This window comes from Amphibalanus amphitrite, unplaced genomic scaffold (genome assembly GCF_019059575.1).
Source record: "Amphibalanus amphitrite isolate SeventyFive unplaced genomic scaffold, NRLGWU_Aamphi_draft 000548F_arrow, whole genome shotgun sequence".
In the NCBI taxonomy this organism is placed as follows: Eukaryota; Metazoa; Arthropoda; class Thecostraca; order Balanomorpha; family Balanidae; genus Amphibalanus; species Amphibalanus amphitrite.
The window spans coordinates 8,205-152,383 of NW_024882042.1; the positions used below are offsets into that span (position 1 = coordinate 8,205).

Sequence of the window (144,179 nt, forward strand, 5' to 3'; positions counted from 1 at the left end):
TCTGAGGACGCAAAGGCCAGCATTGAATAACGATATCCGGATCGCAATTAGCAATGATTTATAATTACATGCCGAACTAATAGCGCTGCAAAACCCTCCTAGTAAATTGTCAAGTCGGATTATACCCACTTGAATTAAACTGTCCTAAATAAAATTGTTAATTAAATTTCTAACACTGACGTTCTTTATCATACGATAAGTATGGGGTTAACCGAGATTCAGCATCTTCCGCGTTCAAACAATCACCTGTAAGGCTAGAACATTAATGGCCAGGTAAAAACATGGTCGGGATTTGATTAACCGGATTATAAGTCGATTTTTTTTTAGTCAGGATTTGATAAGTCGAATTTTTTACGCCAACCGCATTTTTAAGTCAAGTCAGGTCACTGATCTATGACGTCATAAATGAGCAGTCCTAAAATGAACTGTGTGAAACTGTCCTAAACTGTCCTAAAATGAACATTTTAGGACTGTGTGCACAGTCCTAAAATGTTCCAACTTCGCAACGCCCTCAGTGCAGAGCTTTCATAGGGAGATGAAACTTACAGGACCTTATGGTATGATCGAGAGGCCTCACAGCTTGTTTAAATGTATATCTCGGATTTTCTGAAGGGTCGCCTGAGATCAGGTCGGTCTCTCACCATTAAAAGTCAGGGGAATATGGAAATTGCTAGTTTGGTCCGGAAATGATATACAACTATCTCAAATTCTCAAGCACACGAAATCGTGATTTCATGCGCTCCTTGCAAGGTCTGATGCTTCAATTTTGCTTTGTTGATCTTGCGTGACGTCATTTATCACGTAACTAAGGCTATCAGTTTTTCGTCAATAACTCCCGATCAACTAAAGCTACCGAGTCGATAAAGCCACTAATGGACATGAAAAGACCTACCGAATCGATTGATATGCAATATGACCGCCTTTGACCAGCTTCGTGACCTGACGGGCTGTGACCTGACCTTGACCCGAGGTTAACACCTTAACTCTCGCCCGTATTGGTGTTTTTCCAGCCGCAAACGTATAAGGGGGGGGGGGGGTCCGTTGGACCCCCCTTGCCGTTTCGCCCCTGATCGAGCTAGAGCTTCGCGGAAAAAACGAGCGTGTTGGCCGTGACGAGAGGACGTCGATGATACCCAATTTTAAGGTCCTAGGTCATCGGTTGACTTTCCAGGTCAGGCCAATGACCCAAAAGTCGGGAAAATCGGGACCTGTTAGAAAGTCGTAAAGCGTGGCTGCTATGGGGTTTTCGGGGTGCTGATCACGAATATCATGCTAGTTTTGATCACAGATGATGTCTTTATGCATTTAGGCCAGGTCGGGTCAGGTCAGGTCAGGTCAACCAGTAAGGGTATTCGTAGTAGGTGGCAACCGCCTCTGACAGCTTCGCAACAAGTTACGAGGGCACCAAAACTACTTCGTAAATGTTCATATGGCTGTTAAATTCGAATTCAGCTCCTAAAACTGGCCTAGAAACATGTAAAACTCGAAAAGGTGAACCGAGGTCATCAAAGGTCAATGACCTGACCTGACTTTCCGGTGACCTTGACACCCACCCTAATGCATGGAAGCAACATCATATCCCATGTTTGAACGCTTAAAACCACAATAAGACTGCAAACGCGCCGCTAATGCGAGCCGACATACGCCGAATCGCGATTCCGGCCAAACATGGTCTCGAAAAGTAGGTCGTAGGTCAAAGGTCATTAAGGTCAAGGTCATGACAATTTCAGGGTGGGTGTAAAATTGATTAACGCGAGGGTACTGAAAGTTTCGTCGCGATCGGCTGCTTTTTACGCGAGTTATTCGCGAAAAACCGAAGGAGGGGGTCCGTTCGACCCCCCCTCTATACGGGCGAGGGTTAAGTTGATCTCACCCGAAGAAAAGGTATACCATTCGACACGCTGAGCTAGACAAACACGATGCTGCTAAAATCGCGGATCTGCGATCATTTTTAGCGAAGTTATTTACCAAAAACCGAACCTGTGCCTTGGGCCACTTGACCTGACCTCCGAAGTCATCGGCTGACCCTGGTCCTTAAATCGGAGACCAATCGCTGCATTTCGTAACGACGCACACGACCGTTTCTTTCGTGAGGCTCTAGCTCAATTAGGGGCGAATCGGCGAAGGGGGTTGTTTCCTCACTTCCAACCCCCAACGCCCCCTCGGTATTCAGAAAACCTGAAGGTCCGGTGAGGGTTAGGTAAAACGTTTCTCCTGAACGAGGAAGAAATGTAAAAGTCAAAGCTCTATAGACGTCCTGTAAAAGTATAATAATAAATTCGTTAGAAATAAGATGCTTTTTAAACGACTTCCTCATATAAAATCGGGTGCTGGGACCAATCTTATAAACGCTTTAGAATGGACAGGGCGTCACTGGCTAAAGTTTGGGCGCAGAAAACGGCTATTACCTAAATGCAAAATGGTTTTCATGCATTTCAGTCAATTGTATAGGTATTGTCGGTCTCAGTGGCCGAGCTAAAAAAAAAGGTAGTGTTTTGCATCTTTTACGCCCTAAGAAACTACACCATCTATCGAAGTGGGCGGGCTTATTTGAATGGGAGGGCGCATTATGCACGAATCGTGTGCTTTCGTTTGTTTTGGACTGTATTTTACCACATCCACTGCTAGTACCTATCACTATTAATATTATCTAATGCCGTGAATACGACAGCATTCCATTTATAAGATTGGGCCAATGGAGTCGCGCCCCGCGAGCTCGGTTTTCCGCTGGGCCGCTACAGGCCAGGAAGTCGGTCTTCGCCTGAGGGCAGGACAAAGGTCAGCGAGGGAGCGCGGGGTCAGCCAGGTATCGCCCAGTGCCGAGCGGATGCCGCTCCCTCCCCTCTCTTCCCCTCTTCTCCCCTCCCAACCTCGGTATAGATGGGGAGGGACCGAACTGCCAATGACATGCGAGCGGTCAAGGCCGCTCGCGCGGCAGCGACCCTGGCGGCCGGGTGCCGCAACTGGGATTCAGCCAAGTTACCGATTCGCCTCCTGTGGGAGAGCCAAACCAGGGGACATACTTTTTAGATATACTGTACGCATTGAGAGCTATCGACTGCTTTTTACCGCGTCTTTCTAGCCCTCTTAGTTTTTGAGTTAGAGGTGGGTGGTAACATATGCCCCCCCCCCCCCCCACACACTAGGGCGAAGTTGGCTGAGACCGCCACTGGGGCGCGGGTTAATCCAGCTCTCCGGCAGTGGCGGCCGCCGACGAAAGAGCACGAGACGTGCTGTTTACAGGCCAACATTGGCAGACTGATGCCGGCTGCGGCCTCAGGGACGGCCGGCGCGCCACCACTCGCCGCGGTACGGCCGGCGCGCCACTACTCGCCGCAGTATAGGGCCGCACACGCGGCCACTAAATCAGATGATAAGCGCCGCCGGCTGACGGGCAGCCGATTTTCCTATTTACGGCTGTGTTTTTCCCGCGGGCACAGCACGTGCCGGACACGGAATATCGGACTGCCGAGCAGAAATATAGGGCGATTATCGCTGAGCGGGAACTGCGAATGTTCGGCACGGCTGTTTACAGCCTACAGGTAGTTAACCCTCGCCCTGGCAGGGGGGGGGGTCGATGCGACCCCCCCTAAAGTTTTTCGAAGATAGCGTAAAAACGGCGACGCTGCGCGCCGCCAACAAATTTGGCACAGCCTATGAGGCAACTTTTTACATATGACCTGAAAATTTCCTGTCCGGGTGACCTTGGGTCAGGTCACCAGGTCAGAAAAACCGGAACAAGTTCATGGTCAAATTTCAATTTTCTTTTTGCACCTGTCCAACTCAAAGTTTTGGACTGATTTCCTTCAAACTTTCAGGATATGCTAAGTTCACCGAGTTGTATAACATATAGTTCGGTTTTTGAGGTCACTGACCTGAGGTCAGTTAGAGGTCATTACGTCGTAATGTTAAGCCTATGGGAAAATACTAAATTCGGAAAATACTGGAGATATCCGCTTCGTTCTATCACTTTTGTGCTTTGAAACCACAGTACTTAACAGCAGGTCACTTGGTGCTTCTTTGTTTGGTGTACTTATCCATGGGTCAGGTCAAATGAGGTCAACTGAGGTCAAATGACGTTTTTGCCAATAATTTGGCACATAATGACGCTAGAGCTTAAAAATGGTATCATTGTGTTCCTGGTGATCAGCCGAATCGAATGATATGCGATATGATGCAATTTGGTGAACTTGAACTTAATTTATTAATTTAAGTTTACTTAAAATTTAAGAAAAACTTTAAGTACACTTAACCCTCGCACGACCAGGCCATTTCTCATAACACGAACGACCAGGGGGGGGGGGTTGTTACGACCCCCCCCCCGGCGTTTCGAAACGGAAGGTCGTAGAGCTTAGCGGAAAAAACCAACGGATTGCTCTCAACGAGATCTCGCGATTGGTGGTATATTTTTTGGTCCTAGGTCAACATTTGACCTACTTTTGACCGGTCAAAGGTCAAATTTTCGGAAAAATAGACTTTTTCAACTTTCCGCGGCGATTGCGGCAAAACGGTGGGAGATATCGACTTGAAACCTTCACTATCGTGTTCCTTGATCAATTCTCTATCGTTTGGTATGTATTTCGTTTCCCTAGCTCTAAAAATGGCGCGTTGGGAGCGCCGGAAGTCGGCAAGGTCACAGTCGGCGGCAGAAATTCGAAAAATCAAAATTTAAATTTTTGAAATCTGATTGTATTTTTGGATTTGGAAGGTCCATTTGCTCCTTATAGAAGCTAATATTGCTGCATATTCCCATTGAGGTGACAAGAATTAGCAAAATAGTGGTTCGGGCGCTTTTCAAAAATAGTACCGGACGCTGTTCCTCTTATGACGTCATAACTCCGTGACCTGACCTGACCCGGTCAATTTTCTTGCACCACACGATAGCCAATGCTTGCCCCAACATGCATGGGAAGTTTCATCATGATCCATCAAACAATGTGGGTATCACCGGCAGAAAACCTAGCGATTCGGCGCACACGTTTGGTAACTGTCGGCCGGAGGCTGTACCTCTTATGACGTCATAACTCCGTGACCTGACATGACCCGATCAATTTTTTTTCGGCAAAAGATGCGCAAAGGTTGCCCCAGAGGGTATTGAAAATTTCAGCCCGCTACGACAAGCCGTTTAGCGTGCACTTCGAAAAAACCTCAGGGGGGGGGGGGGTTGATACAACCCCCCCCCCCCCTAGGCGTTCTAGGGTTAAGTAAGCTAAAAAGTATATCATTCGACGCGCCTTGACGTGCTGAGTTCACTGGTGCTTTTCTTTTTGCTCTATCTTAATTATATCAAAAGTTATAAGCGAAAAACTTTTGACCTGTTTTTAGCGAAATTTTTACATTTATACCCCCCAAAACCCCCCTAAATATTGACCTAGAGCAACCAAACTTGCACAGGGGCGAGAACTCCAGTGGGCCCACCTACCTACCAAATTTGGTGTTTCTAGGTGCCATAGGAGCCAATCGCGAGGGTGGGGTCGCATCGACCCCCCCCCCCTGCCAGGCCGTGTTATGAAAAATGCCCTGCCAGGGCGAGGGTTAAAGGAGTCTTAAACCGACTTATTTCGTAGGCTAACGAAACACTGCCCTCATGCATGTTGACAATATACCTACTCTGTAATAAAGAGCATTATATTATCCCGCGGTGGGCCGGTGCTCGGCGCCATACGCACCGGACCGGCGAAGGGATGTTTGAGCGCATCACACCCCAACTAATTCAGCTCCTGGGCCACCCAGCAATACGCGGTAAGCGGCGTTTGAAAAACCGTTACAAATCATAAGGAGAAAACTTCGTTATTTTTTTAGGGCAGCTCAACCTTTAGTTCACCAAGAGGCCAAGAAGGGTCCAATGTCGCTCGCCTATTTAAACAAGTTTCACAAATCGGCACATAACCAGTGAACCAATAGAGCTACAACACAGAGAAGATGTTCATTATATAGCTCTTAAAACGTTCTTCCTATAAATCAGGATAGGGTGGGGTAATTTGAACAAGTGGGACAATTTGAACATTACATGAATAACACAAAATAACGGAAAAACATAAGTGGCACGACAATAAGACCAATGAGAGAGATTACCTATCGTAACTAAAAGGGCTATCATATTAAAGGTAGTGTGCCAGCTTTCTTGGACCATATGGAGTTAATGACCCGGATGAGGAGAACCGGATTTTTAGAACTTATCCATACCTTCAAAACTTATGGAAACGTCTTAAATTCTTCAAATTTTGAGTACCCCAGTGCGAAATTCGCCCCGACGGGTTGTCGGTCGTACCCCAACCACATTTCACACCACTATGAACAATAAATGCACACACTAAAATCGCTATTACCGATAGGCTCATCCAATCAAGTTTCGATAAACCCGTTCATCATCATCCCCTGCGGTTTCGAACACGCCTGTTAGGTGGCTTCTGATGCTCGTCGAGGTCGGAATTTCCAAATACGCGTGGTGCGTCGGGCCGCGCGCTCTGACTTCGGCCAAGAAAAATGCGTCAGCTGATCATTGTCATTTCTGCCACTTGCGTGTGGTGTAATGGGGTCATAACTTAAGAGACGGCTGTTTCATATCAATTATTTTACATAAAATCATATTTCAAACCACAAATTAATGTTCGACAGCCAAATTTAAGAAACAATACCAATACAGGCTTACAGTTTAACCCTCGCCCGCACATGGGGGGGGGGGGTGGTTGCCACCCCCCCCCCCCCCAGGCAGTCTTTCTGCTCTGCACTCAACATTTTTAGAGCTAGAAGGCTGATTTTTCGTATAGCTGCTCGTCTATTCTTTCTTGATGTCCACTGAAAATTTCAAGTTTCTGTGATTTTTGGTTTCGGAGATATGACCTTGTTTTTCAGGTCATGTCATGACCCAAATGGCCAATTCTCAACATCTTGCGTTTGCCATGGGCCTTGTGAGCTTTTGACACCCTGATTTCGGCCTTTTTTGCCAGCCTTACCTCCCACCTATCATGAGACATGTTGTTCGACGATATACAGGGGTCAAGGTCAGGGTCAAGGTCAACCTAGGTCATCTAAGATAATTGCGTTTTAGGCAAGCTGAATTTACTTTTTGTGAAGTTTTTTGACTGCATTTTTGGTAAAAGCTTCTCAGATCATGATTTCATGTGATATGGACCCAAAAACAATCGGTGCACACATCAGTATACACACAGACACACACAGACATACAAACGCATATAATTGACCTTGACCTAACTTGACCTGAAATGACCTCAGCAGCAAAATTCTGGTCGGATAGTGTGACAAAGAGGTTCTAGCTGGCTTGGCACCAGAAAACAGCATCGTCATCGGTATTTGATAAGCAGCGCACTTGATATCCAACGGTGACCCAAAACAGCAACATTTTTTAGTTTGACCTGACCTGGAAGGTCAATGACTGACCTGAGAAGGTAAAACTGGGTATCATTGGATTTGTCTCTTCCCAAAGAATCTTTTTGGTCTTTACTGCTAAGCTCTATCTCCAACAGGAACGAAATGGCGCGGGGGGGGTGGCAACCCCCCCCCCATGTGCTTTCTAGGATGGGAAAATGGCATGTGCGGGCGAGGGTTAACCCTCGCACGACCAGGCCATTTCTCATAACACGAACGACCAGGGGGGGGGGGGGGTTGTTACGACCCCCCCCTGGCGTTTCGAAACGGAAGGTCGTAGAGCTTAGCGGAAAAAACCAACGGATTGCTCTCAACGAGATCTCGCGATTGGTGGTATATTTTTTGGTCCTAGGTCAACATTTGACCTACTTTTGACCGGTCAAAGGTCAAATTTTCGGAAAAATAGACTTTTCCTAATTTTTCGCGGCGATTGCGGCAAAACGGTGGGAGATATCGACTTGAAACCTTCACTATCGTGTTCCTTGATCAATTCTCTATCGTTTGGTATGTATTTCGTTTCCCTAGCTCTAAAAATGGCGCGTTGGGAGCGCCGGAAGTCGGCAAGGTCACAGTCGGCGGCAGAAATTCGAAAAAATCAAAATTTAAATTTTTGAAATCTGATTGTATTTTTGGATTTGGGATGTCCATTTGCTCCCTATAGGAGCTAATATTGCTGCATATTCCCATTGAGGTGACAAGAATTAGCAAAATAGTGGTTCGGGCGCTTTTCAAAAATAGTACCGGACGCTGTTCCTCTTGTGACGTCATAGCTCCATGACCTGACCTGACCCGGTCAAGTTTCTTATACCATATGATAGCCAATACTTGCCCCAACATGCATGGGAAGTTTCATCACGATCCATCAACCGATGTCCGTACCACCGGCAGGAAACCTCGGGCGTTGGCACTCAGTTTGTGAAAATCCGGCCGGAGGCTGTTCCCTTTGTGACGTCATAACTCCGTGACCTGACATGACCCGGTCAATTTTTTTTGATCAAAAGATGCGCAAGGTTTGCCCCATAAGGTACCCAAAATTTGGCGGCGCTGCGCGCCGCCGTTTTTCCACTATTTCCGAAAAACCTCAGGGGGGGGGGGGGTTGATACAACCCCCCCCCCCCCCTAGGCGTTCTAGGGTTAAGGCTCGACATTGTGTTGTCTACGATTAGACAGCTGATAACTCATTCCCGTACGTCGTATGGTCGTAACACTATAATGACCTTTGCTTATTGTCACAAGTGCGCCGCATTCGCGATTGTTGCCCGACGCCTGTTTGCAGGTGAGCCCACTACAGTTGTTATACATATCTAAAAACCGATAAACTTTTAGGCGAAAAAGGCACTATTCCAGGCCCATTTTTGATTTTTTTTGCGATATTAGGTAAAAACAGAAGCTTCTTATCCTAGGAAAAATAAAACGGGAAATCTTTAACCCGCGCACCGACGGGGGGGGGCGGATATCCGCCCCCCTGAGGTTTTTCGCGAATAGCGGGAAAACCGCGGCGCGTAGCGCCGCGAAATTTGGTATGACTATAACCTCATCAATTTTACACATGGTGTGCAAGTTTGAACCTCCTACCTTTTAAGGTCAGGTCACCAGGTCACTTTGAATGACCCAACCTCAAGTCACTTTTTTGCAACTTTGTCACCGTGCCAGAGCTACAGTAGATGTCGGAGGCCTTTGAAAGTCGCAGGATATTATTAGGTCATTAGTAGCTACAATTTGTATATCTCGGAATTTTGATATCGGTGACCTAAGGTCAGGTCAATTTCGCGACCTCCCCATTATAAGTCAATGGGGGAAAAATCAACTCCCTGTTTTTACCACTAAAACGGGTCGGAATGGCCCCATATACCATACATGACTTCATATACGATCAACCTTCACTACCTTGAGGTCTGTTTTGCTGTTGGGCAGCTGTGAGGTCATGTGACGTCATCAAAGGTCACCAAAGGTTTTTGGCCAATAACTCCGTACAGGAACAAGATACAGACGCGTGGATGGTCTCATTGTGTTCAGCTCGTCAAGACGCATCGAATGATATACATGATGACCTCGAGGTCACGTGACCTGAGGTCAACCTTTGACCTTGACCTCTCGAGGTCAACATATATATCATTCGATGCGGATTGACGAGAGGATCACGATGATGCCCTTAGTTTGTTCCTATCTTGACTAATTCGAAAGTTATTCGAGAAAAACTCTCTCCATATTCAGCGCCGCCATTTTGACTTTTTCGACCCCTGTGACGTCATCTTTGACCTGACCTGAAAATGACCTTAGTAAAAATTGTAGATCTTGACCGTGCGTATCCGATGCCGTTTACCGCTTGTCGCTATCTTGCTTCGTTCTCGAGATCTCAGGGGGGGCGGTCATCCGCCCCCCCCCCCCCCCCCCGTCGGTACTAAGTTGGCGCAGACCCCCGTCGGTGCGCGGGTTAAAAGGTGGCACACTACCTTTAACGGGGGTGGGAATAAAAAAAACCGCGGCGCGTAGCGCCGCGATGCTTAGGGTAGCTTTTGGTACATCAATGTGTGACAATGTGTGAAATTTTTGACCCTAGGTCATGTCAGGTCAGGTCACCAGGTCAAGTTAACTGACCAAGCCTAGAAAAGTTTGCAATCATGTCCAGCCTGCAGTATTTGTCAGAAAGCTTTTAAACTTGGTGGATCACATGATGTTATGGGCGCCTACAATTTGTATATCTCGGATTTTTATATCCGTGACCTAAGGTCAGGTCAGTGGCGTGACCTTTCCATTACAAGTCAATGGAAAAAATGAAAATGCCTCTAGATCCGTGTGTACGCATAGGAACAGTCCAAATATTTCAGAATCACAATGATTTGGACCACCCGTGATGACCAAGGTGTCATTTTTGCTGATAGCCTCTAGAAAGGTCATCCGAGGTCATTTGAGGCTACAAACAGATTTTTGCTAATAACTCGCGATTGGAAAGAGATAGAACGCTGGGGATGGTCTAATTGTGTTTGTCTTGTTGAGACGCATCGACTGATATGCAACATGACCTTTTCCGGTCAGATCATGACCTTGACCTGAGGTCAAATTTTCAAGTTGACCTTTCATGGTTAAATTATAGTTCATTCGACGCGTCTCGGTGAGAGGAACACGATTCTAGCAATATAAATGTCGTGGCTTTTTGTAGTCGAAAGTTATTGTCGAAAAACACTTTTCGTAAAAACAGCAATATTTTTGGAGTTTTTGCCCTCTGGAGGCTAGACCGTTGACCTGAGGTCAATTTTGATTATGACCTTATCAAAAGATGAGTTCAAAAGCTATCGACTCCTTTTCCATGCGTTTTTCTAGCTACCATAGTTCCTGAGATAACGGCATGTTTTCTGAAAAATATGATGACCATTGGCAAATTTTGACCTTTGATGACCTCTGGTGACCCCAATATTGCTCTTAGATGAAAAATGACTGATATACTTTCAAACGTACGCATTGAGAGCTATCGACTGCTTTTTACCGCGTCTTTCTAGCCCTCTTAGTTTTGAGTTAGAGGTGGGTCACTAGGGCGAAGTTGGCTGAGACCGCCACTGGGCCTGGGGCGCGGGTTAAAGAGAGAGAGAGAGAGAGAGAGAGAGAGAGAGAGAGAGAGAGAGAGAGAGAGAGAGAGAGAGAGAGAGAGAGAGAGAGAGAGAGAGAGAGAGAGAGAGAGAGAGAGAGAGAGAGAGAGAGAGAGAGAGAGAGAGAGAGAGAGAGAGAGAGAGAGAGAGAGAGAGAGAGAGAGAGAGAGAGAGAGAGAGAGAGAGAGAGAGAGAGAGAGAGAGAGAGAGAGAGAGAGAGAGAGAGAGAGAGAGAGAGAGAGAGAGAGAGAGAGAGAGAGAGAGAGAGAGAGAGAGAGAGAGAGAGAGAGAGAGAGAGAGAGAGAGAGAGAGAGAGAGAGAGAGAGAGAGAGAGAGAGAGAGAGAGAGAGATCCCTTTATTGGCAGACTCTGGGTCCATAAGAAGTAACACACAGTGATGATGACGTGACAATCATATGATGATGACGGTATGAAGATGACATGGGTACATGACCAACATCAGCAGCGATCAACAACCACACAATGCTGCAGTCCACACATTACGCATAGGAGATGTGTGGGCGATATCACTGTAATACAGTGTAGACATTATTCGGTTTTCTGACTTTTTCAAACGCGACATGAAATTCCACACAGCTCTGCGGTAGGCCGCATCAAAGCCATCTATGTGTTCTTGCGCAAACATTCCAGAGGCACTACAATATTTAGGGTAGCCTAAAAACATTCTAGCAGCGTTATTGAAACACACTTTAAATTTCCGAAGAACCGATGCATGAAACGAGTGCCATAAATGCATGTAGCTGATGTTAGAACAATATGCATTGTACAAATACTTTTTAACCGAATATGTACATAAAGCGAATTTACGACTCAATGAATTGGCGCGACAACACAGTGATCGGTACTGATGACAAATCTCGACATTGTCCACTTTGGTTCGTGTGCTCGAAATGTGGTATCCAAGATACTTATATTGGTCGACATATGAAAGCACACTATTGCACAATGATATCTTAGGGAGTGATAGATTTCGAAGACTCACGGGAAGCATGGCCATGCAGACTGTCTTTTTGGTATTGAATAGAATGTCATGATCTTTCGCATACTCGGAGCAAATGTTCAGCAATTTTTGAAGCCCAAAAGGCGTAGGCGAAAGAATGACCATATCATCTGCATAATAGAGATGGTTGGGACTACCTAGATAATGGCACCCCACGCCACTTTGGTCGAGAAGAGTCGATAAACCATCCGTATATGCATTAAACAAATAAGGTGAGAGAATGCCGCCTTGCCTAACGCCATTTGACACGGAAAAACCATCAGATAATGCCTTACCCCATCGAACATGAAAACGCTGCGACCTATACCACGAACTGAGTAATTTCACTAAATTTGAATCCATCCCCTTATCAAGTAATTTGTCAAACAATGTCCAGTGATTTACACGATCGAACGCCTTTCGTGCGTCCAGGAAACATATGAATACAGGGCTATCATTTCGTAGGAAATAATCAGAGATCTCTTTAAGCGCATATATAGCCATGTCTGTAGTGTTTTTCTTTAAAACCAAATTGATGGCATCCTGTGCTAAGATATGAGGAACATCTGCTCAAAAAGACCCTTTCTAAAACTTTCGAGCTCGCGCTTGCAACTGCTATTGGGCGGTAGTTATCTTTTGCGGACAAGCTCGAAGTCTTGTCCTTCACAATTGGCGTAAGAACAACATTTGTAAGCTTATCTGGCAAATGCATATGCTTGGCTATCATAGTAAAGCATAATGACAAATGTGTCGCGACTGCATTGCCGCCAAATTTAAAATGTTCTGCATAAAGAAAATCATTCCCACTTGAACGACCTGATGACAGTTCTCCGATAGAGTCAATCACTTCCCTGACAGTAAAAGGCTGAAAGGTATCGCCAGCTGTCGAAAGTTTGTCCTCCACAACTTCTCTCTTATCAGTGTTATTCACACTATTTAAAATTTCCGAGAAATGATCTCTCCACATACTGGCAATGTTCTCTTCCCCAGAGATACCGTCAATTGATGGAGCAAGAGGTGGGCTGCTGTTCAGCTTGTTCACCTCTTTCCAGAACCCTGAAATATTATGTGGGTTCGCAACAAGCTTATCAGCCAGAGCTTTTGCCCTTAGCTCCTTCTCGTTCCTCAAACAGTGGCGCAGAGCATACTTAAATCGCGATCTGGCTAAGCGTAGCTGACAATGAATGTAACCTTCCCTAGGTTTTCCCACTAGTGCCCACAGTGCATACAAATCGCAAAGAATAATATGCGCGTCCTTAACAAAATCATTCCAGCCCGGAATGTTACGCCTAAATTTACCTCCTAGCTTTTTGGAAATGGTCGTTTTAGAGGCGTTCAGCATGGAATTGAGAATACTTTCATAATACTCATCAATTAAAACACTATGTGTCACGTCAGAACAGGCGCCGCAGTGCAATAGCTCATAAGGAGTCTCAATTTGAGCCAAATTATTAGTGACAGCAGCGGTATAGTCCTTGAGCTCATTAGGACTCAGCGACATCCAATCAACAACCCATCTATCAGCTGCTGCTGTCTCAGGTTCAACGATATGAATATTACAGTCATGGGTTCTAATGTGAGTGAATACCGGGAAGTGATCAGAGCTAAGAACGGAATGGTTTATGCCAATGTATTCAATAATTTCGAAAAAGGCTTTCGTACAAATGATATGGTCAAGCCAGGCCTCAGTACCATGGCCATCATTAACATGAGTCTTTGAGTCAGAAGAGAGATATAATGCATCCGCTATAATAAGATTGGACTCAACGCAAAACGACTCTAGCTCCTTGCCAAACTCGGACGCTTTCACTATGTCAGCGTTAAAATCTCCTAATACACACACATATGGTGAATCTGATTCATCAACAATTGCCTTAATCTTGCCTAGATAATACACATAACTTTCAAAATTAGGCGGTGTACAGTAAGGCAAATATACACCAAGGAGAAGAAGCTTAGTTTCACCTTGGTAAACTTCTAAGCCCAGGATACGATCATCATCATACGTCACAGGTTTCACAAGATGGGTTAGCGCTTTACGCCACAACACGGCCACGCCACCATAAGGTCTGCCTGAAAAGAGCTTAGTGAATGGATCCATTGACGATAGTCCAAATGAAATAAAGTCGGGATGAATATTATTTAACGACGGAAGATCCGACGGGAATAGCCAGTGTTCTTGTAAAAACACAATATCTGAATCGTTACACAACATATTGATACCACCAACGTTACGTTTAGACGACTGACAATTGTAAGTGCTAATTTTAATCATGAACAAAACAATTAAATACTTATAGGCTCTAGCTACATACAAAGAAGACATCATGCTATCGTAGATCAGTATTTTTGTGAACCTAGATCCCTTCTCTGGAAGAACCGTCGTACAATGAGCCCTTGTGCCCACAGCTGCGGGTCCAGCAGGTTTATCTCAGCAGGGGGATTGACAATATCGAGGCGATAGGACTCATAACTGTCAAATCGGGTCTGCAGCTTTTCAACGGTCACCGTCTCTGCACCGGACTGCTCGCGGACATAGGCGCTGACGGCCGCCTCACCGGTACCTGGCGGGAGACGAGACATGAAGAGGGAGACTCGCTTGACGGCCACCACGGCCTTGATGGATCCAGTCGTCTTAGTCCCAATAACTGCAGAGGACTTGGCTGTCTTCGGAGGCTTCACGCTGTTCAGTGCAGCGGCACCTGGTGGGGCAGCAGTGGGCTCGACAGCAGCAGGCTTGCGAGCTGGTGGCGTGCCCTTTTTCGCACGGTTGGCGATGGTCCACTCCCCTGCAGATGCTTTAGCAGGTGCATCCTGAACCACATTGGCATACGTCATCGGCTGCGATGGCCCAGCGGTTGTCTCGCAGGCGTTATCATGTATGCTACTGGCAGTTGTGGACTTTTGGGCTACAGCCTCTTCGACCCTTTTCGATGTATCGGCGGTTACTTTCAATATATCTTGAATCATATTTTTCATAGAAGTCATTTCGACGTCCATCAGTTGTTGTTTCCTCATCAGCGCGCTCACATCGATGCAGTCGACAGTTATAGGCGGAAGTTTTGCCAGGTCCAGTGCGACAAACTTCGGTAACTCATCCCTGTTACATTCAATCAGCATCTTAAAGCTTCAGGGAATGGAGATGTTGACGTACACTGTAAAAAATCAACTTTTCAAGTAAAAACGCCCAACACCACTTCATTGCGACTTCATTGCAGTGCAAAATCTTATAGTGCTAGCGCCTGATACGCAACGGCTTGTTGTACAATGAATTAATAAATGTTAACGATGTTCAGTGCCTTCAATCCAAGAAATTTGCTTTTGAAACCTGTTTTCAACTATGGCAAAACCACACTTTTAGCGTGGGGTGATTTGAACATAGTGTGAGAATTTCAATGAAAACAGGGATAGCTCCGAAAGAACAACGCTCCTAGTTTTTTTTTGCCAGTATCTTCGACCCAAAGCAGTAGCAGATAAGTGATAACAGAAAGGTATAAAAAACAGAAAGGTGTATAACAGAAAGGTATAAAAAACAACAAGCTTCATTTGTTGTAGCTATTGTGAGCATTGAAACTTTTTTCGGAGTATGGTCACTTGACACCCAGGCAGCCGGACATTTCGTAACCTGAATTTAAAATTTTCACTAAATGTGAAGAAAATGTGAATTGAAAATGCATGCCGCTGTTTTTTATTCATTTGCTGAAGACCTGGGCAGTGGGCAGTTGGTCTGGAAGTTGAACTTTCCAGCCATAAATCGTCATTGCGAACGGCGCACAGTGATTGCAAGACGGCCGGATCCGAGTGCTGTCTCCGAGTCTCGGCTCCGGAGAGGTCACGGCGGTAATCAGCCCGCTATTAGCGCACCTCGCCGCACGGCTGACTCAACTTTGAACTGCGGCCGACGTAAGGTTAATAATGGTCAGCTCATCTCTCCCGGGACGAGCCGTGGCTTGGGAGACGCACTCCGGCGAGACGTAGGCTCACTGTCACGGATCCTTCGAACGACATTAGTACACCAGGTACGGCCATGGATGAAGTATGGGCCCACTGTGCCCTCAGGCCATTAAACTGCTGTTTTATGCCATTCACTCAGGCTGTTTCAAGCCGTGCCCTCAGCTGTTCCATGTGCCCTCATCTGTTTCATGCCGTGCTCTCAGGCTGTCTTATGTCGTGCCCTCAGGCTGTTTGAGGAGAATCCGTCCATGAAGAATGTGTTCGAGGGGTTCCGGCAGATCGAGATGGAGGACATCCGCGCCTCGCAAGAACTCCGACAGCACGCCGCCAGGTAGGGTAGGGGGGGGCTCCTACCCTACCCTGAGCTGAACGCCGAGGTGTGAGGGAGGGGGCCCCTACCCTGAGAATGAGATAACACGCCGAGGTGTGAGGGAGGGAGCCCCTGCCCTGAGCTGAGATAACACGCCGCCGGGGGAGGGATGAAGGGAGCCGGGACAGGCTCGCCTGAAGCACACCACAGCTCCGAAACACGCCACCAGTCTCGTGAACAACTTTCGCTCCGGAAATTAAATTCGTCACACGTTAATCTTATCAGCGAACAAAAATTAGCATTTCCCTGGGAAGCGGCTTTCTTTGCCGCTGGTCGGCGGGAAAATGGCGGGGCGGACGCGCTGTCTGGAGAGCTGCAGACGGACTGTCTGGAGAGCCGCGGACGCACTGTCCTGAGGGCAGGGGCGGATCCAGGAAAACTCCAAGGGGAGGGTCATGAATCGAAGTGGTGCCCCTACCTATACCCAAAATTAAAAACTCAACGGATTTCGTCCACTTCATTTTGGTGGTGCCCCCATTTTCAGTTTTTTTTTTTCTTTTTAATTTTTATTTTTAGTCAGTATCTTAACTTTTGCCACAACCACATTTACCAATTGTAAGCAAGTATATATGAATGTGCTATGTGTATATATGTTGTGGACGCTGAGTAGTGAGTACTTACCAGGAACGTTATCAGGTAAGCGAATCGTTGTCAGTCCGACGAACTTGACCCTGGCGTCTAAAGGGTCTGTCCTTGACACTTCAGGCTTGTCAGGGGCACCAAAGTCCTTCCAGGGACACCACAAACCTGTCAGGGGCACCTACGGCCTTGTAGGGGCGCCACAGGCCCGCCAGGAAGCAGGGGCACCACAGGTCTAGCAAGTATACACGACAGGCCTGTCAGGGGCACAACGGGCCTGTTGGGCCCATGAGCACCCCTAGGGGCAGGGGCACCACAGTCCTTCCAGGGGCACCGCAGGCCTGTGAGGGGCACCAGCGGCCTAGCAGAGGCACCAGTCAACACAGGCCTGCCAGGGGCACCACAGACCTGCCAGGGGCACCAGAGGCCTGCCAGGAGCACCACCGACCTTGCAGGGGTAACTTGGGCCTGTCAGGGGCACCACGGGCCTGTCGAGAGGCACTTCAGGCTTTTCAGGGGCACCATAGTCCTCGGCCGGGCGCAGGGGTAGCAGGGGCACCAGAGGCCTGCCAGGGGCACTACAGGCCTAGTAAGGGCACCACTGGTCTATCAGGGACACCACGAGCCTGTCATAGCCAGGCATCTCAGGCTTGTCAAGGACCAGGGGCACCACAGGTCTGTGAGGGGCACCAGCGACCTAGCAGGGGCACCAGTCAACACAGGTCTGCCAGGGGCGCCACAGACCTGCCAGGGGCACCACAGACCTGCCAGGGGCACCAGAGGTCTGCCAGGGGCACCACCGGCCTCGCAGGGGCACCTTGGGCCTGTCAGGGGCACCACGGGCCTGCCGAGGGGCACTTCAGACTTTTCAGGGGCACCAGTCCTCTTAGGGCGCAGGGGTACCAGCGGCCTAGCAAGGGCACCAGAGGCCTGCCAGGGGCACCACAGGCCTAACAAGGGCACCACGGGCCTGTCAGGGGCACCTCAGGGTTGTCAGGGCCCAGGGACACCACAGTCCTTCCAAGGGCACCGCAAGCCTGTCAGGGGCACCAGAGGCCTGCCAGGGGCACCACAGGCCTGCCAGGGGCACCACAGGCCTAGCAAGGCACCACTGGCCTGTCATGGCCGGGCACCTCAGGCTTGTCAGGGCCCAGGGGCACCACAGTCCTTCCAGGGGCATTACAAGCCTGTCAGGGGCACCAGAGGCCTAGCAAGGGCACCACAGGCCTACCATGGACACCACAGGCCTGCCAGGGGCACCACCGGCCTTGCAGGGGCGCCTCAGGCCTGTCAGGGGCACCACGTGCCTGCCGGGGACACTTCAGGCTTGTCAGGGGCGTTACAGTCCTGTCAGGGCCCAGGGGCACCAGGCCCGTGGTGTCCCTGCTAGGCCTGTGGTGCCCCTGGTGGTCCTGTGGTGCCCCTGTCAGGACTGTGATACCCCTGATAGGCCGGTGGTGCCCCTGGCAGGTCTTTGGGCCCCCGGGCCTCAAGGGGGGGGCCATGACCCATGTGACCCCCCCCTTGGATCCGCCCCTGCCTGAGGGCGGTAGGGAGTCTTAGCTGATCGAAAAGGCACGTTTAGTAGAAGTGTTATCCTCGGAGGTGATTTCACCTTATACCTTCCGCGCAGAGCAGACCGCAAAACTGAAATGCCGTGCGATGCTCAGAGATTGATCATAGATACATGAGGTGCCTGCATCGCGATAATGCCTCTGAGATCACTTGATATGTGATATCCGTTAACCCGACAGGGGTGCACGTCAGAATAGCTAGTGACATTTGAGCTAGAGACTTTTGAGCTAGTACAAAACAGCTAGTGCCTCAAAACAGCTAGTGACAAAACAGCTAGCGTCAAAATAGCTAGTGAAGCAAAGAAGCTAGTGCTTAAAACCAGCTAGTGACAAAACAGCTAGCGTCAAAGAAGCTAGTGAAGCAAAAGAGCTAGTGCCTCAAAACAGCTAGTGACGAAATAGCTATCGTCAAAATAGTCATTTCGTTGGACCTCTGTTCCCTTTTCATTCACTTCGCTTCGAAAATGCAAGATATCTACTCGTATGACTGGTAAATATGTATTTCCCGCGATATGCCATCTCAAACATTCAAAGTGAATGAAACCTACTCTCCGAATGAATTCATTTTTGCTAATAATAGCCGTTTTCACGACGGCCATCTGGTACACATTTGGTGCACATCTGGTGCAGATTAGGTTCAGATTTGGTCAAATTAGGTTCAGTTTATCTCTTAGTAGCTATCAGCTAGGGTTACACGTGCTTATATGCCTTCTTTGTCATATTAGCAGAGAGTGTCCTCGATTAAAACACTGAAGTAAATTCATAAAATGAAGATATTTGCTGTAAAAGAGATTATGTGCAGATTTGGTCAAATCAGGTGCATTCGCCGGATAGCCCGTCGTGAAAACGGCTATTGCCTTCCCTGTAGCGTCTCAGTACAGTCGGTGACACACCAGGGAAATAAGCTAAAATTAGAGCGCTCTATTTATTGCGTCCGCTACTTCACCGTCTCCCATAGGGTCCTGTGTTGAGCTGGAATCGAGGCTCTAAAAATGACGCCGATTTTTGCACCCTTCTCACAAAAACCGCTCGGACCGCCTGAAAACTAATTGTTCCGCTCTAAAAATTTCAAAATCGACGGGAAAATGAACGAGGAAAAGATTGGTCCTGAAATAATTCTGAGCTCCCTGTAGAACATATCGAAATATGGCTGCAAACTAGGAGCATGTCAAAATCGACAAAACAATACAAATAAACGTACCGGGATTTTTTTATTTTCCATGCATCTGTGTATGAAATCAGTCGCTTTTTCGGAAAGATCATCTTCTATTTAATAAATACGCCCGGTTATATATGACAAGATATAACCGGTTTTTCCGCGACACTACGAGCGTCTTCTCTGGGCCGGCCTCTGCGAGCAGCGTTCGGCGGCAGGCGGGCGGCCGCCTGCGCCCCCGGGCGGCGAGGCCGCTAAGGCGGCGGCCTCGTCTGATTGGTGGAGCGACTCGTGTCACGTGACCGTGACGGCGCGGGGTTTGAGTGCATTTGCGCGGTCACTGTTCTAAGCCGCCTGGTCTGACGCAAGTCAGCAGTGTTCTCGCTCTGAAATGTTTTTGCGTTTACTGCGGTTGTGTTCAGTGGAAACTGGAAGACATCAAGGGGAGTATAAGTTCGGTTTTATATCAATGTTATATTGATTGACGAGGATGTTTTTCCTTTCGGGGTTTTTATGTTTATTTTTTTTTACTGGTTTGTTGTTTCTGTCTGATTTTTTTTTCGGCATGAGTTTTGGTTATTTTTGTGCTTATGCTATGCTATCACGGTAAGAAGAGGGTCGATGAGCAATGGGTCGGCAAATGCCCGGTATATTATAGGTTCTTTGAAGGTTATATGAAACAACGAAACTTGGACTGCTGGTAGAAATAGGCTTTGTGTGTTTTTTTTTCAGATTTTGGGAGATTGGGTGTAGGTATTTGCTAGGTGAAACATAGCTGTAACTGTTTTTTTGTTTCTTCCCTGGAACGGAGCGCCGGACTTTGCCATTCTACACTCCGTGCGAGTGAAATCAGCTCATACTTTCTCGGTGTAGCAGCTCAGAGTGCACGGCCTGGCCGGCGTAGGGTTTGGTGGCCACGTGGTGTTAGCCGGTGGTTGTGCAGAGAGTTGGTAAAATTGCCGTTTTGTGGTGCCTGGTGTTGGTTGAACTGTGGTTCCCATACAGGTGAACGGTTACTGGCGTAAGGTGTGCCAGGTGGGCGTACCCCGTGAAGAATGAGCTGCTAGTGATGTTGGCTCTGTCCGAGCGTGTCCGAGCGGGGTTTTCATTAGTGGGTTAGGGATTGTTGATAACAAGGGTACAGGGACCCGCAGTTGCTTCTGTACACACTAGTATTTCAGCGTATTCTTTGCCTGTGACACCATTGGAGGCGAATTGGGAAATGATTGTGTGCTTATTAAAACCACCATCTGAAGGGCTTTAAACTGATGTGCTGCTCTCCTAATTCAGTGAACTTTTTATGGCTATATCAGCAAAACATTGTTTTCAGCGCTTTTTCCTGCCCCATTCCTTCTGAAACCTGGAACCGCTTATTCCATTCACTCCTGCCATCTGACGATGGTCGTGCTGACTACTAGTTCCGGCGCTAGTTACTGCTCCAGTTTTGCACCCGACACAAACTCAGGCGGCACCGGGCCGTGGCTCGACCATGGGGAGGGTCGGACCGAGCCGACTGCCTGGGGCGCGGTTAGATCGGACGCCCTGCTGGGGAAGGGGACGGGAGTGAGGGGGAGTGGAGGAGGTGGTCACGTGGTCCGTCCAAGCTCGCAGACGACCTGACGTGTCCTGCGCCCAGCCATGTTCCGTGATCCAAAATGGCACGAGAGCTGTGGAATGTCTGGAGGAGACGCTTCGAAAGCGAACTTCAGCAGCACTAATTTACCATATTCTGTGGAGATAAATTAATATTATCTTAATGCAGAAAAAAATTGTATGCCCAAGCTGTATAAGCTGTATCTTTTTAAAAGTTGTAAATAGAATTATTTTAGGGACTTATAGGTTTCGTATACACAGTGAATTGTGTTACAATAAGCCGTTTCGCTGTTATGGTTACTAACTGAAGAGTTATCCTTTTTTCTCACAGGGAATGACAATACATATAACAATACGAATAAAACCAGACGTTTCGCACAAAAAAGTGCCTCCGTCAGTGGCAAGAAATGAGTAATTAGGCATACATGTTTTCTTTCGATAACATCGATGAAGTAGTTATCTTTATTTTTTTAAGGATATATTTTCAGCAGTTTTTTAAGCACATCATGGAAGCTTATAAACATTTGTGCATTTTATCGGCAACCCGGCTGGCCAGACCGAGACGGTGCCGCATTTAGTTCTCATCGATGTTAAACCTATACACTTATTTTTCTCCACTGACGAAGGCACGTTGTTGCCGAAACGTTTGGTTTTATTCGCATTGTTTTTTATATTGTCATTGTCCGTGAGAAAAACGTACTCATATGGACTGGTCTCAGTTCATATAGAAATTGTTGCACATTCATCAACACAGATAAAATGAATATTAGCCCTCACCACACATATAAGTAGAGGTAAGTAGACCGCGCCCGCTGTTTTACACCAATAAATCGCGGCAAAGCGAAGGATTGCGACGAGTCTTTGGTGCCCTGGAGTTCAATTCAATTTGGAATCAATTTTACAACTTCCCGGAAAATTAAATAGTCCTTATCATTTTTGCATCTTGTCTGAGAATTTTAAATCCCTGAACCAAATTACCTTTAACCTGTGATTATTTTTCTCAAGATCATGTCAGGCCAGAATAGCAATTGAAAGTCAGCGCACATCTTCTGTGTGTTTCCATAGTCTTTTCACGTGATTAGGGACGTGACAACATGTGAAATATAATATCTAATGTTTGTCTCATTAATTGTTGTGGGTGCCAAGGTCACGTGAAACTCAGGTTAAGGTCATTTACTTGAAATGATCTCGGTTAACTTCCTTAAATTTACACCTTTTTACTGTGGTTTTTAGGAAGTGTTGGTTTGAAATTTAGCACCCATTTTAGCATTTGAAAACTAGGCATACTTAAGTATCAGTTATAGTGCCTATGCAATATGTTGCAAGGCTGTAAGTGCTGGTTAACATTCGATATAGCCGGCAGAACGCCTAATGGGTGATCTGGCGTGACCCGTCCTACCCCAAATGCTTTGATACATCATCTTTGATCAATGCAAGTGCAAATTCGGAGTCAGAAGCAAGCCAAGTCCCAGCAAACTTCACTTGTAGAAATCCTAGCAGGAACCAATGTTCCGTGCTTTTGGGTTATTAACCTGATCTGGGAGGTCAACCAGTGACCTAGGATCTCAGCATTGACCAGGACATAAAAATAATTGGCTTTTTCTCGTCAGCGATGACCAGAACCCTCAAATCATCGGATTTCTCTCGTCACGAGCAGCACGCTCTTTTTTATTTTTCAGCGAAGCTCTGGCTCTTTTTATCAAGGGCCGAATGGCTGAGGGTTTCTACGCCCCTCCGCTACATGTAAGACGCTGAGAAGAAATGCCTAAATAGGTGAGGGTTAAATATCGATTGCTTTTTAAGTGCCGAAGCCCGAAACACTTTAATTTACTTCGATAGCAGTTTTTAAGACCAACGAGCTCGAATAATATAACTTCTTGAACAATGTAAGCAACACATAAAATGAATCGTGAGAGAAGCGGCACAAGATTAATTGAACTATGAGACACTTAATCAAAAACGGCATAGATTAGAAACTGCACCTAACTTGCACTGGTTTTTAAACCTTTTCGTTGCAGACTTGTAGATTAAATTTTAGGATTGATTTCAGCTGATGCTCAAATGGAGCTATTCATTCGTTCATTCATGCGACCATCCAATTCCATTCATAAAAGAAGCCAGTGACAAAATTGTTCATTTTAGATAAGTGTGAAATACAAACTCAATAAAAGTTTAATGATACGGCAAATTTGACAGCTTTTATAATGAACAGACAAATAACTCTAACGAATCAAGGTTGCGAGCCCCAAATAGGGGAAAGTGAGGTATAGATGAGCCAAGGGGCAAGTTTAGCCACCCCATGTTTCTCAGCTCCTATGGCGCTGATTGACTCGAGCTTCCATGTGCCGTTCGCTTACGATGCTGTAGTCTTTCACGTGAGACGGCAACGTTCTCACGCTCAGCACCCGGTAACATGTGGTATCGCCCCTGATAACTAAGACATGTTTTGCCTTTAAAATGAGATGGTTGTTATCTGCGGTGCATGGTTATTTTCCTTAGCGGGTGTCATTAATCGAAAATGGCCACGGGTCGGGCAAGATGAGCCATTTTCACCTGGGGGAAGATGAGCCGGATAAGCCATTGTTGTCTCCGCTGTCGAAAACCAAACTGAGCTGCGCTTGTATCTGCTGAATAAAAATGGTAGGAAATTGTTTTTCTTTGTTGATTACACAAGTTGTAAGTGATTTGCAGATTATCTGAAGGATAAAATGATTTCTTTCGTGATAGAAAATTGACGAGTTATTGGAAGGCTTAAAACAGTCACTTTTTGATGGAGGAAAAAAACTTTGCCATAAGTATGTATGCCATAGAGTAAATAAAAGAGCCCACTCTTCGCCGCGCCCGGGAAAAGAAGAGGTTCGCTTTTTCCATCCATGCTCAACTTTCCCCACGACGTGTCTCAACTTACCCCGCCCATGGGGTAAGATGAGCAACGTGCAAGATGATTTTTGACGTAGCCTTTCAGTACAAAAATAAGCGGTATGAAACATCTCTGGCCACCATTACATGCGCAATGACCACTCTGTCCGTCCAACTCGTAAACGCATAAAAATGATCAGTAAGTTAGCCTGTAGCTTACGAAAAACAAAAGCGGCTCAACTTACCTCATTCTTCCCTACGTTACAGTTACACAATTGAGGGCATTTTTTTAGGCCATCACAGTATTTGTCAACAATGGTTGTTTGGGGGGGCTGGAGAGGGTGGTTACTGGCTCATAAACTGCCCCCCCCCCCCCAAATAAAAGAAAACGAAACCGATCATCCGCGAAAAGAACTATTGAGCTCGAACCAAGGTGACGAATCGATTTATAGGTATGCAGGATGACTAACGATGCCACTTTTTGACTTCTTGTGTCAAATAAATTCCATCATCTGGATAGCACGTCAACATTCTATTTGACATTTTACAACAAACGTATACTATTTGGCGCGACTAGCCTCATAAACGTTCTGAAACTAAAACCGTTTCTTCACAATTAACTTGGACCACGTCATCCCAGCTTATGCACGACAAAAATAAAATAATGCTTCAGGATCACTGGCCTGAATTCGAATGCTTAAAGTTTACTCAAAACCGGTGTGGCTGAGGCACTCTTCGCTACATCTCGTGACGGCCACCATTGTGTTTCATTTTTCGGTAAGCTATAAGTTAATAAGGAAAGGATTGGTGAGTGGGTTGAAAATAGCCCCCCTCCACCCCCCTCTTCTTCTAGAAACATAAGTAATCGAAAGATCTGGCGATGGTTTATCCACCTCCTCTGCCGCCGCGCTGCGAGGCCTCGATTCGTTCGGTATGTGGCTTCCTGAGCGGTCCTCCCCGGAGGCAAGGTGAAAGGTCATGGCCTGTATCAGAAATTTATACGTTGCTGAATATGTTTTATAGTTCTTCCAAGGCTTTGCACACCGTTTTATTATATCGGATAAACATTGCACTTTCTTGTCAATCAATACATTTAAAGAAAACTTGATCATAATCTTATACTGCGGCAATTGTAGTTCTGCTTACGGTTGCCTCTTTATGATACGGGCCACCACCACCTCCACTGCGCTGGAGCTCAGGCGTTCTACCCCTCCCCGCTACGGACCGGCCCTCGGGCTAGGTGTGTTAGTACTGAGCGCAAACCTGTAGTAGTCACGTGACTTTCATTCACGTAGCGGGAATGGAAGCTATAGGCGATACCAAGGACGGGCTCTGGGGAGGCAACCGGCGCGGAAAAATAGCACGATTGTAGTTTTGGAAGAATATCTGTTGCGGTAAGAGGAATTATACAAAACATACGTGCTAGGAGCAAACATGTGTTATTCCTCCATACTTTGCGCTACATTTCCTTTCTCCAATGGCCAGCACTTACCAAATAATAGCGCAATTCTAAATTGGTAATATATGTGTACAGTAGCAACTGCGGGTCCCTGTACCAACTACCGGGTGAGACTTGAGAGGGTAAATGGAGTTCATTGTAAGGATAACCAATGCAATGGTATTGGTCTAAGATGGTATTGTTATCTGGTGTTGATAGGTTGGAATGAAAGGTTTAGTGGGTGATACAGAGGTACAGAGGTGATACAGTGGAACCCAGGTTGGGTGTGATAAGCCTCGGCGGACTAGGATATTATGGATTAGAGGGGGATTTATGTAAGGTGGTTTTGGGATGCATTAGCGGTAGCATAGTAAGTTACAGGCTATTACCCAGAGGAACTTTTCACACCCATGTTTAAAGGCTGCAGTAGGTGCCATTTTCTAGGATGCAGTTTTCGGGTAGCCCGTGATTGTGTGGCTCTAACTCTGCATTGAGGTACGAGTTAACTGTGTTTCGTTTTTTATGGTAGTGACGTTTGTAAATCTTTTTTTTTTTTGCCAGTGTGAGGTGCCTTTCTTGTAGTTGGTCAATAGAGCATTGCCGTGGCATGCATAAGCGACATCTGCAATATGCATATCCTGCCGATATCTCATCACACGCATTGTCAGATAAATGGCTCTAGTATATTCGTATATTGCCCCTACTGATACGAGATTTCGGCTAAAAATGGCTATGTGACACAATCTGTTTTTTTTTCTTCCATGGCTTGGTGGTTGGCATCCGACTCTGAACGCCAACGGCGACGGATCGGCACACTCGGCGGGGCCGGCCCGCTTTGCCAGAGTCTTCTTTGGCCGCTGGAGGTTTCCTTCACAGCTCCCACGTCAGCTGAGGGAGTTCCGGCCCCACCCAGCTCATCTTGCTCCAGTGGTGCTGCCTAGCAGGTCTTACGGGACATCGTCAGGTATAGGCCAAGGTGGCCGCGGGGTTTTGAAAGGTACGTTATTCCATGTACGGGGCCCGGTGCATATCTGTTAAGGTATTTATATACATAAGGTCCGATCAACAAGGTGATTATAAAAACCACACCACTCGATGTATTTTGAGCTCCTGATTCCATATCTGATAGTTATTCATGGCGCAACCAAGTTTTAAAGCAACTGCGCAATATTTACCGTCGCCGCCGGCCACCATCCCACGACACCTGCCGTCAACGCACTCCACCAGCCGTTTGCGCCACGTGAGATGGATCGAATGAATAAACTCCAAGGTTGAGTGAAAACATTACGCTATTCAATCTCATTATGAAAGTGACGTCATGAAAATGATCGTGGCGAAGCGGTGCAGTGCCGAAGGCAATGCCTTAGGAGAGATTACAGGCAATGGTAAGTCAAATATTTTTAGGTTAAGTGGTTGTGTATCTGGCCTCAGGCCGAAGGCCTGAGGCCTGATGCACAACCACTTAACCTAAAAATATTTGACTTACCATTGCTTGCAATCTATTCATGCGAGCAACTGTTTCCTTATCCCCGGGTAGGCAAATATCAGTAGGTCAGGTTAGGTCAGGTTAGATTAGGTTCTGACAATTTTTGTCGTGTTTTTTTCCTATCCTACCCAACAAAACTCCAATTTTTTAAACATTTTTTTCGTGTTTTGTTATTTTGACGTCACTTTCACCAAACAATTTGAATAGAGAAGAAGTAATGCTTTTTACATTTAAATTGCTTTTTGATGATTTTTTATTCATTTTTTATGTTCAAATAATATAATTATGATATCTTTTCTATCAAACATGCCTAATAGCTATGACCTTACGTAAACTTCTTTCCATTCGTACCTGCAATATAGAGCAGAAACTTCCGTTTCCGTTTGAGCAAACTGGTTTGAACCAGTTTTAGCAGGTGCTTTCCAGTGCTTTCCGCTTTCCCGCCAGTCTGTTAGTTGGATCATGGCTTCCGTGCTGGGTGGTTCGTTGTGCTCCGGGTGCAAGTGGGAGGAATACGAACTAGTTTCAGTTGCGTACCGCAACGAGGAACGCGTCCAGCGTATTTTTCAAAACCACGGTGAACTAGATTAGAGGTAAGTAAATTTTATCTCTCCGATCCACTTTTCAAGCATAAATTTTGCATATTCTTACGTTATTTGACATCCTGAATGTAGATAAGATGCTTACATGCGACGTAAAACAGTTCTACCATATTAAAAATATTTGCTACCGTATTTGGGGAAATGTTGGGAACCGGGGTTTTTGGGTCGGGGAGGGAATACAATGCCGTAAAGAATGGTCATGAAAGTTGGGGAAAACTGTTGGGAACCGGGGTTTCTCTCCATACCCATAAACCCCGATCCCCCCTCCCCCACCCAAAAACCCCGGTTCCCAACAGTTTCCCCCAACTTTCATAACCATTCTTACGGCATTGTATTTCCTCCCCCACCCAAAAACCCCGGTTCCCAACATTTCCCCAAATATGGTAGCAAATATTTTTAATATGGTAGCACTGTTTTCCGCCGCATGTAAGCATCATATCTACATTCAGGATGTCAAATAACGTAAGAATATGCAAAATTTATGCTTGAAATATGGATCGGACTTTATGTAAATATTTACCTCTGTTAATGGAGGTTCTAGGGGACCCGATAGGGTGGATAGTGAACGCTTGGGCATGGGCGATATCGGCATTTTTGAGGGGATATTTGGTTCCACCAATAGGGACATGAGGGCAATGCTGGTGGAAAGTAAGATACTAAGATGGTAATAAAATTGTGATAAAATCGTTAGGTGGAGCCCGTAGATAAAAAATGAAATCTAGTCAACTCTAACGTTAGACGTGTTTCCAACCTTGGTTTGCTGCTGCTGCTGAGGGTTGTTAAATCGTCTGTAACTATCTTCAAAGCGGTCTATTTCTTAGCAAATTATTTCTACTTGTCGCTATAGAATATGATATGACCTTTCTCCTACAAAACAGCGAATGAACATTGAACAATACAGGTCAGGTACTATTATTAAAGCTAAAATAAAGTAAGTCAGTATGCGTTGTTAGGACTGGGAGTTCCCCTCAGTGTCCCAAAATTGTATTTTGGCTTGGGTGTCAAAAGGAAAATTCCTAGGGGTCCGGGAACGATTTTCAAGGTGGGGGGGGGACGTGCATATAAAATACCTGACATGATGCATATGGAACGGTGGCGTAGCTAGGGGTCTAAGGGGACACGTACCCCACCTCCCCATCGGGTTCAAAGGGAGCCTCGGGTCAGAAGGGCCCTGCGGCGCCATTTGACCACTGGGGGTTAACAATGGCCATATAGAAGCGCCCCATGGGGCTCATTAGAGCACCTCATGGACCCTAAATTGCCACACTAAGATCTCTTTAAGGGCCCACGCCGGATTCTGAGGGCCTCTTGTGCCCTTTAGGGCCCTTCAGTGGTCTCCAAAGGCCCCTTACTGGCCTCTGAAAGTTCTTACCGGCCTATGAGGGCCCAGTTCTAGGGGCATTTCCCGCCTGTGATGGTCCCACAATTATTTTTTTGAGAGCCCTATAACGGCAACTGTGGGGGCCCTCGTCGGCGCCTATGAGGGCCCACGCCGGTGTCTCTGAGGGCGTCACACCCCCAACTCTTGAGTGCCTACACTAGTGCCTATTTATGCCCTATATCGGCGACTCTGAGAGTGAGGACCCGAATCCCTACCCAACACCGGCGCATCTAAAGGCCACCCACTGGTGACTTCTGAGGGCCCCACACCGGTCCGGTGACTCTTGGGGCCCCACCGGCGTCTGATAGTACCATGCCGCTCTCTAAGGACCCCACAGAACTTCTTCTGCTGGCCTAAGGACCTCTTGCCGGTCACTGAGAACCCCCTGCCGGCTTGAAGAGGGTTCGCGTCCGCGGCTCAGGCCCCACACCCGTCTGTAACGGCTCCACACCAGCGTCTATGAGGGCCCACAGCAACGCCTGTAAGGACCCTCACCGGCGCCTCTGAGAGAATCACACTAGCACCTCTGAGCGCCCACACCGGCACCTGCAATCTGCATGACATTCCCACACCAGTGCCTCTAAAGGCCCCTTACCGGCGGCTCTTAGGGCCCTACGCCGGTGATTCTGAGGATGCTAACGATAACCGAAGGTACCATACAAGCGCTTAGTGTCGCTGAGCTTTTAATCCCATACCGGCCTTCCAAGGGCGCCACGTCAGTGCACTCATTGCCCCACACCCCTCCCTTACACCCGGAGCGGGTAAACTGTGTTATACCTATAGCAACGATTTTACCACAGTTGTACTTTAGGTATTTCTCAAGGTTGACTCAAAATGGTCCAGTGTAAAAGCTGGCCTGCCAAACTTATGGCCAAGGCCAGGCCCAAACAAAAGCGGGATGTCAACAGCAGATGTCAAATCGATACTGTAACAGCAGAAACCATTCAGATGGCAAGGAAAATGCCGTGTGTTTATGTTTAGGGGTATAAAGGAAACAAGAAGTCCGGAAAAGGGAGGGAAGGTCCTTTCTCGCTGCCTCAATGTTGAGGGGTGCCGCCCCCTCGGCTCTCAGGTTGGGAGGGGGGCAAGCGCCCCCGCTGCCCCCCTGCTTCCCGGGTCTATGAAAATTACTCACCAAATAAGGGATAAGGGTGGAAAATTGATAGTCAGATAAGGCCTAAAAAGAGTGGAAGAAGAATGTACAGCAAAATTTAATACAAGGCTGGTATGTGGGAAGTAAAATGGCTATCGATCCATGCAAATGTTTTTTCTTGGTAAAATTGGGAGTGGAAAATGGGCTTAAAAATGGAGGCGAGTGAAGAGTGATTTTCATTTGGATGTCGTTTCCCACCTAAATCAACAAATTTTGGGGCACTGGTACGGGGTACCCCTCGCCAGCATCAGGGTTGACGTCACTCAGGACCTGCCTATGGTTGGTTGGTGGGTGAGTTACTGTACCTTCTATGGGTGACATTGAGCCAGCTCGGCGTTTGGAGGCAGTAAACCGACCTCCAAAACGTGTCGCGCTAGGAAGCAACGGCAACCCTTATACCCATATTGGCCTGTTTACAGCGTAGGGGCTGGCTGTATGCCGGTCATTTGGTCCCTTATCAATCCGGAGCTTCGCGGAAAGGCAAGCTTGTTGCCCGTGGCGGGTGATGCGGATATTATCAGATTTCAAAAACGGGTATTTTTGGTATTCGGGTCGGGTAATTGCCCTGGACATTCGGAGAATCTTGGGATGCCCGATTCTGCAAGTCCCGGGTGAAGCTCGCTAGTCTGCCCGGGGGTGTCCCCTTCTACAACGCCCCGGGGCAGCTCACTAGTCTGCCCGGGGGTGTCCCGTATCCCCTTCTACAACGACCCCGTGGCAGCTCGCTAGTCTGCCCGGGGGGTGTCCCCTTCTACAACGACCCCGGGGCAGCTCACTAGTCTGCTCGGGGGTGTCCCCTTCTACAACGACCCCGGGGCAGCTCGCTAGTCTGCCCGGGGGTGTCCCCTTCTACAACGACCCCGGGGCAGCTCGCTAGTCTGCCCGGGGGTGTCCCCTTCTACAACGCCCCGGGGCAGCTCGCTAGTCTGCCCGGGGGGGGGGGTGTCCCCTTCTACAACGACCCCGGGGCAGAGCTCGGTAGTCTGCCCGGGGGTATCCCCTTCTACAACGACCCCGAGGCAGCTCGCTAGTCTGCCCGGGGGTGTCCTCTCCTACAACGGCCTCTGGGCAGCTCGCTAGTCTGCCCGGGGTGCCCCCTTCTACAACGGTCTCGGGGCAGCTCGCTAGTCTGCCCCAGAGTGTCCCCTCCTACAACGACCCCGCGGGGCAGCTCGCTAGTCTGCCCGGGGGTGTCCTCTCCTGCAACGGCCTCGGGACAGCCTGCTAGTCTGCCCGGGGGTGTCTCCTACAGCGGCCTCGGGGCAGCTCGCTAGTCTACCCGGGGGTGTCCCCTTCTACAACGGCCTCGGGGCAGCTGTCTAGTCTGCCGAGGATGTATTTTTCTACAACGGCCTCGGGGCGGCTTGCTCGTCTGCTTGGAGTTGGCTGCCGCCAGGACGCCGGTATAGCGCAGGCGTCATTCCGGAGGCTTAGAATGCTGATGCCGGCGCGCTGAGAGCTCTCCCCTTTTTGCTGGTCGGCTATCTATGACCTGATTACCTATAGTCTCGTGGTCACTGTTTTAACCCCTTGCAAAATTTTAGGTTACATTCATGGTCGTTATCATTGCCACGTATAGCACAGGGGCTAAGGTACACGTAACAGTAGCTGCGGCCTCTGTTTTCAATTGCCAAACAACCAATGGGTTTCCATGTTTTGTTAAGGGGCGGCGCTAAAATGATAGCAATAATAATAACAATAATAATAATAATAACAATAATAATAATAATTAACAATGACAAAAACAATAATAAAAGAAAAAAGCAGCTCGTTAGTCTGCCCGGGGAAGCCGTTTCTCACGGCCCCTGGTGCTGCTCGGGATGCTCCCTTCTTCCACCTTCTACAACGGCCGCGGGGCGGCTCGCTAGTCTACCCGTAGGTGGCTGCCGCTAGGACGCCCGATAGCGCGGGTGTCCTTACGGCGGCTTAGAGCGCTGATTCCTGGAGCGGGTGAGAGCCCTCCCCTTTTTTGCTGGGCGGCTGTCAACGACCTTCGTTGATGCTGTTCTAACCCCTTCCAAAGTTCTGGGAAAAATGGTCGCGCTGATAGGCATGTGCATAGGGTTCAAGGTAAAGGAATATACAGTTTCGGTTGTCAGATGCCTCAGAACTCATAGATGGTTGTTTTTTCGGCGGGTATGTCGAGGGCCTTTAGTTGGTGGAGGCTATCATCGCAGTAGTGGCTAATGCTACTGGTTGTTAGTCCTGCTGTAATGCCGTAATATTGTTCTTCATTGGTGACCGCTGTATCGCTCACATTCATGTTGGCAGGTTTAAGGGATCGTGGCGTTTCTGGTAAGCTTCGGGCCAGGTTGAGGAAATAATTACCTACCTTCAACCAAGCACGTATTTGGGTGGGTTCTGCCACTGGTCTCGACACTGGCGGCGACTAGAGGTCTTTTGTGTTAATTTGTATCCCCCATTCGGTCTGCTGGTCTCGGGAAGGGGGTGTTTTATTTTGGCGCATTGGTGTCTGGGTGGATGTATTGAATGGGTGGGGACACCATTGCGCCGCGCGGGGGGAGGGGTGGCGGCCCGTTGGCAGGGCAGTCTCGGTTGAGACATGTATACTTGCTAGTATGTTTGTGTCGTGTTCATTTGGGCTGAATATACCAATAGCCCCTTTTTGTACAGCTACAGTGTTTTCCTGGAGGGACTTGGTTGTGAGGTTGGCGCTGAGATTGGTTACGCATAGCATAGCTAATTGTCTCTATGTTTGCTGGCAGCTCGAAGGGGAAGCGGAAAATACGCCCGGTTATATATGACAAGATATAACCGGTTTTTCCGCGACACTACGAGCGTCTTCTCTGGGGCGGCCCCGGAGTCGGGCCGGCCTCTGCGAGCAGCGTTCGGCGGCAGGCGGGCGGCCGCCTGCGCCCCCGGGCGGCGAGGCCGCTAAGGCGGCGGCCTCGTCTGATTGGTGGAGCGACTCGTGTCACGTGACCGTGACGGCGCGGGGTTTGAGTGCATTTGCGCGGTCACTCTGTTCTAAGCCGCCTGGTCTGACGCAAGTCAGCAGTGTTCTCGCTCTGAAATGTTTTTGCGTTTCCCACCCACCCACCACCATTTTTGGGGCTTTTTTTACACGCACCACACTCTTAAATAAAGATGGGTTTTTCCACAAAATGTGGTTTTTTCCCCAACTAGGTCCCCCGGTTTTTTTCTAGTTAGGACTTTTTCCGGGGGAGGACACACACGACAGGGTTTCTAGTTTGGGTGGGGACACCATTGCGCCGCGCGGGGGGAGGGGTGGCGGCCCGTTGGCAGGGCAGTCTCGGTTGAGACATGTATACTTGCTAGTATGTTTGTGTCGTGTTCATTTGGGCTGAATATACCAATAGCCCCTTTTTGTACAGCTACAGTGTTTTCCTGGAGGGACTTGGTTGTGAGGTTGGCGCTGAGATTGGTTACGCATAGCATAGCTAATTGTCTCTATGTTTGCTGGCAGCTCGAAGGGGAAGCGGAAAATAATTCCACAATTGCAATCGAGAAAAAAAAAAGATTTCTGCTGTGACAGCAGTTTTGGCATTGTGCCAGTAGTGTGGCGTGCGCGGTGCTGCGTGGTCGTCGGGACGGAGTTGTGAGTATTTTCGGTGTTTTAAATGGTTGATGGCCATTTGAACCAGCTTTATATTATTTCCTACCAATTTTTGCATCAAATTATTGCTTTAAAAGACCATTGAAACCTCTTATCTCTTCATGAAACACGATTATATTCATCGTCGACGAAAATGGCGCGGGACTCCATGTGCCTTTCGATCGAAATAAATCGTAAATTAGATAATATTCGATGATAAGTATCATATTCTAGTGACACATTTTCATAAAATAAGGCATGAACTTTGCAAGGAAGTCAACATTGGATAATTGGACTCTTATTTTGCTCACATATCCTTGTAGTAGTCAAATGGCTCAATGGTTAGATAAATGTAAGTATACGTTTTGGCTTGATGTTTGCTGTGAAACCACCCAGCCACTTGCTGGTTGAGTGGTTTTCTTGGCGGTGTTTCACGGGCTGCTGCTACCACGCTGCTATCAAATTGCGCGAGCTGACGTCACACTTGTGGTAGTGTTGGAGCAATGGGCCTGTTGATGTCTCCATGGAAACCCAATTTGACAAGTCGTAAAATCGGCGTGCTGCTATCACCGGTGAAACAGGGCCCTGATAATTACCTGATAATCATTTCTCCTTTTCCTTAAAAGAAACTAAAACTCTTTTCAAAGTAACCCATTTTTAGGAAAGGCGGCTTTCTCATTGACATTTCATGTTCTTTTGTTATTGCTGGCAGTATTTTGATACAATAATGCAATATGAATTTTTTGCAATAATAAAACCTAAGACAAACTTAGTTAATGCGTCAATCAAACACCCAACAGAAAGATTGTGAGTCCTTGTGACGTGAAGTAGAATATTCTATGAATGTGTTTTATAGAATATGCCAAATTTTAAATTAATTTATTATTTGATACTGATAGCTGAGCATGTGAATTATGCCACAATATAATTTCATTTTCTGGTTTTGAAATAGCCGGCAGTATTTTACTTCAACAAATGTAATATACATGGAATACATGTTGTTATGTTATGTTAAAAGTTTAATAACAGCCAACAGAAGGGGCTGTTTCAGCAGATAATGTTTGTACCTTATGCATTACCTTTCTTTTCTGCAGGACCATGCTTCCGCTGGGGGTCGACATTTGCCTCCTGAAGAAGTTGAGCAACATGAAGACCACCAGATGAGGTGTCTGCAGTTCATGTGGAACTCTGCAGACTACAAGTATTATGCCAATCACAACCAAAGTGCTGTGATCATGGAGGCATGAACCTCATGACAACACTTCAGATTTGCAGTTGTACCAAAGTGTGATTCAAACCACCTGTGGCATCTCACTCAATGCGTGAACAGTGTGATCATTGTGCAGTGTTCAGCTGAAACTAAGACATTTATTAGTGACTTGTATTGCAATTAGCCACCAAAAGCATTTTTGGGCTGGCTGATGTAATTTGTTGTGTACTGCGCAATAGTGGTAGTGTTTTGTCACTTGTCAAGTTGTCAGTTGTGCATGTTGCATGTTTCTCTCCCCTCGGCCCTCATTATCAATTAAGTGGTGAATTGGTATCACTCAGTCTCCCCAGATCTCCATTGACTGTCCACTACCTAACTTGAGATGGTATTTGCTAATAGTGTCAGAAAAGAAGTGATTGTAGACATTTTTAGGAATATGAGCTCCGTTTCATGCGTGTTCCAGTGGTCATTTTGTCACATGTCCCATAGTGTAATAAATGGAAACTGTTGTTCCCTTTTGAAGGTACTCGCCGCGGATGCAGAAAGCGTTGGGCCTAACTATTAAACGCACCCTCCTATCAGCGACGCACGAAATCGACAAATATCATCCTTTTTAGAACAGGAGGAAACGAAAACTTGTGAACATAGCTGTACCTACAACAGTGCATAAGGAATTGAAATTCTGGGAGTTTTTGAAATTCGGAGAAACTCAAGTTGTCGACAGGTATGCCCCCTTGTACGTCGAAGACCGCCTAAAAAACAAACGTCTACAAATGAATGCAGTATTCGTATGTTCGTTGTAATTGCAGCAGCCTAGCAACATGCATTGCGGTCCGATGGCGAATTACACTCGTGCTAAAAAACTATGCCGGCAACTGCCAATGCACTTCAACTTAGGTAATAGGTGAGGAGAGGAGGGGTTATGTCAAATGTCAACATTATAGAAATGGCTTCATCTATTGAGCTTTGCCTATTGTACATAATTCAACCAATCTATGCATTTCGTTTCGTTTTATTTCTTGCAATCTACTCATGCTTTCACTCCAGGTTCAGAGTAGTCATCCCATATTGTACGTCTTAAGATATTGATTTCTATGGCGGTTTGCAATTGCTAGCCACGTCTTATCTCAGTTCGGTGGCCCCGCATCGGCCCACTCGGCCGCTCTAAAATTGACTTACGGAGGAGGATGGTGGCTTTTATTTTAGCTTCTCCGCTGACTGCGGGGAGCGCCGTCGCCGAGGTAGGAGCAATAATTAGCTTATGTTTGGGACTAATTTCCACGCTTAATTAACAATTTAATGTTATTTTAAATAATTCATGTTAATCTTTGACGCATTCTCTTTCTATTGATACCATCCACCGGTCTGAGAAGTACTGCCTTGCTGCGTAAGGGCCGATAAAAGATCACGCTTTTAGGGGTATCTCTTCAACATGGGGCAGGAGCAATAAATAGAGCGCTCTAATTTTAGCTTATTTCCCTGGTATGTCACCAACTGAGTAGAGTGGCTAATCTGGCATTCATGTCTCTGTAGTCTGTATGCTTTTGCTTTTGAGCATCCTGGCCACTTTTGAATTTCACTAGATCAGATGCTTGAAGATTTTGTTCTTTTTGGAGGGCGGTAAAAAAATCTCTTTAATGATGGGTGCGATGAGTCAAACATGCCTTACATTCCCCGGTGCCACGCTTCTAATTTGTTTGTATGTCCTATACGGATCCCGTCCTCTATCCTCCTTCTAACATTCCAAATAATTTTGTCAAACAACGGTGCTCTTCTGCTCCTTCTACCCGTCGGGACTCGTCGTCGGAATAGAATCTAAGGACTGGTCGGGAAAGAATCTATAATAGCTGCTCGACGAATTAGCTATTTTGCTTTATTACTTATTTGGACGCTAGCAATTTTGTCACTAGCTATAACCAGTAAAACGCCTTTTGGGCGAAGAACGAGCGAGCGAGATAGTGAGCCCTGCACGTGCGGAAGGGCGAGAGGGTGCTTCCAACGGGCTTGTGCAAAGCACCCTTCTAACCGATCGCTAGCGGTGTGCCAAATTTGAACGCAATCGGCCCAGCCGTTCCTGAGATCTGGAAGCGGCATTCTGCACGTGCGCACGTGCAAACGGGGTCCAAAATGACTTTTGCACGGCACCCTACTAACTGGTCCCCAACCGTGTACCAAATTTGAGCGCAATCGGCCCAGCCGTTCTCGAGATCTGGAAACGCCCCCTGCACGTGCGCACGTGCAGTAGCACCCTAACCGCAACACATGGGAATGCAATGCCTGGTGGGTGCCTACCTGTATGCCAATTTTCAGCGAAATCGCCCCAGTAAATACCGAGTTACTGAAATGGGAACAAATTTGGCACCTCTTATTGTTGTATTTTGCACGTGCACTGGGGGTGACCCACATACATCGATAGTATCCTATTTTGGGTAGAAGGGATGCTGCTACCCTACAAAAATTACCGCAAGTCACACTGAAAGAAAAGTACACCTTGATAATTTGAATTTGATTATTATACACCGCCATTACACCGAAATCAAGAATATTTATACCCTTGTTCGACGTATATGGAGAATAAAATAATGCTCCGGTGCGAATGTACTCTATCACGAGCGTATTCTTGGGGTTTAATTCAATCCAGTTTAACACTCATGGTGCAATTCTAACTTTTGAGATATTTACCCCTCTAATTGATGGATGGTAAAATTACTACTATAGTGTATTTTCTTCAAGTGGGATAAGAATACCCATCTGATAGCATAAATTTGCACTCTGATTTGTCAGCTGATAATTCAACCCTCATCATGGTGTAAATATGCATCCTTTGTAAAGTGTGTTTCGATGAGGATGGTGTTATTTTATGACAAGGATTTAAAATACCCTAAACATAATAGTTCTGCACCCATATGCTCATTATTTTACGATAGCGTCCACGTGCGGCTCGCGAGCCTTCCGTTTCCGCCATTTTCATTTTTGTGTCTGCTCCGGACCGGAGCCACGGAGACTTCTGGCGCTTGCAAGTGATCTTCTGGCGGTTGAAACAGTGAGATAGGTGCGAGTGTGCTGGTGCGTTCGGTGTGGTGATGACTGACTAGTGCTGGACCCATTTCCGAATAACTTTGAGGGTAAGTTGACTTGATAATGTTTCGATGTAGCAGTTGATGAAATTGATTTGCTGCTGTCTGTATGCACGTCTCTCACTTAGCTGTTTGTGTCAATACGTGGCATTCTGATTAGTGATTCCAGAAGCTCAAATTGACCCTCGCAGTTTGTTCTCAAGGGCAAATTGAGAAATCAGTTAAGTACCTACTGAGGTTGTTAACTGTAACTTCATCAAATGTTCAATGTGTCGATTGATCAATATATGTTTAGGTATGTTTAGTAATTTTATTTCTCTACGTTTTACAAAAGTACTAGAATCTTGGCCTGGAAAAGTTGCTAATTTATTTTGTGTATTACTTTCAGGTTTGGGGTGACCTGGCTCTCGTCGTGGGTCACGCCGGCGAGAATGGCATTAGGACAAAGTCACCTCAATGACGCGACAGGCGTGCTACACCGCACAACTCCTGCCTCCGGAGGGCGCCACACCCGTTGAAGGTGAGTTTTAACCCTCGCATGTGTAGGGGGGGGGGGTCGGATGGACCCCCCCATGGTTTTTCGCGAATAACTCGCGTAAAAAGCGGCCGATCGCGACGAAACTCTCAGTACCCTCGCATTGATCAATTTGACACCTACCCTGAAAATTTCATGACCCTGACCCAAATGACCTTTGACCTGTGACCTCTTTTCCGAGACTATGTTTGGCCGGAATCGCGATTTCGCGTATGTCGGCTCGCACTAGCCGCGTGTTTGCAAGCTTTTCGTGGTTTCAAACGTTCAAACATGTGATTTGATGTTACTCCCGTGTGTGTCAAGGTCACCTGAAGGTCAGGTCAGGTCATTGACCTTTGGTGACCTCGGGTGACCTAGGGTCACTTTTTCGAGTTTTACATGTTTCTAGGCTAGTTTTTGGAGCTGAATTCGAATTTAGCAGCCATTTGAACATTTACGAAGTAGTTTTGGTGACTTCGTAACATGTTACGAAGCTGTCAGAGGCGGTTGACACGTACTACGAATACCCGTCACGACGCCTACTGGTTGACCTGACCTGACCTGACCCGACCTGGTCTAAATGCTTCAAGACATCATCTGTGATCAAAACTAACACGATATTCGTGATCAGCACCCCGAAAAACCCCTTAGCAGCCACACTTTACGACTTTCTAACAGGTCCCGATTTTTCCGACTTTGGGTCATTGACCTGACCTGGAAGGTCAACCAATGACCTAGGACCTTAAAATTGGGTATCATCGGCTTCCTCTCGTCACGGGCAACACGCTCGTTTTTTCCGCGAAGCTCTAGCTCGATCAGGGGCCAAACGGCAAGGGGGGGGGGTCCAACCGACCCCCCCCCCCCTACACATTAGAAGCTGGCAAACGCCGCACACATGCGAGGGTTAAACCACCATTAATGATGACTGACGACAATTGTCCGTCTGTCTGTCTGTCTGTCCGTCTGTCCGTCTGTCCGTCTGTCCGTCTGTCCGTCTGTCCGTCTGTCCGTCTGTCCGTCTGTCCGTCTGTCCGTCCGTCCGTCCGTCTGTCCGTCCGTCCGTCCGTCCGTCTCGCCTGTCTCATCCATGGGCTCCGCCACCGGGGGGAGGGGGGAGGGACGGGGGACGTGTCCCCCCCCAATATTTTACATTTGTCTGTTTCGTCTGTCTCGTCTGTCGGTCCGTCCGTCCATGACATACAATATCGTTCTGTAATTAAATGTTACAGTGCTTACTAGTTATATCTTTCAGTTTTCACGGACAGACATACAATATCGTTCTTTGCCTTATGATTACAGTGCTTAACCCGCGCACCGACGGGGGAGCCCCCCCCCCCCTCAGGTTTTGTCAGATAGCATAAAAAAGGCGGCGCATATCGCCGCCAGATTTGGCACGACTGTTGATACATCCATTTCGTACACACTCTGGAAATTTTTAGCTCATATCTTAAAAAAGTCAAGCCACCAGGCCACGTTAAGTGACCTCACCTCGAAACACAATCTTCGAAGTTTGCTATCTCGTTGTTGAAAGCAGATCTTGAAACTCACAGAAATAATTTTGGTGATGAGCACCTACAACTCGTATATCTCAGAATTGCATATCGATGACCTACGAATAGGTCATTTTTTACCTGCCCATTATAAGTCAATGGAATAAATTTCAAGTCATTCTTATGTCCATCATATTCCTTTTTTATACGACTTTTTAGCTCTTCTGTTCATGAGCTACGGAGTCGTTTGTTGAATGTTGTCGGTCTTTTTACGGTTACTCGCATAATTTGACCTTCGATGACCTCTGATGACGTCATTTTGAACCCTAACGAAAAATGACCGAAGTACTTTTTTCATAGACCTTCTTACGAGCTTTCGAATGTCGTTTGCCGCTTCTCGCGAAGTTACTAAGTTCTTGAGATCTTTGGGGGGCGGTCATCCACCCTCTCGTCGCTTCTAAGTTGGCTCAGAACCCCTTCGGTGCGCGGGTTAATAGATTCATCTGTCAATTCTTAAGGATCGACATTCAAAATTGCTATTTTCTTAAAGATTACAGTGCTTAATATTTCTTTACATCCTTCAATTTACATCGATGGGCGGATGGACGGACGGATGGACGGCCTGACATACAAAGTCGTTCTTAACTTAAAGATTGCAGTGGTTAATAGTTCTTTTATCTTTCAATCTTGGTAGATGACGACCTGGCGGCCACCTTGGTGATCGGTGGCGGCACGACGATTTCGGAGCTGCAGGATGGGCGCAACTCTGTGTCCGTTCACCCAGAAACCCAGTGCCTGGTCAGCTATGTGAAATATCGTCTCCCAAACAGTGAGATGAAGATGCTGGCTGCCTTCGCTGCGGCGCACGCTGTGCTGTATTTGCCTTTTAGAGGGCCCAGCATGATCCTTTTTGAGGTCATATATGCACGGGTTATGAAGTTCGCGATTCCTCTCAGTGCGGCCGAGAATGCCATCCTTCGTATAATCCACTGTTGCCGATTCAGAGGCACCAGTGCAGTGGTCGGGTGACCGAGCAGGGCCCTGTTTCACGGCACGGCACTACTGTGCGCTACTAGTATCGCGGTATTGAGTTTCCATAGAAACATCTACAAACTTGGACGCTCCAACATTGAGAGCGTTCGAGTATGTGGATGTTTCCAATAGGAACTCAGCACCGCGATACACGTAACGCACTGTAGTGTCGTGCCGTGAAACATCTTCAGTACCTATAGGCACTGAAGATGATGTGAGTTGAGAAGGCCTCAGTCAGTTTTTTTTTTTAACGGCGTTTTTGTTGTCAGTGCTTTCCTAGTTCGTACACCTGGACCTGTGCTTTGATTTCAGAGACCGTACGTTTGGTGTCGATACTCGTTACACGAAGAAATGCTCAGTTGTTTTTAAAGTACATGATGAAACGTGACTTAGTGACCTGATGAACTGTGCTGTGAATAAAATGTGATTTGTGCAGCTTGTGATATCCTCAGGGAAGTCAGTGTTGGGAGGAACCAATCTGTAGCAACCTGTGATCTGTCGTTTCAAGTTATTTTAAATAAACAACACGTTGGAGAGATGCACCATAGTTGACTTTATCGAAAGTGCTCAGAAGACGATAGTAGATACAATCACGCTGGGGGATAGTTATGGCTGGCGATATATTTACCCAGTCGTATTTTTACTCCCTCTGGAAAAGAACATACAATTATTATCGTTTACTTTTGTTTTGTATGCGGATTATAACGTGAGCTATTTTTACATCTTGACTTAAATTTTACACATTCAGCTTCGCAGCCCGCTGGTATTTCTACACCATGCCGCAAGGCGTAGAAATTGTTTTGGCTTAAATTGCACTGTGGCGTAAAATTATCATCGTAAATTACATGCTTAATTCTTCCTAACGCCCCTTTACACCCTTTACCTAGGGGTGTAAAATGAATTGATTTGGGGTGGAGATTTGTGTACCGTACTTTTATTCCGCAACGGGTGTAGTTTTAAGCTTACGAGGATATATTACTTACTACCGGGTGGCAGAATTAATCTCCAATTGTCCATGCAAACATCTTTTACTCTGGCATAAAATGAAGTTAAAAGGGGTGGAGATTTGTGTACCGTAATAATATTCCAATTTCAGGTGTAGTTTTTCTTTCAGTGCAATCGCCCAAGCAGCTGCTGAGATATGAGCCTCTCAAAATTACTACTTTTGCAAAACAGCTTGAATACCCCTGACTTTTCACGTGGCACGTGCCACGACGGTCACTGAGACGTATCAAAAGTAGTCAATTACGCACTGAAAACATTTTTACACCTGTTCCCGAAAAATAACTCCTGTCCTAAGTGTGAAGAATCAAATGACACCCGAATCACGAATCATCTGTTAAAGGGACCCTCCCACCTTCAAAAAAGTTAATGAATTGGCATGAAAGTGATGTCGCTCGGTTCAGATAGAGCAAAAACGAATATCTACCAAATTTCATCGAAAAATATTCACCGGTTTTCAAGATATTAGACTTTTACTTTTGTTTACTTTTTGGGATCTCCGCTGTTCCTAGCGACTTTATTTGAAAGTGCGGCATTTGTTGCGCACAAAGCAGCATATACCACCGCGTGCTACAAAACGTTTTAGTCAAACATTTAATGGACGTTCGAAAGCCTGATGACGTCATCAGATTCCCGTAATGGTTAAGAGATAGGGACCACGCTGGTCCCACCCTGCAAGTAAAGGGAAGAAATTTCTTGAACACCATAAAGCTGCGGGGGTTGCGACCAGGATAAATGGTGGTTTCTGAGCCTGGCCGCGAACTTGGCTATCTCAACTCAAAACTAATGTTAAGGTGGGAGGGTCCCTTTAAGTCTGATCAACTATGCATGGGTAAACGTAAGTGTTTGGGATAATACACTTTGCCTTAACACTGTGGTCCACGAAAAATACGTGCTCCGGGTGTCATCATGAACCTCGTTATAGATGATCAACACCGGTTTCGAGTCCCCCACAAATTGATCATCAGGGCAGGCATCAATAAAAGGGTAGGACCTTGGAATGCGTGTTATTTTTTCCCGCGCGACCGCCTTGGGCTGATCATGCAGCTCGCGAAACGCGTATCATTTTCCCGCGTGTCCGCCGGCGGCGGGTTGTTTGTCACTTTACTCGGGTGTAAGAAATTACAAACATTTGGCCTTGTCGCCATCTTTGCTGCATTTTGTGTGTTGCGGCGGACGCGTGGTATTGCCGGTTCTGGGCTGCATGGATTCGAAGAGGGCTGAGGTAAGGTGATAGGCATACATCTTTACAATAAGCATTTGGCCATTTGCAGTTACGGAAGGCGAATAAGGATGTGGAGGAAGGTAGAAACGCAGCAAGACGTCCTGCTGTCTGCTTCTGTCGGCATATGTGGCGCTGTCATAATGATAACTGGTGAATTATCCATTTTATTTCCTATGTTACTCCGTTCTTTTCCTTGCTATTTTATAATTACAATATTTGCATAATGCATGGTTTAATGTGCCTATCCTAGAGTTCCGCATCACAAATGCTTTGTGTGCACCATTGATAATGTGATGCCTCATGGTTGTGAATGACAATGAGGGACGATAAAGCACAGAAGGAAATAGTTAAATAGCCATTTTAATGGTTATAATTGACTGAATCCAATTCACGTGCCTACGTATGGATTGGATTTTAGATTTCAATTTATCAGTACATGGATTTGGATTATTTGAGGTGAGACGTGCAGAATGTTCATACCTACCTACCTTCAAGGGCGGAGAATTGTTGGGGGTGCATTTCTTGTTTGAATGTATAATTTTCTGCATTCAGGATGGTTATCGGGATAACAAAGGCCACTTGGCCTGGTGGACCTATTCTCACCGAGCTCTTAGCTGGTTGGACTAGTGTGGCTCTAAGGGATAGGGAGTGTTGTACATGACCGTCTTCCAGTGGCGGTCTAGTCGGGCCTTGAACTGGTTGAGGGTTTCGGCACACACATGGTCTCAGTCTGGGAGTGTGATCCAGTTGTTGACTACTCACACACTCAGCATGTTCCACTGAACGAGTGTCCGCACCCTGCGTTTCTTGAACTTCCACTTGTGCCCTCTCGTTCTTGTCGAGTCGTGCCTTGTCAGGATCTCAGCAACCAGCACAGGGGCGTAGGAGCCACAGGGGGGGGGGGGCACGTGCCCCCCCCCCCCCCCCAACCGCAGAGCCGTGGGGCATTGCCCCCATAACTTCACGGTAAAAAGATGCATTTCGAGACAAAAATGGCATGGCATTGCACCTTGCGATGCGAGCCAGCGTCCCTACGTTCAGTAAAGCACATTTCCGTCTAATGAAGGAGCCTTTTGGGCAGGTAGGACACCTTTTCTCATCACTGGCGCACTAGCAGACCGAATTTTGCCCCCACAGCTGAAAGCAAGTTCCTACGCCCCTGAACCAGCAGGTCGTAGAGCAGGTGTCCTGACCTAGAGCAGGTTTATTAGTTATTACTCATTGTTTACCTAAAATCCTACTAAGTTAATCTAAATTAGGTACGTACTCCCTTCTCATCTAAAGCAGCTAAAGTAATTTGGTGGGGTACCTAATGAGGAGTTTAGGTGAGCCAAAGAAATATATCCAGTAACAACATTGGCGGATCTAGCTAGTGACTAAGGGAGTGGCCAAAACATGCCAAAGTAGGGGCCTTATACATGTAGCAATATACCTAAAGCATTGGGTTCGGTTTGCAAAGGGAGGGGTCAAATCCCACTTTGGCCCCGCCACTGCTGGATTTTGGCCCGTTGCCCCCTGGATCCGCTAGTGAGTAACAATCTATATCTGTAAGAAGCTTGAGTTTGAGGGCTTCGGGTACCTGATTGCAAAATCAGGAACACCCACATACACAGCCAAAATCCAGACAGCCAACTTTCAATTGGCTGTCTGGCACTGGGAGCAAATGGTCATTTTTTATGCATCCAAGGTCCTGGATGACAAATCAATATTTTGATGCAAAGTGGGGGGGGGGGGGGCTTGTCATAGGCATCTTGGTTAAAGGGACCCTCCCACCTTCTAAAATGTTATTAAAACCAGTTAAATTGTGCCCGACTTTATAGATTGGATGCCCAGGAACATGGTTCTGGCATTTATTTTTCATTAAACATCTCAGGCTTCCCATATTCCAAACACAAACTTTCACATATGTGAGTCACAGCCTAAAATTCTCCCTTCCCCAGGCCACATTACTGTCATAAAGCTGATTCTTTTTAATCTGTAGGCACCACAGCAAAGCTCAGACCAAGTTTTAATTGATTTTCCACGAACAAGCCCATCTAAATCAGAATGACTAAATGAGGTGACGTCACACTAACGGTCGCTCCGTGTTGCAGATAGGACCTTAGCTAAGGTCTTTTTTTGAAGCATCAGATGGAGTTTTCTCCTAAACTATGGAACTGTGGGAGTTCAAGACAATTTTTTCTGCCTTTTTGCCAGATTGTCCTCAACTTGGCTATCCCAACTCAAACCCCATGTTTAGGTGGGAGGTCCCTTTAAGGATCAAAATATTGACTCACTTTTCAGACAGCTTTGTATTTCAGGTAGATGGGTGCCACAGAAGCTTCCTGGTTGACAACTCAGGGGGGCTTCTCAGCCCCCCCCCGCCAGGAATAGGGTTAACCGCACTGTCTCCTCGAACTGTCTATCTGTCTCCTCGATCCTTATAAATTTATCGTCGTCTCAATCATTGTGGTGAAACAAATGCAGCTGTCGGAGGTATTCTATGTCTACCGTATGTTGGATATGGAACGACACCTAGTATGTACCCTACAGTGCTGAAATGGCCTACATTTTGGCCGAAATTGCGTCTTTCTATCAAAATAGCAAAACACAAACACGCCACTAATAAAATAATTATTCCAAAACCAGGATCCAGTGGTACCGAACAGTTAACTTTGATTTTGAAATCACAAACTTGTTTTCTGACGATACCCTCCCAGTCCGCATCCATCTCCTGCAATCCACAAAGGCTGTCACAAAACTACTTCGTGCATTCTTGCAAAGCGTTTTCCTGTGACAGAAAGGTAAGCTGGCGATCACTGGTTTATATTGGTGAAATGGGTCTTTTTACTCCCACAGCTTGATGAAGCGATGTCGAAGACGTTTGCGGACAGAAGGATCCTGGTGGTGACGAAGAGGCTATCCGTACCCAAGCTGAAGAAGCTCTACCCTGCCCTCTTTCAGGAAATGGAGGTATGTCTCTCGCCCTCTCGCTCTCATTCTCGCTCACTTGGTAGTGGTTGTGCTTATGCTACATCGTGCCACGCTTTGTTTTGTAGTGTTCATGAAATTTATGGTTTTATCATCTCTTAGATGTTGGGAGTGAAACTTCCTACCAGGGTTTTGCTCCACCCACCCATGAGTCGAGTCAAATTTGACTCGACTCTATTTTTTTCCGAACTTGGAAGTTTTGTTCCGTCAAAAAGTTCTACTGTAAAGAATGACAAGTTTTATTCTGCGAGTATCAAAGTTGATAATGAATCAAAGTCATATAATGAAACAAAGTATGTAGCATGCTAATTGATAGTTATCCACGGGCTACCCATCAACGTTTGCTATTTTCACTTCCTCGTTTCTTAGATGGTGTCGACCTATTTCATTGGTAACTCTAGATTTTATTTCCATGTCATATAATAAAGACGTATTTATTTGTTGCAGATCTGGGCGGAGCTTGCCCGAATCAGGGGCGGTGGATCGACCAAGGAGAATGAGCTGGAGAGGGCGCGTGAGAACCTTTCCAAGGTGCTCACAAAGTTCCAAGTCTGTGAAACGAATGGTACGTTATTGTGAATTTACGGTTAACAATTTCGTGGATCTCGAGTCAAAAGTGCATTTTAGTGCCAGTGTTCTTCTAGTTCGGCTACTTTCCTCTCCCATCGCCGTACTTCAAATTTGAAGTTTGACTCTAGGCTTATACAAAGACTTGCCCAAGAGGTACCTACATGGTCGTTTGTCCATTTCCCCTTTTTCTCCCGCACCTATTAACGCAGTCAGAGCCCACTGGAAAGACAATCGGACAAAGTTTATTAACGGATCTACGTTAGCCATATTTGGGGTATCTATAAAGATTGGATGGTGGTTGGTGGCGCTTTGGCTCCCTCATTGCATGATAATGTTCTTACCAGTTTTTAGTTTGTGGTAGGATAATGAAAAATATAAACGAAACGTCGGATTGTCTTTTCAAAAAAACGAGCTATTGTGTGTGCAGTTTGTATTTTACGGCATGACAGTGTTGCATTGGTAACTGACATGCGTATCTATGTGTGTCTGTGTGTTTTAGAAGTTGCGCTGGAGCATCTCCTCATCGAACTTCGCGAGGAAGACGCTCTTTACGCGGCACCGACGGCCGGAGGTCCAATGGTTATATGGCGTGATGCCCTCTGGGTCGAGGGAGAGAAGGTAGCTGATTTTGAGATACTGAACAAGATCGACCAGTTCCTCACATGGGGTGCTGCGTTCTCGGTGTTCGCTCAAAAGCCGACCAAGAAAAGCACGCGGTGCTCCGCATACCTGGCAACCGTTATGGTTCTCCAGACAGACGTGCTGAAGCCCCCGAAAGGCCTGGAGCGTATCACTCAGTAAGCGTCAAGCTCAGTAGATTCGTGTCGCCTGACTGTCCATCTGAGGCCCGACTGAGTCGGGTAAGACTTACCTTTTTCCGTCTTGCGGAACTTCTTCACTGTCAGTGGGCCGAGATAGTCGTGTGTTGAAAGGTCGTCTCATGTCGACTCTCGCCTCTGGCAGGTCAGCCATCCTGGGTAGCTGAGGGGTGGCTCTGCGGTTGCGGCAGAACGCACACTTCTGTTGACACACTTCTGTTCACACTTCTGTTGACACGAAATGACAACAGATGTGCTGTCATTTCGGTTTGTGTCGTGTTGTTTTTTTTTTTTAATAAAGTCGTTCGCCAAAAACAGTTGTTTTCTCAAGGGTGTGCAGTTACACTCATTACGCGGGGAGCCGTGGGACGGGTGTTGGAAAGTACCCGCGGGAGAGGTGTTTAAGCGCAGGTGTAACCCACAACGCAGGTGTAGACAGTAGGTGTTGATACTCGATGCGGGTGTAAACAGTAGGTGTTGATACTCGATGGGGGTGTAAGCAGTGGGCGTTGATACTCGATGGGGGTGTAAACAGTGGGTGTTAATACTTAATGCGGGTGTAAACATCGAGCGTTGATACTCGATGCGCGTGTAAACATTGGGTGTTGATACCTGATGCAGGTGTTCGATGACGCCTTGATGAAGGGTTAGTTGACACCTGTTCAGATGCTTAAAAATGGAACCTGATCAACGACACCTGTTCCGCGGGTTTACACTCGGGACAGGTGTAAAAATGTTTTCAGTGCGGGGTAGAAGGGATGGGGCTACCCAACAAAAAAGACCGCAGATCAATCGGTCCAGCGGTTGCTGAGATATAAGCCTCTCAAAAGCGTTACAGGCCGGGCCGGGCCGGGCCGCTCATACTGAGATTTTTCCGTTATATTGAAAAGACTCACTTCGCTCGCTGCGCTCGCTCGCTCGTAATGAAGCACTAGCTTTTTTGCTCTACCTACTAGCTATATTGACGCTACCTGTTTAGTCACTAGCTGATTTGACGCACTAGCTATTTTGCATTAGGTACTAGCTATTTTGGCGCTAGCTGCTTTGTCACTAGCTGTTTTGAAGCACTAGCTCTTTTGTACTAGCTCAAAAGTCACTAGCTCAATAGTCACTAGCTGTTTTGACGTGGACCCACCCGACAGGGCCCGGGGGTAATTCCAACTAATACCGCAGCCCGGGGGTGTTTTTCGCACCCCTCCCATGTCGAACTCGTATGCCAATGATGTGGAACATTATTCGTGGTGCATTGTATGCAACATGCTGTCAATGCCCTCTCGCTAGTTTAGGCTTTTATTTCTGCTGGATGCTAAGAACGAACATCAAAATTTCATCTTATTCTAAACAACTAGCAGGTCAGGTCGGCAGGTCGCGTCAAGGTCTCAAACCCAAAGAGATGCCGTCACCGACTGCGCCTTCGATATCTACCAGATACCCTACCAGATACATGATACCTACCAGATACATGATACCTAACAGAAGGCTACAAAAGCACCAGCTACTTCTAATTTTTTAACCTTCCAGGCGGTGAGGGGGCATTTTTCGCCCCCCCCCCCTTTGTTTTTTTTCGATATATCTCGAGAACCGCTGCGCCGACCGTCACCAAACTTTCAGTACCTTCCCGTGAATAGCTATTGCACATTGTGACCAAAATTTTTCCAAAGGCTATGATAGGTTGGCCGCTAATGACGTCAGAGTTACGTCATTTTTGCCATTTTCGACCCAAAAAAAGGTTTCGAGGGAAGAGCTGTCAGGCCTGCAGCTTTAGAGATGCAGAAAAATGTTTGGGACATAAGAGGTGTAGAATTAAGTGGGCTACAATAGGTACTGCTATCTCGGACATTTGAAATTTTTGGATTTTGATTCCAAAAAAATTAAAAAATAGATCTTTTGGATATAATAGCCGAAAAATCAAACAAATTTGAATTTCGAAAAAAGGAAAATATGTTATAGTCCCTGCCGTGTTCTATCTACATACCAAATTTGAGATCGATATCTCTTTTTTTGGCCAAGTTATAGCGAAAAAACTGTTCAAAATTGATGACGTCAAACCTTCAACCTCAATTTTAAGCAATATTAGACCTCGTAGCGCAAAACAAAGTCCACAAAGTCAACAAAACAGACTCCCCGTGACGAGCTGCATCGAATAAATACCCATTTTATGCAAAATATCAACTTTGAAATTTGACCTTTTTTGACCTGACCTTGACCTGACCTCCACCAGAAAGTGACCTAAACCGTACCTGATGGTCTTATAACCAACACCATTGAGTTGGAAATGAAAAACTGGCCATAAAACATGCATCGCACAACCTTAGTAAAGTTGGGTTCATGTGGTGACCCTTGGTGACCTTTGGTGACCTGACCTGTGACCTGACATGGTATGACCAGTGACCTGTAAAAGCAACATATGTACTAGACAACTGACTCCCTATCGCTGATTTTCGACAAAACGCGTTTTACTCGGTGTTATAGCGCATTCCCTAGAAGCCCTGTGAACGGTGAAATATTTTATCTTTGACCTGACCTGTGACGTCATCGATGACCCCGAGATCAATGAAATTCGGTTTCCGTCGACACATTTAACAGGGCTATCGAACGCCGTTTGAATTTTTTGGATCCGTCCAGTGGTTTCGGAGATACGGGGCAAAAAAAATGCCCCCCCCCCCCCCCACCGCGCGGAAGGTGGCCGGGAGGCCCACCGCCTGCCGGGTTAATAATAAAGCCATGATTGAAGATTATTCAGATGAGTAATTCACGGTACCCTTTAATCTTGGTCATTTCTTTTTAAAGAAATATGTAAAACACATCTTCACCCTGAACGTTGTCACCCCTCCCTCCCCCAGGTGGTGTGCCTCCCCAGTCCCCACTGGGAGCAACCCCGCCCTCACACCCCCTCCCTCCCCCGGTGGGGCTGGGTGGGAGCGCCGCCTCCCCACTGGGAGCAACCCCGCCCTCACCCCCTCCCTCCCCCGGTGGGGCTGGGTGGGAGCGCCGCCTCCCCACTGGGAGCAGCCCCACCCTCACCCCCTCCCTTCCCCGGTGGGGCTGGGTGGGAGCGCCGCCTCCTCACCGGAAACAGGCACCTCGGACTGAGGAGATAGTGTAGGTATGTAATTTACGAATCAAACAGTACAACATTCAGGGTGAAGACGTGTTTTACATATTTCTGTGGGGCTGTGGGGCTGTGGGGCTGCTCCCAGTGGAGAGGCACCCCACCCGGGGGGAGGGAGAGGGTGTCAGGGTGGTTTGCGTCAGTAGCTGCCGGAGCCCGGCTCGCAATGAATAATGCATAACGCTAATGTTGTGCATCCCAGGCGTTAGCAGCGAGCGATGCATCTCGCCGCCTTCTCTGTCGGATAGCGACCGACCAACTTTGGGCTGTGCTTAAAACTCGCCGATATTGTAAAGCAAACCGTTCATAAAGATGCCTACACTCACGCAGTGAAATATTTAGCATAAAAAGAGGCAAATCTATGTAAGTATATACATAGGTCCTTGTGTATCCATGTAAAACGAACGTCAAAAAACCATGTCAGCAACACTGGGAGATCGTCGTTGAAACTAATGCTAATAACCCTGTTGTTAGCGGGCTCTAAGCAGCTCAGATTGTGGAGAGAGCTTAACATTTAGAAGGCTTTCTTTCTAAAACGATTGCCAACGCCATTGCTGGGACAACCGGCATCCAGTGGCGCGGGAACTTCTTCAAGACTGGGGGGGCTCAACCATAATAGAGATCAACCTAGGGCACCCCCAAATCTAGTTTTCTCACCGGTTTTAGGCCACTTATTTTTCAGACCTTGGCCTTTTCAACGAAAAAAAAAACGAAAATATTTGCAAAAAAGTGAGGTATTCCGTCTCAGCTGAGTGAAGAAACTGCCGTTTTGGCAACCTGGAATAAAGGTTTCAATCTGCCAATGAGTTGTCGAGCCAGTGAAAGAGGTGGATTTTTCACTTACATGCTTTCTTCCTTTGTGACCCACAACCCCTAATTTGGGGAGGACAAGCTGCCCCAACGGTTCCTGGCCTCATGAAAAGTTGTGGGGCACCGCCCCCACGGCCCCAGAGTTGTGAGGCAAGCTTCCCCTCTGCCCCCTCCCCCGGTTCCCGCGCTTATGTATGAATCTATGAAATTATGTTGGTAGATTTCCGATTTCGATTCCTCCAGCTGGGGGGGGGGGGGGCTCAAATACATTACAAGCCCCCCAGCCGAAAAATTGGAGGGGCTCAGCCCCCGCTAGCCCCCCCGGTTCCCGCGCCACTGCCGGCATCCGATTCGCCTCCTTGTCATCAGTCTTTCACCCCCCCCCCCCCCCCACCACCACCACCACCACCAACACACATTTAAAATCGACGAAATGTCACTTTGTGGTAGCTAAATAGGGCAAAACTAACAATTTTCTTGAAGCTTCTTGCTAACTCTAAAAAATAAAATGCGTTTTGTGTCTGCATTGTATGTAAATAAACCTACAAGTATTCAGACGCACATAGGCGAATCCAGAAAGGCGGCCTTGGACGCTGCGGGGGGAGGACATAGGTACCCCCGAAAAGTTTCTCCGAATTCCCAAAACTCCTCGGGTTGTGAATTGTGATTTCTTATGCACTGCTCTGCAGTTTAAAACCAATTATCCCCATAAAGCAGGGCTGCGGAGTCGATGGATTTTCGGCGACTCCGACTCCGACTCCGACTCCGGCTTTCAAAAACCAGCTCCGACTCCGACTCCGACTCCGGGCAGAATTGTCGACTCCGACCGACTCCAACTCCCGACTCCGACTCTGCAGACCTAGCAGGGCTGCGGAGTCGACAGATTTTCGGTGACTCCGGTCTCCGACTCCGACTCCGGCTCGGGTTTCTAAAATCGACTCCGACTCCGACTCCGACTCCGGTCACAACTGTCGACTCCGACCGACTCCGACTCCGACTCCGACTCCGACTCCGCAGCCATGCCATAAAGGTTGTTTGATTTTCTTTCTATCCCCGAAAAACGACAAATTTTCATCGATTTCGCGCGCCGCGAGGGTCCCCAAAATGACCCGCCCCCTTGGATCCGGCAGTGCCGTCGCAAAAACACAAAAAGGAAAAAATGGAAAAGTAATCTTTGTTTCCTCAGCGTGACCGAAAAAAAATCTCGTGCGTGACCGAAAAAAAAAAACAAGGTAATTTAGTTTGAGAAAAGTGTCACCTTCCAAAACATTGTCCCAAATTTGCCCTTGATGAACATTTATTTTGTGGAATGGTGCTTCATCTGTACTCGGGTGCCGATGTATTTACGTGTTCGTCCTTTCATAGGCACCTGGCGTTGTCATGGCAACTGATGACCGCTGTAGGCTCCGCTCACTGCGGTGGCCGCAGACAGCCGAGGGGTGACCACTGATGTTTACCGATGCGGACAGAACACTAGCCGCAACGCTGCTTTAAACATGATTCAGAGGCGTGTAGGTTCGCCATTCTTTTTCATCCGCGTGTCTCATGCATAAAAAGCAGGACTAAAGCCAGCAGCCCGCAGCCTATGCAAATGTGAAGCTTTTTCCACATTACGTGATGCCCCCGTATTCCGCACCGCCGGCTGAAGGTCACCTAGATCTGGAAAGAACGCTGCCGATAAAAATGGTACACCTTCTTTCTTAGAAATACATATGTGCTGGCGTAAAAAGTCAAACTCTCTTAGCCCTCGCCGGACCTATTGGTTTTCTACATACGCGCCGGCCGAGGGGGGGGATGGGCGGGTACGGACCCCGCCCCCTCGCCGTTTCGCCCCCGGTGGAGCTAGCGCGTCGCGGAAAAAACGAGCGTGTGCGCCGTTACGAGACGCAGAGATTGGTATCCGATTTTAACCCTCGCATGTGTGCGGCATTTTCCAGCTTCTAATGTGTAGGGGGGGGGGGTCGCCGGTTGGACCCCCCCTTGCCGTTTGGCCCCTGATCGAGCTAGAGCTTCGCAGAAAAAACGAGCGTGTTGCCCGTGACGAGAGGAAGCCGATGATACCCAATTTTAAGGTCCTAGATCATTGGTTGACCTTCCAGGTCAGGTCAATGACCCAAAGTCGGGAAAATCGGGACCTGTTAGAAAGTCGTAAAGTGTGGCTGCTAAGGAGTTTTTCGGAAACACAATATGAGAGCGTCAGCTTCATGTTGTTCACCACGCCGCGGCGCCGCCGGGCGATGAAATAGGCTGGACGCGACCTTCCAGAATCTGCCGCTGTTCAGCCAGTTGTCTCCGAGACAATAAGGCTAATGGCACATGTATCTCGAGGACGCTGAATGCTGATGGATCCCGAACCTCTGTATCCACTGACCTCTCCACCACCAAGGGGTAGAGTATTTACAGACCTATCTGTCCCCGGCGGCCGGTGCGATGTGTCGATAGGCCCATCCATCCCGAGGAAGGGGGGGGGGGAGATTGGAATCATTGCTCTCGATGTGCGCCGTCAACAGCTGGTCTACCGTCGCGTCGTTTTGGGTAATTTCAGCCATCAGTGTAACTCAAATCAAACCATGATGCAAATATAAAATATATTGCATAATGCTATATCTTAAAATGTGGATGCTACACTTAACTTAACCCGCGCCCCACTGGGGTCTGCGTATAACACGCCCTACTGGGGGGGGGGCTCTTCATAGCCCCCCTCCTAACTCAGAAACTACTGGGCCGATCGTCAAAATTCAAACGACGTCTGATAGCCCCGGAAAAACTGTCGAACGAAACCTAATTTCATTTACCTCGAGGTCACCGATGACGTCACAGGTCAGGTCAAAGTAAAAATTATTAGCATTTTGGCTTCTTCACATTTTGGGCTCTGGCCACCGTCTTACACGCCAGATCAGGCTCATTTTTGGTTCACACACTCGTGAACAGATACTTTAGATACCCTGAGGGTACCAAACTTGTACTTTGACTTGCAGGTCAAAGTCAGGTCTTCACAGGTCACGGAAATATTAGGGGAAGGTGGGGTAAGACGGACCAGCTAAGGTTTGAGGCCGCATATCTTGCTACACTGCTCTCGTAATTCATATTATTTATAGTCTTCGGAATGCTCAATCCTTCCTCTGTTGATATGTGTAAAGACTAAATTTGAAATTAAAGACATCTAGGTGGTGGATGCTCTTAAAGAGGGACATGTCAAAAACTCAGAAAGAAAAAACGTGGGGTAAGACGGATCACCCAGCAGTGCCTGCTCGTTCATGTGTGTTACACTTCTGCTCTGTACTCTTGTAAGAAAAAGTAACCAGAATGGCAAAATAACAAAATGAGCCTTTATTCTTTACTCATGTGTGATGGAAGTGCAGCTAAAAGCTGGGAACATGTGTGTTGATTGTCGTTTGGCATAAATGCATGCTAACTGAGCACTTGCATGCATGGTGTTGCGACCGGTCACCGTTTGTGAGAAATCTGGCGGCTCTTTACGTTCGGGAGCCGGCCCGTCATTTAGTGGCCGCGTTTGCTCGCGTGTCTTTGACGAGTTTGGCGCACGAGACGCATCCAAATTGTCGACCACGCAGGCTCATTCTTGAATGAACCACATGTAACGGAAGTTAGCAGGGATTCAGCAGGGGTTCAGCAGGGATTCAGCAGGGATCGACGGCCCCTACGATTTCGCTGAATTTTGGTGGAGAGGTGCAGAATGGTGTCCTCTATCGAAAATCCTAGTGCCAAAATGCGGGGAATCCATCAGGGGGGCCACAAATCCCAAAAAACAGTATGCCCTCAGGGCACAATCGACGAACTTTGAAAACCCTACTTCTAGCCGTCAAAACAGCTAAAAATGCACGTCATTCGAAAGAGGACAAAATTTTACGTGCAACGGTACCAAATTTAGGGGGCTAGCGCCCCCCTGAACCGAACAAAACAGCTTCAAATATATGGGCCCGGGAGTATGCCCTCGGGGCATAAATAAACGTTTTCAACAATTTCAGGCCTATAACATCGACAAAATCCAGCAATATGCACATCATTGGAAAGAGCGTAATTTCCCAAACAAAAAACCCAAGTAACATTTTTCGATGGGGCCCACCTGGGGCCCACAAGACCCAATTGAAATTTGGGGCCCAATGGGGCGGCCCCTACGATTTTCTTCAAAATTTGCACAGACACTCTCCTGGGCCCCCTCTTCAATCTGGCTGAAGAAACCTACCGGGGAATCCAAAGGAAGGGGCCCAAAGAGGGCCCCAAAGAGGCCCTTTCTAAGTATTGCCCCTAATTTCGCAACCAACCCCGGCAATATGCACTTCATTGGAAAGAGCGTAATTTTCCAAACAAAAAACCCAAGTAACATTTTTCGATGGGGCCCACCTGGGGCCCACGGGACCCAATTGAAATTTGGGGCCCAATGGGGCGGCCCCTACGATTTTCTTCAAAATTTGCACAGACACTCTCTTGGGCCCCCTCTTCAATCTGGCTGAAGAAACCTACCGGGGAATCCAAAGGAAGGGGCCCAAAGAGGGCCCCAAAGAGGCCCTTTCTAAGTATTGCCCCTAATTTCGCGACCGACCCCGGCAATATGCACATCATTGGAAAAAGCGTAATTTCCCAAACAAAAAACCCAAGTAACATTTTTCGATGGGGCCCACCTGGGGCCCGCGGGACCCAATTGAAATTTGGTGCCCAATGGGGCGGCCCCTACGATTTTCTTCAAAATTTGCACAGACACTCTCCTGGGCCCCCTCTTCAATCTGGCTGAAGAAACCTACCGGGGAATCCAAAGGAAGGGGCCCAAAGAGGGCCCCAAAGAGGCCCTTTCTAAGTATTGCCCCTAATTTCGCGACCGACCCCGGCAATATGCACATCATTGGAAAGAGCGTAATTTTCCAAACAAAAAACCCAAGTAACATTTTTCGATGGGGCCCACCTGGGGCCCACGGGACCCAATTGAAATTTGGGGCCCAATGGGGCGGCCCCTACGATTTTCTTCAAAATTTGCACAGACACTCTCCTGGGCCCCCTCTTCAATCTGGCTGAAGAAACCTACCGGGGAATCCAAAGGAAGGGGCCCAAAGAGTGCCCCAAAGATGCCCTTTCTAAGTATTGCCCCTAATTTCGCGATCGACCCCGGCAATATGCACATCATTGGAAAGAGCGTAATTTCCCAAACAAAAAACCCAAGTAACATTTTTCGATGGGGCCCACCTGGGGCCCACGGGACCCAATTGAAATTTGGGGCCCAATAGGGCGGCCCCTACGATTTTCTTCAAAATTTGCACAGACACTCTCTTGGGCCCCCTCTTCAATCTGGCTGAAGAAACCTACCGGGGAATCCAAAGGAAGGGGCCCAAAGAGGGCCCCAAAGAGGCCCTTTCTAAGTATTGCCCCTAATTTCGCAACCAACCCCGGCAATATGCACATCATTGGAAAGAGCGTAATTTCCCAAACAAAAAACCCAAGTAACATTTTTCGATGGGGCCCACCTGGGGCCCACGGGACCCAATTGAAATTTGGGTCCCAATGGGGCGGCCCCTACGATTTTCTTCAAAATTTGCACAGACACTCTCCTGGGCCCCCTCTTCAATCTGGCTGAAGAAACCTACCGGGGAATCCAAAGGAAGGGGCCCAAAGAGGGCCCCAAAGAGGCCCTTTCTAAGTATTGCCCCTAATTTCGCAACCAACCCCGGCAATATGCACATCATTGGAAAGAGCGTAATTTCCCAAACAAAAAACCCAAGTAACATTTTTCGATGGGGCCCACCTGGGGCCCACGGGACCCAATTGAAATTTGGGGCCCAATGGGGCGGCCCCTACGATTTTCTTCAAAATTTGCACAGACACTCTCCTGGGCCCCCTCTTCAATCTGGCTGAAGAAACCTACCGGGGAATCCAAAGGAAGGAGCCCAAAGAGGGCCCCAAAGAGGCCCTTTCTAAGTATTGCCCCTAATTTCGCAACCAACCCCGGCAATATGCACATCATTGGAAAGAGCGTAATTTCCCAAACAAAAAACCCAAGTAACATTTTTCGATGGGGCCCACCTGGGGCCCACGGGACCCAATTGAAATTTGGGGCCCAATGGGGCGGCCCCTACGATTTTCTTCAAAATTTGCACAGACACTCTCCTGGGCCCCCTCTTCCTCCCCCAAAGAGGGAAAGGGCCTCTTTGGGGCCCTCTTTGGGCCCCTTCCTTTGGATTCTCCGGTAGGTTTCTTCAGCCAGATTGAAGAGGGGGCCCAGGAGAGTGTCTGTGCAAATTTTGAAGAAAATCGTAGGGGCCGCCCCATTGGGCCCCAAATTTCAATTGGGTCCCGTAGGCCCCAGGTGGGCCCCATCGAAAAATGTTACTTGGGTTTTTTGTTTGGGAAATTACGCTCTTTCCAATGATGTGCATATTGCCGGGGTCGGTCGCGAAATTAGGGGCAATACTTAGAAAGGGCCTCTTTGGGGCCCTCTTTGGGCCCCTTCCTTTGGATTCCCCGGTAGGTTTCTTCAGCCAGATTGAAGAGGGGGCCCAGGAGAGTGTCTGTGCAAATTTTGAAGAAAATCGTAGGGGCCGCCCCATTGGGCCCCAAATTTCAATTGGGTCCCGTGGGCCCCAGGTGGGCCCCATCGAAAAATGTTACTTGGGTTTTTTGTTTGGGAAATTACGCTCTTTCCTATGATGTGCATATTGCCGGGGTTGGTCGCGAAATTAGGGGCAATACTTAGAAAGGGCCTCTTTGGGGCCCTCTTTGGGCCCCTTCCTTTGGATTCCCCGGTAGGTTTCTTCAGCCAGATTGAAGAGGGGGCCCAGGAGAGTGTCTGTGCAAATTTTGAAGAAAATCGTAGGGGCCGCCCCATTGGGCCCCAAATTTCAATTGGGTCCCGTGGGCCCCAGGTGGGCCCCATCGAAAAATGTTACTTGGGTTTTTTGTTTGGGAAATTACGCTCTTTCCAATGATGTGCATATTGCCGGGGTTGGTTGCGAAATTAGGGGCAATACTTAGAAAGGGCCTCTTTGGGGCCCTCTTTGGGCCCCTTCCTTTGGATTCCCCGGTAGGTTTCTTCAGCCAGATTGAAGAGGGGGCCTAGGAGAGTGTCTGTGCAAATTTTGAAGAAAATCGTAGGGGCAGCCCCATTGGGCCCCAAATTTCAATTGGGTCCCGTGGGCCCCAGGTGGGCCCCATCGAAAAACGTTACTTGGCTTTTTTGTTTGGGAAATTACGCTCTTTCCAATGATGTGCATATTGCCGGGGTTGGTTGCGAAATTAGGGGCAATACTTAGAAAGGGCCTCTTTGGGGCCCTCTTTGGGCCCCTTCCTTTGGATTCCCCGGTAGGTTTCTTCAGCCAGATTGAAGAGGGGGCCCAGGAGAGTGTCTGTGCAAATTTGGAAGAAAATCGTAGGGGCCGCCCCATTGGGCCCCAAATTTCAATTGGGTCCCGTGGGCCCCAGGTGGGCCCCATCGAAAAATGTTACTTGGGTTTTTTGTTTGGGAAATTACGCTCTTTCCAATGATGTGCATATTGCCGGGGTTGGTCGCGAAATTAGGGGCAATACTTAGAAAGGGCCTCTTTGGGGCCCTCTTTGGGCCCCTTCCTTTGGATTCCCCGGTAGGTTTCCTCAGCCAGATTGAAGAGGGGGCCCAGGAGAGTGTCTGTGCAAATTTTGAAGAAAATCGTAGGGGCCGCCCCATTGGGACCCAAATTTCAATTGGGTCCCGTGGGCCCCAGGTGGGCCCCATCGAAAAATGTTACTTGGGTTTTTTGTTTGGGAAATTACGCTCTTTCCAATGATGTGCATATTGCCGGGGTCGGTCGCGAAATTAGGGGCAATACTTAGAAAGGGCCTCTTTGGGGCCCTCTTTGGGCCCCTTCCTTTGGATTCCCCGGTAGGTTTCTTCAGCCAGATTGAAGAGGGGGCCCAGGAGAGTGTCTGTGCAAATTTTGAAGAAAATCGTAGGGGCCGCCCCATTGGGCCCCAAATTTCAATTGGGTCTTGTGGGCCCCAGGTGGGCCCCATCGAAAAATGTTACTTGGGTTTTTTGTTTGGGAAATTACGCTCTTTCCAATGATGTGCATATTGCTGGATTTTGTCGATGTTATAGGCCTGAAATTGTTGAAAACGTTTATTTATGCCCCGAGGGCATACTCCCGGGCCCATATATTTGAAGCTGTTTTGTTCGGTTCAGGGGGGCGCTAGCCCCCTAAATTTGGTACCGTTGCACGTAAAATTTTGTCCTCTTTCGAATGACGTGCATTTTTAGCTGTTTTGACGGCTAGAAGTAGGGTTTTCAAAGTTCGTCGATTGTGCCCTGAGGGCATACTGTTTTTTGGGATTTGTGGCCCCCCTGATGGATTCCCCGCATTTTGGCACTAGGATTTTCGATAGAGGACACCATTCTGCACCTCTCCACCAAAATTCAGCGAAATCGTAGGGGCCGTCGATCCCTGCTGAATCCCTGCTGAACCCCTGCTGAATCCCTGCTAACTTCCGTTACATAATGAACCACTGGTGTCGAGGGCTGTCGTACGTATGCTTTCATTTTCTTATTGATGATTGTCTGAAATGTTTAATGAATGCATCCAAGTGATAGCTAGCGCAATTAGTATTGTCTGATATATTTTCTGTTAGCTGTGAGCGATGTTGAATTCAGCGGAAATGGCAACAAACCAACGTAGCGCCACTTTCGTCGCGCTTTCAATTTTGTACTTTGATTTACTGTACTACTGGGTGCAGGTTCTTTAGTTTTGCTGTTTACCGTCATTAGTTTATCATTGTCAAAGTAGACAACGTTTATACATATGTTTGGGGTGGTTCTAGGGCCGTCCAGCTGAGTGTGAGCCAGCTGAGCCGCGGACCTACGAGTGCGGACTGAGATTGAGCCAGCCGCTGCCACTGTTTTGTTCCACCGTCGTGCCCAAACATATCTGGTCAGTACAACTGTTAATTTAAGGATGCAAATTAGCCGACTGTTGATTGCGTGCTAACATCAATGAACTTGAACTGTTAAAGTAATGATTGTCAGACGTCAACCTTGACTTAATGTTGATTGAAGGTTTATTGCTGTGTTTATACGGAGTTAACAGCAATTCTTGACATAACTATGGATGCAGTACGTGATGTGCCCATACTGAGTGTAATTCCCATCTGTGATTGTTTGCAGAAAACCGTCCGTCTGTTTGTCTCTCCGACCGACTGTCTGTTGGTACATCACTGCCTGCTTGCTGCTCCTTGAATACCATTTGTTTCATGACTTTCCTTTTTTATTTTATTTTGGTTTATTTGACGTCAAGGCAGTAGGGACTCAGGACGCGTCTGAAGATATGGGCGAAGGGCGATTGTGGAAACAGTTTTCAGATATCTGGTCAGAAGTTTCAGACGTTGTGAAGAAGTTCTGATGTTTGATAGCTACCAGAAATGAAGGAAGTTTCAGATGTGCAAGTTTGCAAGTGGGTTCAAGTTGTCAGGTGTGCTGTGAAATGCCTCTGTAAGATCAAGATGTTTGTTGAGTAGTTGTGCACTGTTCACATATGGCAAGATGGATTTGTCTGAAGTGCGAAAGTTGAAAAATGTTCGGGCCAGACGACTAGGATCCCTCACCAATCTCAGGAGGCGTGCTCTTGTGATTGTGAATGCAAGGGGCAGTCGTACAGAGCTGACAAGCTTGTTGAAAGATCTTGATGCTGCTGCAGATAGCGTCACAGAAGCACATCATGCTTATTTTGAAGTACTTGTAAATGAAGAGCAAACTCAGACTGCTGAGAAAACCTACAATGAAGCCATCCAGTCCTATGACAACACTGTGGAAAGAATTGGTGAATATCTGGAAGAGAGAAAGGATCAGCCTCAATCAGTTGTTTCTGGGCCAAGCAAAAAGAGTGCAACTCAGCAGTCAGGAACCTCAGCTGCATCCATGGGGACCAGAGAGGCAGAAATCCAACTGAAGTTGAAACAGCTGAAGCTGGAGCAGCTAACTCAGCAGTTGTCACAAGAAAAGGAGGAAGAAGCACTCAAGCAGAAGCACAAACTGCAGGCTGTGCAAGATGAGGTAGAAGCAGCCAGGCTAGAAGCAACCCTACGTAAAGCGGCAGAGAGTGGTCTGGCCTGGGAAAGAAAAGATGACTTTGCTGATGAGAAGATCACAGGAAAGGAAGACAAGTTGGAGTTGAACGAACCGAAGGTGATGTGTGTGGGCGGGGATGAGAAGATGGCCCAGCCGGTCAGGGAAGCTCCTCAAGATCCAGGTGTGACTCATGATGTCGGCAGGAGTCTGCCTCGCCTATTAGGGCCGTCCAGCTGAGTGTGAGCCAGCTGCGTACCTTCTCGGGTGATCCAAGTGAGTGGCCGACATGGTTTGGTTTGTTTAAGGCCCTTGTGCATGACCAGATGTCGCTGAGTGCTGCAGAGAAGATGGTGTTTTTACAGTCTTCAGTGACCGGCCTTCCTCGGCAGCTGATCAGTGGTATGATGTGTGATCCGAGCCTGTATCCTGAAGCCCTGCAGATACTGGAAGAGCGGTTTGGTCGAGAGCAGGACATTGTTCGAGCGAAGTTGAACACCATTTTCAGGCACCCATCTCCCACCATCAGGACTCTGGAGCAGTTCTACGCTGATGTCAACTCAGCTGTCACTGTTCTGGACAGACTTGACTTCAAGGGAGACCTGTACAGTCAGGAGAATCTTCGGAGACTGGTCGACAAGCTCCCAAGTGAGTTGAAACGGGAATGGGCTAAACATGCTGTCAGCCTCGAAGCCAGAGCGAGTCTGCTGGAATTCAACGAGTGGCTGAAGCTGCAGGTAAGGATCTCCCTGCATTGTGTTTCAGCTCCAGACAGACCAGGACCCGTTCGCCCGACTCGTCGTGGAGGCTTTACACCTGAGCCGCGAGTTGCGTCGGCATTCGCTACAACTCAGAGTCCGAGGACCGACTGCGTTTGTTGTGGCTCGAGCCACAGTCTGTGGGATTGCGCCAGCTTCAAAGCGAAGAACGCAGACGAGCGTGCGCAGGTTGTCGCGAGCCAGCGCGCCTGCTTCAGCTGCTTGAGAGTGGGACACCGCAGCAGAGAATGTCGATCAGCAAGAACATGTGACATTCAAGGCTGCCGGCTGAGGCACCACAGACTCCTGCACGGGAGTAAGAGGCTGAGGCGGCTCGGGCAAGGACCAGATACTACAGCATCTACGGAACGGCCTGCTCAGTTAGAAGCAAGTCAGCACACTGTCGCCTCATTCATCAACGAAGACAGGGCGTCGCCAACGGTCCTACTGCAAGTGGTACCCGTCCGTATCCATGGAGCAAACGGCAAGAAAAGGGACACTCTGGCTCTGCTGGACCCAGGTGCACAAACATCACTCTGCTGCGCATCCGCACTGCAAGAGCTGAACATCACCGGACAACCGCAGTCACTCCGTCTGCGCAACGTGGAGTCTGATGGCGAAGAGAAGGCGTCACAGCGTGTCCAGCTGACAGTGAGTCCCCTGGCAGAGACGGAAGACCGCTCCCGGATGATCTGCGTCCCAGAAGCCTACTCTGTTACGAGAGTTAATGTGAGGACGCCTACAGTCAGCGCCAGGAACAGACACGAGTGGAAGCACCTGCAGGATCTCAGCATTCCAGAATGCACAGCTGGAGAAGTAGAGCTCTTGTTGGGCGCCAACTGCTTGGAAGCAGTACTTCAGACGGAGGCCAGGGTAGGTCAACGTGGGCAGCCAACAGTCATCAGGACCGCCTTCGGATGGTCGCTGACCGGGAGTGTCTTCGGTTGTAAGCCAGACGGACCCAAAGAAGTGATGTTTCTCCAGAAAGCAGACCAAGAACTCACCGACACTCTCCAGGACTGGTGGAGTACAGAGGCCTTCGGGACCAAGCTCGCCGGAGATGGGCTCTCCCCAGAAGATGTGAAGACAATGAAGATCCTGGAGGAAACGACAAGGCGAGTGGGTGACAGCTACGAAGTCGGTCTGCCCTGGCGTGACGAGCAAGCGGAGATGCCAGACAACCACAAGATGGCTCTAAAGCGTCTCACGTCGTTGGAACACAGCCTGATGCGGAAGTCAGAGAAAGCCAAGCTGTATTCTGAGGTCATTGAAGGATACGTGGATCAGGGATACGCCCGAAAGGTCTCCTCAGAAGAGAAGCAGCTCAAGGAGAAGAAAAGATGGCTGCTTCCTCATCACGCTGTCACACGGCCGGACAAGCCGAAGCCTCGTGTGGTGTTTGATGCGGCTGCCGAACAGGACGGGATTTCTCTCAACACGGAACTCCTCAAAGGACCTGACTTGCTCCAGAACCTGTGTGCAGTTCTGCTACGTTTCAGGGAGGAGCAGTGCGCCCTTGTCGCTGACATCTATCAGATGTTTCACCAGATTAGAGTGCGTCCACAGGACCAGCCAGCACTCTCCTTTCTGTGGAGGAGTATCGACCTCAAGAAACCTCCCGACATGTACCAAATGTGTGTTGTGATATTCGGGGCCAAGTGTAGCCCTACCGTGGCCAATCACATCCTGCGCCGCGCTCTGACGGAGAACCCTGGGACCGGGGGGACCGAAGTTGATCGTGAGTCACTGGTAGCAAGCTTCTACATGGATGACTACCTTCGGTCGGAACCAAGTGTGGAAGCAGCAAGGGCTGCGCGCCGGGAAGTCACGACCCTCTTGCGCCAAGGAGGGTTCCGCCTAACCAAGTGGCGCAGCAATCTGCCAGGGCTGCTGGAAGACATTGAAGAAGACGACCGTGACGTCAGTCAGAAGACTCTCACGTTGGTAAAAGGTACACCGCAAAAGGCGCTGGGTTGTGTGTGGTCCCCCAGCGCGGACACTCTCAGTGTCCGTGTGAAAGAGGTTGATGTGGCCTCTACGAAGCGAGGGGTGTTGCAGAGAACAGCCATGCTCTTTGATCCGCTTGGGATCATCACTCCGTTTGTGCTGATCGCCAAGTGCCTCATACAGACGCTGTGGCAGAAGAAGCTGGCATGGGACGAAGACATGCCCGAAGAAGAGCTGGTGATATGGAAGAACTGGCTGGGAGAACTGTCCTATCTGGAAGATCTGGCTGTACCTCGATGCTTGAAGTCTGCTGTCACTGAAGAGGTTCACACGGTCGAACTGCATCTGTTCGCTGACGCTTCAGAGCGTGCCTTTGCCACCGCAGGGTACGTCAGGTTCACAGACGCCGCGGGTCACCACCACAGTGCCCTCATCATGTCGCGCTCGCGATTGGCTCCGCTCAAGCAGTTGTTCATTGTGCGTCTTGAGCTGCAGGCGGCGGTCTTGGCGGTGCGTTTGGCGGGCATCATCAGGAAGGAGATGTCGTATGCCTTCAGCCGAACTGTGTTCTGGACGGACAGTCAGGTGGTGCTCCAGTTCATCTCTAACGAAAGTCGCACGTTCCGTACCTTTGTCGCCAACAGGGTAGCGGAGATTAGAGAATCGTGTGAACCATCTGATTGGAAACATGTACCAGGAAAGCAGAACCCAGCGGACATAGCCTCTCGAGGGATGTCAGCCTCGATGCTGAAGGAGTGTGACCTCTGGTGGTCGGGACCCGAATTCCTGACCCAAGACGAACAAGAGTGGCCGAAGACGCGGATCCCGGGTCTCCATCCAGAGCAACCTGAACTCAGGAGGACCTCTGTGAAGACGATAGTCGCCTTCGTCGGTGATTCGCAGTCCAGGCTCGTGGATCCTTCGGCCTACTCGTCGTGGAGCAAGTACCGGCGAGTAGTGGCCTTGTCTCTGCGGTTCGTCAGCAATCTCAGATCAGCGATAACAAAGAAGCCCAAGCAGAGCGGAGTGCTGAACGTCGACGAGCTGAAGAGAGCAGAACTCCTGATCTTTCGGGAAGACCAGGCAAAGATGGCGCTCGACTCGCCAACTGACCTGTCTCTCTTTCGTGACGACCAGGGCCTCATCAGGGCGAAGGGTCGCCTTGGTAGTGCACCACTGGCTGAGATCTCCCGAGAGCCGATCGTGTTGCATCCCTCCAGTGATGTTACGCGACTGATCGTCTCAGATCTTCACGTGAGATCCATGCACGCGGGAATGAGCCACACTCTGAACCAGTTTCGGTACAGGTTCTGGACTCCGAAGGCGAGATCAACAGTGAAGAGGATTCTACGGAGCTGTGCTGTGTGCCGCAACAGGCGAGCTCAGCCAGTGTGTCCTGAGATGGCGGCTCTCCCAAGGGTCAGAGTTGAAATGGATAGACCCTTCGCAAACTGCGGTCTGGACTTCCTTGGACCTTTGACAGTCCGAAAGTTCCGGAAAACGGAAAAAACGGTATGTCCTGCTCGTCACATGCCTCGCTACGCGGGCGATACATCTTGAAGTCGCCCATGGATTGGACACCGATTCCTTTCTACTTGCTCTGCGCAGGTTCATCGGACGGCGAGGGAGGCCGAGGTGTATCTGCTCTGACAATGGCACCAACCTGGTGGGCGGAGAGCGAGAGCTGCGAGAGGCGTTGGCTGAATGGAATCAGCGGAAGATCGACAAGTCTCTCAGCCAGATGGACATCGTGTGGAAGTTTAATCCACCGACGGCGAGTCATATGGGTGGTGCCTGGGAAAGGCTCGTCGCCTCGGTGAAGAGGGCCCTCCGTGCCGTGTTGGGAAATCAGACGGTGTCCGACGATGTCCTGCACACGACTGTCGTCGAGGTGGAGTATGTCATAAATTCACGCCCGCTCACCTACGTCTCAGGAGCCAACAGCGATCCGGAGTCGATCACTCCAAACCACTTCCTTCTTGCTGGAGAGACGGCGAGCGCGTCAGGACTTCCTCCGGGCGTCTTCGAGGACGGCGACACGACCCGCAAACGTTGGCGGCATGTGCAGATGCTCACGAATCAAGTGTGGAGAAGGTGGTTGCGGGAGTATCTGCCGACTCTCATCTCGCGCAAGAAATGGAACAAGGAGAGACCAAATCTCGCCGTGGATGATGTCGTCCTGGTGATGACGGAGGACACGCCTAGAGGCTTCTGGCCTCTTGGTGTGGTACAGGAGACCTACCCAAGCGCTGATGGGACCGTGCGTTCGGTCCTCGTCCGTACACCGACTGGGGTGTACAAGAGACCCAGCCACAAGCTTTGTGTGCTAGAGAGGTCTAGTTCCCAGTAAAGCTGCCGATGAGTCATCGTTTTGCACTGATGAGCACTGCATTTTGTGTCATGATACCCACACGTATTTATTTTATTTGTTTTGTTTTGTTTTGTTTTGTTTTGTTTTGTTTTGTTTTGTTTTGTTTTGTTTTGTTTTGTTACCCCTTCCCATTGTCATTGAATCCTTAGCCGTATTTATAACCATTTCCGACCCTCCTCGTGCCTGTGATCCTGGAAAGCAGCAGCGATCGCGGGCCTGGACTGGACGTCGGACTACTGGGCTGCTGTCTCCGACTGGCGAGGCGGCGTCTCGGACATGGATCGTCTTCTTCGCCGAGCTGGAGCCGGCGACTCATCGCTGGACTACGGCGTGCCGTCCTGGTGTGCACGACGGCACACACGGACCTACGAGGATGGTGTACTTCGTGCGCGCTGCTGCCCGAGCGGTCGTGTCGGCTGGCGGCGCGCAGCATCTTCGGCTCGGCTACTACCGTGCGATGTGACTGTGCGTGGTGCGCGGAGAAATGACCATGCCGCCCGGGGGCGGCGCCTTCGGCCTCAGACTGCCTCGTGCGGTGGTGATGCGTTACCGTGACCGGCATCGGTGAACGGCGTTAGTGCGTGACTTCGGACTGCGCGCACAGTGCGTTTTGTGCTTACCTGGCGGCCATGCAGTCGCGTGTGCAAGAGCGGACAATTGCTGTTTGCAATGCTGTGAGAAGAATTTGTCTTTCGTTACCTTGCTGTGAGAGCATTTGGTATTGCATATTCGGTCGCTCAATGTGTGAGTTTTCGGTTCGTCCGAAAACTAGGGGGGAGGATGTTGCGACCGGTCACCGTTTGTGAGAAATCTGGCGGCTCTTTACGTTCGGGAGCCGGCCCGTCATTTAGTGGCCGCGTTTGCTCGCGTGTCTTTGACGAGTTTGGCGCACGAGACGCATCCAAATTGTCGACCACGCAGGCTCATTCTTGAATGAACCACTGGTGTCGAGGGCTGTCGTACGTATGCTTTCATTTTCTTATTGATGATTGTCTGAAATGTTTAATGAATGCATCCAAGTGATAGCTAGCGCAATTAGTATTGTCTGATATATTTTCTGTTAGCTGTGAGCGATGTTGAATTCAGCGGAAATGGCAACAAACCAACGTAGCGCCACTTTCGTCGCGCTTTCAATTTTGTACTTTGATTTACTGTACTACTGGGTGCAGGTTCTTTAGTTTTGCTGTTTACCGTCATTAGTTTATCATTGTCAAAGTAGACAACGTTTATACATATGTTTGGGGTGGTTCTAGGGCCGTCCAGCTGAGTGTGAGCCAGCTGAGCCGCGGACCTACGAGTGCGGACTGAGATTGAGCCAGCCGCTGCCACTGTTTTGTTCCACCGTCGTGCCCAAACATATCTGGTCAGTACAACTGTTAATTTAAGGATGCAAATTAGCCGACTGTTGATTGCGTGCTAACATCAATGAACTTGAACTGTTAAAGTAATGATTGTCAGACGTCAACCTTGACTTAATGTTGATTGAAGGTTTATTGCTGTGTTTATACGGAGTTAACAGCAATTCTTGACATAACTATGGATGCAGTACGTGATGTGCCCATACTGAGTGTAATTCCCATCTGTGATTGTTTGCAGAAAACCGTCCGTCTGTTTCTCTCCGACCGACTGTCTGTTGGTATATCACTGCCTGCTTGCTGCTCCTTGAATACCATTTGTTTCATGACTTTCCTTTTTTATTTTATTTTGGTTTATTTGACGTCAAGGCAGTAGGGACTCAGGACGCGTCTGAAGATATGGGCGAAGGGCGATTGTGGAAACACATGGCTCACATGCAACAAAGACTCCTTCCTGAAAAATTAGCTTACTTAAACTTGTGTCAATGTTTTGGAAAATAACTTTCCATATGCAGGGTACAATGGACCACCACAGGGTAAGATGGACCACAGTGGTCCGTCTTGCCCCAAATCTAAATTATGTCATTATCATGACGTATATGTCAAATAGCCCAACATTGCAAAACCTTGCCTTTCCTAAAGTGTGACTAAGTTTATAACTTTGTTCTTCACAGTTAAATGGAAAATAGAAACTAATCATGCAAGAAAGGCGCCGTAATTGAATCACCCATAGACCTCTTATATTAGATCAGTTTGACGAAAAACAACATTTTTCTCAATAACTCAAAAGCTATGCATCCTAGCAGCATGAGCTCAAGGTGGCCATTGTTACGAAGGAAAACAAACATAGTGAGTGCATAAAGCAGTAGATACCAGCAGCGGCTCAGCCGGGAGGGCTGGTGGTCCGTCTTGCCGCGCTGGGCCATCTTACCCCACCTTCCCCTATATCATGCGTCGGTCACGTGACACATGTTTTATGGTCCATTTAGGCCATAGATTTCGAATTTGATGTCGTTTGTGACATGTGAGGTCATTTTGAGTTGAATTTAGCTTAGGTCAGGTCACTTTCAGGTCAAAAAAGGTCAAAGTTAGAAGTTGAAATTTTTCAACAAAGAAAGGTGTCTATGGGATGCAGTTTGAGCTCAGGAACACGATGCTGCTATTTATATTGGTGTAGGATGTCAAAAACGTACTCAAAAATAATTTGAAAAATTTACAATTGTGATTTTTTTGCAATTATGCGTATAACTTGGCCATTTTTGAAAATATTTTGCTAAAACTTGCTTGAGTAAGTCATAAGTATTCTATCAAATATTTTACGTTTTTTGCAAAGTCAAATAGTTTTTGAAAAATATAAAAATAAAAATTTTGAATTTTATTCTATAAAATTTTCAAAACCTTGAAAATCCGAGATAGCAGTTTGATAGCGCAGTCTATTGTGAGTCCTCTCATGCAAAGAAATTGGATCTAGCTTAAAAACGGAGCTCTTAGGAGCGATTGCCGTGGTTCAATGTTTTGCGTCGAAATCGGCCAAACATGACGTCACTCTGACGTCATTCCCAGCCGACCTATGGTAGTTACGAAGTTCATATTTTTACACAAGGTGTCAAATTGATGCAGCTGAAGATACTGAAAGTTTGGCGTCGATACGTTAAGTGGTTTCGAAGTTATTGCAGAAAAACGGGAGGGGGGCTATGAATAGCCCCCCCCCCCAGTGGGGCGCGGGTTAACAAGCACATGTGGTACTTTAACAATCTTACCTAGTCACAGAGCAGTACTGGCAGTGTGTGACGTCACTGAGCGGTACTGGCAGTGTGTGACGTCACAGAGCGGTACTGGCAGTGTGTGACGTCACAGAGCATTACTGGCTGTGTGTGACGTCACAGAGCGGTACTGGCAGTGTGTGACGTCACAGAGCGGTACTGGTAGTGTGTGACGTCAGTACTGACGTGGCAGCGCGCCCCCACTGGCAGTGTGTGACGTCAGTACTGACGTGGCACCGCACACCCACTGGCAGTGTGTGACGTCAGTACTGACGTGGCACCGCACACCCACTGGCAGTGTGTGACGTCAGTACTGACGTGGCACCGCGCCCCCACTGGCAGGGTGTGACGTCAGTACTGACGTGGCAGCGCGCCCCCACTGGCAGGGTGATGGGCTTCGTCAACAAGATCATCTGCCGCCTGGACTCGGAGGACAAGTACGGGCCGCTGATGACCGAGCTCGGCTGCCGACACGTCGCCTACGGCGCCAAACCACAGTACATCGACGTGAGTAGGCTGTACGAGTACATACCTAATAGAGATGTGCTGCTGCGCTCTGCTGCGGGATTACAGTAGCGACAAACGGCGTCCCTGTTCTGCCGACAGCTGATGGGAGAACAGTTCATAATGGTGATCCGCCCCAGCCTGGTGGCGGCGGACCAGTGGAGCGACGGCGCCGAGGCCGCCTGGCGCAGGCTGTTCCAGGTCAGTGGAGACAGTGGGCTACATCACAGACTGCTCCAGTTCAGTGTACTACATCACAGACTGTTCCAGGTCAGTGAGCTACATTACAGACTGCTCCAGTTCAGTGTACTACAGCACAGACTGTTCCAGGTCAGTGGACTACAGCACAGACTGTTCCAGGTCAGTGAGCTACATCACAGACTGTTCCAGGTCAGTGGACTACAGCACAGACTGTTCCAGGTCAGTGGACTACATCACAGACTGTTCCAGGTCAGTGGACTACATCACAGACTGTTCCAGGTCAGTGGACTACATCACAGACTGCTCTAGGTCAGTGGGCTACATCACAGACTGTTCCAGGTCAGTGGACTACAGCACAGACTGTTCCAGGTCAGTGAGCTACATCACAGACTGTTCCAGGTCAGTGGACTACAGCACAGACTGTTCCAGGTCAGTGGACTACATCACAGACTGTTCCAGGTCAGTGGACTACAGCACAGACTGTTCCAGGTCAGTGAGCTACATCACAGACTGTTCCAGGTCAGTGGACTACAGCACAGACTGTTCAAGGTCAGTGGACTACATCACAGACTGTTCCAGGTCAGTGGACTACAGCACAGACTGTTCCAGGTCAGTGGACTACATCACAGACTGTTCCAGGTCAGTGGACTACATCACAGACTGTTCCAGGTCAGTGGACTACATCACAGACTGCTCCAGGTCAGTGGGCTACATCACAGACTGTTCCAGGTCAGTGAGCTACATTACAGGCTGCTCCAGTTCAGTGTACTACAGCACAGACTGTTCCAGGTCAGTGGACTACATCACAGACTGTTCCAGGTCAGTGAGCTACATCACAGACTGTTCCAGGTCAGTGGGCTACATCACAGACTGTTCCAGGTCAGTGAGCTACATCACAGACTGTTCCAGGTCAGTGGGCTACATCACAGACTGTTCCAGGTCAGTGAGCTACATTACAGGCTGCTCCAGGTCAGTGGACTACAGCACAGACTGTTCCAGGTCAGTGGACTACATCACAGACTGCTCCAGGTCAGTATGCTACATCACAGACTGTTCCAGGTCAGTGGGCTACATCACAGACTGTTCCAGGTCAGTGAGCTACATTACAGACTGCTTCAGGTCAGTGAGCTACATCACAGACTGTTCCAGGTCAGTGGGCTACATCACAGACTGTTCCAGGTCAGTGAGCTACATTACAGACTGTTCCAGGTCAGTGGGCTACATCACAGACTGTTCCAGGTCAGTGAGCTACATCACAGACTGTTCCAGGTCAGTGGGCTACATTACAGGCTGCTCCAGTTCAGTGTACTACAGCACAGACTGTTCCAGGTCAGTGGACTACAGCACAGACTGTTCCAGGTCAGTGAGCTACATCACAGACTGCTCCAGGTCAGTGGGCTACATCACAGACTGTTCCAGGTCAGTGAGCTACATCACAGACTGTTCCAGGTCAGTGAGCTACATTACAGGCTGCTCCAGTTCAGTGTACTACAGCACAGACTGTTCCAGGTCAGTGGACTACAGCACAGACTGTTCCAGGTCAGTGAGCTACATCACAGACTGTTCCAGGTCAGTGGACTACAGCACAGACTGTTCCAGGTCAGTGGACTACATCACAGACTGTTCCAGGTCAGTGGACTACAGCACAGACTGTTCCAGGTCAGTGAGCTACATCACAGACTGTTCCAGGTCAGTGGACTACAGCACAGACTGTTCCAGGTCAGTGGACTACATCACAGACTGTTCCAGGTCAGTGGACTACAGCACAGACTGTTCCAGGTCAGTGAGCTACATCACAGACTGTTCCAGGTCAGTGGACTACAGCACAGACTGTTCAAGGTCAGTGGACTACATCACAGACTGTTCCAGGTCAGTGGACTACAGCACAGACTGTTCCAGGTCAGTGGACTACATCACAGACTGTTCCAGGTCAGTGGACTACATCACAGACTGTTCCAGGTCAGTGGACTACATCACAGACTGCTCCAGGTCAGTGGGCTACATCACAGACTGTTCCAGGTCAGTGAGCTACATTACAGGCTGCTCCAGTTCAGTGTACTACAGCACAGACTGTTCCAGGTCAGTGGACTACATCACAGACTGTTCCAGGTCAGTGAGCTACATCACAGACTGTTCCAGGTCAGTGGGCTACATCACAGACTGTTCCAGGTCAGTGAGCTACATCACAGACTGTTCCAGGTCAGTGGGCTACATCACAGACTGTTCCAGGTCAGTGAGCTACATTACAGGCTGCTCCAGGTCAGTGGACTACAGCACAGACTGTTCCAGGTCAGTGGACTACATCACAGACTGTTCCAGGTCAGTGGGCTACATCACAGACTGTTCCAGGTCAGTGAGCTACATTACAGACTGTTCCAGGTCAGTGGGCTACATCACAGACTGTTCCAGGTCAGTGAGCTACATCACAGACTGTTCCAGGTCAGTGGGCTACATCACAGACTGTTCCAGGTCAGTGAGCTACATTACAGACTGCTCCAGGTCAGTGAGCTACATCACAGACTGTTCCAGGTCAGTGGGCTACATCACAGACTGTTCCAGGTCAGTGAGCTACATCACAGACTGTTCCAGGTCAGTGGACTACATCACAGACTGTTCCAGGTCAGTGGAGACAGTGGACTATAGGGGGGATCCATATGATCGCAAGGCACCTCGCAGTTGCGATCAAACGTAAGTTGAATCGGAACAGATATTGGAGGGATCCATCACATCGTAGGCTAAGTAGATACGGAAGTTGTGTCGCAAATGGTGAAGATACGAACTAACTTTACGAATCTTCTCGGTCGATCGGAAGGCCGATCGTAGCGAAGCTTTACCTCTTTTTCAAGAGAAAAATATAAGAAATTTTCAAAATTTTCACAAAACCGAAATATATGTTAAACAAATATGGTTGATGAACACGTGTGCAAAATTTGAAGTCGATTTCTTCAAAAATGGCTGCGCTAGAGCGTTTTAAATTTACACGTTGAAAACGGTCACTTTCACGTCCTTTTTGTAATTATTTTTTTTTTCAAATTTGAAATTTAAAGTGTTTTGGGCAATTTTTCGCGTTAATTGCGAAAATCTGACCAAAACATGTATCGCACCAGCAATGATCCGATACGTCATCAGAGGCCGCGCCGCGGACAGGTGGGCGCGGCGATACCTAGGCCGCGTGGGGGTTACACTGGTGTTCGGGAAGGGCTATGTCAACGCGAGGCAGGCCGCGGGGGAGCCGGTTGCGGCGCCGGTCCGTATTTGTCGGCGCCTAACAGTGCAGCGGTGCGTTTATGGCGGAGGGAGGGGAAGCGGTGTAGTGTCGGCAAGGCCGCACACAGGAGAGGGCACACGGGCCTCCCCCCCATTCGAGTTGGGGCCCCTAATCTTTAGACCGCCGAAGACCATGTAAAATGAACTGAAATAATGATTGAAAAGACCGGGAAGGCCCATCTCGTTCCCCAGCAGGCCCATACGAGTCCATAAATGCCCAGTAGCGCAGCCAGGGGTATTGTGGTGAAATTTCAATGGCCCTCAAAAGACCTCAAAGGGCCCACAGATGGGGTCACCGGGTCCTCAGATGGTCTCAAAGGGCCCTCGGTTAGCGTCAAATGGCCCTCAGATGGCCGAATGAAGGGCCACAAGATGGTCTCAACTCTCAAAGGGCCCTCAGATGGGTTCAAAGGGCTCTCAGCCAACGTTAAACCTACCTCAGAAGACCTTAAAGGGCGTCAAAGGGCCCTAAACCTGCGTCAGAGGGCCCTGAGCTCGCGTCAAACGACCCTCCGAAGGCCATAACCCGCGCACCGACGGGGGGGGCGGATATCCGCCCCCCCTGAGGTTTTTCGCGAATAGCGGGAAAACCGCGGCGCGTAGCGCCGCGAAATTTGGTATGACTATTCCCTTATTAATTTTACACATGGTGTGCAAGTTTGAACCTCCTACCTTTCAAGGTCAGGTCACCAGGTCACTTTGAATGACCCAACCTCAAGTCACTTTTTTGCAACTTTGTCACCGTGCCAGAGCTACAGTAGATGTCGGAGGCCTTTGAAAGTCGCAGGATGTTATTAGGTCATTAGTAGCTACAATTTGTATATCTCGGAATTTTGATATCGGTGACCTAAGGTCAGGTCAATTTCGCGACCTCCCCATTATAAGTCAATGGGGGAAAAATCAACTCCCTGTTTTTACCACTAAAACGGGTCGGAATGGCCCCATATACCATACATGACTTCATATACGATCAACCTTCACTACCTTGAGGTCTGTTTTGCTGTTGGGCAGCTGTGAGGTCATGTGACGTCATCAAAGGTCACCAAAGGTTTTTGGCCAATAACTCCGTACAGGAACAAGATACAGACGCGTGGATGGTCTCATTGTGTTCAGCTCGTCAAGACGCATCGAATGATATACATGATGACCTCGAGGTCACGTGACCTGAGGTCAACCTTTGACCTTGACCTTTCGAGGTCAACATATATATCATTCGATGCGGATTGACGAGAGGATCACGATGATGCCCTTAGTTTGTTCCTATCTTGACTAATTCGAAAGTAATTCGAGAAAAACTCTCTCCATATTTAGCGCCGCCATTTTGACTTTTTCAACCCCTGTGACGTCATCTTTGACCTGACCTGAAAATGACCTTAGTAAAAATTGTAGATCTTGACCGTGCGTATCCGATGCCGTTTACCGCTTGTCGCTATCTTGCTTCGTTCTCGAGATCTCAGGGGGGGCGGTCATCCGCCCCCCCCCCCCGTCGGTACTAAGTTGGCGCAGACCCCCGTCGGTGCGCGGGTTAAAGAGTCCTTAGCTTGTGTCAGAGGGCCCCCAGCTGGTGTCAGTGAGCCCTCCTCAGCTGGCGCCAAAAGTCCATCTGAAGGCCTCAAACGGTCGTCAGCTGGAGTACAACGGTCCTCAGATGCCGTCACGCGGCCCTCAAAAGCCTCAAGGAGCCTTTATAAGGTCTCAAAGGGCCCTCATTTGGCCTCAAAAGGCACTCCGCTAGCGTTAACCGGACTTCAGAAGGCCTTAAAGGGCCCTTATCTGGTGTCAGAGGGCCTCCAGCTAGTGTCAGAGGGCCCTCAGTTGGCGCAAAATGGCCATCAGAAGGCCTCAAACGGTCCGTAACTGGAGTCCAACCGCAACGGTCCTCAGCTGGCGTCAAGCGGCCCTAAAAAAACCTCAAAGGCCGCTTAGAAGGCAGCAAAGGGCCCTCATATGACCCCAAAGGGTCCTCTGCTGGCGTCAAACGGACCTCAGAAGGTCTCAAAGGGCGTCAAAGGGCCCTGAGCTCGTGTCAAATATAAAAGCGCCCTTAGCTGGTGTCAGGAGGCCCCCAGTTGGTGTCAGCGTGCCCTCAGCTGGTGTCAGAGAGCCCTCAGTTGGCATCTACTGGCCATCAGAAGGCCCCAAACGGTCCTCAGATGGCGTCCAACGGTCCTCAGCCGACGTTAAGAGGCCCTCAAAAAGGTCTCAAAGACCCCTCGGCTGCTGAAGAGGCCCTTAGCCTCAAAGGAAACTTAAGAGACGTTAAACGGCCCTAAAAAGGCTTGAAAGGGCCCTCTGCTGGTGGCAAAGGGCTCGCATATGACGTCAATAACAGCTTTGTCAAAAACGGACCTGAAAGACCTTGCCGGTCCCTGGTTATAAGGGACTCCTGTCTCTTGCAGTAACCCGAGTGGCCCACGTTTACTGAGGGGCCCCTGGTTATTGAAGGAGTCCCTGGTTACTGGAAGGGCCCCTGGTTACCAGAGGGTTCCCTGGTCACCTGATGGGTCCCTGATCAATTGAAACCTCCCGATCATCTGAGCGCCCCCTGATTGCCTTGGTCTTGGCGTTGGCGTACAGTTTAACCCGCGCCCTGGTGGGGTCTGTTTATAACGCGACCTGGTGGGGGGGGGGGCTATTTTTTGCCCCCCCTCGTATCTCCGAAACTACTGGACGGATCCGAAAAATTCAAACGGCGTTCGAAAGGCCTGTCAAATTTGTCGAGGGAAACCAAATTTTATTGACCTCGGGGTCACCGATGACGTCACAGGTCAGGTCAAAGATGAAATGTTTCACCGTTCACGGGTCTTCTAGGGAATGCGCTATAACACCGAGAAAAACGCATTTTGTCGGGAATCAGCGATAGGGCGTCAGTTGCCTAGTAGATATGTTGCTGTTAGAGGTCACTGGTCATACCAGGTCAGGTCACAGGTCAGGTCACCAAAGGTCACCAAGGGTCACCACATGAACCCAACTTTACTAAGGTTATGCGATGCATGTTTTATGGCCAGTTTTTCATTTCCAACTCAATGGTGTTGGTTATAAGACCATCAGGTACGGTTTAGGTCACTTTCTGGTGGAGGTCAGGTCAAGGTCAGGTCAAAAAGGTCAAATTTCAAAGTTGATATTTTTGCATAAAATGGGTATTGATTCGATGCAGCTCGTCACGGGGAGTCTAATGGTGGTCTTTGTTTTGCGCTACGAGGTCTAGAATTGCTGAAAATTGAGTTTGAAAATTTGACGTCATCAATTTTGAACAGTTTTTTCGCTATAACTTGGCCAAAAAAAGAGGTATCGATCTCAAATTTGGTATGTAGATAGAAGGCGGTAAGGACTATCACATATATTCCGGTTTTTTCGAAATTCAAAAAACTTTTTGGATTTTTTGGCTATTATATTCAAAAAAAAAACTATTTTTTGATTTTTGGGGGTCAAAATCCAAAAATTTCAAAAATCCGAGATAGCAGTTTTGTAGCCCTGTTCATTCTACAGCTTTTATGTCTGTATCATTTTTCTGTATTTGCAAAGCTATAGGCCTGACAGCTCTTCCCGCGAAACCCTTTTTTGGGTCGAAAACGGCAGAACATGACGTCACTCTGACGTCATTTCCGGCCAACCTATCATAGCCTTTGGAAAAAATTTTGGTCACAATGTCTAAAATTGATGTCCGGGAGGGTACTGAAAGTTTGGTGACGATCGGCGGAGTGGTTCTGGATATATATCGAAAAGTCTGGAGGGGGGGCAAAAAATAGCCCCCCCCCCACCAGGTCGCGGGTTAAAGTCGTCGGCACACTGCGGCCTCCTCTTTCTCAACAAGTCCCTCTATTTCTTCTGCAGCGAGGGCGATTTCGTCAAAATACTCCTCCATCGCGAAGCCTCGTGCGCAGACGCAGTCTTCGGGGCGCTCGCTGCGCCAACTCTTGACGCCAACTGACGGGCTCCAAATGGAACAGATGGACTCCGAAACGAACGTGGGAATGCCGACACATGGTCCCTCCAAATTTACAGAGGAGGAGATGTCCCTGACAGCCCATTTGCAATAGGGGTCACTTTTACACTATAGACGTATGGGGAATTCGATCTTATCGACATGGTACTACGAGGTCAGCTGATCTGCTTGGCATTTAAATCGTAGTAAAACTGGCATTTAAACGCTGCGAAACAACTTACGTACAACGTAGCTCCGATGGGCCGCTCTTTCTTTTTCATCCCTCCGATTTTCTTCCGATCAAGAGAAGTTTCGTACCGAGAGAAGTTGCGCAGCCACGTCCGATATAACTTGCGATAGCACGGATCCCCCCATATATCACAGACTGTTCCAGGTTAGTGGACTACAGCACAGGCTGTTTCAGGTCAGTGGACTATGTCACAGGCTGTTTCAGGTCAGTGGACTATCGGGCGGGCAGACTCTCGTTGACCGCCCCCGGGCGCCTATTTTGGACGAATAGTGTTCAAAACCCTCTCAAACATCGGTTCATAGGTAAACATGACACACTGAATCGGAAAAATGCACCTGTGACCCCTCTGTGTGCCCTAAGGTAATCTCAGGTCATGAACGGTCACCAGCATTTTTTGGCTATAACTTCTGATAAGGACGTGCTAGAGCGGTGAAAACACGTCAGATGGATTCAGCTCGACGATACGGATCGACTGATATGCAGCATGACCCTTTTCGGTCAGGTCATGACCCTTGACTTGAGGTCAAATTTTCAAAATGACCTTTTAAGGTCAACAAATAGCTCTTTCGACGCGTCTCGACGCGAGGAACACGATGCTGCCAACAGTAATGTCGTGGCACTCTTGTGTCAAAAGTTATTGCCGAAATACAGTTTTCGTGAAAACTGCTATTTTTCAAGTTTCTGCCCTCTGGAGGCTAAACTATTGACCTGAGGTCAAATCTGAGAATATTATCCAGAAAGGTCTGTAAAAGGGCTATCGAATGCGCTTTTCTGCGGCGCTGTAGCTTTATTGGTTTCGGAGTTAGCCGTTGGCAGTTTCCAAAATTGTTAAAATGGACTACCTACATTTGACCTTTGATGACCTCTGGCGACCTGACCTTTGACCTGACCCAGAAAATATCCAAAGTGCGTCCGTCATTATTTTTGACGCTCTTTCGAATGCCGCTTACTGCGTGTCGCTACGTGGCCCAGGAGCCGAGTAAGAGGGGGGTGTTCAGACCCCCCCCCCCCGGCCCGGCGCGGGTTAAGGCAGATCATCAAATACGTAAACGGTCTGGCCGGTTACTGGACAGGTAACCGGCCAGAGAATCGACCAAGTAGCCGTCCAAATAACCAGTAACGTAACCGGCCAGCCACGCGATCCGGACGCATGTGAACGGAATCACGGACCCCCGTGAATCACTGTCAACGAAAATGTTCAAGTGCTGCTGGGGCCTGCTGGGGCCTTGAACTAAGAACACTGGTTTGGCAGCAACCAAACTGACGTCATTCGAGCGCTTCGTTAACGTGACCTGAGATGAAGTCGTTGGAGTGAGACCTGAGGTCACCAGAGTGACGCGCTGACCGCTGGCCGCTGACCGCTGACCGCTGACCGCTGACCGCTGACCGCTGACCGCTGGCCGCTGACCCCTCTCCGCTCGGCCCCCAGGTGATCAGCCACAGCATGAAGGTCGGCCTGCAGAACAGCCGGGCGGTCGGCCGGCAGAGCTCCTCCCGCCGGCGGGCGGCCCCTCTGAACGCCGCGGGGGTCACCCAGCCGGCCCTCTGAGTGCCGCGGGGGTCACCCAGCCGGCCCTCTGAGTGCCGCGGGGGCCACCCGGACCCCTCTCTGAGTGCCGCGGGGGTCACCCGGACCCCTCTCTGAGTGCCGGGGGGGGGGTTACCCGGACGGCCCTCTGAGTGCCGGGGGGGGGGGGGTTACCCGGACGGCCGGCAGCGGCATCTCGCGCACCACCTGAGGGACACCAACCGCCGCCCCTGAGGGTCCGCCGACTGAGGGTCCGCCAGCTGAGGGTCCGCCACCTCCGTCCGCCGACTGAGCCAGCTGAGGGACAGCCACCTCCGTCCGCCGACTGAGGGTCCGCCAGCTGAGGGACAGCCACCTCCGTCCGCCGACTGAGGGTCCGCCGACTGAGGGACAGCCACCTCCGTCCGCCAGCTGAGGGACAGCCACCTCCGTCCGCCAGCTGAGGGACAGCCACCTCCGTCCGCCAGCTGAGGGTCCGCCAGCTGAGGGACAGTCACCTCCGTCCGCCAGCTGAGGGACAGCCACCTCCGTCCGCCGACTGAGGGTCCGCCAGCTGAGGGACAGCCACCTCCGTCCGCCGACTGAGGGTCCGCCAGCTGATGGACAGCCACCTCCGTCCGCCGACTGAGGGTCCGCCAGCTGAGGGACAGCCACCTCCGTCCGCCAGCTGAGGGACAGCCACCTCCGTCCGCCGACTGAGGGTCCGCCACCTCCGTCCGCCGACTGAGGGTCCGCCAGCTGAGGGACAGCCACCTCCGTCCGCCGACTGAGCCAGCTGAGGGACAGCCACCTCCGTCCGCCGACTGAGGGTCCGCCAGCTGAGGGTCCGCCACCTCCGTCCGCCGACTGAGCCGGCTGAGGGACAGCCACCTCCGTCCGCTGTCTGAGGGTCCGCCAGCTAAAGGACAGCCACCTCCGTCCGCCGACTGAGGGTCCGCCAGCTGAGGGACAGCCACCTCCGTCCGCCAGCTGAGGGACAGCCACCTCCGTCCGCCAGCTGAGGGACAGCCACCTCCGTCCGCCGACTGGGGGTCCGCCAGCTGATGGACAGCCACCTCCGTCCGCCGACTGAGGGTCCGCCAGCTGAGGGACAGCCACCTCCGTCCGCCGACTGAAAGACAACTCCCGCCACCTGAGGGTCTGCGCCTGGGGAACAGCGACCCTTGTCTGAGGGACAGTGACCCGCCTGGAAAATAGCGACCCCGTGTCCCGAACTGACAGTGGAGGACGTGTCCCGTGCTGTCAGTAGAGGGTGTGTCCCATAGGCGCCCTCTGGGCCGTGTGCCGAGCGGGGCTGTTGGGCCACCTGAGGCGCCCCTGGGCTGTGCGCAGACCGCAGAGCGGAGCTGTCGGCCACCTGAGGCGCCCCTGGGCTGTGCGCAGACTGCAGAGCGGAGTTGTCGGCCACCTGAGGCGCCCTCTGGGCCGTGTGCCGAGCGGTGATTGGAGCCTGTTCGGTGCGGTAAGATACAGTGGGAGTATGTCCGTGTCAGTGTTCGGTGAACAAAATAAACCAGCCGCCTACGGGAGCGTATTGGCAACATCGGCCGGTGTCGCCTGCACTGTGCGGCCTGAACCGGGGCACAGCGTCCACGGCTGACTGGGCTGGTCGGACGGGGGGGGAGGGGTCATCAACGTCCGGAGGGAGGTCGATACACCTAGGCCGGACCCTGGCAGCAGCGGTAGTTCCCGAGTCATCCCTGGGCTCCGAGTCAGTCCTCGAGTAATCCCGAGTCATTCCCCGAGTCAGTCTCAGTCCCCGAGTCGTCACAGCGGCACTCTGTGTATTATTCCCCGACCCGGTCTGCGAGTCAATCTCCGCCCTCTGTCTGTCTGTCTGTCTGTCCGTCGGTCCGTCGGTCCGTCGGTCCGTCGGTCCGTCGGTCCGTCGGTCCGTCGGTCCGTCGGTCTACAAAACTGCTATCTGTCTGAAATTAAATGAAATCTGTCTGTCTGTCTGTTGAAGCTTTAAAGATACAGAAAAATGATCAAGACATTAAAGGTGTAGAATTGACAGGGCCACAAAACTGCCAAGTGCTATCTCGGATTTTAGAAATATTTGAGTTTCGACCCCCAAAAATCAAAAAAAAGCATTTTTTTTTGGATATATTTGCCAAAAAATCCAAAAAAAAATTGAGTTTCGAAAAAACGGAATATATGTGATAGCACCTACCGTCTTCTATCCACATACCAAATTTCAGATCAATACCTCGTTTTTTGACGAAGTTATAGCGAAAAAAACTGTTCAAAAATGATGACGTCAAATTTTCAAACTCAATTTTTGGCAATTCTGGACATCGTAGAGCAAAACAAATACCACCATTAGACTCCCCGTGACGAGCTGCATCGATTGATACCCATCTAATGCAAAAATATCAATTTTGAAATTTGACCTTATTTGACATGACCTTGACCTGACCTTCACCAAAATGTGACCTAGGATGGCCCCAAAGGCTGTCTAACCCACATAATCGCATTTGTCATGTAAAATGGACCATACAACATGCATCACACGACATTTTCATATTGTGACCCCCGGTGACCTGACCTCGCTGTGACCTGACCTGGTATCAGTGACCTCAGATAGCAAAGTATGTGTTTGACGAACAATGTACCATCGATGGTTTTCAATAAATTACCAATTTACTCGATGAAAATATATACGTAATGGTAAAATTTTGACAATTATGCAAATAACTTGGCTATTTTTGAAGATACTGGGCTAAGACTTGCTAGAGTAGTTCATCAGTGTGTGCTCTATCACGTTTATGCCGGTTTTTTTTTTGCGTAAAATCAAAATATTTTGGAAAAATCAAAAATATATGTTTTTGTAATTGTAAAAACATTTACATACTTTACACAATTTTCAAAATTCCGAAAATTCGAGATAGCAGTTTGATAACTACGTGTATTTGTAGTCCACTGATGCAAAGAAATTGGATCTAGCTTTAAAACTAAGCTCTTGAGAGCGTTTGCCGTAGTTCAATAATTTGCATCAAAATCGGCCGACATGACGTCACTCTGACGTCATTTTCGGCCATACTACGGTAGCTAGAAAGTTGAAATTTTACCACAAGGTGTCAAATTGATGCCGCTGAGGATATCGCAAGTTTCGTGTTGATCCGTCAGTTCAGAAGATATTGCCGAAAAACGGAGGGGGGCTCTGTGGAGCCCCCCCCCCAGTCATGCGCGGGTTAATTAGGGAAGTGGCGCCCAAATGGCTGTAGAGTGTAGCAGGGCATATTTTAAGGCACTTACTGCGTCCCATTTTGGGACGCAGCCCCCTCGCCTTGGGACGTAGCCCCTGCTAATTTGACCCACTGCGTCCCTGCCCTGTCCGGTTCCCTGACCTGTGCCCTGCTGTCTGCCCTGACCTGTTCCCGGCCTTCCCTCTAAAATATCCTGTGCCATGCCCTGCAACCTGCCGTGCTATACTTTCTGCCCTCCTCAGTGCCCTACTCTGTTCCTTGCCCTGTGCCTTTAGTCGTAGCACGTGCCCTCTGCTCAACTTTGGGACGCAGTAAAAATTTGTTAAAATATGCCCTGGAGTGTAGAGTGTAGATACAAAAGGAAATCTTCATCAAAGGGGGAAGCTGGAGAATCGTCAAAATTTAAGGGTGATGGGTGGTAAGTAGGTACAGACTGGCACAAGTCAGCAAAAAGTGGGGAGGGGCAATTAAAATTGCTGCCCCCAACCTCTGAAAGTGGGGGCCATAGCCCTCTGCCCCTGTTCTTACGCCGCCATGAAAGTCAGCAAAAAGTGGGGGAGGGATGCAGTTAACTTTGCTGACCACCACCTCCGGAGGTGGGGGCCATGACCTCCCCGGCCCCCCATATACTAAACCTATGCCTCGACAGGACAGGACCGTCGAAATCCTGGTCAGTGTTCTCTACTTTCAGTGCTCGCATACACGGTTACACCTCGACTCGCATTCAACCAACGAAATGTTGCCACCAGAGCTCTCAGTTTTTGCTGTTGACATGGTTTACTTCATCGAGTGAAGAAAATTCCCCTCAATAACGCTGTAGATGCAAACACTTCTTCGAAATTCAAAGGACAAGCTGAAGAATCTGCAAGTTTTGGTGTTCACTGTTCAGGATGCCGAGTGGTGCAAACAGGCGCAAAAGTTCAGCCAGAAAAAAAGTGTGTGTGTGGGGGGGGGGGGGGGCGGGCAGTTAACCCTCGCATGTGTGCGGCGTTTGCCAGCTTCTAATGTGTGGGGGGGGGGTCGGTTGGACCCCCCCCCTTGCCGTTTGGCCCCTGATCGAGCTAGAGCTTCGCGGAAAAAACGAGCGTGTTGCCCGTGACGAGAGGAAGCAGATGATGCCCAATTTTAAGGTCCTAAGTCATTGGTTGACCTTCCAGGTCAGGTCAATGACCCAAAGTCGGGAAAATCGGGACCTATTAGAAAGTCATAAAGTGTGGCTGCTAAGGGGTTTTTCGGGGTGCTGATCACGAATATCGTGTTAGTTTTGATCACAGATGATGTCTTTAAGCATTTAGACCAGGTCGGGTCAGGTCAGGTCAGGTCAACCAGTAGGGGTTGTGACGGGTATTCGTAGTACGTGTCAACCGCCTCTGACAGCTTCGTAACATGTTACGAAGGCGCCAAAATTACTTCGTAAATGTTCAAATGGTTGCTAAATTCGAATTCAGCTCCAAAAACTAGCCTAGAAACATGTAAAACTCGAAAAAGTGAACCGAGGTCACCCGAGGTCACCAAAGGTCAATGACCTGACCTGACCTTCAGGTGACCTTGACACCCATTCTAATGCATGGGAGCAACATCAAATCACATGTTTGAACGTTTGAAATCACGAAAAGCTTGCAAACGCGCGGCTAATGCGAGCCGATATACGCGGAATCGCGATTCCGGCCAAACATGGTCTCGGAAAAGAGGTCACACTCAGGTCACAGGTCAAAGGTCATTTGAGTCAGGGTCATGAAATTTTCAGGATATGTGTAAAATTGATCAATGAGAGGGTACTGAAAGTTTCGTCGCGATCGGCCGCTTTTTACGCGAGTTATTCGCGAAAAACCATGGGGGGTCCATCCGACCCCCCTACACATGCGAGGGTTAACATTGCTGCAACCCCCCCCCCCCCCCCCACCACCACCACCACCCACCTCCGAAAGTGGGGGGCATGGCCCCTTCACCCCCCCCCCCCCCCCCCTGTTCCTAAGCCTATGACCGAAGTGGTAGTACCGGACGTCCGGCCGGATTTTATTTTTGCATTTGCTTCTGGGTGTGCAAATCGACGCCACTGGGTGGGCAATTGTGGTGAATGGGTGGGCATTTGCCCATCCATTGGGTATATGTTAGAGCAGTCCCTAACCTGCATTGCTCTGTAATAATACAGCAATCGTAATAATCGCTCTGTAACAATCCCTCTGTAATAAGGTAACAGCCGCCATAACCGTTCTGTAGCAGTCGCTCTGTAATGCATCGCTGACCCTCCGGCCATTGTTGACGTGCTTGTATATTGTATATTTAATGCCGGCTGAGCGGCCGACGGACGAGGCGATAACCGAGCAGTGGGCCACAGCGCCGCGGAACGGCCCTGCGAGCAGTGCGCCACTGCGGAATGTCGCCGCGGAACGGCCCTGCTCGCCGCACGGTGTAGCTACCGCAGCGTACATACGGCCGCCGCGGTATAACCAACAATCAACTTCAAAATTTGACCTCACTTGACCTGACCTTGACCTACCTGGCCTCGACCTTAAATTCATCCAGATGTGGTCCATATCACTAATTGAATGTGCCCATTGAATTCTATGAATAAAATAACCCATAAAACATGTGTCGCACATGCCCTCTTCTATACCTATTTCGCATTTGTTGACCTGAACTGACCTTGACCTTGACCTTTGCATGACATTGTATGCAACAATCTTGTCTTGGTAGCCTAAGAACACGTTTTGGGCAGTCAGTTTCAGTCCATTCTTCGGCAACTACGGTGCAAGGCCGATACTGTAGAAACTTGCATTTTGTTCTCTTGACCTGACCTTGACCTGGCCTCTGACCTGTTAAAGTAAGAAATCGGCTCTTAACCCTCGCCCTGGCAGGCATTTTTTATAACACGGCCTGGCAGGAGGGAGTCAATGCAAACCCCCCCCCCCTCGCGATTGGCTCCTGTTGATCAACGATGATAGGTTCGAATCGCGCCTGAGGTTAGGGAACCGAACGCTACTGCAGGACAATTGTTAGCTGCAGGCTGTCGCCGATTGGCATTCTGCTGTACTTACTTGTTGAGTTTGTCTTTTAAACACTTTGTCTCGTTCGCTTTTCTACATGCTGATAATTAGATCATATCTAAGCTGTTTTCTAAAATTTCGTTAAACTGTGTAATTTGTATTGAGCGCGTTATTTCAAATTTGTATGCTGTGTGCTAGGTGGTTCACAACTATAAAGCCGCGCCCCGTAGGGCTTCAGCGGACCCTACCACCCGTGGGGGGGGGGGCGTTTCGCCCCCCCCCCTCCCCCGCCCCAAAGATCTCGGAAATTTACCGGCCGATTTTCAAAATTCAAACGGCATTGGATAGCCCTACCACGGAACTACCTTGTGACACAAATTTCCCCCCCCCCCCCCCACTACGGGTCGCGGGTTAACCCGCGTATAGTGGGGCAAATGGAAAAATATCCGCATTCTGTTCGTCTCCTGTCGCTGGCCACGGGCCACTGCGGCGCCGTGCGCGCTCGCCGGCCGCGTTCCGTTTTATTCGCCGGGCTCTGGTTGGACGGAGCATCTCCGGGCGCCGGGCGCCGGGAGCCGGGGTGCTGCAGCGGCCGGCCGCCAGTCGAGTTCCGTGCGCTGCCCTGTCGGCCCGCGGATCGGGGCTGCCCTGACAGTGACGATCCGCGGATCGGGGCTGCCCTGTCGGCCCGCGGATCGGGGCTGCCCTGTCGGCCCGCGGATCGGGGCTGCCCTGTCGGCCCGCGGATCGGGGCTGCCCTGACGACCCGCGGATCGGGGCTGCCCTGTCGGCCCGCGGATCGGGGCTGTCCTGTCGGCCCGCGGATCGGGGCTGCCCTGACAGTGACGACCCGCGGATCGGGGCTGCCCTGTCGGCCCGCGGATCGGACGCGGCTGACCGACGACACCCGACGGGTCGACCGAGGGGAGTCGCCGTCCGCCGGCGACTAGCTGTGGGGAGTCGGCGCCCGCCGCCGACCAGCTGTGGGGAGTCGCCGTCCGCCGCCGACTAACCGCCTGACTGAACAGGTAAGCAGTCGGTCGTCAACACAGTGTAGGTAAAGCCCCGGTCCCACTAGGCGATGCGACCACTTACGACCGCCCACGATCGGTGGTCGGCAAAAGGTTGTCGCAATTCTTCAAGAGCTCGTACGATTGGATGTTGATATGAACGACTTGTCTTCAGACGTCGCGAGGTCATTTTGGTCGCCGAGAGGTTTTTGATGATGCACTAAAAACCTCCTGGCGACCGATTTGGTCGCAAAGAGTTCGCGAGAAACCGCAACAAGTATTTCATTGTTCGCTAGTAGGAGGGCGAGTATCGCACGACAGGTTTCGGTGGTCGCGGGCCTAGTCGGGAGCGGTCGGCGGTCGTATGCAAGTCGCCGATAATCGCACGACGTTCTTCCCAACATCAGCAACCAGTCGCGAGACCACCAAGGTTCGATCGCCGAGCAATCGCACGATGGTGGCCGATTGCACGGCACTAGTCGGAAATTAGTCGACGACAGTGGTACGGACATCTCAGATCTCATACCGACCCTTATCACACGGCCGCGAACATATGTAGTGCTCTCACTTTGAGATCAGCCGTAGACGATGAAGGGGATGCGTAAAAAATCGTCCATTTTCAGTAGATTTTCAAATAAAAACCGCAATAAGAAATAAGAAATGATGCACCGCCTACTATGTAGTGCCTCTCACGAGTCGGAGGTGGGATCCGACCCAAAAATACTGACCATTCCAGGCGGCCCAGCTCCAGAACACGAAGGACACGACACGGAACGTGACCGAGAAAAAGAAAATTGCTGAACAGTTGACTCTGGAAAAGAACGAGATCTTAACCATCGCCGGACATATTGGTTTTCTTCTACGCGCCGGCGAAGGGGGGGGGGCGGGTACGACCCCCCTCCCCGTTTCGCCTCTGATGGAGCTAGCGCGTCTCAGGAAAAACAAGCGGGTGCGCCGTTACGAGATACAGTTATTGACACCCGATTATAAGGTCTTGGTCAACCGGTGACATCTTACGTCAGGTCAAGTGCCAAAGTTATGGGTTCAGTTTTTGATGAATAACTTGGCTAAAAGAGGCCGCAAAGCCGCGATTTTGACATCATCGTGTTCGCCTTGTTGAGACTTGTCGAATGATATACTTTTTGTTGGGGTTGAACTCAGGTCACGGTCAGGCCAGGGCTTACAGGTCACGAAGTTTGTCGAATGAGGTCATGTCGCATATCTTTTAATTTGGCAGGTCTTTTAAGTCCATTGGTGGCTCTCCCGACTCGCTAGTTCAATTGAATCGGGAGTTATTGACGAAAAACTAATATGACCCTAGTGACGTCATTAACAATACAAAAGTGACGCATCAAACTTGCAAAGAGTGCATGAAATCACGATTCGATATGCTTGGGGTTGGGATAGCTTAAGATCTTTCCCAGCGTCAAAATAGCAGTTTTTATTTTCCCCCATTGACTTGAAATGGAGAGGTCACGTAGCCGACCTTTCGTCATGTGACCTTTAGGAAAAATCTGAGGTGTACAAGTTGTGAGACCTCTACTACGTCCTGTAAGTTTAATCTCCTTGTGAAAGCTCCTCTGGCACTGAGAGCGTTGCGAAGTTGCGACCTCTGAAGATCGTGCAGAGGTTCACTTCTGACGCCATAGGTCAATGACCTGACCTGACCCGAAAATGCGGCAGGTGTCAAAATATAACCTGCCGATTTTCAAAATTCGAATGGCATTCGATTCCCTCAACGTGATCTACATTTTGAAGAAAGGAAGTCAAAAAAAAGGTAGGAGGGGGATAGAAACTACACATTTCAGATGCTTTTTTAACTCCTCACCATGGCCATGTTTTTCAACCAATTTTGACGCGACTACTGCCGATCGATGCAGGATGAATCAGAATTTGACATGTATTACAAAAATAAGCATTTCGAAAATTAATAGCCGGATTCCTACAGGTTATGAAATTTGGAGGCACATGAAATACATAATCAATCGGATGTTTTGTTGGTGCTGTCACCAAAACGGGCTGGCAAATTAATAATCTCATTATGATACAAAAACGTGTGATAAAATGCCTAAATTAGATTGAATATTCATAGGCGGCATCAGGGCACCGAAGGTGGAAGGTAACATATATGTACCTTTTCTCCTTTTCCCTGAAACCGCCTACGATCCGTTTCTTGTTCACTTCTAAAGCTGTTATACCTACAAATAATGTTGATATACCTACATAATGAATAATTACAGTTATAATGCATCAGCATCGTGATCTTTAACTAAACGACTCGCTTCACGAATAGGACCTCCCGATTCCCCATGCCCTGGAACCGCCCCTGATAAAGATATCAACTTAAAATTTTCAGGAAAAGTGCCCAGCTTAGTTTTAAGAAAAGTCAGAAAATTTCGGCATCCTATAGCTCCAGTCGTTTTGAAGATATTTCCGAAAGCCTCAGGGATGGATGTTAACAGCCCCCCTTGCCACTAATATGGTCAGCGGAACATCCGCTGTTAGTGCGCCTGTGAGCCGCGCGCCTGTGTGCGCGCGACGGAGGAGTCATGCGTCTGCCGCGACACCTGCGCCTTACGGTCTGCGCGGTGCGGTGGAGTTTCCCAGACAGCCGCGAGATGGAGCAGCCTGCCCCTTCCTGAGCCGTTCCCGTCCGCGAGTTTCCTAAGTGTGGAACTGCCCATACCTAAGGTCTCTGATTGGCGTAAGCTTCGCCAAGATGACGTTACAGGCTGTGACGTCATGGCTCACAGTCGGCTGACCAATCGCTGCACGATTATAGGCTAGCGGCGCGCGGCACTAGCGCCCCTGGTGTTATTATGGGAAGTTGAGCGATACATTGAAATCTAATACGTAGCTTGTGTTGGGAACAATTATGTATTACTAAGGCGTCAATGTCTCACAAATTAATTCGTCCATGCTCCTCAAATTTTGCAAAGTGACCTTATATTGTGCGTCATAAGGTACTACGCTTCAAACAATCAGCACACAGCACCAGCCAGGCACTGTTACAAGTAGCGAGCAGCAAAGTGGCGGCAGGTGGCGCTACCATCTCCAGCATCGGTCCAGATGGCGTCACTCACTATCCGCACTATAGATCCGTGCGCACTACCTGCTAATAAAATAAATAATAAAACCGCTAATAATCTCGCTAATAAATCTGCTAATAATAAATCCGCACTACCTGCTAATCTGTGTCCTATTGGTGTCAAACATCATTCAACGCCGACAGGCAGTATCACCAGCCGTAATACTGAAGACATTTGCTCAATGCTGAAGCGAAACGCAGTGCACAAACCACACCGTCAAAACTCAAGCTCCTCGAAGGAGATAAGCTTCCAAGGTGGGCGAATGCACGAACGAACGACAACTGAAATAACACCGGTTATATATTCACGTAGAACAAGTTGCTTTCCCCTAACTAGGGAACTCGCTAAAATTAAGACTGGCTAAATATTTACGCAGGATAACTGGCTCCGCCTCTTCGCCAACTTAAGGACCCGCCAATCCATGCACCTAGCCGCCAGCGCCAACTGATGACGTCACTCGAACGGGCGACGGTATGAATAGTTCCACACTTAGGAAACTCGCTTCCCGTCCCCCCACGCTGGCTTCGCGCGGTAGCTTTATTGGCCGTGTCTCAGACGGCGCGAACAGCTGATCGATACTTTTGCCCATCTCTGTCGCGGGCGGTACTTGTTCGTTGCGTACGATATATGTGTTATCTTTTTGTGTTGTGTTTCGCGGGATGAGTTTATACGGGGACATTTTTCTGTTATTCCGCATGTTATTTGTTTTACGGATGAGTATGGCATGCTCATGTGTTAATGTTTATGTCCGCGTGTCTGCAGTACTTGCGGGTTCCCGTGACTGGCGGGCTCTAAGTCAGCCGCCATACTCAGTCTTTTTCACGGTCATAGAATACTAAGGTAACACGGAGCCGAAGCTTCAAGCCAGGGGACATGGGAGGCATGCCGTCAGCTGTCCATTTATAAATAATCGGTTTCTTTGACTTAATTTCTAATGTTTTTCTGATGTTTTGCATCAATGAGGTACATCAAAAATTAAGTTTTATTTTTTTTGAGGTCGAAAATATTTTGTTGTCCAAACTATCCCCGTTTAAAGAAAATAGACAAGGGGAGAGTTTACCCAGGACCCTATGGAGAGAGTCAACCCAGGGCCCTATGGGAGAGAGTTAACACGTGCTTCTATGGGGCGAATTCGATGCAACAATGGCGCAGTAGCGACATTACTCTTGTTCGATGTTTTTCGGACGACAAAGATTCTACGCCATTCGGCCAATCACATTCCATAATTGCAGCCGAGCCCCCGTTGATCTAGAACGGGATTGGCCGGACGACGTACAATCTTCGTCGTCTGAGAGACATCGAACGAGGGGTACATCGACTGAACATACATTGCGATTCATTCAGTATTTTATGACCGTGATTGCAATCCAAATTTGCATTTGAGCTCAGCAGTCGAGTGTGGTGCCAAAAATACCAGAAGCGATGTCCTATATACGGCCTTGACCAGAAGTGTTGCATGCCCTGGATGCAGAAAAACAAGATTGAGATGAGTGGATCAAGATGTATCTTTCGTGCAGATGTATCAAGATCCTTTCACTTAAGATCCATGCAGGTGAGGTTCCAGTGAAATTTGAATTCGATAGGTAGCTATTTTTGATTTTGCTTTGATACTTGTGGTAAGGAAACATGATTATGGTTGCATGAACCGCCCACTGCTCATTGCTGTCTTGTCTCACGTTCGATATCCGATCACCATTCTTAAATAGCTCACCCCATATCAGTCGGGGAAACTATGGTAAAATCTGCTATTTTTAGCAGTCTGCTATTTTTAGCAGAAATCTGCTAAAAATGGGTACGCATGTGACGTCATCGTACCCAAATATAGCAGATTTGGGTACGGCCCCATACAAAAGCAGATCTGCACCCTGATTGAAGCAAATGCGCATCAAAGGCCTGGCAGATTCATGATGAGAATAGTGCTGAGAATGTTCTCTGCTATTTTTGTTCAGATCCGACTATTTTCAAATTCATTATTTAAAAATAGTCGGATCTGAACAAAAATATCAGAGGACATTCTCAGCACTATTCTAATCATGAATCTGCCAGGCATTTGATGCGCATTTGCTTCAATTAGGGTGCAGATCTGCTTTTGTCGGGGGCCGTACCCAAATCTGCTATATTTGGGTACGATGACGTCACATGCGTACCCATTTTCAGCAGATTTCTGCTAAAAATAGCAGACTGCTAAAAATAGCAGATTTTACCATAGTTTCCCCGACTGATATGGAAATCAGGTTTCAGGAGGCCACTAGGCTTGTGGGGCCTGGTCTCAATGAGCTCCCAGTGCTAAGGACAGTCAGGCTCATATGCTGGGTAAGGTCAGGTTCAGGTAGGCCAGTATGCACTCTGCAAAGCATGGCAATTTCGACAAGATCTCGTCTGTGCTGGCTTGTCCGGCTGGTGAGGCTTTGGTGTGGCGTGGATTTAGCTTGGTGCAGTGCGGATTTTGTGTAGCGCGGTGCAGATTTGGTCTGGTGTGGTCAGGTGGTGGGGGATGTAGTGTAGTGCATTTTAAATGTGGCTGATAGGTGTGCGGTGGTCAGAACGGACTGTGCCAGTGCTGGACGCTGGTGCCTGGTGGTCCCACCAATCACGGGGGTCATCTCCTGTTGTGACCCAGGGCCCAGGGGGTCTAGTCAAAACCTTACCTATTTCTGCTAACCTAAACCTATTTCTTACAAATTAGGCATAAATGTGATTATGGTATAATGATAATTAAACCTGGCCCTTTTTCAGGCGCAAGCTTTGGATGAACTTCTGCTTCTGCGGTCGGCATTCTTACAGGAGAACCCAAGATTCATTGTACCTACCTGTATGCATTTCAAAACTGAATAATTGATAGCAACAAGTAAATATTTGAAGTTGCAGCCAAATGCTGTGCCTTCTCTGCTGTAAGAGCTACATGTCACCATTGAAGCAAGGTAAGTGTTAAAAGAAATTGTTCACCTTCTGTGAGTAACTTGATAAATAAAATTTAAAAAGGTGTGTTAAAAATGTGATGAATAAAATTTAAATGTATTCTAACTTGGAATTACACACTTCTTCTAAAGGGATTTCATTATTTTAATGATTAGAGTTATGAACACTTACAGCTGAACAACCTATCAGCTGCAAGGGATTCTGCTCCTGTAAGTGCTCTCATCGCTGATTGGCCACTGTGTGTGTTGAAGAGGTTTCTGCTTGCTGTAAATGAGCACTAGAACATTAATTTAAGCACCAATATTCACTGATAAAAGGTGAATATCTCAAACGGTTCAAATATAAGGCATACACAAATCTGCTCTATCAGACTGCTATCTCAGTTTAAAATCCCATGTTAAAGGTGAACTATTTCCTCGACAGGACCAGCTCGACTCCTGCAGTAGGAGTCCAGCCTCGTCCAGTCGTCGCCGCTCGCCAAGACCAGCCGGACTCCTGCAATAGGGGTCCAGGCTGACCCGTTCGTCCAGTAACCGCCGCTCGTCAGCACCAGCTGGGCTCCTGTAGTAGGGGTCCAGCCTCGTCCAGTCGCCGCCGCTCGCCAAGACCAGCTGGGCTCCTGTAGTATGGGGCTAGGATGGCCCGTTCATCAACCGGTCCTGAAGTCACATCGCCGTCAGCCAGCCGAACTCAGTACATAAGTCACCAACCCTGAATGTTGCCAGCCAAAGTCGGCAGTTTCCTTCGGACAGTCATCTCACCAGTGTTGTACAGTGTACGAGGTTAGTGACGCAGTTAAATGCGTCAATTAAATGCGAGGACGTGCGCTTGTATGCAGCGTTTTGTCATGTTGAGCTGCATGGGTGTCGATTTTCACCGAATTGAGGGTGCCCACTGCCCGGGCGCAGCAAATCCGCCGCTGCCTTAGCGGTGACCTTGAGTCTTGACCCGCACCGTCTGTTGGGGCTCCAAAGCCAAGCCAGCCGAGCCGGCGGGGAATCTAAAGAGCTTGAGCACCCCCAACCCGGCGGAAATTGACACCTATGTTGAGCTGTATGGATGCGTTTTAGCCTTCCGCCGTGGTGGTAAATAGCAGCCTACATGCAGAATTAGGCAGGCTTATTAGCGGACTCATTGGATTCATTGTGTCACGTTTGTCGGCACGTGTAAGATGTGCTTAACTGCCATTAGCTCTCGGTCTGGCGACTTCTGGGGACCACGTAATGGGGATGACAATTGGGATCCTGTGCCTTAAGCCGGCCATTTACGTCCATGGCTATATACCCCCGTACTAGGGCTAGTTATGACGTATATAGGGATCCACGAGATCTTTTTTGATGAATGTGTTGTGCAGTGTTGAGATCCGCGTGTAACGTCACTGTTTGGCCAGTCTGCCCTCAAACGCGTCATCTTTACTCGTATTTTATTTACTGAACGCTTTGCATGGTCCAGTGGTTTATATAGACATCTTCCTTGCACTAGCTAGTTTTATGTGGCCAGGTTGATTGCCTGTCAGCGCGGTCACGCTGTCGTCTTTCGATTGGTGCGCTTAAATGCGGCGAGATGAATATAGGATTTCCTTTGATGCTATTTAGTACCTGCGCCCAGCTCAACTGGGGAAGGGGGGGGGGGGCACTGCCGACTTTTGGTCCCATTCTTTCCATGTAACGCCCATAGAGCCCATTGTTAAAATGCCAAAATCAAAGGAGGGCACGGTCACACGGTGCCCCGGTGCCCTCCCCGTTCCGCCGCCTATGCGCGAAAGTACCAACTACCAACAGTTTCCAGTTGTTTGTGTCCCAAAGTTTTTTATGAGTTGGACGATTGGGCTTTTCCCATCGCTCGTTATGCAATTATTTTGTTAAACGCTCTAAAATTGTTTCTCTACAAGTCATTAGAACTTAGAAGCAAATAGATATTGATGGATACGATCTCAAGGGGGCCGATAAGAAGGAAGAGCGCGCGGCGCAATGATTGTGGAGCACAGCACACGATTAATGTGAGGCGCATTTAAGCGAGAAATAACTTCATTGAACAGAAATGAGCAGAGTACCAGCATTGAAACTGCACCAGTACCAGCATTGAAACTAAATATAAGATATCTCAGAAGGTTGCGCTTTTGGGGCCGAGTTGTGGTGCTTTACGCCGTACATCATGCTTAATGAATGTGACCGTCGTGTTTGTGGGATCCCCGTCGGTACTAGTCAGCCCCACGAATCGTGGTAGATCATAAAGATAATCTTCGCCTCCGGTTATGATTTTGATATTCTACGAAACGGGTGCTGGGTGGTACACGAAAGCAGCTTTTTCAGGTGAGTTGAAAGGGGAAGAGGTTCTTTGAATTACCATTTCGGACCATGGTTCTAAAAAGCGCTAGTTTAAAACTATTGTTATAATTCCTATCGTAAACCATCGGACGCTCGACGCTGCATTGGCATTGGTACGATGTGCCGGTAATCGCTTCGCTCGCCGAGAATGATAGCGTGGCAGGTTTACTGATATGTAGGATTATCAAATAAATGTAATAGAAACGATATTAAATCCACTACCTCTTTAGAAGCTCTTGAAATAAACCTGGCTATCTGGTTGTCGAAGCCAGGCAAATTATATGCTTGGAATGGCTAAATGTCCATTGTCCATGACATCATTAAATTGAATTATTTTCCTTCTTAGCACTTAAAATACATTTCAGCGACACAAAACTCCCAAAAGTCTGATATCTTGCCCGTGGTATCGTGGTACGATCGGCGAGTACCTAAACCTTCCTACGCAATGTCCATGGCTATGCGAAGTCTAAGGTTGGCCTACATAAGCCTTGGGTTGGCCTGTTTATCCTGTTTCATATCGTATCTATGATAATAAAGTGTTCACGATCGCATAGCCAAACTGAGAACAAAATATTTATTTGCAAAACTCCAGCAATACCCCTCGCTTGATACTATAAAAAATATTGCACACGATCATGCGAAGCCGTGAATCCTACCGCCTTTATCTAGCGCCGGCGTTCCCGCGTTAATAATTTCTCCTGAATCGGAGGACCAATAATCAGCTGACGCACCGTTGTTTTGATGTCGGCGGACCGTGCCAGCCTGGTCTTTTTCATGGTGTACTCCGTCGAGAATGGAGGCATGGCGTCTGAGTGGACGAAATCGTTGGTAAGAACTGAACATTATGATTTATTGCTTTATTGCTTTTAGATTATCGCGCTCTTGAATTTGTTCTATTTTTCCGTATCGTTTATTCAATGTTTTTGCCTTTACAGAAACCGCTAGATGCATCGTTGTTTACCGTGCCTACCTGCGCTAGTGCCAGTTTGCGTTGCCACGCTGCTTCATATGCTGCACCTACGCATCAGTATTCGCTAGTCATGTTGATCAAGACAGCCCATATTCAGCCCAGATTCGGGACACCTCCGACCAAGCTGAAACTCGCACACAATGTAGGCCATGACGTGCCCAATCCACAGTCCAAGTCATTCGGCGGCACTCCCAGCCGTTTGACCTACAAAGGTCAGCAAAGGTCACGTGGCCCAAATTTGCACAGCAGATTGTGGCCCACCCAGTAGAGCTAGAGCGCTAAAAATGGCACCAATCGACTCTCCAGCATCTAATCTTACTTTCCCAACACTCATTTGACCTCTCAAGGTCATGCGATGACCTAAGGTCATTTGTGGGCTATGTCGAAAATACACTTGCACAGCAGTTTTCGAGTATAGAGATTGACCGAATTCCAAATCAAAGCACATCATCGGGTAGCCCATAGGCCGTAGTAACTTTCCTTAAAAACCGCTTTTCGATGTGTGACCCCGTTTAACCTCGGCAGGTCAAATTGTGCAAATAAACGACACTACATACGTCGAAGCCCGGATTCAGCCCAGATTCGGGACACCTCCGATCAAGCTGAAACTCGCACGCAATATAGGTGCTGACATGCCCAATCCACAGTCCTAGTCATTCGGTGGCACTCCCAGCCGTTTGACCTACAGAGGTCAGCAAAGGTCACGTGGCCCAAATTTGCACAGCAGATTGTGGCCCACCCAGTAGAGCTAGAGCGCTAAAAATGGCACCAATCGACTCTCCAGCATATAATCTTACTTTCCCAACACTCGTTTGACCTCTCAAGGTCATGCGATGACCTAAGGTCATTTGTGGGCTATGTCGAAAATACACTTGCACAGCAATTTTTGAGTAGAGAGATTGACCGAATTCCAAATCAAAGCACATCATCGGGTAGCCCATAGGCCGTAGTAACTTTCCTTAAAAACCGCTTTTCGATATGTGACCCCGTTTGACCTCGGCAGGTCAAAATGTGCAAATAAACGACACTACATAGGGGAAGCGGGGGTAACACCGCCACTGTGGGAAACACCGCCACCCCATCTGGCGGCGAAAGTATGAAATGTGAAGTGTAAAAATCCGTTATTTCCTATTAACCGCACGAAGGTAAGCGTCTTCTGATTTGTGTTCCGGTGTTTCAGTGTAATCGAAGCTCAATGTGGGCATTTAAAGAAAAATGCACATTCTCTTATAAAAATTCGATGACTTGGGAACACTTTTGAATGTCTTTAAGTAGAGACTCATTTTGATTTACTTGATTACATCGAAAAATAACTGATCGGCTTTGTCCAGTAAGATAAGTTTGCTTGAACCGTGTAGTACATTCTTACCGCTGGCGATTTTTGCTTGTGATCACTTATTGGGGAACACCGCCACCCCGTGGCGGTGTTACCCCAATTGAGGTTGCGGTGTTTCCTGTTTGTAGCGTGATAAGTGATGAAACTCCAAAGACACGCTTTATTTATGTTCGTAGATGTTCCTAAGTCGGGAATAAGCAGCTTATTTGATTTTTTACTTTATATTTTTCATGCATCCCGACCAAGCACTTGACAGCTGTATAAAGCTGGCAAACAGCTGATGAACCTATACCTATTTAGGTGTCAATTACCGATTATATTTGCGAAAATTACCACTTACCGACAGGAAACTCATCGCACACGATCTCTGAACAATTAAAAGCTTTCGTAGGAATGGGTTGGGTTAACATCAACACCGGTGGCGGGGTTACCCACACAATTTGTAGGCAGCAAATATGCAAGGTATTTTTAAAAGTCGTGATACATGAAAACCTTTTAGGAGTATGCAAAATAAGTACCTAAAACACGTGAGAAAATGTTTAAATATTGTAACCAAAACAATAACTACCAAGAGACTTCACACATATTCTCTCATTTTGGCGAAAAGCTTAGGGGGGCGGTGTTACCCCCGCTTCCCCTACGTCGAAGCCCGGATTCAGCCAAGATTCGGGACACCTCCGATCAAGCTGAAACTCGCACACAATATAGGTGCTGACATGCCCAATCCACAGTCCCAGTCATTCGGTGGCACTCCCAGCCGTTTGACCTAAAGAGGTCAGCAAAGGTCACGTGGCCCAAATTTGCACAGCAGATTGTGGCCCACCCAGTAGAGCTAGAGCGCTAAAAATGACACCAATCGACTCGCCAGCATCTAATCTTACTTTCACAACACTCATTTGACCTCTCAACGTCATGCGATGACCTAAGGTCATTTGAGGGCTATGTCGAAAATACATTTGCACAGCAGTTTTCGAGTAGAGGGATGGACCGAATTCCAAATCAAAGCACATCATCCAGCCTCCATCAGCTACGGCCCATAGGACGTAGTAACTTTCCTTCAAAACCGCTTTTCGATATGTGACCCCGTTTGACCTCGGCAGGTCAAAATGTGCAAATAAACGACACTCCATACGTTGCAGCCCGGATTCAGCCCAGATTCGGGACACCTCCGATCAAGCTGAAACTCGCACACAATGTAGGTGCTGACATGCCCAATCCACAGTCCTAGTCATTCGGTGGCACTCCCAGCCGTTTGACCTACAGAGGTTAGCAACGGTCACGTGGCCCAAATTTGCAAAGCAGATTGTGGCCCACCCAGTAGAGCTAGAGCGCTAAAAATGGCACCAATCGACTCGCCAGCATCTACTCTTACTTTCTCAACACTCATTTGACCTCCCAAAGTCATGCGATGACCTAAGGTCATTTGTGGGTTATGTCGAAAATACACTTGCACAGCAGTTTTCGAGTGGATGGATTGACCGATCTCCAAATCAAAGCGCATCATCGGGTAGCCCATAGGCCGTAGTAACTTTCCTTAAAAACCACTTTTCGATATGTGACCCCGTTTGACCTCGGCAGGTCAAAATGTGCAAATAAACGACACTCAATACGTCGCAGCCCGTCGCAATCCGGGCTGCGACGTATTGAGTGTCGTTTATTTGCACACATATCGAAAAGCGGTTTTTAAAGAAAGTTACTACGGCCTATGGGCTACCCGATGATGTGCTTTGATTTGGAATTCGGTCAATTCATCTACTCGAAAACTGCTGTGCAAGTGTATTTTCGACATAGCCCACAAATGACCTTAGGTCATCGCATGACCTTGAGAGGTCAAATGAGTGTTGGGAAAGTAAGATTAGATGCTGGCGAGTCGATTGGTGCCATTTTTAGCGCTCTAGCTCTACTGGGTGGGCCACAATCTGCTGTGCACATTTGGGCCACGTGACCTTTGCTGACCTCTGTAGGTCAAACGGCTGGGAGTGCCACCGAATGACTTGGACTGTGGATTGAGCATGTCATGGCCTACATTGTGTGCGAGTTTCAGCTTGATCGGAGGTGTCCCGAATCTGGGCTGAATCCGGGCTGCGACGTATTGAGTGTCGTTTATTTGCACCTTTTGACCTGCCGAGGTCAAACGGGGTCACATATCGAAAAGCGGTTTTCAAGGAAAGTTACTACGGCCTTTGGGCTACCCGATGATGTGCTTTGGTTTGGAATTCGGTCAATCCATCTACTCGAAAACTGCTGTGCAAGTGTATTTTCGACATAGCCCACAAATGACCTTAGGTCATCGCATGACCTTGAGAGATCAAATGAGTGTTGGGAAAGTAAGGTTAGATGCTGGCGAGTCGATTGGTGCCATTTTTAGCGCTCTGGCTCTACTGGGTGGGCCACAATCTGCTGTGCAAATTTGGGCCACGTGACCTTTGCTGACCTCTGTAGGTCAAACGGCTGGGAGTGCCACCGAATGGCTTGGACTGTGGATTGGGCATGTGATTGCCTACATTGTGTGCGAGTTTCAGCTTGATCGGAGGTGTCCCGAATCTGGGCTGAATCCGGGCTGCGACGTATTTGAGTGTCGTTTATTTGCACATTTTGACCTGCCGAGGTCAAACGGGGTCACATATCGAAAAGCGGTTTTCAAGGAAAGTTACTACGGCCTATGGGCTACCCGATGATATGCTTTGATTTGGAATTCGGTCAATCCATCTACTCGAAAACTGCTGTGCAAGTGTATTTTCGACATAGCCCACAAATGACCTTAGGTCATCACATGACCTTGAGAGGTCAAATGAGTGTTGGGAAAGTAAGATTAGATGCTGGCGAGTCGATTGGTGCCATTTTTAGCGCTCTAGCTCTACTGGGTGGGCCACAATCTGCTGTGCAAAGTTCGGCCACGTGACCTTTGCTGACCTCTGTAGGTCAAACGGCTGGGAGTGCCACCGAATGACTTGGACTGTGGATTGGAAATGTCATGGCCTACATTGTGTGCGAATTTCAGCTTGATCGGAGGTGTCCCGAATCTGGGCTGAATCCTGGCTGCGACGTATTGAGTGTCGTTTATTTGCACATTTTGACCTGCCGAGGTCAAACGGGGTCACATATCGAAAAGCGGTTTTCAAGGAAAGTTACTACGGTCTATGGGCTACCCGATGATGTGCTTTGATTTGGAATTCGGTCAATCCATCTACTCGAAAACTGCTGTGCAAGTGTATTTTCGACATAGCCCACAAATGACCTTAGGTCATCGCATGACCTTGAGAGGTCAAATGAGTGTTAGGAAAGTAAGATTAGATGCTGGCGAGTCGATTGGTGCCATTTTTAGCGCTCTAGCTCTACTGGGTGGGCCACAATCTGCTGTGCAAATTTGGGCCACGTGACCTTTGCTGACCTCTGTAGGTCAAACGGCTGGGAGTGCCACCGAATGACTTGGACTGTGGATTAAGCATGTCATGGCCTACATTGTGTGCGAGTTTCAGCTTGATCGGAGGTGTCCCGAATCTGGGCTGAATCCGGGCTGCGACGTATTGAGTGTCGTTTATTTGCACATTTTGACCTGCCGAGGTCAAACGGGGTCACATATCGAAAAGCAATTTTTAAGGAAAGTTACTACGTCCTATGGGCTACCCGATGATGTGCTTTGATTTGGAATTCGGTCAATCCATCTACTCGAAAACTGCTGTGCAAGTGTATTTTCGACATAGCCCACAAATGACCTTAGGTCATCGCATGACCTTGAGAGGTCAAATGAGTGTTAGGAAAGTAAGATTAGATGCTGGCGAGTCGATTGGTGCCATTTTTAGCGCTCTAGCTCTACTGGGTGGGCCACAATCTGCTGTGCAAATTTGGGCCACGTGACCTTTGCTGACCTCTGTAGGTCAAACGGCTGGGAGTGCCACCGAATGACTTGGACTGTGGATTAAGCATGTCTTGGCCTACATTGTGTGCGAGTTTCAGCTTGATCGGAGGTGTCCCGAATCTGGGCTGAATCCGGGCTGCGAAGTATTGAGTGTCGTTTATTTGCACATTTTGACCTGCCGAGGTCAAACGGGGTCACATATCGAAAAGCAGTTTTTAAGGAAAGTTACTACGTCCTATGGGCTACCCGATGATGTGCTTTGATTTGGAATTCGGTCAATCCATCTACTCGAAAACTGCTGTGCAAGTGTATTTTCGACATAGCCCACAAATGACCTTAGGTCATCGCATGACCTTGGAGGTCAAATGAGTGTTGGGAAAGTAAGATTAGATGCTGTCGAGTCGATTGGTGCCATTTTAAGCGCTCTAGCTCTACTGGGTGGGCGCACAATCTGCTGTGCAAATTTGGGCCACGTGACCTTTGCTGACCTCTGTAGGTCAAACGGCTGGGAGTGCCACCCAATGACCTGGACTGTGGATTGGGCATGTCATGGCCTACATTTTGTGCGAGTTTCAGCTTGATCAGAGGTGTCCCGAATCTGGGCTGAATCCGGGCTGCGACTTATTGAGTGTCGTTTATTTGCACATTTTGACCTGCCGAGGTCAAACGGGGTCACATATCGAAAAGCGGTTTTTAAGGAAAGTTACTACGGCCTATGGGCTACCCGATGATGTGCTTTTATTTGGAATTCGGTCAATCCATCTACTCGAAAACTGCTGTGCAAATGTATTTTCGACATAGCCCACAAATGACCTTAGGTCATCCCATGACCTTGAGAGGTCAAATGAGTGTTGGGAAAGTAAGATTAGATGCTGGCGAGTCGATTGGTGCCATTTTTAGCGCTCTAGCTCTACTGGGTGGGCCACAATCTGCTGTGCAAATTTGGGCCACGTGACCTTTGCTGACCTCTGTAGGTCAAACGGCTGGGAGTGCCACCGAATGGCTTGGACTGTGGATTGGGCATGTGATGGCCTACATTGTGTGCGAGTTTCAGCTTGATCGGAGGTGTCCCGAATCTGGGCTGGAATTCGGTCAATCAATCTACTCGAAAACTGCTGTGCAAGTGTGTTTTCGACATAGCCCACAAATGACCTTAGGTCATCGCATGACCTTGAGAGGTCAAATGAGTGTTGGGAAAGTAAGATTAGATGCTGGCGAGTCGATTGGTGCCATTTTAGCGCTCTAGCTCTACTGGGTGGGCCACAATCTGCTGTGCAAATTTGGGCCACGTGACCTTTGCTGACCTCTGTAGGTCAAACGGCTGGGAGTGCCTCCGAATGACTTGGACTGTGGATTGGGCATGTCATGGCCTACATTGTGTGCGAGTTTCAGCTTGATCGGAGGTGTCCCGAATCTGGGCTGAATCCGGGCTGCGACGTATTGAGTGTCGTTTATTTGCACATTTTGACCTGCCGAGGTCAAACGGGGTCACATATCGAAAAGCAATTTTCAAGGAAAGTTACTACGGTCTATGGGCTACCCGATGATGTGCTTTGATTTGGAATTCGGTCAATACATCTACTCGAAAACTGCTGTGCAAGTGTATTTTCGACATAGCCCACAAATGACCTTAGGTCATCGCATGACCTTGAGAGGTCAAATGAGTGTTGGGAAAGTACGATTAGATGCTGGCGAGTCGATTGGTGCCATTTTTAGCGCTCTAGCTCTACTGGGTGGGCCACAATATGCTGTGCAAATTTGGGCCACGTGACCTTTGCTGACCTCTGTAGGTCAAACGGCTGGGAGTGCCACCAAATGACTTGGACTGTGGATTAAGCATGTCATGGCCTACATTGTTTGCGAGTTTCAGCTTGATCGGAGGTGTCCCGAATCTGGGCTGAATCCGGGCTGCGACGTATTGAGTGTCGTTTGTTTGCACATTTTGACCTGCCGAGGTCAAACGGGGTCACATATCGAAAAGCGGTTTTTAAGGAAAGTTACTGCGGCCTATGGGCTACCTGATGATGTGCTTTGATTTGGAATTCGGTCAATCCATCTACTCGAAAACTGCTGTGCAAGTGTATTTTCGACATAGCCCACAAATGACCTTAGGTCATCGCATGACCTTGAGAGGTCAAATGAGTGTTGGGAAAGTAAGATTAGATGCTGGCGAGTCGATTGGTGCCATTTTTAGCGCTCTACCTCTACTGGGTGGGCCACAATCTGCTGTGCAAATTTGGGCCACGTGACCTTTGCTGACCTCTGTAGGTCAAACGGCTGGGAGTGCCACCGAATGACTTGGACTGTGGATTGGGCATGTCATGGCCTACATTTTTTGCGAGTTTCAGCTTGATCAGAGGTGTCCCGAATCTGGGCTGAATCCGGGCTGCGACGTATTGAGTGTCGTTTATTTGCACATTTTGACCTGCCGAGGTCAAACGGGGTCACATATCGAAAAGCGGTTTTTAAGGAAAGTTACTACGGCCTATGGGCTACCCGATGATGTGCTTTGATTTGGAATTCGGTCAATCCATCTACTCGAAAACTGCTGTGCAAGTGTATTTTCGACATAGCCCACAAATGACCTTAGGTCATCGCATGACCTTGAGAGGTCAAATGAGTGTTGGGAAAGTAAGATAAGATGCTGGCGAGTCGATTGGTGCCATTTTTAGCGCTCTATCTCTACTGGGTGGGCCACAATCTGCTGTGCAAATTTGGGCCACGTGACCTTTGCTGACCTCTGTAGGTCAAACGGCTGGGAGTGCCACCGAATGGCTTAGACTGTGGATTGGGCATGTCATGGCCTACATTGTGTGCGAGTTTCAGCTTGATGGGAGGTGTCCCGAATCTGGGCTGAATCCGGGCTGAATCTGGGCTGAATATGGGCTGTCTTGACGGACATTTCGCTAGTCGACCGCATCGTGACGAATACAAGCAACGCTCTGGCTACGGTGTTCTGCGCGTAACAACGCTCGTCAATCTACGGCTCAGGCGACAATATCCGCTCTTTACCAATCGTGCGGCAATCGGCGATAGGTCTTGAACAGATCTTCAGTCGTCAGCGGCCAGTCGTTACCTATCGCATGACGTACTCATGGCTGTCACCGAGTTTCGCACGTCATTCGTGCGACTCATGCCCCAATTTTTTCTTGGTTCGGCAAACTTCGTACGATGGTCTGCCACCGCTTGTGCGATTAGTCGTACGATGATTGACGACCCTTTATATATGTGACCGTAATTGCGATGGATCTGCAGCATTCGGTGATGGTCGGCGGTGGTCGGCAATGATTTGGGTCGTAGGCGGTCGTAAGTGGTCGCAACGCCTAGTGGGACCGGGGCCTAAGCGATAGCGCCAGTTTGCCATTTTTGACTATGCAGTATGCATGCGTTTTGAAGCGTTATGCTACTAAGCATGGGATAAGCTATTGGACATCCTTTCGCATATGGGGCATTCCACGTCAAATGGAACAAAAATCGGCTGTTTTGCACCTTACCATCAGCGATTTCATTATAAATTTGTGAGCGAGTTCCTGTGTCGCCCCGGACATTACATTGATGTTTTTTGCACATTCTGACCACAGGTCTTCTAAATATAGGGCATCAAATTTTTGCAAAATGTTGCATCTTTATATTTTTGAACGACCATAACTTTGGTTGTACTTGTTTGATTTGAATGAAATAAACCTTACTGTTTAGGTAATTTCTTAAGCATTTGTTTAGAACTGATCGACTTAAATATATGACCTTAAAATTTGCTTAACCCTGTTCTTAAGCACAAAAATTGAAATAGCAAAAAACACGCCACCTTTGATTTGGCTCATTTTCATATATTTTATTGCCTACCATATTCTTAACAACCTGTGAAAAAAATTAGAGTGGGCCATTCATAAGTTTTGAAGAAAATGGCACATATGCAAACGTATGTTAGCACGCGCAGTGGAGGGGGATGAGTGAATTTCGCCCCACCCCTCCTGTTTTTCGCCAATATCTCATAATATTGATGCAAAATTACTTATGGCTACCTGTCCAGAATTGAATTGCACATCTCATCGTGCAAGCAATAAGAAAATCGGTTCACAACTGTTCTAGTAATAGCGGTGTAAAGTGAACATCCTGTCGCCGCGGCGACGCGGCGACTCGGCAGCCGGCGCCGGCCGCTACGCGCCGCCTGAATTGTAGACTGTGCCGGGACGGAACGGAACGGTTCCGTCTTTACATCGCGCTCCTTACCGCTGATTACGTTCGATTCGCGTCAAATTTTGTGAGAAGACTAAGAAATGTACAGGCAATCTTATGGTGAAAGAATTCTGAAAATAGGTTGGTAAACAATTGAAATATGAACGTGTAAACACAAAATTGTGACTGCTGCGTTTCCCGCGTCGGCCGATCCCGCCTCAGCCGGCGACATGTTACTCTTAGCAGGACTTTAACTGCCATATTTATTATCGGATTAACTAGAAATTCCCCATACATACTCAAAATGTATGTTCTTTCGTATAGTGAAGGTCAAAAGACGTGAAGATATCGTTGCGTGATAATGTTTTCGTTGAATTTATTTCATGATGCATTTCCACACGGCTCAAAATTCACCGCAAAATACCGTTTGCCTGAGACACTTTTACAATGGAACGTGAATGCTTGACTACGATGACTATGCATTTCCATTCTCGCAGAGTTTGGGATATCACTAATCAGCAATCATTCATTTCAGAAAGTGTACACAAGCAAGCATGTCTTGACTCTGTCTTTCAAGGTCACGCGCGGTTGCGTGATGTTGATGCATGAAAACGGCGTTTGCCGCGAAAGTTATGAATGGCCCACTTCAATTTTTTCACAGATGGTTAGGAACATTGTGACGGACATAATATGTAAAAATTACTCAAATCGAAGGTGGCGTGTTTTTTGCTATTTAAATTTTTCTGTTTTAATTCAAGGTCAAATGCATTTCAAGGTCACTTCAATTTAATTTCATAATTAAAAATCAAAGCCTTATCAATTGCCTACAAGACCCTGTTAATATCATTTTGATACCAGAAAAGGAACCAGAGTTATAAGCATTTAAAAAAATGATGTGTGGCATTTTTGGCTATATTCGATGACCTATATCTCGGCGATACGTTATCAAATTTCGAAAATATTACACGTAACTCAGTTTTGAACCATGCCCAGTCTGCCTACAAATTTTCAGAAAAATCGAAGGGGATGACGGATTTCGGTGTTTGATTTGACGTGGAATGCCCCATATGAATTTCTTTTAAGAATTCAGACTCTAGTCATCTTAGGTCAGGTCACCAGGCCACAAAACCTGGCAGATAGGCTAACACACGCCCAGGGCCCGATTTCACCAAGTGAATATATTCCATTACGGCGGCGTACATATTCACTTTTGGCATATTAGGACATATTCAGTTTCACCAAACTTCGTAATGGGATACACGGAGAAAAATAATTACTCCCCCCGGGAATCACGATCCCCTATTTGGGAATCAACTGACACCCATGGTGTAATCCGATTCTGAAAAACAGTGTCCATACACCGTTTTTTAGTGTAAATTGATCTCGGTCAGAATCACATACCCAAGGGTCATTTGACTCCCAAAATTTTGACTCCCATTTTAGGTGTCGTGTCAAAAGATCCTGCACGGTGTCAGTGTAAAATGACACATCTAAGCGTTTTTGACGCTATCATGAGGAGTTTTTATATCCTATAGGTGTCATTTCACACAGTTGAGCGTTTTCGCAATCCGTGACTCCCTTATTAGGTGTACTTTGATCCTCAGTGGTGTCATAATATTCCGTTCAAATGACTTATTGAGTGTAATTTGACCCTCGGTAGTGTCATAATATTCCGGTGTCATTTGAGCCCCATTGGGTTCAAATGACACCGGAATATTATGGCACCACTGAGGGTCAAATTACACCTAATAAGCGAGTCACGGATTACGAAAACGCTCAACTGAGTGAAATGACACCCATAGGGTTCAAAAACTCCACAAAATAGTATCAAAAAACACTAAATTATTACAGAAAATGTTTTGACGTCACTGGTGGTATACCGCCATCTCTTGACTCTGCAGTGTTGGTTCGGAGTCGGAGTCGATATTGGAAGCCGGAGCTGGATTCGGAGTCTGACTCACCGAAAATCTCTCGACTCTGCAGTGCACTGCAGAGTCAAGAGATTTTCGGTGAATCAGACTCCGAATCCAGCTCCGGCTTCCAATATCGACTCCGACTCCGACTACGGCCAGAACTGTCGTTTCCAACCGACTCCGACTACGGCCAGAACTGTCGACTCCAACGGACTCCGACTCTGACTCCGTAACCCTGGTGTAGGTTCAGTGATTTGAATCAATGCCCCGAGTGACGTCATGCTGCGCGTTTTTGGTACGCTTCAAAAAACACCCCTTTTAGGTGTCATTATTTTTTTCAGTGTACTTATTCAAGACCAAGACAAAGTATGACAGCATAAGTCCGTCGTTTTTTGGCATACTATTACATTTGAGGTACCTCTGGTACGCCGATCTGCTTTTTCAACAGCTGTTTGCCGAGTTTGCTGGCATTGAAAGTATGCTACTTTTTGTGGCATACTTTGAGAAACAGCTTGGCATATATCAATTTTTTTGCATGATAATGTTACAAATTTAATGACTTCGTCGATACAACGTATGATAAAAACATGCCACTGGCTACGCAAAAAGTTTTAGAGGTCATAATGGTTATTTCTTGCTGGATATCATGTGTCAGGGCTCATATTGAAATTGAACCCCAGAACAGCTATTTTTATAAGGCTTATCTCATCGTGGGATCACTGCGATTAAAATCACCCCATCATGCAGAAACACAACAGGGAATTCCTTTTTTCATTCGCATTCCCAATTACATTGAGTTTTCCACTTAAAAAAGAACGACAGTTCACAATGTATTTTGATAACACAAAAGTCCAAAAGCGTTTCAAATCTTTCTCACCGTGATTATTACACCGTGCTCTTTATACAGCGTTTTACCGAAGAGGAAGTAAATAGCTGGTGAGGGCGAGAGGAAGAACTGAAGTCCAGTCCAGCCAGCAACGCCTTGATTGACATGCCCAGAATGTTGCATCACAAGTCACAACGCTTCATTACATTCGTTTTCATCGCCCACTTTTACTATTTCTTTGCAGTACCCATATGCTGTCCAATGTCCATATTTCTCTTGTGTTGTGGCCAAATGATTCAATTTATCACCGGCTTCCCGCTTTCGTTCAGATTCAGTCTGCCGAATGATTCCGAAATATTCTCCATATTTGAAGTCGTCGGTAGCCCCTTCGATTATTTAAAAACTTGATTCAAGTAATATTTCAGATAACTTGTCGGCTAGTCGGCCGTGCTCCTTGCTATCATCAGTGATCGGTAGTTAGATAGGTGCCCCAAGTAATGCCATTTCTTGTTCGGCTTTATTTAGAACCACTCCAGAATTGCGTAGAAGATGGGAACAAATATTAACCCTCGCCGGACCTATTGGTTTTCTACATACGCCCCGGCCGAGGGGGGGGGGGGCGGGTACGACCCCACCCTCGCCGTTTCGCCCCTGGTGGAGCTAGCGCGTCGCGGAAAAAACGAGCGTGTGCACCGTTACGAGACGCAGAGATTGGTACCCGATTTTAAGGTCCTAGGTCAACCGGTGACCTCTGAGGTCAGGTCAAGTGCCCAAAGGTACGGTTCAGTTTTTGGTGAATAACTTCGCGGAAAATGGCCGCAGAGCCGCGATTTTAGCAGCATCGTGTTCGCCTCGCTCAGGCGCGTCGAATGATATACTTTTTGTGCGGGTCAGGTCAACTTGGGGTGTTGACCTCAGGTCAAGGTCAGGTCAGCACCCTAAGGTCACGAAGTTGGTCGAAAGGGGTCATGTCGCATATCATTCGATTCGGCAGGTCTTCCTGAGTCCATTGGTGGCTTTCCCGGCTCGCTAGCTCAATTTGATCAAGAGTTATTGACGAAAAACTAATATGACCTTGATGACGTCATAAATGACGTCACGCAAGGTCAACATTGCAAAAGTGACGCATCGAACCTTGCAAGGAGTGCATCAAATCACGATTCTGTGTGCTTGAGATAGTTGGAGATCGTTCCCGGCGCCAGAATAGCAGTTTGGATTTTTCCCCATTGACTTATAATGGTGAGGTCACGAAAATGACCTGACCTCATATGACCTTTAGGAAAAATCCGAGATATAAAAGTTGTGAGACTCATAATGGATACTAGATCCTGCAAGTTTCATTTCCCTGTGACATCTCCTCTGGCAGTGAGGGCGTTGCGAAGTTGCGACATCTGAAGACCGTGCAGAGGTTCACTTATGACGTCATAGGTCAGTGACCTGACCTGACCCAAAAATGCGGTTGGTGTCAAAAGATGCGGCTTGGATCAAAGGTCAGGTATGCTAAGTTTCAGCTCTCTATCGCCGGCGTGTTCGGAGCTATCGCGAAAAAACCCTATGGGGGGGGGCGGCACCCGCCCCCCCCTCGGCCGGCGAGGGTTAAAGCAATATTTAATGAGAAGTAACTTGGAAGAAAAAATCAATATCAATTCAAAATCCAATAAAACCCGCACACGCCAGTAACTTGAACTGTGCTGCGCGGCTTGCTGCCGACAAGGGCGGATCTAGGGGAACGTTTTGGGGGGGGTCACCAGTCGGCCGACATGCCAGGTCTGATGAATGAATTCTGACGACCGGGGGGGGGGGGGGGGTAGGGAGCGAGTATGTCGAGATCCAATGACATTTGATCTTCGTCGTTTCTGAGTTGAAGTTTTATCGTAAGTCACTCGGCTCAGTAGTTTTAGTTAGTGAAACCCACCTATAGAGGAGCGTCGCCACGGATTTTTTTACTGGGGGGGGGGCGGATCGACCGACTTAAAAACCCAGAAGTAGTAGATATAGTTACCTCACTTATGCATTAGTCTAATGCCCAATGCATTAGTAGCATACAGTCACGATCTCTCTTATTGACCTGTGTATGAATCGGCGGCGCGAAGCGCCGCAAAAATTTGAAAAAAGTTGTCAAAACACAGCTCTAAAACACAAATATTACAACCCTTTTAGCATGCTAGTACAAGCCGGAGTTCCTTCACAGTGCACATATGAATTCCGATTCAATTTGACACGGTTGGTGTTATTACAGTCACGATCTCTCTTATTGATTGGTGTATAAATCGGCGGCGCGAAGCGCCGAGAACATTTGCAAAAGAATGTGTCAAAACACAGCTCCGCTCCAAAACACAAATTTTACCACCCTTTTAGCATGGCAGTACAAGCCGGAGTTTCTTCACAGTACACATATGAATTCTGATTCAATTTGACACGGTTGGTTTATGTAATTACAGTCACGATTTCATATTGACCTGTACGTATGTACATGAATCGGCGGCGCGAAGCGCCGCGAAAAATTTGCAAAAACATTTGTCAAAACACAGAGGGGGTCTCCTCTCTACAGAGGACCACCGATCTCTACTGCGGGCCTCCTCTTTTCACAGGGCCTCTTAACTACAGAAGGCTTCCTCTCTACAGAGGGCTTCCTCTCTACTGAGGGTCTCTCCCTTTCAGAGGGCCTCCTTTACAGAGGACCTCCTCTCTTCAAAGAGCCAGAGGACCTCATCTCTGCAAAGGGCTTCCTCTCTTCAGAGGGCCTCTTCTCTACAGAGAGCCTCCTTTCTTCAGAGGGCCTTCTCTCTACAGCGGGTCTCCTCTCTTCAGAGGGCCTTCTGCATTCAGGCGGTCTCCTTTCCACAGAGGGTCTCCTCTACAGAGGGCCTCCTACCTACTGAGGAGTCAGAGGGGCCGACACAGACACTAGCGGTTATTCACTGGAGGCCCCAGGAAGTAAGAAGGGCCCTAGCTGTCAGGCTGGTCAGAGTGCCCTGAATGTCCTGACGTGATTTTTGGGATTCCCGTAAATTTCTTTCGCCTCCGACGTGATTTTGACCTGCCAGGGCCCAGGGGCACTAAAAATAAAACAAACAAAATAAAAAAATGGAAATAGGACATCACCAAAATTAAGTGGCCGAAATCCGTTGAGTTTTTAATTTTGCGTATAGGTAGGGGCACCACGAATTAAATTCATGACCATCCCCTTGGAGTTTTCCTGGATCATCCCCTGGTGCTCGCACGGTTGAGACAAAAATGAGTAAGATTCTGGCCTTCAATACGCCTTTTCACGCAACACGATCCAGAAAAACAAAGGTATTAGCTCAGAAGTGTTTGACATGTGATTTTGAGCATGCAAGACGGCGTCTATAGCGCATTTAGGTCTTCGGCTTTTGGGGGGGGTCAAATGACCCTCTCAGACCTTTTGGGGGGGGTCATGACCCCGTGGACCCCCCCCAGGATCCGCCACTGGCTGCCGATTGTTTACATTTTTGGCTTTGGAATGTCATGCTCCAAGCAAAAATCAAGAGCATTATTAGCAATATTTGTTTAGGTACTTCCTCTTGTATGATCAGCAAATTTTATTCTTATTAGGGTAGCTAGAATTTTTTTCATAATATTGCATATCTAAGCATTTAAGCTCGTCGACTTTAAATACGGAAAAATATAGTGACTGCATGTCCCCGACGAGATGTATGCTTTATAGTCACCGTGATGTATGCATGCGTGCCGGTGGCTCTCAAAGTACGTAAAGCGGGCGTAGTGAATATATTCCTGTGGTGAAACAGAATAGTATTATCGTCGTACTTTGTGGGTGTACTTTTCCAAAGTACACCAAGAATATATTCACTTGGTGAAATCGGGCCCAGATGGGGGTAGGTGTTCTAACACCTGCCTGTGGTTTTTCGCAAATACCTATCTATTGAAAAAAAGGCGGCGCGGTACATTGCCCTTTTTGGCACACCTCATCATACATCATTTCCGCACATTCTGTAAAAATGTCAAATCAAGGTCATTTAAAGTCAGGTCACCAGGTCACGTCAAGTGACCTCACCTTCTAAAAGTTTCAGTGCATGTCATATCTACACCGAGTGACCGATCACTTTGAAAGTTTGGGCAATTGATAAGGTCAGCAATGTGTACAGTCTGTCTTAAAAGTACCGCGCAAAGTGACGGTGGATCCATCCAAGCCTGACCGATGAAGGACTGCTAAATTTGAGTCACCGAAGCAATGGACATCCTCGTCCATTCCCCAGCTCAATTGGTTCGGTGAATTTCAAATTATAGCAGGCCCTTCCTCGGTCAGGCTTGATGGATCCACCGTCACTTTGCGCGGTACTTTTAAGACAGACTGTACAATACCTACCCCATTCAGTATTCATTATATTGTTACCCCGATTAAGCAATTCCTCACGTTGGACATATTTAGCACATCTAGGATTTTTTCCAGTTCAGGGCCTGCATGACCCCTAACGCATTCTCATGACGTTGGTGTTTCAGTAATGTCTGAATGAAGCTCGAAAGAAAGAAGGAAAACAACTAAGTGGAGTGTTTCTTTGCAGACGCTGCAGCGAGCTGTCGCCCGCCCTCTGAACCAGAAGAGCACAGCGGCAGCGGCGGAGTGACAGTGCCGCCAGGTGGGACAGCTCGGTGGGACAGCTCCGTGGGACAGCTCCGTGGGACAGCTCCGTGGGACGGGACAGCTCCGTGGGACGGGACAGCTCCGTGGGACAGCTCGGTGGAGAACCAGGCTTGCAGTGTCGTGTGGCGACGTTCTGAGCTTGCGTTGGCGATGCTGGTTCGGTGGCGAGCGGTGGGTCCGGCCGGCGCTCAAAGAGGTCTGCTGGCAGCCGTCGCCGCGACTCTGGCGCTGCTCGGGCTGTACCGGACACCAGTGGGCCCGCGTCCACTGCCGTCCCGCCCCGCTCCGCCCGTCAGAGGCGGCCACGGCCTCCCGCACAGCCAGCAGCTGTGGAATCAGTGTCGGAACGTGCTGCTCATGAGCCAACTCCAGTTCCCCTGGGAAAGGGGCGACCGCCATCAGCGGTGCAAGAAAGCCCAGTGGTCGGTCGCTGAAGCACTGGAGGGTGTCCGCAAACTACAGCAGTCGCGGCCCGACAGACGAGCGGTCAGGATCGTCTTCATAGGAGACAGCAGGGTGCGCAACCTGCACTCGACCCTGGTGAAGGAGCTCGGCCTGAGGCCGGACAACGCCAGTACGGTGCCGATGTTCTACAACGAGGTGTTCCACCCGCGTGAGCAGCTGCGGCGTGCCGTGCCGCCGCAGCAGCGCCTGCCCGGCCTCCGAGCCGGCTGTACCGAGGTGGATGTGATGCGGCCAGACGGCCAGGACCGCGTGCGCTGCTCGCTGGCCGCCGGCGCCGCCAGTCTGCGCAGCGAGTTCTGGTGGCGGCCCTACCTGGAGCGCCGCTCGGCCGCCCTGCTGGACTCGCTGATCGCTGAGTGCGAGGCGGGCCGCTGCACACTGGTCGGAAACGCTCCAGCGAGAGGCCAGCGGCCTTTCTGCAAAAGTTTTTTGCTTGTTATTCCACAACTAGTGAAGCAAACTTCATGAAACTTTGCATACCTTCTCTGTCATATGTAAGCTATCATTTGGATGTTAAGCACTAAATATATGACCTGAATCTGTTAAGTTATGACGTCATAATTGAGTATAATACAGGATCTAGCACCACTTTAAGTCAACAAGGGAAATTGGGAGCTGCTATTCGGGCACCGGGAATGGTTTCATGCACTCATTGCAAGGTCCAGTGCTTGACTTTAGCATTGTTGACTTTGCGTGACGTCATTTATGACGTCACTAAGGCCATGTAAGTTTTTCGTCAATAACTCCTGATCAGATGGAGCTAGGGAGTCGGGAAAGCCACCATTGGACTCAGGAAGACCTGCCGAATCGAATGATATGCGATATGACCCCCTTCAACCATTTTCGTGACCTGAGGGGCTCCGACCTGACCTTGACCCGAGGTTAACACCTTAACCCTCGCCGGCACAGGGGGGTTGATGCAACCCCCCTAAGGTTTTTCGCGAATAACTCGCGTAAAAAGCGGCCGATCGCGACGAAACTTTCAGTACCCTCGCATTGATCAATTCTACACCTACCCTGAAAATTTCATGACCCTGACCCCAATGACCTTTGACCTGTGACCTCTTTTCCGTGACCATGTTTGGCCGAAATCGCGATTCAGCGTATGTCGGCTCGCATTAGCCGCGCGTTTGCAAGCTTTTTGTGGTTTCAAACGTTCAAACATGTGATTTGATGTTGCTCTCATACATTAGGATGGGTGTCAAGGTCACCTGAAGGTCAGGTCAGGTCATTGACCTTTGGTGACCTCGGGTGACCTCGATTCACTTTTTCGAGTTTTACATGTTTCTAGGCTAGTTTTTGGAGCTGAATTCTAATTTAGCAACCATTTGAACATTTACGAAGTAGTTTTGGCGCTTTCGTAACATGTTACGAAGCTGTCTGCAGAGGCGGTTGCCACGTATTACGAATACCCGTCACAACCCCTACCGGTTGACCTGACCTGACCTGACCCGACCTGGTCTAAATGCTTAAAGACATCATCTCTGATCAAAACTAATACGATAATCGTGATCAGCACCCCGGAAAACCACATAGCAGCCACAATTTACGACTTTCTAACAGGTCCCGATTTCCCCGGTTTTCGGGTCATTGACCTGACCTGGAAGGTCACCCGATGACCTAGGACCTTAAAATTGGGTATCATCGGCTTCCTCTCGTGACGGGCAACACGCTCGTTTTTTCCGCGAGGCTCTAGCTCGATCAGGGGACAAACGCGAGGGGGGTCGTACCAACCCCCCCTTGTGCCGTCGAAGGACGCAAAATGGCCTGTGCCGGCGACTGGCGAGGGTTAAGTTGACTTCACCCGAACACCAAGTATAGCATTATTTAAATTTAGTATTAAATTATCTGGTTTGTATCAATATAGTGCCAGTATAGCATTCAACGCGCCTGAGTTAGACAAACACGATTATGCCAAAATCGCGGCAGTGCGACCATTTTTAGCAAGTAATTAACCTAAAACCGAGCCCGTGCCTTGTGGCACTTACCTGACCTAAGAGGTCACTGGCTGACCTAAGACCTTAAAATCGGGTAAAACCTAATTTTGCGTCTTATAAGTTATAACGGCACACAAGCTTGTTTTTTTCCGCGAGGCTCTAGCTCAATTAGAGGCGAAACGGCGAGGGAGTTGTACCAACCCTCCCCGGTCAATGTAGAAAACCAATCGGTCCGGCCAGGGTTAAATACCGGAATTGTGATCTAATGTAAAAAGACGGCCCAAGGTAACCCAACGTCAGTGACAGGTGTCCTATATTTGCAGCGTCTTATATTCACGAAGGTTTCAATTTCCACTTTCTTCAGCCGAGTGATGGTTGTCAATAGCAAGGCTCTCTAAATGCAAGCCGTAATCGCCACGCAATATGTGGAAGGCTTTTGATGTCAATACATACATAAATGCATACATAAAACACGCTTTTCACAAAATTCATAAACTCAAGCGCATCTGTTTTTAATGACCAGTCAACTACGCATGGATGCGTGCAGGCCACACACGTCAGCGTAGGCCGGGCGCGGCGGCCGAGCCGAAACTGGGGCCGGGGCGGGCGGTAGTTGGGTAGGAAGAGCGGCTCCTGCAAATTTTGCGCAAATATGCGCAGTTAGCTTTTATGTTGCCCTGGTGTAAATTTAAATCCTACTTCATCTCACAAAAAATCAGAGTGGAACTAGATGGGACTACCTGTTGTTTCCTTACCTAAACTTTGCAGTTACATTCCAGAATCACTGTAGGAGAGCCTTCATAAAAAGCTATAGTACATCTTAGTTAGGGAAAAAGTATACCAAAAATTTTACACTGACCAGTCGGCAGCTTCATAACGAACATTTTGATGCATAATATGTGGGATTTCAATTTGGTGTCTATCAGCAATAAGACTCTGAATATCCGGCTCAAGAAACCTCTTGCTCCGCGTCAGTTTCCGAGTTCTGGGATACCCCATCTTCGGGGGCTGATTACAGCTATTTTTGGTCACCCGGATTAGTTTTTTTGGCCTAAGTATAATAATTTGATCAATTTCAAATCGATTTATATAAAAAATAATCCGAAACTCCGGAATCGCCCTTGGCCTCTCGTGAGGGCGTTTCCGACCAGTGTGCGCTGCCCAGACCTGGTGGTTATCGACAGCGGTCCGTGGTACGCCCGAGTGGCTCGGTACAGTGGAGACCCCACCACGGAGAGGGTGTTTGTGTTCCGCGCGGAGCTGGCGGCGGCGGCCGGGCGGCTGGCGCGGCTGGCGGACGCCACTCGGCTCCTCTGGAAGCTGGACGAACAGTACATGCCCGAGGTGGCCTACGGACGCAAGATGAACGTCACCGGGGCCATGATGGTGCTGTCGAGCGTGGTGCACGAGACGGCGGCGCGCATCCCTCGGCTGTCGGCCTGGTCCAGCGGGCTGGCCGAGACGACGCACTTTTACCACCAGGTGTGCCTGCCGCACGGCCGTCAGCTGCGCCAATTCACATATAGTCCGGTGAGGCACGAGTGCCTGGACCCAATGCACGTCGGACACACAGTGCGCTGGAAAATGATCCAAACCCTATTCAATGTGCTGTTTTTCAATGTAGTCGCACCCACTCAAGGACTGTGCTGTGGCGCGTAACAAAACGACCATTTCTAAGCCGTTAAATCGTGTTTGCCATCGATCGTGTTAAGCCCGACATTCCAAAAGGTACTTGCTACTCTCATCAGCTGGAAATTTTGTGGGACCAAGGACGAGCGATACTCCTACAAATAAAAAAACTTCTCACTCGCTATATCTTCACTTTTCTCCTTTTACTAAGGCATTACAATATACTTACAGTCAAGGTACAGGGACCCGCAGTTGCTACTGTACCTACACATATATTACCAATTTAGAATTGTGCTATTATTTGATAAGTGCTGGCAATTGGAAGTAACAAAGCAACACAAAGTATGGAGGAATAACACATGTTTGCTCCAAGGACCAATGTTTTGCATAGTTCCTCTTACCAGTCTTACCGCAACAGATATTCTTTCAAAACTAAAACCGTGCTATTTTCTGTGCCGGTTGCCTCCCCAGAGCCCGTCCTTGGTATCGCCACTAGCTCCCGCTCCGCTCCCGCTACGTGAATGAAAGTCACGGACTACTATATGTAGGTACACGTTCGCGCTCAGTACACTTCTAACACACCTAGCCCGAGGACCGGTCCGTAGCGGGGGCCAGGGTCCACGAAAACGGGTCTACGGTGCTTGTCACAGAACTTTGTGTTTGGGCTGATGTGGCGCAGACGCTGTACACCATGGACTAAAAACATTTGCAGATTCTTGGTCCATGGACATTTCTGAACTTTTGCGACACAGTTTAACTCAATTTGGGAAAGGTCGGCAAATCCACCAATGTCGCGCTAATTCCGGTCGTGGTCCCATCGTGCAATGGTATGAAATTTCATTTTCGTCTTTAAGTCTTTGCGGTGCAAATTACATCATTAATAAGTGAGCTTTCGCCATTGTTATGTGTTTTAGTGTGTTCTTCAGGCCCGGAGCTATCGTTTGGTATATATGAAGGTGGAATTCCTCCTCTATTTGTGATGGTTTTAGTGGATCAAAGATACGCTGTCGATGAGTCCGGGAGATGGGCCCGGTCACGGGCCCGGTCACGGGTCCGGTCACGGGTCCGGTCACGGGTCCGGTCACGGGCCCGGTCACAGGTCCGGTCGAAACGATTCAGAAGTTCGTGTTTAGGCCGAGTTTTCGCCATGAAATAGCAATTGTGACAGAGAATAAAGACGATAACGATGTAGTATGATCATTTCCGAACAAAATGGTGTAGGTTACATTGTACTTCCACAAACCTTGATTTTATTGCCGTGCTAGAAGTGGCGATCTGTGCACTGTGCATTGGTTCGGCCGAGTGCATGACTTTCAGTAATAGTAATATATGATTTTAAGCTTTTACGACTATGGTCCGTTTTTCTTAAGTTTGCCCCTCACTGTAAACGTCTTTTTGAACATAGCACGAGAATTGCTAGCTGAATTACTGAGAAAACTGGTTGGCGCACATTGATTTGACCAAATTTCACAGACGATCAATTTCATCAAATTTATTTACTATTTCACAGACTCTTAGCTCGTATTTGCCAATACCTACATCCCCACAGGGATAGACGACTTCTCAGGAATTATGTCTGAACTAATGAATAAATTGCACGGCACTTAACATAACGTTAAATCGTCGGTGTTCAAAACTTATTTTTGAAAATATTATTCATATCTACAATACAATGTGCGCTAACCAGTTTTCTCAGTAATTCAGCTAGCAATTCTCGTGCTGTGTTCAAAAAGACGTTTACAGTGAGGGGCAAACTTAAGAAAAACGGACTATAGACATCTTAATTCAAGGTAGATACGTTTTTCGGCTACTAGTCGTTTATTGTTTTACGAAAACAATAAACGACTAGTAGCCGAAAAACGTAGGTATCTACCTTGAATTCAGTAATAGTGTACACGTTCCTACAACAGTGCAATCAATTTAGAAGATAGTGCGCTTATATTCACCGGAACGTAAGCCATTTCGCCATAGAGTACGGATTTGTCATGTGGTAGGTATTTGGTATGATATTCGGCGTCCCGCAATGCAATTTAGGCGATGTTAAAGTGAATTCGCTGGTAGCTTGGGAACATTTTTAAAAGCCCCCTATCTGTGAGACAAGATTAACGTTAACATTTGTCACAGAGCTGCTCAGATTGTAAGGATTTTGTTTGTGTTGGTATTGTGTCGCGTCAGAGGCCGCCGGGTGGGCGCGGACGGCGCGGTGCAGGCCGGGCGGCCCGGCGCTAGCGGGTGGTTTTGTGGGCACGTATTCGGCGCGGTGTTTTTGTGGGCACGTATTCGGCGCGGTGTTTTTGTGTCGGTTAGGATGGCGCTAAGGAGGCCAGCGTAGCCGGTACGGTGCGCCGCCGTCAACCGATTGGATTAGCCTCGGACCGACTGACGGGGGCGTATCCGCTGGAGAGTAAAGTAGAGATCCGGAGGGAAGGTAGCGAAGGGCCTACAGGACCGGCCTAAACCCCCCTCACAAAACATAACTTCCGCTCTCAGGAATTAACTTATCATTAGTCTCGCTCTATGATTTCGGTGACACGGTCCCGTGGCGGTCATATCATATTCAGGGCTTCTGATTCGGCTGCATAGCTTAGCTGCTGGCTCAAAAAGATCAGGAATGCTACACCTATAATTTTGTTATTACTTTTCAGCACCGTGGCAAATTTGATTGGACAAATCCGAAAAAAATCATCACGCCGAACTTGAAAGTACCCGACAAAAATGTAAACGACGTCTTACGTGGTTAAATCTAAGGCAGCCAGATGTGACAGGGCTCTCAAATACCCTTAAAGGGACCCTCCTACCTTAACCCGCGCCCCGCTGGGCTATTCAACCATAGGTACGCGCCCTGCTGGGGGGGGGGGAGCAGATTCTGCCCCCCCCCCCCTGTCTAACTTCCGAACCGATGGTCGTAGAAAGACGGGGAAAACGGCAATCGAAAGTTCTCAACAAGGCGGATCTTAAGAGCCGAATTTTTTTTTGCTTACGTAGGTCAGAGGTCAGGTCAAGGTCAGGTCAAGGGTACAAAATGCAAGTTTCTACAGTATCGGCCTTGCACCGTAGTTGCCGAAGAATGGACTGCGACTGATTGCCCAAAACGTGTTCTTAGACTACCAAGACAATATTCGTTGCATACAATGTCATTCAAAGGTCAAGGTCAAGGTCAGGTCAGGTCAGGTCAGGTCACCAAAAACAAAATATAGAAAAGGGCATGTGCAACACATGTTTTATGGGTCATTTTACTCATAGAATTCAATAGGCACGCTCAATAAGTGATATGGACCACCTCTGGATGAATTTCAGGTCGAGGTCAGGTCAAGGTCAGGCAAGTGAGGTCAAATTTTGAAAATGGTTGTTAAGGCCTAAAAAGGTGTCTATCTGATGCAGTTTTTCACGGCGAATCGAGTGGTGGTGCTATTTTTGTTTCCGTACGAGGTCTAGAACTTCGAAAAAGCATTTTTCGAAATTTTCGTGTGTCGTGACGTCATAAAATTTTGAATGACTCCCACATTTCTTAACTGATTCTTCGAAAAATTTGTATGTAGGTGCACATAGACCATTTCACTGACTTATATTCCGGTTTTTTATACACTCAAATTTTTGGATTTTATAATTATTTTCCCAAAAAAAAATCAGTTTTTGAAAAAAAATGGGCCAAAATCCAAAATTTTCAAAACACCGAGATAGACATTTGATAGACAAAGTAGAATCACGTATAACCTTTTTTGTTACGTCTTGATTCCTTTAAAAATGAAGATGTTAGCGGCGTTTGAAATTTTGCCGTTTTTGAGTCGAAAATGGCGAACATGACGTCACTAAAACGTCAATTTATCAAACAAATTCTGACGGATTTCGCTCAAATTTTCAGGGAACGTGTCAAATTGATGTATGATAAGGTACTGAAAGTTTGATGTCGCTGGCGTAACGCGTTTAGACGTTATTAATGAAAAACGGAAGGGGGAGCAGATTCTGCCCCTCCCCCCAGCGGGGCGTGGGTTAACCCTCGCCCACACATGCCATTTTCCCATCCTAGAAGGCACATGGGGGGGTTGCCACCCCCCGCGCCATCTCGTTCCTGCTGGAGATAGAGCTTCCCGGCTTGAATGAATGAGCTTGAATGATCATGGTGAATCATTGCATGTGCCATTTCTAATTAGATACGAGCATTATACTTTTATAAGACATACCTTAGCTATCGAGCTAAGGTATGTCTTATGACTGCGTGTGTGTCTTTGGTGACCGGTCACGACTCGAGTCAGTTATTATCCAGAGTCAGTAAAGAGTAGTCCCTTTTCGTTTTCAGCCTCAGCAACCAAAAAGCAATCATGGTGAATAAAGTGCAATTCTGAAGTTCGTAAACGAACTTTCGGCATGGTTCTTGCTGGAGAGCTCCATTTGCATGCAGGCAGGGGTGAGCAAACCGCAGTTATATCAGCGAGCGAAGCCAGAGAGAGCAAGAGAAAACCTGATCGACAAGCCTGGGCGCGACCAAAAAGGAGTATGCACTATGCACCAGTCGTCGAGCGGGTGGTTGCCATGTCATGGACAACAAACGTCACCCATCTACCCAAAAACAAGCTAAACGACAGATCAGGGATAGCTACGAAACATCAGTCTACTTTTGACCACTATTGTCGCAAGGCTTTGTTCAAAGGACTATTGCTACAAGCGCGTATGGCCTTGTTCAGGTGCGTGCGGCCCGCTGCAGATCCGGGTTATTAATTCAACGACTGACCGGTTCTGCAGAGGTTTCCGCGTCGTTCCTCGAATAAGCTTATGCGCTTGCCGCATGACGCTCCTTATATGATCGCGCTGTGCGTGCAAGATCCTGTATAAAAGCGTGCGTGAATTATCAAATACACAGAGTGCTCGAGACCGGCTTTGGGGACGCATCGGCACACCGAACCTCCAGTAAGTCGGCGATTCCACCGGCCGACACAATGGTGGCAGCGGCGGTCGAGGGGACTTGTGCCCCTCACCACGGACCCCAGCCTCTACATCTGCACTGACATCGCAGACTGGTTAGTCCGTGCTCCGTGACAGTGTATCGCCCCTACGTCACGTCATCGACTAGGGAGCTGACCATCCTGGACTCGTCATCGTCCGACATCACCGTCTCCAGTGAGTAGCTCTGCCCGGCAATACCATCTGCCCTGCGGCAACGTCATCAGCTGCCCTGGACTACTACGGAGCCCGCCGACAGCGCACGGCTCAACAGCCCGCGCCGTCCTCCTCAGCATCATCGAGTGATGGACACCACCTCGCTGAAGGACTCAAGATCGGAGGAGAGAAGATAAAACAAAAACTTCAACGCTAAATTCAAGACAAATTGGCACCGAAATCAAGAAAATTCACCCATTATGAACTTTTGCTGTATTTTCGTCAAAAAGTGACAGTGAAATTGTGCTGTGAAATTTGTTTTAACTTCGATGTGTTTCAAAAACCGTACTGTTTCATTATCCGTTTTCGTCAGTGTTCTGTCGTTTGTTGTGCTTCATTGTGGTTGCTCACCCCAAAATTTACGGAGAAATTGCAAGTGCATTTAATTTTTGCCTGCACTTTGCCGTGTCATTTTGACACTAGTAAACGTAAAAAGAGCCTGCTCTCAACGGTATGAACATTCAAATACGTTAATCGTGGTCAATTCACTGAAATTATATTGTATTGATATTCGGCCAGAGATGCCGAGGGCCATGGAGATGCCCAGGGACGGTCCCCGCCAAGAGTGCGGAGGGATCGCCCGGTAGTAGGTGTAATTGTCACGAAACTTACTTATCTGTTCATACCATTTTGTGATACGCTCATATGGAAATTTCTTTCTCCGTCAGCTAAACGTTTCCTCTCTTTGTTATGATCGCTTCGGTTCCCTACGCTTCCCTGGGGGAGGGAAGATAATGTGGGACCGATTCCCTTCTTCCATATCATGATAAAGAGAGTACACGTGCAAGCTTTGTTACATGGAAATAGCCGTCACTTTCCCCACGTGTCGGCACCGTCCACCGACCCGGCGGGTCGGCGGACCGGTCCTTCATTGTGCAACCACCCTGCATATAACGCACAGGCACTGGCGAATTAGAATCAGAACCACAGTGCAATACAAGTCTCGGCCCACTCAGTCGTCTCTCCATCCGCGCCTCCGCGACAATGTGTGTCCCCCTGCGTGTCCCCTATGTGTGACTTACATGCCCGTTTAGGATTATATAGGTTGTATTTTTCTGGTCCCAAATTTTTTTCCCGGTGCATTTTAGATACTAACCATGCCAGACGACCATATTCAGCCTCTCCCAAACACCCTCAACATTCATCAAATCGGTACTTTTATCCCCAACTTCGACGGTTCGTTCCCCATTCAAGATTTTTTCCGGGACGTCAGAGAAGCCGCATCCCTAGGAAATTGGCCTGACGTGGTCTCTATCAAAGTTGCCAAATCTAAAATGCAAGGTCATGTCGCTGACATTGTCCGCACTCGTGTGGCTCTGTCCAATGCAGAAACGTTGAATGACTTTGAAACTCTTTTAACGAACGCTCTTCATACGGATCGACCTATCTCCTCCCGTCTGCAAGATCTTATGACGTGTATACAACATCCCTCCGAGTCTGTAGACGCATTCGCCTGCCGCCTCAGAACTAAAGCAAAGTCATTGACAGAGTGGGACGCTACCCCAGACACCCAACAACTCAAAAACCGTACCGTGGCCGCCACCTTTGTGAAAGGGTTAAAGCCTTCCATCCGTCAATACGTGCTTCCACAGAACCCTGCCGATTTCGATTCCGCGGTGACTCTAGCTCGGACACATGAACTTAACAGCTCTTTGCTGCCCGATGCTACTTCCACCCTCGCAGCATCTTCAACCCAGGCACAGTCTAGTGGCGCAATGGACGATCTCCAGCGCCGTGTGGCCAGCCTCGAGCTTGCCACGTGTCAGCAGGCCACCCGTGGCCGTGGTCGCTCTTCACAACGCCGACCCAGAGGTGGTTATCCACAGCGTGGCCGTGGCCGTGGTTTCTCCACACCACCCACCACCAACTACCACCAATCATCATACCGCCGATACCAGTCATCTTCCTCCCAGCCCCGCCGTGCATATTCGCCCGATCAGTGTCGCCATTCCTGTTGCGATTACCGTGCACGCTCGCCCTACCGCCACTATCGCGACTCATCTCGTGACCGCCACTACCATCGCAGCTCGTCACGTCCGTCCTCCCGAGATCGGCGCGGACGTTCGTACTCAAGGTCGCCATCGCGCTCACCTGACAGGTCCCGTTCGGACCGGTCCCGTCAGTCGCGTTCCCCAAACGCTCGCCGCTCGCAACGCTAGACGATGGTCCTGCGTTTGCGAGCATTGCATCCAACACTGCTAGTGCTGAACATCGTTCTCCTCCACCCATTCTTCAGGATGTCTCCATTTCTAAGCGAAAGGGTACTGCTTTATACGACACAGGTTCCAGTGTTTCCCTCGTCACTCGTGATTTTCTATTATCATGCGATATTACAGGTTTTCTCAAAGCTCCATCTGTGTCAGTTCTCGGTGTAACCGGTTCTGCGATTCGCATTGTTGGTGAAATTGACATAGATATCCAGATTCTTGGCCGTACTATCAAACATAAATTCTACGTCACAGAGAAATCTCTTTCATTTGGATGTGACATCATTCTTGGTATCGACTTCATCATTCAGCATCAGTTGATGTACAGTCCTGCGACAATGGCAATTACATTTCTTCAACCCTGTGCAACGTCATCCATCCGGTCCAAGTCAACAAACCGCCTGAGTCCAAAACGTAGGAAACGAGTGAAGTTCTTGCTAGGCACAACCGATAGCCCTAGCCCGATTGATTCTGACAATCCCTTGTTCGCTACGGACGAAAGCAATGCATTTACCATAGATGATGAGACAACGTTTCCCCTTTTCGTGTCACAGTCAGTTGAAATTCCAGCATTCTCAGAAATGTTCGTTCGGATGAAGCTCCCTCGCTACTTCACCCCAGGTGAAACTCCGTATTTCATTCAGGGTCATGTTGAACAATCTTTGGCTGGAATCCAGGTAGCTCGTGCTATTGCATTTGTCAATCGTCCACAAGTGTCTATTCGCGTTGCCAATGTGACTGATGCACCGATTCTGCTCCGCAAAAACGTCCGTCTTGCGCAATTCAGTCCCGCTGCAGCTGCACCATCTGATGAGCCCGGCTCCGTGCAGCCCGACCTTGACCATGTCGCACACTCTGCAGCGACTTCCTCTGAAAATCAAGTTACCATAAAAGACTTCAAGATAGACCACATCCCAGAGCCCTATCAATCTCAGTTACGCGATATGCTGGTGAAACACGTCTCTGCTTTCGGCAATGATTTAAAAGATATTAAATTTACTAACGTATATGAGCATCACATTGAACTTTCGGATACGACTCCTGCATTTAAACATCCTTATCGACTGCCTTTCGCTCACCGTGACATAGTCAAATCAGAAGTGGATAAGTTGCTTGCAAGTGGTATAATTGAGCCCGCTGTTTCTCCATACAACGCCCCGATTATTTTGGTGAAAAAGTCATCAGGTGGATATAGATTAGTTTCCGATTTACGTCTCCTCAATCAGAAAATCAAAGATGATAGATATCCCTCTTCTTTCGCTGCCGATGCCATTGACCAGTTGTCAGGATGCTCAGTTTTTTCGACATTAGATCTTCTCAGTTCATTTCACCAAGTTCCACTCGCACTTTCTTCTAGGCCGTATACCGCATTTACTGCAAACAATGAACATTTTCAATGGAAAGCTTGTCCTTTTGGTCTCAAAAGCTCTGGCAGTGGATTAAACCGAGCCTTACAGATAGCTCTTTCAGGTCTTCAAGGTATTGATGCATTCTTGTACGTAGACGACATTCTTATCGCTAGTAGAGATTATTCGGAACATTTAGAGAAATTAGAAAGAGTTCTTGTTCGTCTTGAAAAAACCCAATTCGTTCTCAAGCCATCCAAGTGTTCTTTTATGCACCGACAAATTCGGTATTTGGGTCATATTGTTGATGAGCATGGCATTCGACCTGATCCTTCCAAGATTCAAGCAGTTCAGGACTTCCCTACCCCGACCTCAGTCAAAGAAGTGCGATCTTTCTTAGGGTTTACAAACTATTATCGGAGACATATCCCCAATATGTCTGAGTTGGCTGCTCCTCTGATCAATCTCACTCGCAAGAACGTTTCATTCGATTGGTCCGAGAAGTGTGAGGAAAATTTTCAAGCTATCAAACGCGCACTGCTACATTTTCCGGTTTTGCGATTTCCCGACTTCACGAAAGATTTCTATATGTCTACTGACGCAAGTGATTTTGCAATATCCGCTGTTTTAGAACAGAAACATGGAAACGATCTTCACCCCGTCGCGTTTATCAGTCGTCAGCTCAACAAAGCTGAGCGAAATTATTCTACTACAGAAAAAGAGTGTCTCGCTATTTATTGGGCATTTGAGAACTTGCGTTGTTATCTCCTTGGTCATTTTACACATGTCTTCACAGATCATCTACCACTGCGTGGTATATTCAAAGGTACAAATCCAGGTGGTCGTTTGACTAGATGGTCTCAGAAGCTTAGTGTTTTCGACTTTGAAATTCATTATTTGCCAGGTCGACAAAACGTGAAAGCCGATGTTCTCTCTCGTACCAGAGTAGATTCACAGTCTAAAACAGATTTTCTTGGTTATGTGTCTAGCACTACCTTCGAAAACGAAGGATGGACCCGTGAGAAAATTAAGACCGAACAACGAAAAGATCCAGCTCTTGTGCCCATCATAGATCAATTATCAGGAAAGACAAACGTTCGCAAAGATTTACAGTTACATGAAGAGTTGTCTGCTTACTTCCTCAGTTCAGATGGTTTGCTATATCATGTTTCCCCACAAAAGAACAAAACTCGTCCCTTTCTCGATCAAATGGTCGTTCCAAAGCCGATGCAATTGAGTATCGTTCAAAAATATCATGACACGATCTGGTCTGGTCATTTGAAGTTCGAAAAGACATTGCAAAAGATTCGGTTGTCATTCTTTTGGAAGGGTATGTACACCGACGTGAAAAAGTATGTAGGGTCCTGCCGTCTCTGTATGGAAAGACACGCCCACAAACACATCAAACGTGCTCCTTTGCAGCGAACTCTTGTTCCAGAATACCCCATGCACATCGCATCTTTTGATATCGTCGGACCTCTGAAAGAAAGTTATCGTGGCAACACTCACTATCTTAGTTGGATTGATCATTTTAGTCGGTATCCTGAAGCTGTTCCCTTATCAGAAACTACCACAGAAGCGGTAGCCAAAGCATTTGTAGAACAGATCATTTCTCGTCATGGCATTAGCAAAATTTTGCTTAGTGATCGTGGGTCAAATTTTACGTCCAAACTCATGCAAGCTATCTGCAAATTATTAGGCATCAAACGCATCTTGTCCTCTCCACGTCACCCGCAAGCAAACGGTCGTGTCGAAAGACTCCATTCCATAATTGGCAATATTTTGTCCCAGTTTGTCGATTCTTCGCAAAGAAATTGGGACGAAGTACTGCCTCTCGCTCTGTTTGCGATTCGTTCTTCCGTAAACCGTTCGACTGGAGACACTCCAGCCCAAATCTTCACAGGCCGAGATCCGATCCTCCCTTTAGATGTAGACGCACAGGTTCCATTCGATCCGTTCTCTTCCATCGATTCTTACCGCGACGTCCTTCACAAACATTTGGATTCTCTTCACTCCGTCGTGCGTGCAAACAACGAATCCGCTATTTTGGCACAAGAACAGTCTCACGCGACACAAGACCAAGCCCCATCCTTTCCTCCCAACTCCCTTGTGTTCCTTCACAATCCTCAGTTCAAGCCCGGTTTGACTCGCAAATTCCAAAAAGTCAACCGCGGCCCATACCGTGTGCTGCACATGACGAGCCCCGTGAATGCTCGTATACAGCACACCTCCAACCCTGACGACGTGCAGCTCGTCCACGTCGACCGACTGAGGCGCTTTACTGAGCACACACAGCTCAAAGCCTCAGAAGATCCTTCTCGCAGTTGCGAACCTGACGGTGGTTCCGTAGGCCAGGCCACTCAGCGCAGTAATACTGATGCACACCCGCTCATTACACTGCCGGTCACGCCAGGGATTTCTGCAGGACCCCGCTCTGCTGAAGAAGCAGATCTTGCGGCACCAGAAGTGCCTGAATACAATTTAGCTCTATTAGAGGAACTATGGCAAGTTCCCGCGGCCCCTGCGGTAGACCCAGGTCCCCGACAGGACGAGCCGGCCTACAATCTGAGGCCGCGCCATCATATACGGCCGCCAGATAGATTCCGCCAGTGAGCGGACATGAAAAGGCATGCTAGATTAAGGAACGCGTTCCCTTGTACATATCCCCGTTAGGATAAGATGATGATTCGTCACTGACGACAATGATTACAATTGCCAATGTTCACGATATATCATATATATCTGTTGAATACTTTTTGAAATGATTTGTACGCCGTACGTTCAACCGATAACATTAAAAGACCCGTTCTTTTTCAGGTGCTTGGAGAAAACCGTGGTACAGTCATGCAGCACCCATTTCCAAAATTATTCATTGTACTTCAGTATATCTCGTTCTCTTTAGGCCTATAACATATATGTTACTATCATCGTACCACCGAATGGTGCGCAATCGGAGATTTCGACCCTCCCGTGCTGGAACTGCCCGACAACATTTGTGCCGTGGAACAATGCCCAGAGCACCAAACTTGTTTAATGTGCTCCGACTGCCCCGTCGTTAATTGGGTAACTTTCGCTCAACATAAAGGCACGCTGTATGCCCCAACACATTTTCTTTCTCAACCGCATTTCGAAACCAATGGGACCCATGCTGCCTATGATTGTACCAGACGGTTAGACGACGACCGCCGACGCCAGGCAGAGGTCTGCAATTGTCCTGAGACGCAGCCCTGCCACGGCGACGAAGCATTTTGTAATAAGCTTCCCTGTGATAATCAGTCTTCATGCTCTTGTGTTACCCGCTTTGCTAGTTTCCATTCTTATCTGCAAATTTCCCATGATTTTGGATTCGAAGACCCTCTTCTAGTGTCATTCAAAGCTTGTTTTTACCAAAGCCCAATCAACTTGGCACCCGCTAGAAAACTTCTAAGCGTAGACACTGCTAACTTTCAAAACGATTTCGCCGAAATTATTTTTCATGATCCTGTTTTTCTTCAATGACATGTCCCTTGCCATATCCCATTACAAAATTTGTCCTCGTATTTAATCGATTGATTCAGTCACTGGGTGTCATTCATGTCCAGTGGCTGCCAAAATTATCATACGAGCCAAATCCATCTGTTCTCCAGGTACGGTATCCGTATCCTTCAATAATATCCCACTTTCATCCCGTGCAGTGGCCTTATCCACTGACAGCTCCCTCGTGACAATTCAGTTCGTTACGTCGGTCCCCTGTCACGAGGAACGAGTGTGTCTTTTCTATAACGAAATTAAAAGCTGTGAACCCGTCTCTTTCTGTTTAGATACCCCGACTCTTTCCCTTACCCAGCGAAATGAGACGGTCGCCCAGTCCACAGCCGTCATTCACTCCAGTGGTCTCTTTGATTCTTTTCTTTCGACCACTTCTTCATTGGGAACTACATTACAGCAGGGGCTCTACTGGTTCTTCGCTATTATCGCCGCTATCTTCATCTTTTCGATGGTAATCAATCTATGCCGTCGATAGCCCCTATACATACATCTTGGCTATATCATTTCTTCGGATGCTCGTCAAGACCTTCATTTTCGGTTGTATCACCATGTACTTACGGCTAATGTCATGGCGGTCTGGCGGCAACTATCTTGATGTGTTGCCCCACATGTTTCATATGCATACCTACTTGCATCCACTTCAGCCAGATCGCCATAAAAAAATCATGTATAGTTTTTAAGGATTGTATATGTCTGTTCGTTTGTCTAGTGTACGTATGTGACATTGATGAAAGATTTTGTATGTTGCAGACAGCCGACCATACTCGCATCGCCTGTTGCTGCATGCCGCCTCACTCCTCATGGGCCACAATGGACTGTCAAATACACACGGCTGACCGATCTTCACGTCTCCGCTGCCTGGCCAAGGGCCCGGCCGGCAGCCGGGACGTCGAGTACCCGCCGAGTCAACCACCCGCCACTGGTACCTGACTCCATGGCGATTATCCGGCGTGCATTCTCGGGACCACATTACCCGAGTGCGGTCAAAATCGCCCTACAAGTACAATCGCCACACAACCATGGTCCGGTACCAGTGCATCGACTCGAGACGTCCCCGTCGACTTCTGCTCGCACACCATCCAGAGGTCCCCTCTACCACCGGCGTCGCTGTCGACTCCAGCCAGTTGCCACCACAATCACTGGCCGCCAGCAGTCGACAGCACCGCCCGCTCCAGCCGGCCGCGCCTTCTGTCACTGTCCACTGACGGTGATCTCATCAGCGCGGCTCTGTCATGGGCCGGGACCTCGGACATCAAGATCCGGAGGACCTACACATCTCCGCGCTGCGAGCAAGTCACCCACCAGCTCGGGACGTCTACTTCTTCACTCGGTCGTGTGTTGTTCTGACGCCTCCTATTGTCGGCTCATGGGGGAGGGGAGGTAATGTCGCAAGGCTTTGTTCAAAGGACTATTGCTACAAGCGCGTATGGCCTTGTTCAGGTGCGTGCGGCCCGCTGCAGATCCGGGTTATTAATTCAACGACTGACCGGTTCTGCAGAGGTTTCCGCGTCGTTCCTCGAATAAGCTTATGCGCTTGCCGCATGACGCTCCTTATATGATCGCGCTGTGCGTGCAAGATCCTGTATAAAAGCGTGCGTGAATTATCAAATACACAGAGTGCTCGAGACCGGCTTTGGGGACGCATCGGCACACCGAACCTCCAGTAAGTCGGCGATTCCACCGGCCGACACTATCCTCGACACAATTTTGGAATTTGGGGCCTTCATCTGAAAAATATGCCAAAACTAACGGAAAGACAGCGCAAATCGCTACAAAGCAGCCATAAATCATAACATAGATGCAACAAAAAAAGTGAATGGAAACACACTTTGTGGTCCTACGAAGGTATTCTGCCCTTTGAAGCGACAAAAAAAGTCGTGTGTGGACGTCAGATGGTGACAACGCCCCAACAGCGGAGACGGCCAGGCACCCGTCGAAAATCTAAGTGTGAGACATTTTGAGCCACGCGCACAGTGGCCCTTTTTCAGAATTAGCACGCATAAATTCAAAATATTTTTTCTCTTGTTTTGAGTAAAAAGCAGTCTAATCGTGTGCAAAACATTCCAAACTATCCGATGGTGCCATTTTTACCTCCTAAAAAATAATTATCTTTGGTAAAACTGACCGCGAAATCGAAGTTTGTCGAGAGGCGCGCGGACACCACCGGCGGACCCCAAAAAGTAGGTTGAGATGAACATCAATTTGTAAGGCTTTCGGTGAGAAAATATAAAAAATAAGTGGCATGACTGTGAAGCTGAGTTTACGTAGAAGCCCTAGAAACCACAATTTTCATTGTATAAACTTAAATAGACCACTTTTGCCGAATATTGTGGACACAATAACAGGACAATTATCAACTGGAGATGGCGGCATACATATGAAGCTTTATGTTAAGTAGAACACTCTGGAACATGTCGTATTATACATCGTTCGAATCGCCGATCTCTTCTGACCATGTCCACCAAAGGGCATCGCGCCATTTTGCGCCATTTTGCTTCTACGGTGGATAACGTGAGCCAGTTCAGTCCACGAGCGGCTGTGGCTCCTGTTCGATACGACTAAGCTCATTGACCTGGCTCGAAGCTGGTGTCACCTGGTGTGCGCCTAAATCTGGCTTGACTCTTGCCATAAGATATGCTTATTGAAATGTCATGTAGGCATAACGCTGTGCTCAAGAAAAACTGTCCGATTTCTTGTCGCGTTTGATGTCCAAGCCGCACCAGTCCCGTGGTCGGCTTAAAGGGACTATCCCACCTTTAACATGGGGTTTGAGTTGAGATAGCCAAGTTTGCGGCGAGGTTCAGAAACCACTATCTATCTAGGTTGCAACCCCCGCGGCCTCTTGGTGTTGAAGAAATTCGTTCCCTTCATTTGAAAATGGGCCTTGTACAAGGCCCTATCTTCAACATGGAGCGACCGTTAGTGTGACGTCACCTCGTTTAGTCATTCTGATTTAAATGGGTTTGTTCGTTGAAAAATCGCTTAAAACTTGGTCTGAACTTTGTTATGGTGCCTACAGAGTAAAAAGAATCAGCTTTATGACAGTAATGTGGCCTGGGGAAGGAGGTAATTTTGGGCTGTGACGTCACACATTTGAAAGTTTGTGTTTGGAATATGGGAAGCCTAAGATGTTTAATGAAAAATAAATGCCAGAACCGTGTTCCTGGTCATCCAATCTATAAAGTCGGGCACAATTTAACTGGTTTTAACAACATTTTAGAAGGTGGGATAGTCCCTTTAATTAATTAAGATCTAACGTCAAAAGCGCCTATGTGTTTGTATTGTTCGCGCGTCGCGCTGACCTTAGTTGCTGCCCGGCCGGGGCCGACTAACGGTGGCTGGCAACAGCTGTAGATGCGGTCACGTGACGCCCTGGGGCGTCCTGGCGGTCAGTGCAGCGCTGGCGGGCTCGCCACACTTGCGTTCGGAGCGGCCTGGGCCGGCGGGCGAGCCGTGCGAACGTGCGCCAAATCTTGGGCCGAGCGGCCTGTCGCTGTTGGGCCGAATCTCCTTGGGCAGTTCGTTTCTTTTCTTCTCTTTGCATTGGCAGGGAACACGTCCTTGATCACGTGGTGATGTCTAGCACCACTTTCAGGTAATGTGGGAATTAATGCGTGCTAATTCTGAAAAAGGGCCACTGTGCCACGGTGCACTCATTCCAGCTTGATACGATGCTCCAAAGACAACCGCTAACACAGATTGCTACTGCGGTAGGTAATGTTCAAGCATTACAAAAACTGGTTGTCTTGAACTGAATGGCCATAAACGGTTTGGTTTGGAAACCAAATCTGTTGGAAGCCAAAGGTCACGCCATGTTCAGGCATGGAGGCTCTCCACTTCAGATGTAAAAAAAAGACAACGCAACAGTGGTGTAGGCAGAATTTTTGGTTTTGGGAGAGAATGCCTTATGGCCTAGGAACAGTTTGGATGCAAAGTTATTCGAAAATATTTAAAGTATAACATCCACCGGCAAGAGGTCAATGAAAACCGTCTTAGGTTGTCGAACCAGCTTCGCACATTGCCCCAAAAGACGGTAAATAACTTATGAAAACACCCATCTCCAATTTTAGTGTTTTCTGGACCAAAATTTTGCGAGGAATCCGATGGTGTGGTCCCTGAGATCTGAAAAATTTCCATTTTGGAGATAGCACCTATTTTTTGAAAAAATAAAAATTCGTCAGGCATAATAGTCAAATAAATTGAAAATATAATGCGTTAATTTTTGTAACAACACCAGAATGTGTCGAACATGAATTAGAGATACCTATATTTTAGTTGAGATGATACTATATCTGCGCATACATGTACATGAACTAGTACATTATACCTCGTCGGCCGAGAAGGGGTGGGGCGGGAGCCGCCTCATAGGTTTTTTCGCGATAGCTTAAAACACGCCTAGGGTAGACAGCTGAAACTTGGCATCCCTAATCTTTCATTCAAGCTGGATTTTTTTTTTACACCAACCGCGTTTTCAGGTCAGGTCAGGTCATTGACCTATGACGTCATAAATGAATCTCTGCGAGGTCCTCAGATGTTGCAACTTTGCAACGCCCTCAGTGCCAGAGGAACTTTCGCAGGAAGATGAAACGTACAGTATGTCTAAAAAGAATGTACCGTCGCCACTACGCGGCGCTGGTGTCGCGAGCCGGTAGTTGGCTGAATCTGCACCGAGAGACTCTACGCATTCCCATGCGCTCGGTGAGAGCTACGCAGCGGCCGATAGTAGCGTAAGCCCAAGCCTCCGTGACACGACCCCGAGAAGGAGGGAGGGGAGCGGGCGGGGGAGCGCGTGTAGGGAAGGGTGCTCCGGCAAGCTGGCAGTTGTCGCGGCCAAAGGTCAAGGGGTCACACACCAAGCGAACGGACGCTGGTGTGGGTTCGTGGGGATCGTGAACAAATTTTCTATACACGGACAAACACGATGCTGCTAAAATGGCGGATCTGCGATCATTTTTTAGCGAAGTTATTTCCCAAAAACCGAACCTGTGCCTTGGGCCACTTGACCTGACCTCAGAAGTCATCGGCTGACCCTAGTCCTTAAAATGCTGCATTTCGTAACGACGCACACGATCGTTTCTTTTGTGAGGCTCTAGCTCAATTAGGGGCGAATCGGCGAAGGGGGTTGTTCCCTCACTTCCAACCCCCAACGCCCCCTCGGTATTCAGAAAACCTGAAGGTCCAGTCAGGGTTAAAACGTTGCTCCTGAACGAGGAAGAAATGTAAAAGTTAAAGGTAGTGTGCCAGCTTTCCTGGACCGTATGGAGTTAATGGCCCAGGTAAGGAGAACCGGATTTTTAGAACTTATCCATACCTTCAAAACTCATGGAAACGTCTTAAATTCTTCAAATTTTGAGCACCCAAGTGCGAAATTCGCCCCGACGGGTTGTCCGTCGTACACCAACCACATTTCACACCACTACATATGAACAATAAATGCACACACTGAAATCGCTATTACCGATAGGCTCATCCAATCAAGTTTCGATAAACCCGTTCATCATCATCTCCTGCGGTTTCGAACACGCCTGTTAGGTGGTGCGGTAGACCGCGCCCAAAGCCAGGGCCCCGGTAACGTGAGGTAGCCGAGTCGGGGCAGCGTGCGCTGACCCAAGCCGGGGCCGCGCGTCCTCCCGGTGTCATGTGATAGCCCGAGGCTGCCCGCGGGGATGCGGTAGACCGCGCCCAAAGCTGCGGCCCCGGCTTGGGTCAGCGCACGCTGCCCCGACTCGGCTACCTCACGTTACCGGGGCCCTGGCTTTGGGCGCGGCTTCTGCTCATACGAGTATTTTGTGGTGCGGTGGTGGTGCGTCGGGCCGCGCGCTCTGACTTCGGCCAAGGAAAATGCGTCAGCTGATCATTGTCATTTCTGCCACTTGCGTGTGGTGAAATGGGGTCATAACTTAAGAGACGGCTTTTTCATATCAATTATTTTACATAAAATCATATTTCAAACCATAAATAATGTTCGACAGCCAAATAAAAGAAACAATACCAATACAGGCTTACAGTTTAAGGCTCGACATTGTGTTGTCTACGATTAAACAGCTGATAACTCATTCCCGTACGTCGTAACTCTATAATGACCTTTGCTTATTGTCACATGTGCGCCGCATTCGCGATTGTTGCCGACGCCTGTTTGCAGGTGAGCCCACTACAGTTGTCTATCTAAAAACCGATAAACTTTTAGGCGAAGAAGGCACTATTCCAGGCCCATTTTTGATTTTTTTTTGCGATATTAGGTAAAAACAGAAGCTTCTTATCCTAGGAAAAATAAAATGGGAAATCTTTCAAAGGTGGCACACTACCTTTAAAGCCCTATAGACGTCCGTAATAGTGGCCATAATAAACAAATTGGTTAGAGATAAGATGCTTTTTAAACGACTTCCTCATATAAAATCGGGTGCTGGGAGTTAGGACCAATCTTATAAACGCTTTAGAATGGACAGGGCGTCACTGGCTAAAGTTTGGGTGCAGAAAACGGCTATTAAATGCAAAATGGTTTTCTTGCATTTCAGTCAATTGTCTATTGACGGTCCCAGTGGCCGAGCTAAAAAAAAGTTATGTAGTGTTGCATCTTTTACACCCTAAGAAACTACACCATCTATTGAAGTGGGCGGGCATATTTGAATGGGGGGGGGCGCATTATGCACCAATCGTGTGCTTTCGTTGTGCGCTTTCGCTGTATTTTACCACATCCACTGCTGGTATCACTATTAATATCATCTACTATGCATTTCAGACCCCATGAGACCCTGTTTTTCGGCGATAATTTATTTAATATTTATCCAATTGGCTTCAAATTATCGCACAGCACATTTCAGCTCAAGCGCCAATTTTCGCTAATATGGTCTCTTAACAAAATATCAATTGTTAGGGTACTTGTCGTTGCCTCGTAATGTTAAAATCAGCTCCGTAAATCCGTCAGCGGAGTAGAGGCTATCCGTACGTAGGCGTGACGTCACAGGCACGTGACCATTAAGCTCCGCCCTCCCGGCGGACGGAGCGGTGACCTTGGCCGGTAAGTCGGATGCGTGGAGCCGACAGGGCAGTAGCCGCCGCACCCAAGGCCGTATGCCGGACCGGGGCGGCTCGTATTGGACGTGGCTGCCTTGCGGTTGCCGTTGCAGTAATAACGATACAGCAGAAACTAGCGCTCGTTATTAGCGCACTAGCCTTCGGTATTGCATTTATCGCAAACTAACCTGCACCTTGTCAATCAATAATGATATATCTACTTTAATACTAAGTTCAGGGCTAGTGACTGCATTTTTGCTTGATTGAACGTCATTAAAAAAGGCCGTTGATGTCAATTGACTGTGAACTGATGCAAGAAGTCGGTCAGCCTACGTCAAATTTGCAAGACATGGTAAACAGTTACACCGTAGCATTTAAGAAGTGTGGTTAAAATATGAAATATATTATGCTTATGCGTATGCTTGAGATGGATTCGTGTGATTGAACACCTTCAGAACTAGCCCATTTTATAATTGGCTAGATTGAGTTCACCGGACTGACTTGACCCCAGGCTTTCGTGTTGAACTGCAAATAATTAAGATACCTGTAAGCAAGTGCCCTACTGCCTCACTATTGGAGAGCTTGAAATGTTACTTTAGTTTCACAAAAAGACGCGATTTCTTTACTAGCATATGCGCTTGTTTCCCCTTATTCTGATGTCACATTTCTACCATGCGCAATAAATCGCACATCACATTTCTGCTCCCTTCTCAACGCTTCCCGAATAACGAACACATCTCGTGGAGCGATGTCTGAGGCAATCAGAAGTGCTCGCGACTAATAATCCTGCTGTTTTTTCCGCATAGTTAGGACTAGGTATAACAGCGTCTTCAGAAACAGCAATTGACGCAGCCAACCATATCGATATTTTCGAGTAGTGCAGAGGCTTCGCATGATGTCATTGGTGACAGAATAGTGGCACGACCTGACCATGAGATAGGCGCCAGAATGTGCATTCAGATATTCAGATAGTGCATGACTCAGCTCTCTATTTAATGTAGGTTCTGGGGATGTTAATATCCTCATTATTATTATTCTTCATATTCTGAGCTGGATCGGTGGTGATATAGGTACCAAAAAGAGAGAAGCGGTTACCAACTCCCCCAAATGAAGAGCAAGCTTTCGCTCAGGCACTTCCTGTCGATTCCATGTATGTTTCCAGTGCACGGCCCCCGTGCGACCTCTCCGCGGTGCTGCCGCCGACTGAGCCTGCATAGACCCAGCGCGGTCACGGCCAGTGGGCGGAGCTTAGTTGGGCCCGGCGCAACGTGATCGGCCAGCGCTCCTATCCAATCCGCTGCGGTAGCGAACGAGCCTCTATCCGGGTGCAAAAAAGCTAATTAGCATTACGAGCCAATGACAAGTGCTCTAAATATTTACATTTTGTTAACCCGCGCCCGGCTGGGGGTCCTGGATTTCCACGCCCTGCTGGGGGGGGGGGGTGTTTGAACACCCCCCCCCCCCTTGTAACTCGGCTCCTGGGCCACGTAGCGATACGCGGAAGGCAGCGTTCGAAAGAGCGTAAAAATAATGACGAAATCACTTCGGTCAATTTTTTGGTCAGGTCAAAGGTGAGGTCACCAGAGGTCATTGAAGGCAAAATTTCGCCGATTTCCAGGTCGAATGTCGAAAATTTCCAAGAAGCCAACGCATAACTCGGGAACCAATAGAGCTAGAGCGCCGCGGAAAAGCGCATTCGATAGCCCTATTAACGCCCTTTCTAAGTAATACTCTCAGATTTGACCTAACGTCAACGGTTTTGCCTGCAGGGGGCAAAAACTGCAAAAATAGCCGATTTTTTCGGAAACAGTTTTTCTGCAATAACTTTTGACCCAAGCCTTGTACGAGCTTACTTTTACCGGCATCGTGTTCCTCCCGTCAAGACGCATCGAATGAACTATAACTTGACCTTGAAAGTTCAACTTGAAAATTTGACCTCAGGTCAAGGTCATGACCTGACCGGAAAGGGTCATACTGCATATCAGTCGATCCGTATCGTCGAGCTGAACACTTATAAGGCGTTTTCATCGCTCTAGCATGTCACTATCAAAAGTTATTTGCGAAAAACTGTTAGATACCATTCGTGACCTAAGATGACCTCAGGGCACAAACAAGGGTCACGGACACCATTTTCATGTTCAGTGTGTCTAAACCACTTGTAATTCGGTGTTTGGGAGTGTTTATAATGTCTTTCGTCCATAAGAGGCGCATTTCAATTTTCTCCCATTGACTTATAATGGGGAGGTCGCAAAATTGGCCTGACCTTAGGTCATCGATATCAAAATTCTGTGATATACATTTTGTACATGCTATTGCTCTTAGCAATCGCTGAAAGTTTCAAAGCGATCGGTCACTCGGTGTAGCTATGACAGACATTGAAACTTTTTATGAGGTGAGGTCACTTCAAGTGACCTGGTGACCTGACCTTGAATGACCTTGGTCTGAAATTTTCACAACATGTGTAGAATTGATGTATGATAAGGTGTACCAAAAACGGCGGCGCTCCGCGCCGCCGTTTTTGAGATATTCGCGAAAAACCACAAGGGGGGTGTTCAAACACCCCCCCCCCCCCAGCAGGGCGCAGGTTAAGAGACCATATTGATGAAAATCGGCGCTTGAGCTGAAATGTCTAATGATAAAATTTCAAGCCAATTAGACAAAAACTGAAGAAATTATCGCCGAAAACAGGGTCTCACGGGGTCTGAAATACATAGTAATGCCGTGAATACGACAGCATTCCATTTATAAGATTGGGCCAATGGAGTCGCGCCCCGCAAGCTCGGTTTTCCGCTCGGCCGCTACGGGCCGAGGAAGTCGGTCTTCGCCTGAGGGCAGGACGGAGGTCAGCGAGGGAGCGCGGGGTCAGTCAGGTATCGCCCAGTGCCGAGCGGATGCCGCTCCCTCCCCTCTCCCCCCTCTCTTCCCTCCCCACCCTATAGATGGGTAGGGACCGAACTGCCAATGACATGCGAGCGGTCAAGGCCGCTCGCGCGGTAGCGACCCTGGCGGCCGGGTGCCGCAACTGGGATTCAGCCAAGTTACCGATTCGCCTCCTGTGGGAGAGCCAAACCAGGGGACATACTTTTTAGATATACTGTACATCTCGATGAGCTCTTTCGAATGCCGTTTGAATTTTTCCGATCCGGCTATTGGTTCCGGAGATACGAAAGGGGGGCCTTTTGCCCCCCCCCCCCACACACACACAGGACATGAACCCTGCCAGACCTCAACGGGGCGCAGGTTAATAACCCGTTTACATCCTATCTCTAATGGAGATTCTAGTATTTAGCTCAAATAACAGCAAAGTAAGATGATAGAATATCTAATTACGTTTCTTGAATGCTGCACTTTGAACGTAGCCGTAGGGTGGGGAGTACACTTGCGCCCAAATAAGAACAAAAACGATGAACTTAACTTCATGATTTGAGGTCGGGTAAACGACCTCTCCGTTACCCTTAAAAAACTAGCCACAGAATCCGACTCATCTTTTCAAAAACTGGTCTCGGCCGGCGGGTGAGCGCGGTGCGGTGCGGCGAGGCGGCCGGGTTGTCCGCGGAGCCGCGTCTTCCGCGTGCCTGGCGGAGTCGCGGCGCGGCCGGTCAGTGACCCCGGCGCCGCGCGCGCGCACAGCCCGCTCCGCCGCACCGCTGACTCGATCTGGGTCAGCGGCCACTGAAAGTGGAGGCGTCCCTCGGGGGAAGGAGCATAAATCGCCGCCTAAAACGAAAGGGAGTTGGCCGCCCGGGCATGCGTACAAATCAATGAAAAAGATGCCTTTTAACGCAAATTTGATTATTTGTAGCACATTTCCAAACCATTTTTCAATTAAAAATCTGCACGTTTTTGGTAGTACATTTTATTAGCCTTATTTTACTAGCCTTTTAAGCAGGTGATTGATCACTACAGAAGTTTTTGTATCCCTTTACTAACAGGCGGATCCGGTGCATATAAATTATATGGCATTGCTAGTCATCAATGCGGCTGTTTTGGTATGAAGAAACGCCTTTTTTGTACCCATGGAACATTTGGTCAATTATGTTACAATTTTCGCATCTAAAATTGTTTATCTTTGTCTAGATGTCTGTATTCTAATGTCCAATTTACATACTAACACCCAAAAATGATAATGCATTGTGCCTTTTCTTTACAATGGAATCATTCTATACCTAAAATTTTGGTAGGTACTTAGAGCTTCGATTTTACCGTCGGACGGAAGGATTGTAGTCATACATTCCTCCGCTAATAGTACTTTTTGGTGTGCGGTGTCAGAAGAAGTGGTATGGAGAGGTTTAAAAGTGGTAAAACTGTTATGCCGTTCAAAAGAATTTCTAGGTTAACTTTCACGGTAGAATGTTTCGAGTTAGGTGCGCAGTGCACGAAAATTTAGGTAAAATTCCAAATTACCCATTAAAGTTAGGTATTTTGGTGCAAGAGGCCTCTCGAGTTCGAGTGATATGTCTCATCTTTAAGTGCAATGTGGATTTGTAACACGAAGAAGACTAGAACTGGGACTGTGCGCAATGGATTGACCTAGTACCAATCAGCAGCTGCCAGCTTTGCGTGGTTAACTTGTGCCAACCTGCATAGTTGATATCCGAAGGTTGGTATGTCAGGTGTTTGGGTGCCTGAAAGGACTTAGATAAAAGAACAAATTTTCTATACACGGTATTGAATGCCAGATTGAATGCTGCATTTCGAACATGGGATCAAAGAATAGGGATTACACTTGTGTTTCAAGCAGAACGAAGACAAAGGACTTATGTTCATGATTTGTGGTGGGGTAAGTGACCTCTCCGGTACCATACAAAGCTCGCTACAGCATCTAGCTCACATTTTATCCACATAATCCGACTATAATCTTTCGCTCAGAAGAGTGCACACCGCTGTTTTGCCTTAGATTATTTATATCTCTGACAAATGTACCTAATTTGACCAAATCTGCACCGAATCTTTCTTACAATAAATATGTTTAGTGGGATTCTAAATTCATCTTATTTACTTTAAAAATATCTTAAGGCCTGGCTACACAATGCGTTTTCTGCGTGCGTTTTTTGCGTGGTTGCGTTTTTTGCGTAACATCGCTCTAGAAAAGTTAAAAATAATATATCTTTTACATTAGTTATATAAAAAAAGCTAATATAAGTCTTATATTAACTGAAATTTAACATAAAAAACGTCACAAAACGTATTATTGTTTATTTTTCTCGAACGATATTACGCAAAACGTGCATATCCGCAAAAAAAACGCACGCAGAAAACGCATAGTGTAGCCAGGCCTTTAGTATCATGAATTTGTTTCAGTGTTTTAATCGAAAATAAGGCCTGATATATTAAAAAATGTGGCAAATAAGCATCTGTGCAGCCCAAGATGTTCCTCGATAAAGCACTGCATACTACTTCGAGATTTGTATAGGGTTCACTTTCGACTTAAAAACATTTATTTGAGGAAAAGGTCATCAACAAGCATTTTTATATTGCATGACATGATTTTCCTCGCAAAAGCACTCAACAAACATAGATGCTGACAGGCTGTAGTTTTGGGCTCATACAGTTATTCCAATAAGTGGGCTACATACTCGAGAGCAGCGTAACACTAACTTTGGATTATATGCGGGGAACATCGAGTGATGTTCAAACAATCGTGACTGCTCTCGACGGGCAGCGCTTCCGACGTGCGCTGAAGCGCCCTCTTGCCCGTGATTGTACTGACTGACATATCTGCAAGCATCGACGTACGTTGTGTGAGGACGCGTGGCAGAGTGTGTATATGTGTTCAATTTATATGTTGACCTTAGAATGTACTGCATCGCTCCCCCTGAAGACTCGGAGCCATAATAGCCACTGCTGCTGTGGAGTGCTCCTCAACAGAAATACAAAACAATACAATACAATACAATCGAATTTGTTGTCGAAAGTAAGACCCAGGCCGCAGTCCGTTTCCTATAGATGATCCCCTGCGGCGGTGCGACAGACGGCGGTCCGTCCGTCCCTGCCGTCGGTGGCCGGTATACAGTTAGACCGGTTCCGCGCCGGTGACGGGTCGGCCGGCCCGCGGCGGCGGCCCATGGCGCTCCGTTAGGCGGCGGTCAGCCGGCGCTCACCTCCGCCCCGCACAGCCCTGAGAAGTGGGCCACTCCGGCCCGTTACCCCTAACAACGAAAGTATCGCGGCTTCCCGGGCCGCCGACCCGCTGCAGGAGTCGGTGACCCTTGGTAAGGAGCTGCTCCATGGCTGCGACTTCTGCTCGGGACCGGTCGTCGGTGGGTACCCGGTGCCATCACGGAGAGCTGCGCCTCACGGCTGGGGATCGCGCTAACCGGGTCACGCTCGCCGGCCCTTCTCTAGGCGTAAAAGAAAGGGAGTTTATAACGACGCTACCATAAATCTTTCTATTTTAGGGAGACTAAGATCAATGATCATCCTTATTTCTTAACCCGTGCATGACGGCACGTGCATAAGGGGTCACCCACATGTATCGGGAATAGTCCAATACTTGGTAGAAGAAATGAAGCTACCCTACAAAAATTACCGCATGTAAATTGGTCAAGTGGTTGCTGAGATATAAGCTTCGCAAAAGCGCCCGCACGGCCGGCCGGCCGCTCATATAACTCAGAAATTTCCGTTAGGAAAGACTCCGCTCGCTTCGCTCGCTCCGTAAGAAATTTCCGTTAATCTAAGGAGAGACCACGCTCGCTTCGCTCGCTCCGTAATTAATTTTTTCATATTAGAATGATTTGGATGCTCGAGAGATGCGCTTACAAAGGAAAGTAGCAGAATGCAAAACAAGAAAGTTAAGACCTGTAGGCATCACTGATAGGTTTCCACTAGAACGTGGAACGAGGCAAGGTGCATCCTTTCCCCAGTACTGGCTTACATATTTTTCGCCCCTTAAAGTGACCATCCCACCTTGAAGTGACCATCCCACCATAACATTGGTTTTGAGTTGAGATAGCCAAATTGGTGGCCATGGCCTGCAAATACCGGTTTGGGCACTCACAACATCGAAAAATGCTTTAATTCGGAGATACTTAATTTCAAACTCATGCAGTTTTCGGATTCTAAGGGGCTAATGCATTGGAATGTCCCCTTAGAATTTGTGACGTCAGCGGAGATCTAACGTTTTTTAAATCTTAGACTAAAACCATCTTTAACACGTGGTGGTATACACTGCTTTGCGCGCAACGTCTGCCGCACTTCGAAGGCTGCCAAATTATTGCTTCCAAATAAGTCGCTAGGAACAGCGGAGATCCCAAAAAGTAAACAAAAGTAAAAGCCTAATATCTTGAAAACCAATGAATATTTGTCGGTGAAATGTGGTAGATATTCATTTTTGATCTTTCCGAATCAAGGGACATCACTTTTATGCCAATTCATTAACTTCTTGAAGGTGGGAGGGACCCTTTAACCATAGGTGGGCACGATCCGTTCCTCCGTTCCTCCGTTCCGGAACGCCGTTACAATTTTTAGGAACGGAGGAACGGACTCGTTACATTTTAAAAAGGGTAACGGACCAAGTAACTTCCGTTACATTGGTTGTTCGTTCCTCCGTTACAAGTTAACAGTTTAGTCCGTTCCTTCGTTCCTCCGTTACTTTTCGTTGTCCGAGCGGGTTGATCTTTCAGCTAACCCACAGACATTAATGCAGCAGCGGAATAGTGGATTATTGAGCAGCCCTGACTTGAAGACGGAAGATGGCCTCAGTGTACACTGTACAGTGTACTGGCCTTCCGCAATGAGCCGGCGTTGCAGTATGTGTTCGCAAAGTTCAACACGGGCGTCCCTTCAAGCGCCTCAGTAGAGCGCATGTTCTCAATGGGAAAAGATGTGCTACGTGCAAAAAGGGCTACCCTCTCAGAAAGTGGCAGCGGAACATCTTCAATTAAAGGGACTATCCCACATTTAACATGGGGTTTGAGTTGAGATAGCCAAGTTTGCGGCGAGGTTCAGAAACCACTATCTATCTAGGTTGCAACCCCCGCGGCCTCTTGGTGTTGAAGAAATTCGTTCCCTTCATTTGAAAATGGGCCTTGTACAAGGCCCTATCTTCAACATGGAGCGACCGTTAGTGAGACGTCACCTCGTTTAGTCATTCTGATTTAAATGGGTTTGTTCGTTGAAAAATCGCTTAAAACTTGGTCTGAACTTTGTTGTGGTGCCTAAAGAGTAAAAAGAATCAGCTTTATGACAGTAATGTGGCCTGGGGAAGGAGGTAATTTTGGGCTGT

General features: G+C 48.2%; 3 protein-coding genes across 5 annotated transcripts; all 3 read left to right on the forward strand.

The window, feature by feature from the left end:
- Window positions 1-16,153: 16,153 nt before the first annotated feature.
- On the forward strand, window positions 16,154-80,954 carry LOC122393687 (the record flags this gene model as incomplete). The annotated part of the gene is made up of 4 exons (XM_043389924.1): window positions 16,154-16,258; window positions 70,142-70,262; window positions 70,362-70,460; window positions 79,332-80,954. Coding segments are annotated over 4 exons (445 nt in total), but the record flags the coding sequence as incomplete, so codon positions are not given.
- On the forward strand, window positions 43,140-47,822 carry LOC122393694. The gene is made up of 4 exons (XM_043389932.1): window positions 43,140-43,245; window positions 46,084-46,197; window positions 46,663-46,780; window positions 47,285-47,822. The coding sequence occupies exons 1-4, from the start codon at window positions 43,225-43,227 to the stop codon at window positions 47,584-47,586; spliced, it is 555 nt and encodes a 184-aa protein (XP_043245867.1). The 5' UTR covers window positions 43,140-43,224; the 3' UTR covers window positions 47,587-47,822.
- A 5,325-nt stretch (window positions 80,955-86,279) lies between the features above and the next one.
- On the forward strand, window positions 86,280-116,945 carry LOC122393699. Of its 3 annotated transcripts, none has more exons than XM_043389943.1 (3): window positions 86,280-86,654; window positions 112,596-113,515; window positions 116,239-116,945. In XM_043389943.1, the coding sequence occupies exons 2-3, from the start codon at window positions 112,826-112,828 to the stop codon at window positions 116,734-116,736; spliced, it is 1,188 nt and encodes a 395-aa protein (XP_043245878.1). In that variant the 5' UTR covers window positions 86,280-86,654; window positions 112,596-112,825; the 3' UTR covers window positions 116,737-116,945. The 3 variants fall into 3 exon arrangements, with proteins under 3 accessions (XP_043245878.1, XP_043245877.1, XP_043245876.1); XM_043389942.1 differs by having other exon boundaries at window positions 86,281-86,654; window positions 112,596-113,509; window positions 116,233-116,945; XM_043389941.1 differs by lacking the exon at window positions 86,280-86,654 and adding an exon at window positions 95,754-95,799 and having other exon boundaries at window positions 112,596-113,509; window positions 116,233-116,945.
- The last annotated feature ends 27,234 nt before the right edge of the window (window positions 116,946-144,179 follow it).

Bases quoted from the DNA above. Each gene is read 5' to 3' on its own strand.
- LOC122393694 (XM_043389932.1), top strand. From the start codon at position 43,225: ATGGATTCGAAGAGGGCTGAG. The intron at 46,198-46,662 runs GTATGTCTCTCG...TATTTGTTGCAG, and splicing joins CCCTCTTTCAGGAAATGGAG to ATCTGGGCGGAGCTTGCCCG. The intron at 46,781-47,284 runs GTACGTTATTGT...TGTGTGTTTTAG, and splicing joins CCAAGTCTGTGAAACGAATG to AAGTTGCGCTGGAGCATCTC.
- LOC122393699 (XM_043389943.1), top strand. From the start codon at position 112,826: ATGCTGGTTCGGTGGCGAGCGGTGGGTCCGGCCGGCGCTCAAAGAGGT. The intron at 113,516-116,238 runs ACACTGGTCGGA...AGTGTGCGCTGC, and splicing joins AGTGCGAGGCGGGCCGCTGC to CCAGACCTGGTGGTTATCGA.